The sequence below is a fragment of the Dendrobates tinctorius genome, unplaced genomic scaffold (assembly GCF_039654945.1).
Source record: "Dendrobates tinctorius isolate UK_male_01 unplaced genomic scaffold, ASM3965494v1 ptg000211l, whole genome shotgun sequence".
In the NCBI taxonomy this organism is placed as follows: Eukaryota; Metazoa; Chordata; class Amphibia; order Anura; family Dendrobatidae; genus Dendrobates; species Dendrobates tinctorius.
This window is the reverse complement of record NW_027361878.1, coordinates 30,996,973-31,141,151: the sequence shown is the minus strand read 5'-3', so window position 1 is coordinate 31,141,151 and position 144,179 is coordinate 30,996,973. Positions and strand designations below refer to the sequence as shown.

At 46.1% G+C, this 144,179-nt stretch overlaps 4 protein-coding genes across 5 annotated transcripts; 3 read left to right on the top strand and 1 right to left on the bottom strand.

Moving 5' to 3' along the window:
• Positions 1-54,245: 54,245 nt before the first annotated feature.
• Positions 54,246-75,417, top strand: ZDHHC24 (zDHHC palmitoyltransferase 24). Its single transcript, XM_073554692.1, has 5 exons — positions 54,246-54,382; positions 56,758-57,015; positions 57,509-57,786; positions 70,517-70,860; positions 74,211-75,417. Exons 2-4 carry the CDS (start codon positions 56,768-56,770, stop codon positions 70,828-70,830), a joined length of 840 nt encoding a protein of 279 aa, XP_073410793.1. The 5' UTR covers positions 54,246-54,382; positions 56,758-56,767; the 3' UTR covers positions 70,831-70,860; positions 74,211-75,417.
• A 5,974-nt stretch (positions 75,418-81,391) lies between these two features.
• Positions 81,392-98,958, top strand: LOC141058439 (cystatin-11-like). Its single transcript, XM_073554691.1, has 6 exons — positions 81,392-81,547; positions 85,904-86,054; positions 87,725-87,808; positions 89,439-94,614; positions 98,124-98,231; positions 98,690-98,958. The coding sequence occupies exons 4-6, from the start codon at positions 94,384-94,386 to the stop codon at positions 98,771-98,773; spliced, it is 423 nt and encodes a 140-aa protein (XP_073410792.1). The 5' UTR covers positions 81,392-81,547; positions 85,904-86,054; positions 87,725-87,808; positions 89,439-94,383; the 3' UTR covers positions 98,774-98,958.
• Positions 98,959-104,683: 5,725 nt separating this feature from the next.
• On the bottom strand, positions 104,684-112,315 carry BANF1 (barrier to autointegration nuclear assembly factor 1). Its single transcript, XM_073554690.1, has 3 exons — positions 112,180-112,315; positions 108,315-108,455; positions 104,684-107,222 (listed from the first exon to the last, which is right to left on the bottom strand). Exons 2-3 carry the CDS (start codon positions 108,438-108,440, stop codon positions 107,076-107,078), a joined length of 273 nt encoding a protein of 90 aa, XP_073410791.1. The 5' UTR covers positions 108,441-108,455; positions 112,180-112,315; the 3' UTR covers positions 104,684-107,075.
• Positions 112,307-121,621, top strand: EIF1AD (eukaryotic translation initiation factor 1A domain containing). Of its 2 annotated transcripts, none has more exons than XM_073554688.1 (6): positions 112,307-112,440; positions 112,638-112,796; positions 115,421-115,529; positions 118,224-118,332; positions 118,976-119,029; positions 120,412-121,621. In XM_073554688.1, exons 2-6 carry the CDS (start codon positions 112,710-112,712, stop codon positions 120,590-120,592), a joined length of 540 nt encoding a protein of 179 aa, XP_073410789.1. In that variant the 5' UTR covers positions 112,307-112,440; positions 112,638-112,709; the 3' UTR covers positions 120,593-121,621. The 2 variants fall into 2 exon arrangements, with proteins under 2 accessions (XP_073410789.1, XP_073410790.1); XM_073554689.1 differs by lacking the exon at positions 112,307-112,440 and adding an exon at positions 112,451-112,528.
• The last annotated feature ends 22,558 nt before the right edge of the window (positions 121,622-144,179 follow it).

Genomic DNA, 144,179 nt, shown 5'->3' with positions numbered 1-144,179 from the left:
TTGGGATTTGCGAATTATTACCGCAAGTTTATCAGGGGTTTCTCTGAGATTGCCAAGCCACTCACGGACCTTACCCGAAAAGGGGCGCACGTGACTAATTGGAATCCTGAGGCTATTTGGGCATTTTCCACACTAAAAGAGTGCTTCGTGGCCAATCCGGTTCTGATTCAACCGGACCTAGACTGCCCGTTTATTGTAGAAGTTGATGCCTCCGAAGTCGGAGTGGGAGCAGTGCTATCACAAGGCACTGCATCCCTCACTCAGCTTCGCCCATGTGCGTTTTTCTCCTGCAAATTCTCTGCCATGGAGAGAAACTATGACATCGGTAATCGGGAATTACTGGCGATCAAATGGGCCTTCGAGGAATGGCGCCACTTCCTCGAAGGTGCCAAACACAAGGTCACTGTTATTACAGACCACAAAAACCTAACCTACCTAGAGTCAGCTAAAAGACTAAATCCCAGGCAGGCTAGGTGGGCCTTGTTTTTCTCCAGGTTTGATTTTATAATCACCTTCCGCCCCGGGACTAAAAATGTGAGGGCAGATGCCCTCTCTCGCAGTTTCTGCCCCACACAAACCGAGGACTGTGAACCAGTCCCAATATTGGCTAATGGAATCGTCGTGTCGGTAGTGTCTTTGGACCTTCTGGAGGAGATTCGTAGGTCTTCAGAGCAAGTTCCTGACACTACGCCCCCCAAAAAATTGTTCGTTCCGGCTAACCTTCGTCTGCAGGTTCTAAAAGAATCACACAACTCTGTCCTGGCAGGCCATCCGGGTCTCAATAATACCACCAGGTTGGTAACTAGGAACTTTTGGTGGCCGACAGTGGTCAAGGACTGTAAGGACTATGTTTCAGCGTGTGAAGTCTGTGCCTGCGCCAAGTCCCTCCATAGTCGCCCTGCCGGCTGGCTTCAGTCCTTGCCCACCCCTGAGACTCCATGGACCCACATCTCCATGGATTTCATTACAGACCTGCCGCCATCAGATGGGAAAACTTGTATCTGGGTGGTGGTAGACAGGTTCAGCAAGCAGGGCCATTTTATTCCCCTGTCTGGGTTGCCTAACTCTGAGACTTTAAGTAAGTTGTTCATCCTGCACATTGTACGTCTGCACGGCGTTCCGGCAAATATTGTGTCCGACAGGGGTACCCAGTTTGTCTCGAAGTTCTGGAGGGCATTCTGTAGACGCATTGGTGTGGAGTTGTCCTTTTCCTCGGCATACCATCCCGAAACTAATGGTCAAACTGAGCGTACTAACCAAGCCCTGGAACAATACCTCCGCTGTTATGTGTCAGGACATCAGACCGATTGGGTGGAACATCTGCCATTGGCTGAGTTCGCCCTCAATAATCGATATCAAGACTCCATTAAAACTACCCCTTTCTTTTGTAACCTTGGACTACATCCGCGCTTTGGGTCGTTTTCGGCCAGGATGTCGGAGCTCCCTGGGGTTGAGCAAAATATACATCGGCTAAAAACGATTTGGTCTGAGGTTAATTCAAATTTGAAAGGGGCTCAGGTTAGACAGGCTTCGGCTGCAAATAGACGACGATCTAAGGGGCCGCACCTGGGAGTTGGCGACAAGGTTTGGCTCTCTACAAAAAAATATCAAGCTTAAGGTACCGTCCGCCAAACTAGGTCCCAGGTTCATCGGCCCATACGAAATTATCAAGGTGGTTAACCCAGTAGCCTTCCGCTTAAAACTTCCACAGTCATTCAAATTGCCTAACGTATTCCACAGGTCTCTCCTCAAACCTTATCGTTCTCCCATTCACCCTGTTCAGTCCCCTCCTCCTCCTGTTTCGGTCGGGGGAGCTGTGGAGAATGAAGTCCAGGGTATCCTTGACTCCCGCCTTGTGAGGGGCTCAGTACAGTATCTGGTACACTGGAAGGGCTACGGCCCAGAAGAAAGGTCCTGGGTTCCTGCGGGGAACGTCCATGCCAAGGCATTAATTAGGAGATTTCATCTTCTTCACCCTAACAAACCGGGTTTTGAGGGTCCGGAGGCCCCTCCTGGAGAGGGGGGTACTGTCACGTCGCCGTCAGACTCGGGGCCTGCTGTTCCGCCCTCAGCCACTAGGAGGCGACGGACTGTCACGCCGCCCTCGGGCTCAGGGCCTGCTGTCCAGGCCTCGGCTACCAGGAGGCGCCGGACTGACATGTCGTCGTCGAATTCAGGGCCTGCTGTCCCGTCCTCAGCCACTAGGAGGCGCCGTGGCTCGCGCCCGAGTGATGGCGGCAACAGTGAAAGGGCTTCTGCGCAGGCGTCTGGTGGACGCAGACTCCGCTCCTCTGTCAGTCATGAAGGGGTTGGTGCATCGTCATCAGGTCTGGTCCTGGGGGCGGTCCTGATGACATCATCAGCCCGGGAGCCTGTGAGGGATGACCTGATCCCTCAAATACCTTGGGACTGGGCTTGCAAGCCGCCGGATATATTCTTGGTTCCCCTGCGTGTTACTGTGTGAATTGCTATAGCTGACTGACTCTGACCTTGGCCTGGACTTCTGACTCTGCTTCTGCCTAACGATTCTGTACCTCTGCTGCCCTCCTGGTTTATGACTCTGACCTTGGCCTGGACTTCTGACTCTGCTTCTGCCTAACGATTCTGTACCTCTGCTGCCCTCCTGGTTTATAACTCTGACCTTGGCCTGAATCTGACTCTGCTACTGTCTACTGTTTTTGTACCTTTGCTGCCTGACTGGTTTAGACCCGGATACCACTACATTTTTGTCTTGTTTTTGGAACACCTTTCTGGCGACCGTCCTGCTCTGGCCACTGCTCCTATTCAGACAGCGCCTCCTGGGCTCTGCTATAAATCCAGATCCCTGTATAGGGGTAAAGGGTATCAGTGTTTCTCGGGGTGATGGCTGGCCGCAGCCCAGACCGCAGACGGACGCCACAACAGGACTGCACAAATTCCTGACATCACGAGATAAAGCAGGCCACCAAAAAGACCGACTCACCAAATCTCTGGTACCAAAAATACCAGGATGACCAGCTAACGCGGAGCAATGAATTTCAGACATTACTCTTCTCCTCCACTGATCAGGGACATACAATTTCCCCATAGGGCATTGTTCAGGTTTGTCCTCCTGAAATTCCTCCAGGGCAAGTCTCAAATCGGGAGAAATGGCGGAAAGAACCACACCCTCATCTAGAATGGTAGTAGGCTCGGTCATATCAAGAGAATCCGCAAAGAAACTCCTAGAGAGGGCATCCGCCTTAATATTCTTAGTGCCCGGAAGAAAGAAGACCACAAAATTAAAACGCGTGAAAAACAAGGCCCACCTAGCCTGTCTAGGATTCAATCGCTTGGCTGATTCGAGGCAAATCAAGTTCTTGTGGTCGGTGAGGACCACAACTTGATGTCTGGCTCCCTCCAACCAATGTCTCCACTCTTCAAATGCCCACTTCATAGCCAGCAATTCCCAATTCCCCACATCATAGTTACGTTCAGATGGGGAAAATTTTCGAGAAAAGAAGGCACAGGGATTCATCTTAGAGGTTACCGGATCTCTTTGAGACAAAACGGCTCCTGCACCAATCTCAGAAGCATCTATCTCCACCTGAAATGGGAGTGAAACATCAGGTTGCCATAAGACAGGAACAGCAGTGAATCTCCGCTTAAGCTCCTGAAACGCCGAGACTGCCTCTGGAGACCAATTCACCACATCAGCGCCCTTTTTGGTCAAATCCATCAGTGGTTTCACAATACCAGAAAAATTACTTATGAATTTATGGTAGAAATTAGCAAAACCCAAAAACTTCTGGAGAGCCTTCAAGGAAGTGGGCTGAACCCAATCATAAATGGCCTAGACCTTGGCCGGATCCATTTCAATAGCAGACAGGGACAAAATGAATCCCAAAAACGAAATCTTTTGTATGCCAAAAAGACATTTTGATCCCTTAACATACAGAGCATTTTCTCTCAAAATCTGGAACACAGTCCGAACATGTTCCACATGAGAATCCCAATCACTGGAAAAAAGTGATTTAGCAAGCTCTCTACTATCTGGATTTACTTTCTGGCTCAGACCTGCTGAGTAACCCTTCATTTGCTGTAAGCATTACAAACTCTTCACTGGTGCTGTTCACACTACAAACGCAGCGTCAACTGTGTGTGTATTCTCTACCTGCAAGTATTTAGTTTGCTTGCTCTTCTCTGCCATCTTCCTCCTTGCCAAGGACAGTGTGTCTGATGATAACTGACAACTATGGGTATAACAATTTGTTTTCCTAACTACAGAACCTGTGCATATCTATACTCCTGGCTGCATCTCTTAGTGCTTTCTTCTGCACTTGTTTATTTGCCATCCCACATACCATGCTGTCCTGGTCCTCATTGCCCCACATGTTATCTGGCAAGTTTTGCCTGCTGTGCCATTGCCTTCAGTCCTTGATGCTCACCCTGACCTACAGTTCTTGGAATCCACCTTAACAGGTGGGCCCATAACAGATTGAGTATGTTGAAATCCTTCTCTGCCTCAATCGGTGGAGAGTCGCGGCCCACTTATAGCTGGTCAACAGGTTCTGATTAAATTAATCAGTTTGATCAACATTAGTCCAATATGTATGACTTTTAGAATAATATTAACTGAAGCAAGTGACCAACTGGGCATAGAGAATAGGGAAAAGTAAGTAAGCCACAGCCAGACACTTATGGTGGCAGCTTATCTTCCCAAAGAACAAAAATAACGGCAATGTTGAAGTTAAAATGCCTCATGCTTGTACCTCCCAACATCCACTATCAGTGGAGAATCATAAAGCTCCCTCCACAGTCCACACATCAGATGGTGTGAAGGTCAAGCTGAAATTGGCACATCGATCAACACTAGTTTAACTAATTTGTGTTATCTTTAGTGTCCAGGATGAAGATGTGAGGAGCCTATGGCCAAAGAAGAGAGCATGGTAAACCGTTCATTTAAGAACAAAAGGACAAAGGATGTTGGAATCCAAGTGCACAATCTGCCATAAAGGGAGAGTGGGAAAGATACTATAAATATTAGGAGGTTCTGACAAAATTCGTTGGTTCGATCAATAACATGGCCAAGCGTATCGCCACCTTTATGATCATTCTCACTTCTCAAGAGTGAAGATGAGTGGGAGCAAATACCCGACAGGAGCTTATTTCTCATATGAACAAAGTATTCAACATGGTAAAATCTTACATGTCCAACCAATCCTAATTTTCCCTGGTTGCAATATATAAACACAAAACCAAATACATGTAGACCTTGTGGTGCACAAAAAGGCAGTCAACATGGAAGGACTCAAACTGATTAGGACTTCAACAATTAAATAATCTTCATTCATCCCCCTTCTGTTGAGGATCACCCATTAGTCATGTCCTAATCCATGCCTTGACTTCAGAAACAATCTATCTACTGTCTTCATTTTGTCTTACCTCTTTCCAAGGGTCAATGATCACATCATGAAGGACGATGGAGTTGCTGGAGAATTACCAAAAGGACAGGACAGCGGAGACTGACCCAAAATCATTCTCTCAGACCTAATCAAGAAAACCAAAGCTGGCATATGGCTGTAGAGGCGCTCACACGGAGCCCTGGTAATCAATCTAATGCACTACTCAAAGGATTCTTGAATGTAGCCAATTTATCAGAGCAATTTAGATTCAAGACTCTGCTGGAAGATAAGAGTTTATTAACCGTTCTTCTGTTCAGGTGCATGCACTGTATGCTGTCATTTCCTTTGCATCTCTCAGCTTATAGACCATAACTTATAGAACTACCCTTGGAGGCAAATGTCAAAGTTATGGATCCTCTATCAAGCCATAAAGGAAATACTAATGATCTTCCTGCTTCCGTCATAAACCCCACACTTGCCGATGACTTTCTATATCCACCCCCATGTAACCACCATTGGGTGTGCATAGTGTGAAGGCAATGGGTATGGTGTAGTGTAGGACCTGCTCAAGTTGGCCAAGATAACTCTCTATATAGACAAAATGAGCCTAAGCTCTTCCTTGCGATACGCGTCAAAGTTTTGGCAAACAACTTTAGCGGTGTAGGACAAGCATGAAGAGACAACTTTCGGGGGAACATCTAAGAGGCTACCAGAAAATGGAGAGACCTCTCGAACACCTGGAAGAGGTAGAAAGTCTCCAGGGATGTCACACAAACATCTTCTAAACCCTATCAGAACTCACGTTCAGGGGGTGTGGAGAAGGCATGGATAGAGCTTGACCAGTTGGGAAGGGGGGTACTTATGCAAACTCAACTCTTTTGCCGATCTGCCAGAAAGTAATTTAGAAAAGTTGGCATGAACTGTATAATGAAGACCATGGTACCTGTTACACACGGTCCCTGTCCTAGATCTGCACCCCGGTCTGCCGCTGCTCCCCGTTCAGGGCACTCACCTCGTGTCTTGCACGCTGTCCCTGTGAAGCAGCCGGCTCCCTGTGTGTCCCATGCTGCTTCTAAGCATCCTGTTCTCTCCCCTTCCCCCACCTCCTGGCGTCCCGTCGGCAGGTCTTCAGCTAAAGCTATTAGGGCACGCGGGCGCACTCCCCTGGCTTCTTAAAGGGACAGCGTGCATTTTTCAAAATTAGCAATAAACCAATGGCAGCGCACTGGCTGCTATTTCTGGCCTCTCTCTCGCACCGGAGCAACGAGTATCAATCATTGCTACATCCAGTTATGTTGCTAATCTGTCTGCACTGCGTTTGCTGTCTCTGTGCCTTCTTTCATGCTATCTGTCTCCACAGAATATCTGTATCCTGATAACCCTGGCTATCTCAGCAATCATCTGTGCAAACGCCATCCGAGTCCGAGGACTGTGACAAGGTTTCTGGAGCCTGCTATCTACCAACTACCCGGATCCAGGACCCGTCTCATTACGGACTCTGCTATTATTCCTGTTATCCCTTTTGGTCCCGCTGGGACAGCTGCCACGTGTCCGGGGTCTAACTGGAGGTAGCACCTGTGTCCTCCAGGTATTCCATTCTGGTCCTGTCTGAGGGACTTTACTATGGGTACCCAGGGCTCACTAGTTACGCCCCCTTCGGAGCCCCCGGACCGTGGTCCCGAGGTTCCACTTTAAAAATAAAAAAGGAATGTGAACTTCACCATCTCTGCCTCCACTTCCATTCGTTACAGTACCCTTTTTTTGTTTGTTTCCAAGTAGGGAAGAACAAGAGCAGGACCCTTAGGTATTAGGGTTGGCAAGATGGTGGCGGCTAGACTAAGCAGCAGGAATAGGGGTGGATTAGAGATGAGCAGCGTATTGATCCGTAACAAATCAAATTCATCACAAATTTCCCAAAATTCTGATGAACTTAAAACTTTTGGAATTAATTCAGAAAGTATCTGACTACCGAATCCGTCGTAAGCCGATAACATTTTTACCAAAAAGTCTCTCTATTTTCAGAATGGTTTGTTATAGACTAAGTCCCTTCTTACAGCTCGCGTCTACTTTAGATCTTGCTTTATATTGAGCACAGAAAATCTCTGTCCAGGCAAAAAATTGAGTACATTTAGTTTTATGGGAGTAAAAAAATAAAAGTTGAAATTAGTTTTAATCAGGGGGGTGAGACGAAGCTAGAGCGAAACGCGCGTCGGGGACCTCCGTCCTTCAAGGTCGCATGATTCCTATGCACTCTGCACTTTTTTTCTCTCACAGTCAGCGGTCATCACTGCTATGGGATAGATTGCGTATTATGTGTATTCAGGCTCATGTCTGCCATGTCAGCACAGGCACCACTTGGTTTAACGCTGCCTTAATTTGTCTATTTGCCATTGTGCTATATATATATATATATATATATATATATATATACATACAGTGGGGCAAAAAAGTATTTAGTCAGTCAGCAATAGTGCAAGTTCCACCACTTAAAAAGATGAGAGGCGTCTGTAATTTACATCATAGGTAGACCTCAACTATGGGAGACAAACTGAGAAAAAAAAATCCAGAAAATCACATTGTCTGTTTTTTTTTTCATTTTATTTGCATATTATGGTGGAAAATAAGTATTTGGTCAGAAACAAAATTTCATCTCAATACTTTGTGATATATCCTTTGTTGGCAATGACAGAGGTCAAACGTTTTCTGTAAGTCTTCACAAGGTTGCCACACACTGTTGTTGGTATGTTGGCCCATTCCTCCATGCAGATCTCCTCTAGAGCAGTGATGTTTTTGGCTTTTCGCTTGGCAACACGGACTTTCAACTCCCTCCAAAGGTTTTCTATAGGGTTGAGATCTGGAGACTGGCTAGGCCACTCCAGGACCTTGAAATGCTTCTTACGAAGCCACTCCTTCATTGCCCTGGCGGTGTGCTTTGGATCATTGTCATGCTGAAAGACCCAGCCACGTTTCATCTTCAATGCCCTTGCTGATGGAAGGAGGTTTGCACTCAAAATCTCACGATACATGGCCCCATTCATTCTTTCATGTACCCGGATCAGTCGTCCTGGCCCCTTTGCAGAGAAACAGCCCCAAAGCATGATGTTTCCACCACCATGCTTTACAGTAGGTATGGTGTTTGATGGATGCAACTCAGTATTCTTTTTCCTCCAAACACGACAAGTTGTGTTTCTACCAAACAGTTCCAGTTTGGTTTCATCAGACCATAGGACATTCTCCCAAAACTCCTCTGGATCATCCAAATGCTCTCTAGCAAACTTCAGACGGGCCCGGACATGTACAGGCTTAAGCAGTGGGACACGTCTGGCACTGCAGGATCTGAGTCCATGGTGGCGTAGTGTGTTACTTATGGTAGGCCTTGTTACATTGGTCCCAGCTCTCTGCAGTTCATTCACTAGGTCCCCCCGCGTGGTTTTGGGATTTTTGCTCACCGTTCTTGTGATCATTCTGACCCCACGGGGTGGGATTTTGCGTGGAGCACCAGATCGAGGGAGATTATCAGTGGTCTTGTATGTCTTCCATTTTCTAATTATTGCTCCCACAGTTGATTTCTTCACTCCAAGCTGGTTGGCTATTGCAGATTCAGTCTTCCCAGCCTGGTGCAGGGCTACAATTTTGTTTCTGGTGTCCTTTGACAGCTCTTTGGTCTTCACCATAGTGGAGTTTGGAGTCAGACTGTTTAAGGGTGTGCACAGGTGTCTTTTTATACTGATAACAAGTTTAAACAGGTGCCATTACTACAGGTAATGAGTGGAGGAAAGAGGAGACTCTTAAAGAAGAAGTTACAGGTCTGTGAGAGCCAGAAATCTTGATTGCTTGTTTCTGACCAAATAGTTATTTTCCACCATAATATGCAAATAAAATGAAAAAAAAAACAGACAATGTGATTTTCTGGATTTTTTTTTCTCAGTTTGTCTCCCATAGTTGAGGTCTACCTATGATGTAAATTACAGACGCCTCTCATCTTTTTAAGTGGTGGAACTTGCACTATTGCTGACTGACTAAATACTTTTTTGCCCCACTGTATGTGTGTGTGCATATATATATATATATATATATATATATGTCAACATTTATTATTTTATCCACATTTGTTTGAGATAACTTTTAGGCAGTGTGGTATTCATTTTGGCCGGTGTCTGCCATGTCAGCTTAAGCAATCCTTGGCTGGATGTTACTCTAACTTGCCATTGTGCCATTTCTATTGCTATCTTGGATTTCACTATATGCATTATGTGTATACTAAACTGGAGTCATTTATGGCTTGGACTGCTGACTTGTATTCATAATCATTTGTGGATTGCTTATTGGACTGCCAGTTATATTTTGATACTGCATGGCCCTTTGAAAAAATTATCTTTTTGAATACATATCAAATCAGGTGTATAAGGGATATTTTTTCTATATTTTGTGTAGTTCATATACATGCATACCATCAGTGCATAGTAGTATTACATCACTATTACGCAAGCTTAATACCAATACTGTGGCACTTAGCCACATTTATTACATTCATGATTTCTGCAAAATAGTGATGTATGTGCATATTAACCTTGTAAGGATTTATTGGATATGTATCTCCTTTTAAATGTTTTTATCTCTTTGCTATTATGCAGTAATAAAGGCTGAACATTTTATGGCTTAACTTCGTTTTTCTTGTTTGATGGTGTGGCTAGCTAAGCATCATGTGACCACAACACCCGACCCGAAGGAGCAAACAGTGACTTCCACTGGGAAGGTGTGACACTCATGGATTGTGGACCCACTGTGCCACGGGCCAGGCTTACTAGGGAAGGACATGGATAAGTGGCTACCTGGTGTTCGCTAGAGTTCCTGATGGTGGAGTTAGACTTGAGATGCAGGTAGCTGCCAGGTACCACTACTAGACATTCCCTGATACCACAGCTGCCGACTCCAGGGCTCAGGATTGCAGACACAGATATGGACTTGGAGTCACTGGCAGGACAGGATTTGGATATTGTTCAGACAACACAGGTTCAGGGTCATCGGGCAGAATGAACATTAACTCGGAGTCACAGGCAGGACTGGATTCGAATATTGGAACAAGCTCTGATAGTACATACTCTCGAATGCTAACCTGGACAAACACTAGTGCTGGTTCAAGTACCACCAGAATGGTTTCAGACTCAGGTACCGCTGGTGCAGCTTCAGGGTTCAGGTACCATGGGTGCGACTTCAAGGTTCAGATACCACGGCTACGGCTTCTGGGTACAAGGTACCACCGATGCGGTTTCAGGTTCAGGGACCACCGATGAGGTTTCAGGTTCAGGGACCAGCGATGCGGTTTCAGGTTCAGGGACCAGCGATGCGGTTTCAGGTTCAGGGACCAGCGATGCAGTTTTAGATTGAGGGACCGGCGATGCGGTTTCAGGTTCAGAGACCGGCGATGCGGTTTTAGGTTCAGGGACCGCCGATGAGGTTTCAGGTTCAGGAACCGACCATGCAGTTTCAGGGACCGCCGATGCAGTTTCAGGTTGAGGAACCAACCATGCAGTTTCAGTTTCAGGAGTTTCAGTTTCAGGGATCACCGATGCAGTTTCAGGTTGAGGAACCGACCATGCAGTTTCAGAGATCGGTGATGCAGTTTCAGGCGAAGGTTCCAACGATGCCGTTTCAGTTTCAGGAATCGGTGATGCAGTTTCAGGTGAAGGGATCACCGATGCAGTTTCATGAATCGCCGATGCTGTTTAGCGTTGCAGAAAGTTGGTGGTTCCTTAGTAATTTTTCTTCTATTTTACCATATAATTAGGCTAAAGAAAACTCCAAATGACTACTAATGGTCCTAAGGATCTTTACTTGTAAGATTTTGGAAACAGATATTTGATTACATGATTGATTTGTATGTTGGCTCTTGGAGGACAAATCAAACCTAACCTCTGGACTAGGACAACTTTTCCTTGACTAGGAGCAGGTTTTTATCGGCCTAGTAGGCCCTTGTTTGCCCAAAACCCTCAAATGCTTTGGGCTTTGAGGGATGATCCTATCATTTGGGTTTTCTTTAGAAGATGTAGCATAAACTGATGTAACGCAGTGTGAATCTTGTGTTTTCTGTTCTGTGTATCTGAATCAGCAGCGCTGACTCGTGTTTGTTGGGCCTTTGGCCTCTGACAATTACCGTTTGCTTTCTATAATCACCACACATCTCACAAGGTAGCAGCAATGTCGCCATGAGGCTCCTCACACTCGTTATTTATAGGTCTTCTCAGACCTTTTCCGAATGTTCCTGTCTGCAAATACTGGAAACTGAAAAGAAAAGAGCGCAATAGGGTCTTACCCGAGAAGATAAAGATGTAAACCAAACATGTCATCCCCTGAGGAAGAGGTTTTTAACCTCGAAACGCGTTGGGCAATAAATATATGAAACATACAACTGATGAGGAGTGATGGTCTGGTAGCGCACGCTTAATCCATAAAAGTTCCACCTTTTAACCTGTCTGCAAATACGACAGGCGCAATTAAATACAAACTGCTGCTTTGATATAATCTGTCTATAACAGAGACCCCCCCAGACAGGGCAGAAATGCACATCGGTGAGGACGCTGTCACCAGGACTTGTGCATTCTACGTGTCTGTCCCTTGCATTACTCTTGTGAGGTGCTACTATATAGATTGTTAAGATGTTTTTTGTCTCTGCACTTGCACTTTATATTGGCACTACAAGGCTGCGCATGCATCCCTGCACATGCGCAACACTCTCTATTCACTTCTATGTGAGTTCCGAAAATAGACGAGCAAACGAGAACATAGGGCCTATTCTGTGTTTTGCTATTGGGCTTTGTAGTATTCGATGATGTTTTTTGATCAAAATTCATCAAAATTGCACCCGCCGTTCACAAATTTTACACAAAAATCAAATGTTCTTTTCTTTCTTAAATTTTTTTTCTTTGCACATTTTGCAAAATGGCACAAAAAATGTACCAAATTAAGTGTCCTACATAAAATCACTCCGAGGAGGAGGGAATGGTGAACATTTGTGACAAATTTTGTGACTTTTTGAAAGATTGCAAATGATGACTAAGGATAGAACATCTGGAAAATCTAAACTTTGCTCACAATGGCGAAAATTAAGCTTAAAAAAAAAACAGAACAGAAATAAAACTAAAATCACACGTTGAGTATTCGCAACAGATTTTTATGTACCAAATTGGCAGGAAAAATGTTACATAAATTATGTGCATTTTAATGCATTTTTTTCCCATTCATTTGAATGGCTGAAAATACTGCAAAAAATGCAGCCACCACTAGGGGGAGCTTAGGACATACTGAGTTATTGTTTGCGTCATTCTATAATCAGTATGCAGTGAGCTCCTCCTAGTGGTGACTACAGGAATCTGGAATTTTTTTGTCCTACAGACACATTGCCCTTTGGTTGAGGTTAGAAGTTTATGCTCTAAGCAGCATGGTTTTTTTTATAGGAGGAGGATTTGATGCTGCCAATGTCAGCCTTAATAAAATGTATTCCAAAAAGAAAAAGAAAAAAATCATGCGAGACACCTACAGCAAAAATGTTTTCATAGAGAAATGGCGCGTTGTAAAACTCACATGACTACGAGAATCGTCCTTCTTACGGGAAAATGTAAGATTTATCGTGGTGTATCCACGGCGGCTAATTAAATGTGCAGGAGAGCAATGTAAATGATGCGCGAACCTTCATGGGGAGTGTCGATGCATGAAATTAGACTAATGCAAAAAGTGAATACAAAGAACTCATGACCTGGATCCGGCACCTCCCCGTCACTGATTTACCTTGTCATACATAAATGGAAAATTAATTTTAACCCTTATTTTCTCCTGTGTTCACTGTGTTTCCAAAAAGAAGGTATGATCTAATTTTTCTAGCTAATATGATAAATGGACGATCTGTAAATTACGGTACTTTATTTATGAATTATGTTGTCTTATCCCTGAAAAATCACATCAAAGTGCCGGCCACTAGGGGTCTCCCTTCTATAACTTGCTGTCCACTGCTTGGTATCAAGTGTAATCCACCTGTAACAGCAGAGACAGGTATTTGTCTCTTTAAAAGAAGTGAGGGTGGGTCTTTATATTTCTACAGGAAGTAGGCAGGGTCTCTTCCTCGCTAAAGGAGGCGGGGAAGGGTCTTCTTTACAGCAAGTGGGAGCGGTCTGTTCCTCTATAAAGGAAGTGGGGGCGGTCTTTTCCTCTCTACAGGAAGTGTGGGCAATCTTTTCATCTCTACAGGAAGTGTGGGCAATCTTTTCCTCTCTACAGGAAGTGGGGCAACCTTTTCCTCTCTACAGGAAGTGGGGCGGTCTTTTCCTCTCTACAGGAAGTGGGGGCAGGTCTTTTCCTCTCTACAGGAAGTGGGGGCGGTCTTTTCCTCTCTACAGGAAGTGGGGGTGGTGTTTTCCTCTCTACAGGAAGTATGGGCAATCTTTTCCTCTCTACACAAAGTGTGGGCAATCTTTTCCTCTCTACAGGAAGTGGGGGCAGGTCTTTTCCTCTCTACATGAAGTGTGGGCAATCTTTTTCTCTCTATAGGAAGTGGGGGTAGGTCTTTTCCTCTCTACAGGAAGTGGGGGGTGGTCTTTTCCTCTCTACAGGAAGTGTGGGCAATCTTTTTCTCTCTACAGGAAGTGGGGGCAGTCTTTTCCTCTCTACACAAAGTCTGGGCAATCTTTTCCTCTCTAGAGGAAGTGGGGCAGGTCTTTTCCGCTCTACAGGAAGTGGGGGTGGTGTTTTCCTCTCTACAGGAAGTATGGGCAATCTTTTCCTCTCTACACGAAGTGTGAGCAATCTTTTCCTCTCTACAGGAAGTGGGGGCAGGTCTTTTCCTCTCTACATGAACTGTGGGCAGGTCTTTTCCTCTCTACATGAAGTGGGGGCGGTCTTTTCCTCTCTACACGAAGTGTGGGCAATCTTTTCCTCTCTACAGGAAGTGGGGGCGGTCTTTTCTTCTCTATAGGAAGTGGGGGTAGGTCTTTTCCTCTCTACAGGAAGTGGGGGGTGGTCTTTTCCTCTCTACACGAAGTGTGGGCAATCTTTTTCTCTACAGGAAGTGGGGGCAGTCTTTTCCTCTCTACACAAAGTCTGGGCAATCTTTTCCTCTCTAGAGGAAGTGGGGCAGGTCTTTTCCACTCTACAGGAAGTGGGGGTGGTGTTTTCCTCTCTACAGGAAGTATGGGCAATCTTTTCCTCTCTACACGAAGTGTGAGCAATCTTTTCCTCTCTACAGGAAGTGGAGGCAGGTCTTTTCCTCTCTACAGGAAGTGGTGGCAATCTTTTCCCCTCTAAACAAAGCGTGGGCAATCTTTTCCTCTCTACAGGAAGTGGGGCAGTCTTTTCCTCTCTATAGGAAGTGTGGGCAATCTTTTCCTCTCTACAGGATGTGGGGGCAGGTCTTTTCCTCTCTACAGGAAGTGTGAGCAATCTTTTCCTCTCTACAGGATGTGGGGGCAGGTCTTTTCCTCTCTACACGAAGTGTGTGCAATGTTTTCCTCTCTACAGGAAGTGGGGCGGTCTTTTCCTCTCTACACGAAGTGTGGGCAATCTTTTCCTCTCTACAGGATGTGGGGGCAGGGCTTTTCCTCTCTACAGGAAGTGGGGATGGTGTTTTCCTCTCTACAGGAAGTATGGGCAATCTTTTCCTCTCTACACGAAGTGTGGGCAATCTTTTCCTCTCTATAGGAAGTGGGGGTAGGTCTTTTCCTCTCTACAGGAAGTGGGGGTGGTCTTTTCCTCTCTACACGAAGTGTGGGCAATCTTTTCCTCTCTACAGGAAGCGTGGGCAATCTTTTCCTCTCTATTCCTCCCTACAGGAAGTGGGGGTAGGTCTTTTCCTCTCTACAGGAAGTGGGGGTGGTCTTTTCCTCTCTACACGAAGTGTGGGCAATCTTTTCCTCTCTACAGGAAGCGTGGGCAATCTTTTCCTCTCTATTCCTCTCTACAGGAAGTGGAGGCAGGTCTTTTCCTCTCTACAGGAAGTGGGGGTGGTCTTTTCCTCTCTACACGAAGTGTGGGCAATCTTTTCCTCTCTACAGGAAGTGTGGGCAATCTTTTCCTCTCTATTCCTCTCTACAGGAAGTGGGGGCGGTCTTTTCCTCTCTACAGGAAGTGGAGGCAGGTCTTTTCCTCTCTACAGAAAGTGGGGGCAGTCTTTTCCTCTCTACAGGAAGTGGGAGCAGGTCTTTTCCTCTCTACAGGAAGTGGGAGCAGGTCTTTTCCTCTCTACAGGAAGTGGGGGCAGGTCTTTTCCTCTCTACAGGAAGAGGGGGCAGTCTTTTCCTCTCTACAGGAAGAGGGGGCAGTCTTTTCCTCTCTACAGGAAGAGGGGGCAGTCTTTTCCTCTCTACAGGAAGTGGGGGCGGTCTTTTCCTCTCTACAGAAAGTGGGGGCGGTCTTTTCCTCTCTACAGAAAGTGGGGGCGGTCTTTTCCTCTCTACAGAAAGTGGGGGCAGTCTTTTCCTCTCTACAGGAAGTGGGAGCAGGTCTTTTCCTCTCTACAGGACGTGTGGGCAATCTTTTTCTCTCTACAGGAAGTGGGGGCAGGTCTTTTCCTCTCTACAGGAAGTGGGGGCAGTCTTTTCCTCTCTACTGGAAGTGGGGGCAGGTCTTTTCCTTTCCACAGGTTTAGGTCTATGTCCCTCTACATGAAGTGGGGCCAGGTCTTTGCCTATTTGTGTAAAGTAGGTGCTAATATTTGTCTCTCTATAAGAAGTGGAGGGTCTTTTGTCTCTATAGGAAGTGGTAGAAGGTCTTTGCCTATTTACAGGAAAAAAATTTTGACCATTTACAGGAAGTGGGGTTGCGTCTTTGGCTCGCTACAGGAAATGAGGGCAGGTATTTGTCTCTTTACAGGAAATGGAGTCTAGTTTGTTTCCCTCTACAGTAAATGGTTGCAGATCTTTCTATAGGAAATGTGGTAATCTTTGTACAGGAAGTGGGGATGGTTCTTTTTCACTTTACAAGAATTGAGGGCAGGTCTTTGTTTCTACAGGAAGTGGGGGTGGGTCTTTTTCTTTCCACAGGAAGTGGGGGTGGGTCTTTTTCTTTCCACAGGAAGTGGGGGTGGGTCTTTTTTTTTCACCAGAAAGTGGAGGTGGGTCTTTTTCTTTCACCAGGTAGCGGGGGCATGTCTTTTTGTTTCTATAGGAAATGGAGGTGGGTCATTCTCTCTTCAAGAAATGAGGGAATCTCTTTGTCTCTTTATAGGATGTGGGCATGAGTTTTGTATCTTTATAGCAAGAGTGAGTGGGTCATTGTCTCTTTATAGTTAGTGGGGGTGGGTCTTTGCCTTTTTATAGTAAGTGGGGGGCAGTCTTTGTAGCTTTACAGTAAGTGGGGGTGGGTCTTTGTCTCTTTTTAGGAAAAGTGGGTGGGTATTTGTATCTTTATAGGAAGTGGGGATGGTTCATTTAGTTGATGAAGAGGAAGTGCCTATTCAAAAATAGTGGCTGTGAAGTTACAAAGTATAGTGGAGTCCAGAAAGGTAATTTGCTCCAAGTATACAGTTCTCAAACTTCTGACATTTGTGTGGACTCTAGAACACACTACATGCTAATAGTGTATTCCCCATCTATAGAGGTTAATACGGGGGTTTATGAGTAAACATTTCTCAACTCAAAATAATATTACATTTTTATAGTGGTCAGACCTTTGTTTTTCTGGCTTACAGCTCCAAATCTTCTCCATGGACATAGATAGGATGAAATTCTGAATACCTAAAGTCACCACTAGAGGGAGCATGCAGCATACTGTTAATACATTGACTTCAATGAAAAAACAGTATGCAGTAACTTACTTAGCTCCCTCTAGTGGTAGCAGTTGGATTTTAGCATTTATCATTGTGGCAATGGAGGGGACCTGGACCTCTGTATCAGAAAAATAAACAGAAATTTAATCATTTAAATATATATTTTTTTAAAATGAATATTGGACTTAGAGGCGTTGTTTGCCTTTGGAGACAATTTTTCTTTTGTTACTTAACTGTGTGTATTTTTAGCTAAAAAAAAAAAAAATAATTTTTGCAATTGGGTTGTTAAAAATTAGTTAAGCATTTTGCACCATTTACCTTATGTTAGCCTCTGTGGTGCACTGTCTATTACTGTCTGCAGAAGGAGTTCACTGAGAATCCACTAGTGAGCTCATTCTGACAATCCAATGGGAGAGTTTCAAAATTTCCATCTTTCTTTTTCTGACATCCTCTCGGCTGATTATGTTCACGGACCTAATAAAAGATTAATGTTCTTGTAAAAGCCAAACGGTGCAACATTTTTAATGAAGCCAAATAGAAAAAAAAAAAAAAAAAAAAAAATTTTTCTTGACCCAAATACATGCATATATAAAAAAAAAAAAAAAAAAAAAAAAGGTCTTCAGAGCCCAAGCGTTTACAGAACCCACCACAGCAGTTATGTGCTGTCTATAGTGTATCCTTGGCCGGTGTTACTTGCAGAAGGTGCCCATGGGTTTTGTATATTCTGTAATCAAGTGCTGCAGCACCACCTAGTGGTAGATGAACAAACAGATGCAATCGCCTGTTGCTAAACTATTAGATCATGCAAATTTCACAAAATATGTTATCTGAGACCTCATCAGTACTGAGAACTCTGCCCCACTTTGGACAGTTAATGGGCTGCTCTGTGAAGGGGCTGTCTCTGTTGATATCACATGGATTGACAGTCAGATGACACCGCCACCCTCGACTGTATCGGCACGGGCATTTCATTGATACGGGTAACCTCAGCAGTAGAGCGAGCCCTCGTATTCAATGGGGGTCTACTACGGGGGCCATCGTACACAGCAGGGGCTATCGAGGATCGCTTTTAACCACAGGCTCCGGAGCTCGGTTATCGCTTCAGCCAAGCTCCCGGCGGGTGATCGCGTGAGCAAGGCTTATGTGCCCGCATGTCGACATGACGTAACTGTACGCCAATTTCTGGGAACCACTTTCCGATCCCGGCATACAGTTATGTCAGATGTCGTGAACCGGAGAGGGGTGAAGGTCTGGGATCCACTGGAATCTGCCAGATGGAGCAGCTTGTGTGAAGACTGCCTGAGGAAGCCTGTGACATGCATGGTAGACATGAGATAGATAGATAGATAGATAGATAGATAGATAGATAGATAGATAGATAGATATGGGGTAGATAGATAGATAGATAATAGATGATAGATAATAGATTATAGATAGATGATAGATAGATAATAGATAATATATAGATAATAGATAGAAAGATAGATAGATAAATAGATAGATAATATATAGATAGATAATAGATAGATAATATATAGATAGATAATAGATAGAAAGATAGATAGATAATAGATAGAAAGATAATAGATAGATAATAGATTAATAGATAGATAATAGATAATATATGATAGATAGATAATAGATAGATAGATGATAGATAGATGATAGATGATAGATAGATAATAGATAGATAATAGATAGATAGATAATAGATAATAGATAATAGATAGATAGATAATAGATGATAGATAGATAGATAATATATAGATAGATAGATAATAGATAATAGATAGATACATAGATAGATAATAGATAAATAGATAATAGATAGATACATAGATAGATAATAGATAAATAAAAGATAGAAAATAATAATCTTTATTTTTATATAGCGCTAACATATTCCGCAGCGCTTTACAGTTTGCACACATTATCATCACTGTCCCCGATGGGGCTCACAATCTAAATTCCCTATCAGTATGTCTTTGGAGTGTGAGAGGAAACCGGAGAACCCGGAGGAAACCCACACAAACACGGGGAGAACATACAAACTCCTTGCAGATGTTGTCCTTGGTGGGATTCGAACCCAGGACCCCAGCGCTTCAACACTAACCACTGAGCCACCGTGCTGCCACATAGATATATAATATGCCCCTATAGATAGATAATAGATAGATAATAGATAAATAGATAATAGATACAGGGTGTAATATGTGTGGGGGTTGCACTCAGACCCGGGCCCTAGAGCCTAGAGCACCCTACGATCCCCCTGGCCCTTACGACACGCTCACAGACCTGACCCTGTTGGCCCCATCCTATAGGGCCCAGTACACACGGTGCAGACAGGCCGCGCACCCTCCAGTCCAACAATGGAGTCCTCTCTCCAGATGGGGTGGCACCCGGCCATATGCTGGCGGCTGGGGAATGGGGGGGGGGGTTATCAGACCCCTATACTGGACACATTTTTAGCCTCTGCCATTTTTGGGAGGTTCCAGCTTTAGGGATCTATAAAATAATGAAATAGAGACAGATAAAATGGCAAATATAAAACATAAACCATGTGCACAAAGTCTAAAATACTAAGGCCTCTTTCAAAATTTAATTTTTTTGCATCAGTCAAAATCCGCCAAAAGGACGGATGCCGGATCCGTTTTAGTACTGATGACAACGGATGCCACCCGTCCGTTTTTTTTGACGGATCTGCAAAATGAAGAATTTTAAAGGAATCGCAGCCTGGAAAAGGGGAGAGAGAGAGAGAGAGAGAGGAGAGAGGGGGAGAGAGAGATTTTTTTTTTGTCCGACACCCAGAAAGAATTTCGGGTTAAATGAGTGTCTGGAGGATCCGCCAGAGAAAAAAACGTTACAAGCTCCGTTTTGAAATCTTTGAGGATGGTGACGGACAGCAACTTTTGGCGGATCCTCACAAAAAACGGATGCAACGGACAGCAATCCGTCACAATCTGCCAATAATGGAAGTCTATGGGGAAAAAAACGGATCCTCAAAAGAAAATTGAGGATCCATTTTTTTTCAAAACCTGACGGATTGTGACTGATTGCAAAAAACTGAAGTGTGAAAGAGGCCTAAGGTTTCTCCGCGTCAGGGTCCGCGCCCTCAGACAGGAAGGACGCGAAATATCCAGAGACAGGATGTAAACACACCCGGGCCTCCTGTCAGCCCCGCTCCCGCGGGGTGTGCCGGCGCCATCTTGTGTTGCACTGCGGTACTGCAAAGCCACCATCACTTTTTGCTTCTCCTCCATCAGGTAAGAAGTTATTTTTTCTTTTGCGCTAAGCAATATTTGTATCCTGATAGTTTGTGAACCCCTGAGATTGCACGGGCGCCAGGAAGGGGTTAAAAAAGTAGCAGGTGCATCCTATATCTGCAATCAATAGTTTAGTGAAGACAGCAATAGGCAGTTCTGGGGTTAATGGTCCTGGGGGATGGGGGTTGGGAGGAGGTGAGAGTGCAGGGTGTACTTAATGTTATGTCCCCTTGTAGGGACACCAGAAGTTGCAAAGAGGGCAAAGTATGGCATTCAACATGTGGAGAGACTATCTGAGCCTCAGCGCCAACATCAGTACAGCTCCAACCAGCAGCCATAAGCCAGCAGGTGCCAGCAACCAGGGGACAACAGGTGCCAGCAACCAGGGGACAGCAGGTGCCAGCAGCCATTAGCCAGCAGGTGACAGCAACCAGGGGACAGCAGGTGCCAGCAACCACAGGCAATCAGGTGCCAGCAGCCATAAGCCAGCAGGTGCCAGCAACCATGGGCCAGCAGCCATGGGACAGCAGGTGCCAGCAGCCATGGGACAGCAAGTGCCAGCAGCCATGGGACAGCAAGTGCCAGCAGCCATGGGACAGCAGGTGCAAGCAGACATGGGCAAGCAGGTGCCAACAGCCATGGGCCAGCAATTGCCATCAGCCATGGGCCAGCAGGTGCCAGCAGCCATGGGCCAGCAGGTGCAAGCAGCCATGGGCCAGCAGGTGCCAGCAGCCATTGGCCAGCAGGTGCCAGCAGCCATGGGCCAGCAAGTGCCAGCAGCCATTTACCAGCAGGTGCAAACAGACATGGGCCAGCAGGTGCCAGAAGTCATAGGCCAGCAGGTGCCAGCAGCCAAGGAGCAACAGCAGATGATGCTCTTAAGCCTCCTTTGCCCACAGCTGTGGAGCCCTGCTTGCATGATACAATGATTCAAAAGAGAGCTCAGAGCCAAGAAGCCTCCAGACAAGTAACTGAGACCAGCCTAATGCCAGCTTGTGTCAGAAGCCAAAAAACAGCAGCATGCTATGGGGCTTTTCCACCCACCGGTTATACACTGAGGTCTCCTATGCCCCCAGCTGTGGTGCCATTGTTGCTTATGGCAGAAAATGATGCAAAGATCCCAAAGAGAGCTCAAAGTCAGGAAGCCTCCAAGAAAGCAGATCAGACCAGTCCGGTGTCAGTTTGTGACATAAGCCAGAAAGCAATGGCATATTATAACATTTTACCATCCACCAATTATGAATTGCAGCCTCCTATGCCCACAGCTGGGGTGCCATGGTCCTGCATGGCACAACATGATATAAGGATCCTAAAGAGAGTTCAAGGCCAGGAAGTCACCAAGAAAGCAACTCAGACCAGCTTGGTGCCAGCAGCCAAGAAGCAGCAGCAGATGATGCAAGGATCCCAAGGAGAGCTCAGAGCCATGAAGCCTCCAAGAAAGCAAGTCAGACCAGACTGGAGCCAGCTTGGGTCAGAAGACAAGAAGCTGCCGGATACCATGGCACTTTATTACCCACTACTAATGATGCACTTAAGCCACCTATGATGACAGCAGAGAAGGCAAGGGCTGGCATGGCACAACATGTGGCCAAAAACGCTCAGAGTCTGGAAGGCTCCAAGAAAGCATCAGCAAGTGAACCTTGCAGAAAAGGAACGAAGCAGAGCAGATGGTCGCTGCCACCAGAGGATCTTGCTTCCCCAATCTGTGACCCTCACACCCTAAAGTAGGATCTGGAATTAATGCTGTGCTCCTTCTGTAAGCGAAATGGGGAGGCACTCGACATCTACACTGCCCACTGTCTCAAGGACCGCGATGGAAAAGTGACATGCCCAATCCTAAGGAGCTACGTTTGCCTTCAGTGTGGTGCCACAGGAAGCAGCGCCCACACCCGAAGATTTTGCCCTTTCACTTCAGCCACTTATACCTCTGTGTTCCACTCCGCAGGTAGACGCCAGAATGGCAACCAGAACTAATAGATGGCATCATGATACGGATGATGAGCAGGACCTGAAGACATTCCCCTCTGACTTCAGACTGCCACATCCCTGGGAACCACTCCACCTCTAGGAACCCAGATTGTATGAAGTGGGCACTGGCCAGTAATCTAGACTGTCACATCCCTGGGTGCCACTCCACCTTCAGTAACCCAGATGGCATGAAGTGGACATTGATGAGTTGTCCAGACTGTCTCATCCCTGGGTGCCACTCCACCTTCAGGAACCCAGATGGCATGAAGTGGACATTGATGAGTAGTTCAGACTGCCACATCCCTGGGTGCCACTCCACCTTCAGGAACCCAGATGGCATGAAGTGGACTTTGATGAGTAGTCCAGACTGCCTCATCCCTGGGTGCCACTCCACCTTCAGTAACCCAGAGGGCATGAAGTGGACATTGATGAGTTGTCCAGACTGCCATATCCCTGGGTGCCACTCCACCTTCAGGAACCCAGATGGCATGAAATGGACATTGATGAGTAGTCCAGACTGCCACATCCCTGGGTGCCACTCCACCTTCAGGAACCCAGATGGCATGAAGTGGACATTGATGAGTTGTCCAGACTGCCACATCCCTGGGTGCCACTCCACCTTCAGGAACCCAGATGGCATGAAGTGGACATTGATGAGTTGTCCAGACTGCCACATCCCTGGGTGCCACTCCACCTTCAGGAACCCAGATGGCATGAAGTGGACATTGATGAGTTGTCCAGACTGTCACATCCCTGGGTGCCACTCCACCTTCAGGAACCCAGATGGCATGAAGTGGACATTGATGAGTTGTCCAGACTGCCACATCCCTGGGTGCCACTCCACCTTCAGTAACCCAGAGGGCATGAAGTGGAAATTGATGAGTAGTCCAGACTGTCACATCCCTGGGTGCCACTCCACCTTCAGTAACCCAGATGGCATGAAGTGGACATTGATGAGTTGTCCAGACTGTTACATCCCTGGGTGCCACTCCACCTTCAGTAACCCAGAGGGCATGAAGTGGACATTGATGAGTTGTCCAGACTGCCACATCCCTGGGTGCCACTCCACCTTCAGGAACCCAGATGGCATGAAGTGGACATTGATGAGTTGTCCAGACTGCCACATCCCTGGGTGCCACTCCACCTTCAGGAACCCAGATGGCATGAAGTGGACATTGATGAGTTGTCCAGACTGCCACATCCCTGGGTGCCACTCCACCTTCAGGAACCCAGATGGCATGAAGTGGACATTGATGAGTTGTCCTGACTGCCACATCCCTGGGTGCCACTCCACCTTCAGTAACCCAGAGGGCATGAAGTGGAAATTGATGAGTAGTCCAGACTGTCACATCCCTGGGTGCCACTCCACCTTCAGTAACCCAGATGGCATGAAGTGGACATTGATGAGTAGTCCAGACTGCCACATCCCTGGGTGCCACTCCACCTCCAGGAACCCAGATGGCATGAAGTGGACATTAGTCATGGCTTCTCTTGTGGTTTTTATTCTGCATTGTTTTTTTATACCGTTGTGTTATTTATATTTTTCATAGTTTTTAAAAGTTTCTTCCTGTTTCTACTGTTGGTACACATTTTAGTTGTGCATGTTGGCACTGTACCTGCGGGTGGAGCCCCTTCTGTTATTTAAAACCAATAGTAAAGCCACTCATGTTACTGACGTCCTGCAGGCTGTGTGTTTTAGGGGTAATTCCATTAGTTAAGCATTTGTTTGAAAAATGTATTATCCATAAATTGAGTAAATATCGAGGGGCACTACAAGTTCCAGCTGTATATGTACACTGAGGGCCTCAGTTGTGATGACATTATATTATGAATGAATTAGGATTAAAGACTTTTTAGGGAGGGAGGAAAAGTGGTTCATACGTAATCTTGATAACATTTAAAGGAGACCTCCACCTTTTGAATGTAACATAGTTTTGGTCTTTTCCTGAAGCGTCAGTGACTCTGCTCGTACACTTCCTTATCATCAGTGGTTCCTCTGGAGAGGTGAACAATTAATCTTTTATCAACAGAAGTCCCACACAAGTCACCCGTGATCTCTGATCGTATTACGTGTATCCGCCCACGTGTGATTTATGTGATAAAACTGGTATAATAAAAATCCAGGTTTATTTTATAGGGGAGCAATACCATAAACAGGTACCCCACTATAGAGGCCATTCGCTTTGACAGTCTGTATCTATGGGACAACCAAACTGTGTTTCATGATGGAAAGATCCAATGATCGAGCAGGTTCTGTTCATTTTTTCATTTTCTTTCCTTCCAATGAGCAGCAAACCCCAGTCCAGAAGAATTGAGGATCGAAACAGTCATATATCGGTTCATATATATTGCTGGTTCATGAAAAGGTAACGTGTTATATTCTTTCTGTTTCAGAAAATCTGTATAAGAGGGCCCAATACTGACCCTTGTGCTACCGAACAAGTAACTGACCTCTTCAGTACTGACCCCTGTGGATATCCCACTAGTAACTGAAACAACTCCAATACTGACCCCTGTGGTATTTAAATTCTGTGATCCCCTCCAATGATGACCCCTGTGATACCTCAATATTAACTGGGACCCCTCCAATACTGACCCCTGTGGTAACCACTGGTAACATGCACCACTCAAAGGCTGACCTCATCAGTACCCCCACTAGGACCCCTCTAGTACTGATCTTGGCTGTACCCCACTAGTAACTGTAGTAACTGACCCCACAAACACTGAAACCTGTGGTATCCACATTCTGTGACATCACCAATACTGAACAATGTGGTACCCAACTAATAACTGACCCCTTCCAATCCTGAGCTCAATGATACTCCATTAGTAACTAGGACCCCTACAAGTACTGACCTCTACAGTACCGCACTAGGAACAATGGCCCAGCCAAGGACTGCCTTACACGGTACCCCACTATCAACTGGGACCCCTCCAATACTGACACCTGTGGTACCCTCTAGGAACTGTAACCACTTCAATACTGACCCCTGTGGTACCCCAATAGTAACTGGGACCCTTCCAATACTGACCAATATAATACCCCACTACTAACTGGGACCCCCTCTAATGCTGGCCGGCCATTCTGTTGCCTCTCTAGTAACTGGGACCCCTCCAATACTGACCATTTTGATACCCCACAAGTTACTGGAGCCTCTCCATTACTGATCACTCTGATACCCCACTAGTAACCGGGACCCCTCCAATATTGATCACTCTGATACTTCACTAGTAACCTGAACCCCTCCAATACTGACCACTAAGATACCCTACTAGTGACTGGGACCCTTCCAATACTGACCACTCTCATACCCCACTAGTAACTGTGTTCCCTCCAATACTGACCACTCTGATACCCCACTAGTAACTGGGACCCCTCCAATATCGACCATTCTAATACACCACGAGTAACTGGGACCCCTTCAATTCTGACCACTATGATACCCCACTAGTAACTGGGACCCTTCCAATACCAAACTCTGTGGTACCCAACTAATAACTGACCCCCTCCAATACTGACCTCTTTGAAACCCCACTAGTAACTAGGACCTCTCCAAGCACTGACCTCTGCAGTAGCCCACTAGGAACTTGGACCCCTTCAACATTGATCCCTGTGGTACCCCACTAGGTAACAGGCAACATCCACGATTCACGCCTTATCCTGGTCCAGTCAGGAACGTACCTCCGCATAGATGCTGATCAGATTAGACTGACAAGACCGACTGCTCATAATCCCATGTTTCTTGAGAAACTCCAGGAAACTCTGTATCTTAGAAAACCACAATTAAGATTATACTTACCGGCCTGTAGTTTTGGAGAGGGCCAACTCTATCAGTTTTAGAGAATCTGTCATGATCCGGTGTTGGTACGTGATCAGTTTTGTGAAGGGGGCTGGGCTTGCTGACTGCTTATTTCAACAGCTAGGCCAGCCTTCTGCTCATGGAAGATGAATAGGAAGAGGAGGCTGAGTTAAGCACTGAAATAAGCAGACAGTCAGCCTACTTTAAAGGCAGCATCGGTCGTATACCAACAAAGGGTTTGGCATTGAAATAAGCAGACAGTCAGCCTACTTTACAGCACTGGTCATATACCAACAAAGGGATACTCTATCAGATATTTTTTTACTGCCCCTCAGTCACGGCACTACAGGGGTCTATTTCACACGATGAATGCAGCCTTTCAGAAAGCGGGCAAATCTATTTAGAAATTGGAGGACCAGGAGGAGTTTTCCTCAATATTGATGATATTGGTGGGGTGACAACACGTGGCGGGGAAAGGACTGTGATCGCTGCCAGAGGTCATAATAGCTGATCGGTGGGGGTTTTGGGTGTTGGACCCCCACCAATTTCGTATGGATGACCTATACCAAGGTTTGGTCATTAATAAATATAATCTATATATAAAGTTGAATGTATGTGTGTATCACCAACCAATCACGAAGCATCTTTCATTTCACCAGAGCTGTTTAAAAGAAGCTGAGCAATGATTGATTGCTATGAGCAACAGTTTCCTTGCAACCAATCACTAAGCATCTTTCATTTCACCAGAGCTGTTTAAAAGATGCTGAGCTGTGATTGGTTGCTATGAGCAACAGTTTTCCCTCTCCACAACACCTCAGCAGACACTGACCGGGTGGGAGAAATCTAGCATCCCCGGGAACATAAGCTCCCAGCCATTGTCTGCCCCCCAGAAAGGAGCAGAGAGCACATGACAGAAATGAATCCCCCCTCCCTGCCCATATACCCATCACACATCCTCCATCCTATAGGCACATCTTCCCTCTTAAAGGGATCTCCGGTAAGGAAGTTAGGGCAAATCCCTCAGTGCTCTTATTCTGACCCTAGGCATCTCTTAAAGGGATCATTGATATGGAAGTTAATGCAATTCCACTAAGTGTGACGAACAGCCCACCGCCGTTCGTCTACTTACGGGCGACACTAACGGGGGTCCCGCTGCCACCAAAACGCGACGGACAGCGGACCCTGTGTCACCACTATGTCACAATCCCACCACTGACCCGGGTGTATCAGCGGACGGAGGGACGTGACACAATGCCGGCACACGGCTATCACAGGCGCAGTGGGGCTTATCTTAGTTATCCCAACACTGGCACCATGTGACCAAAAATATCCAGCAAGCTAATCTCGCTCTACAATTTGCCGCAGGGGGAGTTTAATTTGGATGCCCCACCACTGCTATCAATCTTCCAAGTTCTGCGGGGATTTATGTATATCCCACTTTCTCAGTTCCACTTTGGAACTCGCAGCTCTCCGGCGCCCCCCTTACCCTCAGGTCAGTCAGGGAACTGCACCTAGGATAATTGGTCGCCGGACGGGCTGCCTGTTGTGAACCGGCAATTAGGCTTCTGCAGTAAGGGAATTATCAATGCTGTGGCTGCAGACCCTTATTCAGCAATATAAGACCCTTCTGTACTGCCAGCAAGCCGTAATAGCCGTACACAACGCGCTGCCACCAGTCACGGTTACTTAATTCACAGTGTTAAATTAAGAGGGTCCGTGGCAAACCCTTTGAATTAGTAGCGATTATCTATCAAAGGCGTATAGTTCGATTCTTAGAGCATGGAGACAGATCTAAATAATTTCATTTATTTTCCGAAAGAGGACAGTGATTACAGATAAAAGTTGCTATAAAATTGAGACATAAAATATGTACAGTACAGGTATAAAATAAAAGTGGAGAAAACAAAGAGATTACACTCACAGTTCCATATTGTTCCTTAGGCAGACCATGCGGCTTTAAGGGGGGAGGAGCCACACGTCTCCACTCATCTGGAGTTCTTGTCAGCACGGATTCTGCAGCTGTTCTGAGCTGGTTTTTCCCAGGAAATGCCTTATAGACTTTCCTATGTGACATCACAGAGAGGTGCATTCTGGGTTGATCCCACCTCTCTTATCCAAGTTATGTTTTGGCTACAAAACTTAGATTAGCTATAACTTTATGGGAGAAGCTGGTATGGACTCATCAGTGGTATCATGTTTCCCAGCGTAATGAGCCCATCAAGAAAACATCAAACATCTATGCGATATGACCGTCCATTTGGGCGCAAATCATATCTCAGGTTCTGGACATCCGAGAGTTTTGCAACAGGCACCACAGCGAAGCTGGGTCTGCTCGGATCGCAGAAATATGATTTTTATATCTCTACTGGGTATGGTTTTCGTAATATGACTTTTATGTTTCCCATATACCGGCATACAGCCTGTGTTTTTCCGAACAAAGGGATCCCTTCCCCCTGCTCTTCGAGAGGAAGTTGGTTTAAGGTTTCAGAGCTAGCCCAGGCAGGGGGGCACTGGTCAGTGTGTGAGTGAGCCATGGGCGAAAAGAGGAGGGGGGAAGGTGCTGCATGAGCTGACAGCCTGCATTGGCATAGAGGGCTGGATTTTTCTGGAAAGTTACAACAGAAAACATCATATTTTGTAGACAAAACCCCATACCTCACAGACATTGTACATCACACCTCCCCCCTTAAGAGGGCGCTAAGGAGGCATTACCTCTCGGTAATCGGCCATGCGCACCTCAGCGGGTTCGCCCCGGCGGGACAACCCATCGGCATTGCCGTTTTCGCTGCCCTTCCTGTGTTTTACAGTGAAGTCGTACTGTTGAAGGGCAAGGCTCCAGCGGAGCAACCTTCCATTGGTTCCGGACACTGTGTGCAACCAGCTCAGAGGGTTGTGGTCGGTTACCACCGTGAAGGCGCGCCCATACAGGTAGGGCTGCAAACGCTGCAGTGCCCACACCATGGCCAGACACTCCTTCTCGATGGTCGAGTATGCCACTTCCCTCGGCAAAAGTTTCCGGCTCAGGTACAACACGGGGTGCTCTTGGTTCCCCGAGTCGACCTGGCTAAGCACAGCACCGAGGCCAAACTCGCTGGCGTCGGTCTGTACCAGAAACGGGCGACTGCTGTCGACTGCTCTCAACACTGGAGAGTTGCACAGGGCTGCTTTCAAAGCTTGGAAAGCCGCCTCACAGTCATCTGTCCAGTTGACTGTTTGGGGTAGCCTCTGCTTGGTGAGGTCAGTCAAGGGTTTGGCAAGGGCGCTATAGTCCTGTACGAACCGCCTATAGTACCCTGCAGTGCCCAAGAAGGACTTCACCTGTTTCTTGGTCCTGGGGGTGGGCCAGGACACGATTGCGTCCACTTTTTCTGGCTCCGGACTCATGGAACCCCCGCCTACCCGGTGCCCCAGGTAGTGGACCTTGTGCATGCCTATCTGGCACTTCCCCGGCTTGATGGTCAGGCCTGCCTGGTGAAGACGCTTGAGCACCTCCTGGAGGTGCTGAAGGTGTTCCTCCCAGGTGGAACTGAAGACGGCAATATCGTCTAAGTACGCCACGGCGTACTCCTCCAGTCCCCGAAGCAGGTGGTTGACCATCCGCTGGAAAGTGGCAGGGGCATTCTTCATGCCGAAGGGCATGACCGTGGACTCGTACAGTCCAAAGGGGGTGATAAAGGCGGATTTCTCCTGCGCCTCAGGGCTCAGGGGAATCTGCCAGTATCCCCGACTCAAATCCATGATGGATATGTAGTTGGCGTTTGTCAACCGCTCGAGCAGATCCTCGATGCGCGGCATCGGGTGGGCATCAGAGGTTGTGATGGCGTTGAGCCCCCTGTAGTCCACGCAGAACCGGGTGGTTCGATCCTTTTTAGGCACGAGGACTACAGGTGAAGCCCACGCACCTTTTGACCGTCGAATCACTCCCAGCCTTAACATCTCATCGACCTCTTGGCGCATGACTTGTTGCACCGTTTCAGAGATCCGATAAGGTGTTCGCCGTAATGGGGCATGATTCCCGGTGTCCACCTCATGAACCGCTAACTCCGTCCTCCCAGGACGGTTGGTGAACACGGGCCGGAAGAGTTCCAGGGTGGCCATCAACTGCAACCGCTGGGACACGGTGAGCGAACCACTTATCTCCATGTCCTCAATGGACCCATTGGCCTTGGCCTGGGCCAGCATGTCCAGGAGGGAATCTTCCTCCCCATCCTCTGGCAGATTGCAGACCGGTAGGATGCAAGCTTCACGTTCGTAGTGCGCCTTCAGCATGTTGACGTGAAAGGCCTTGCGCCTACCCCGAGCATGGTCAAGCGTGACCACGTAGGTGACCGGGTTGAGCTGTTGGTGGACGACGTACGGGCCTTCCCAGGCTGCCTGAAGCTTATCCGTTGGTACCGGGACCAACACCCACACCTTTTGACCCACCTGGTAGGTCCGCTCCCGGGCGTTCTGGTCGTACCAGCGCTTCTGGTCAGCCTGAGCCTGCGTCATGTTGTCATGCACCAACTGCGTCAAGGTCTGCATCTTGTCACGGAAGCGCATGACATAATCCACGATGGACACTTCTGTGGGGTTTGGCTCATCTTCCCAGGATTCTCTTATCAACCCAAGGGGTCCCCGGACTCGCCTGCCATACAGGAGCTCGAAGGGGGAGAACCCGGTCGAAGCCTGCGGAACTTCTCTGTAAGCGAACAGCAGGTGTGGGAGGTACCGCTCCCAGTCGCGCCCTTGGGTCTCAACCAGTATGCGGAGCATCTGTTTGAGGGTACCGTTGAAACGTTCACACAAACCATTAGTCTGTGGGTGATACGGACTCGATACCAGCTGCGTCACCTGCATTTTCTCACAGAGAGCCTCCATTAGGCGAGACATGAATTGGGGCCCTTGATCGGTAAGCATCTCCCTGGGAAATCCTACTCTTGAAAAGATGGTCACCAGTGCGTCAGCCACCTTATCTGCCCTGGTTGAAGACAGAGCTACTGCCTCTGGGTACCGGGTAGCGTAGTCTACCACGGTGAGAATGTATCGCTTTCCGGAGCTGCTGGGGACGGACAGCGGTCCTACAATGTCCACCGCGATTCTCTGGAAAGGCTCCTCTATCACCGGCAAAGGAATAAGGGGAGCCTTAAGAGCAGGCCCCGCCTTACCCACTTTTTGACAGGTGGCACAGAAGCGGCAGTAGTGTGTTACATCTGTCCCCATCTTGGGCCAATAGAAGTGTTGAGACAGCCGTGCCTTTGTTTTGCTGATCCCCAAGTGTCCAGCGAGTGGAATCTCATGGGCAATCCGCAACAACTCAGTTCTGAACTGATAGGGGACGACCAGCTGTCTTTCCCTCAACCACTCCTTTTTAGGATCTCCGGGTACTGTCTCCCAGTACAACCTTCCTCGTTCCCAGAACACCCTCTCCTTATCAGACTTGGAGGTGGGCGTCTCGGCGAGACCTCTCAATTTCTCCAGGCTGGCATCTGAGTGCAGAGCAGCCTGGAACTCCATGCTGGAGGCTGCCAGAAGTGACGTCAGGGTCCCCTCTTCACTGGGACCCTCTGGAACCGGCTCTGGGTTCACCTCTGGTTCAGTCTCTCCTGTAGCAGCAGAGGGTCCAGAAGACAGTGCGTTACCTGCGATCTGGGCACTCTGACTGCGTGTGACAGCTGCTATGTATGCTGTCTCCCTGGGGATTTCTGCAGACCCACCAGCTGGTGCTGCCCTGGGCTCTACCTCCCCATCCACCCCCAACACTTTAGGAGCAGTGCTACTTATGGGCCAGTTACCTTCCTCGGTGGCACTGGTCAGCTGCATGGCATTACCTTCCTCATGGTCCCCATGCACCTCCCCATTTCCTTGAGCACCGTTGCTTACTCCTGCCAGGGGTTCCTCAGCCGTCTCACTCCGCAGAGTGACGGGGCTGAGCACTTCGGTACCTGTGGACACATCTACCGCTTCAAAGAAAGGGTTAACGGGTTCAGTCGGCACAGATACATCAACATCATCATTCCTAGGAAAAGAATGGTTATCAGTTTGCTTTGGTACAATCACATCAGCATCATACCTTGGGAAAGAATGGTTGTTAGTTGCATCATTACTCATCAAGGCATTAGCAGGTAACACATTCAGTTTCCCATCATCAACATCATCAGGGTTAACGTTACCCTTATTATCAGTTTGGGGAAGGGTGTCAGGGACATAGTATGCAACCATCCTCCCCAAGTCAGTCCCCAATAAAACATCAGTGGGCAAATTTTCAGACACTCCCACCTCCCTCAACCCGCTCCCGGCACCCCAGTCAAGAAAAACTCGTGCCACTGGCAAGGGACAACGGGTGCCTCCAATCCCGGTGACAGTCAGGGTTTTCCCCTCAACAAACTCTTCAGGGGCCGCCAGTCCAGGACGGATGAGGGTTCGTTCAGCCCCGGTGTCCTTGAGGCCTGTAGCAAGACGGGCCCCCACCTGAACAGGTTGAACGTTGTCGTCAGCCCTCCCAACCACACCTCCCACCAAAAGAACAGAGGCGTTGGGCCCGGGGGCCTTGGCTGGGGGGTTCTTCGGCCTATTCGGACAGGTGTAAAAGAAGTGACCAGGCCGCTGGCAGTGGTGACACAGGCGACTGTCAGTAGCCGGCCTGCTGTTGGCAACAGGGACTGGGCCTCCGGAGGGACGGCTAGCTGGGGCATTGGGGTTGGTTGCTGGCTTACCCCCTTTCCAGCTGGTGGCGACTGGCCTCCGCGTCTCGGGCTTCCGGTTGGCCTCGTGGTTGTCGGCGATCTGCGCCGCTTTGTCCGCGTTCGTTGGTTCGCGGTCCAGGATGAACTGTCGGACCTCAGCTGGGCAGAGATGCAGGAACTGGTCTTTGATCATCAGGTCCCGTAGCTGCTCAAAGGTTTCAACGGACAGTCCATGGATCCACTGGTCAAAGTGGGTCCTGAGTCCTTGCACCACATCACTGTAGCTATCGTGTGGGCCACGTTGGAGGTGTCGGAACTTCTTTCGGTATACCTCAGGTGTCAGCCGGTATTTGGCGATCAGCGCCTGCTTTATGGCGTCATAGTCGTCATCGGCTTCTGGCGGAAGAGAAGCAAATGCCTCCAGGGCTTTGCCTTTTAGCCCTGGGGTCAAGTACCTTGCCCATTGGTCTCTAGGCAGCTGGTACTGTCTGCAGGCTTTCTCAAAGGCTCGCAGAAATGTGTCCAAGTCCCCATCCTTTTCCATCACGGGAAAATGCTCTGGCCGGGGTTTAGGAGTCTGGACGCTGCTGGGCTCACTGCTTCGGGCTGTGGGGGCATTCCCACCCCGCTGGAGTACCTCCAGTTCATGGGCCCTCTGCGCCTCCCTCTCGGCTCGCTGCTCTGCTCTCTCAGCCTCCGCTCGGCGCTCAGCTCTCTCAGCCTGGGCTTGACGCTCGGCTTGGGCCTCCTGCCGATATTGCTGGATCAGCCTCACCCGCCCATCACTGTCTTCGGCGGGGAGTGCGTCCAAGGCCATTTGCAGATAGGGGTCCACCCCGTCCTGGTTGAATGTGGGGCCAGCGCTCAGGAGTGGAGCCTCTGCTGCAGCCCCATTGCCACTTGGGCCAACTTCTGCGCTCGCTGGATTCTGGTCGTTGTCCAGCTGCACTAGAGCCGCGATCATTTGAGCTCTGTTTTTGTTCGTGGCGTCAAGGCCTTGGTACGTGCATAACCCAGCAAGAACTTCCTTTGTCTGCCAGTTGTACCAAGGTTCTCCTTTTGCCGCCATGGTTGCCAAATAAAAGATAGAAAAAGAAAAACGAAGAAATGGGAGGGAATACTTGTATGTACACACAAATGTCTCAGAACTAGTAACCACTGAGTCTGTTCTCCAAAACCTATGATGCAGGATTCCCGCAGGAACCGTGCAGGTTTTTAGTGAGAGGAATGATTGCTCAAACCAAATCACTAATGCTCTAGGATTATCCCACCGCTCTGCCACCAATATGTGACGAACAGCCCACCGCCGTTCGTCTACTTACGGGCGACACTAACGGGGGTCCCGCTGCCACCAAAACGCGACGGACAGCGGACCCTGTGTCACCACTATGTCACAATCCCACCACTGACCCGGGTGTATCAGCGGACGGAGGGACGTGACACAATGCCGGCACACGGCTATCACAGGCGCAGTGGGGCTTATCTTAGTTGTCCCAACACTGGCACCATGTGACCAAAAATATCCAGCAAGCTAATCTCGCTCTACAATTTGCCGCAGGGGGAGTTTAATTTGGATGCCCCACCACTGCTATCAATCTTCCAAGTTCTGCGGGGATTTATGTATATCCCACTTTCTCAGTTCCACTTTGGAACTCGCAGCTCTCCGGCGCCCCCCTTACCCTCAGGTCAGTCAGGGAACTGCACCTAGGATAATTGGTCGCCGGACGGGCTGCCTGTTGTGAACCGGCAATTAGGCTTCTGCAGTAAGGGAATTATCAATGCTGTGGCTGCAGACCCTTATTCAGCAATATAAGACCCTTCTGTACTGCCAGCAAGCCGTAATAGCCGTACACAACGCGCTGCCACCAGTCACGGTTACTTAATTCACAGTGTTAAATTAAGAGGGTCCGTGGCAAACCCTTTGAATTAGTAGCGATTATCTATCAAAGGCGTATAGTTCGATTCTTAGAGCATGGAGACAGATCTAAATAATTTCATTTATTTTCCGAAAGAGGACAGTGATTACAGATAAAAGTTGCTATAAAATTGAGACATAAAATATGTACAGTACAGGTATAAAATAAAAGTGGAGAAAACAAAGAGATTACACTCACAGTTCCATATTGTTCCTTAGGCAGACCATGCGGCTTTAAGGGGGGAGGAGCCACACGTCTCCACTCATCTGGAGTTCTTGTCAGCACGGATTCTGCAGCTGTTCTGAGCTGGTTTTTCCCAGGAAATGCCTTATAGACTTTCCTATGTGACATCACAGAGAGGTGCATTCTGGGTTGATCCCACCTCTCTTATCCAAGTTATGTTTTGGCTACAAAACTTAGATTAGCTATAACTTTATGGGAGAAGCTGGTATGGACTCATCAGTGGTATCATGTTTCCCAGCGTAATGAGCCCATCAAGAAAACATCAAACATCTATGCGATATGACCGTCCATTTGGGCGCAAATCATATCTCAGGTTCTGGACATCCGAGAGTTTTGCAACAGGCACCACAGCGAAGCTGGGTCTGCTCGGATCGCAGAAATATGATTTTTATATCTCTACTGGGTATGGTTTTCGTAATATGACTTTTATGTTTCCCATATACCGGCATACAGCCTGTGTTTTTCCGAACAAAGGGATCCCTTCCCCCTGCTCTTCGAGAGGAAGTTGGTTTAAGGTTTCAGAGCTAGCCCAGGCAGGGGGGCACTGGTCAGTGTGTGAGTGAGCCATGGGCGAAAAGAGGAGGGGGGAAGGTGCTGCATGAGCTGACAGCCTGCATTGGCATAGAGGGCTGGATTTTTCTGGAAAGTTACAACAGAAAACATCATATTTTGTAGACAAAACCCCATACCTCACAGACATTGTACATCACACTAAGCGCTCTGGTACTTACCCCAAGCCCTTCTTAAAGGGATCCCTGGTACAGAAGTGAGGGCAAATCCACTTTGCGCTTTGGTACTGACCACAGGCCTCTCTTAAAGGGATCTCCATTATGGAAGTTAGGGCAAATCCCTCAGAACTCTGATTCTGACCCCAGACTTCTATTAAAGGGATCATTGGTATGGAAGTCAGGGCAAATCCATCCAGCGTTTGGTTCTGACCCCAGGCCTCTCTTAAAGGGATCCCCAGTATGGAAGTGAGGGCAGATCCACTCTGCGCTTTGGTACTGACCCCAGGCCCCTCTTAAAGGGATCTCCGGTATGGAAGTGAGGGTAAATCTCTCAGCGCTGATTCTCACCCGTCTCTCTTAAAGGGATCATTGGTAAGACCCCAGGCTTCTATTAAAGGGATCATTGGTATGGAAGTCAGGGCAAATCCACTCAGCGCTCTGGTTCTGACGCCAGGCCTCTCTTAAAGGGATCCCCGGTATGGAAGTTAGGACTGTTCCGCTCAGCGCTCTGGTTCTGACCCCAGGCTGACTGTATGATGTGGGATATTAGGGGTAGTTGTCCGGTGGCTCTGGCTGATGGGATGATGTGGGATATTAGTAGTCCAGTGGCTCTGGCTGACGGGATGATGTGGGATATTAGGGGTAGTAGTCCGGTGGCTCTGGCTGATGTGGAATATTAGGGATAGTAGTCCGGTGGCTGACAGGATGATGTGGGATATTAGGGGTAGTAGTCCGGTGGCTCTGACGGGATGATGTGGGATATTAGGGGTAGTAGTCCGGTGGCTCTAGCTGACGGGATGATGTGGGATATTAGGGGTAGTAGTCCGGTGGCTCTAGCTGACGGGATGATGTGGGATATTAGGGGTAGTAGTCCGGTGGCTCTGAAGGGATGATGTGGGATATTAAGGGTAGTTGTCCGGTATCTCTGGCTGACGGGATGTGGGATATTAGGGGTAGTTGTCCGGTGGCTCTGGGTGACGGGATGATGTGGGATATTATAGTGAATGTGGCTATGTGGAGTGGGCGGGGCTATACACTCAGCTTTATACAGTTGTGGCCAAAAGTATTGACACCCCTGCAATTTTGTCAGATAATACTCAGTTTCTTCCTGAAAATGATTGCAATCACAAATTCTTTGGTATTATTATCTTCATTTAATTTGTCTTACATGAAAAAACACAAAAGAGAATGAAGCAAAAAGCAAAACATTGATCATTTCACACAAAACTCCAAAAATGGGCCAGACAAAAGTATTGGCACCCTCAGCCTAATACTTGGTTGCACAACCTTTAGCCAACATAACTGTGACCAACTGCTTCCGGTGACCATCAATGAGTTTCTTACAATGCTCTGCTGGAATTTTAGACCATTGTTCTTTGGCAAACTGCTCCAGGTCCCTGATATTTGAAGGGTGCCTTCTCCAAACTGCCATTTTTAGATCTCTCCACAGGTGTTCTATGGGATTCAGGTCTGGACTCATTGCTGGCCACCTTAGAAGTCTCCAGTGCTTTCTCTCAAACCATTCTCTAGTGCTTTTTGAAGTGTGTTTTGGGTCATTGTCCTGCTGGAAGACCCATGACCTCTGAGGGAGACCCAGCTTTCTCACACTGGGCCCTACATTATGCTCCAAAATTTGTTGGTAGTCTTCAGACTTCATAATGCCATGCACACGGTCAAGCAGTCCAGTGCCAGAGGCAGCAAAGCAACCCAAAAACATCAGGGAACCTCCGCCATGTTTGACTGTAGGGACCGTGTTTTTTTCTTTGAATGCCTCTTTTTTCTCCTGTAAACTCTATGTTAATGCCTTTGCCCAAAAAGCTCTACTTTTGTCTCATCTGACCAGAGAACATTCTTCCAAAACGTTTTAGGCTTTTTCAGGTAAGATTTGGCAAACTCCAGCCTGGCTTTTTTATGTCTCGGGGTAAGAAGTGGGGTCTTCCTGGGTCTCCTACCATACAGTCCCTTTTCTTTCAGACGCCGATGGATAGTACGGGTTGACACTGTTGTACCCTCGGACTGCAGGGCAGCTTGAACTTGTTTGGATGTTAGTCGAGGTTCTTTATCCAACATCCGCACAATCTTGCGTTGCAATCTCGTCAATTTTTCTTTTCCGTCCAAATCCAGGGAGGTTAGCCACAGTGCCATGGGCTTTAAACTCCTTGATGACACTGCGCACGGTAGACACAGGAACATTCAGGTCTTTGGAGATGGACTTGTAGCCTTGAGATTGCTCATGCTTCCTCACAATTTGGTTTCTCAAGTCCTCAGACAGTTCTTTGGTCGTCTTTCTTTTCTCCATGCTCAATGTGGTACACACAAGGACACAGGACAGAGGTTGAGTCAACTTTAATCCATGTCAACTGGCTGCAAGTGTGATTTAGTTATTGCCAACACCTGTTAGGTGCCACAGGTAAGTTACAGGTGATGTTAATTACACAAATTAGAGAAGCATCACATGATTTTTCGAACAATGCCAATACTTTTGTCCACCCTCTTTTTTATGTTTGGTGTGGAATTATATCCAATTTGGCTTTAGGACAATTCTTTTTGTGTTTTTTTCATTTAAGACAAATTAAATGAAGATAATAATACCAAAGAATTTGTGTTTGAGATCATTTTCAGGAAGAAACTGAGTATTATCTGACAGAATTGCAGGGGTGTCAATACTTTTGGCCACAACTGTATATATAGCTATAATCATTATAATTTGTTATAACTAACCGTAGTTAGTCACTATGCCCGGGCAGCGCCAGGCTCTTCAGCTAGTAATGTAATAAAATAGAAGAGGACGCTATCCATCATGGAAATGGAGGAAGGTAAGAATAATTGTTTATTTTTAAAATGTGCTGGAAAAGATTGAGGTCCATTTTTCCTGGAAGAGACAGAGGATGGGGGACATTATACAAGGAAGAGGCTCAGGCATGGAGAACATTGTTATAGAATGGGGCCCGTGATGGTAGGGGAATTATTACAGTAAGTGACCAGGAGATGGACATTATTAATAGAAAGGGGCCCAGGATGGGTAATAACATTTTACCAGGTAGGGAGACATTATACCTGGATGGGGGACATTATACTAGGAAGAGGCGCAGGATGGAGGACATTGTGTTAGGATGGGACCCAGGATGGAGGAGAGTATTATTACTATAAGGGGACAAGACATGGACATTATTATTGGAAAGTTGCCCACTACGGGTGACATTAAACCAGGAAGAGGCCCAAGATGGAGGACTTTATACCAGTAAGTGGACCAAAAAGGGGGACAGTATACCAGGAAGGGGCCAAGGATGAAGGACATTATACCAGAAAGTTGCCCAAAATGGGGGACATTTTACTAGAAGGGGCCAAGGATGGAGGACTTAATTACAGGAAGAGGTCCAGGATGGGGGACATTAAACCAGGGAGAGGCCCAGGATGGGGGACATTCTTATAGGATGGTGGGGTGCATTATTACAGTAAGGGTCCCAGAACATTGGACATTAAATCAGGAAGAAGCCAAGAGGGGGGCATTATTACAGGACGGAGACAGGACAGAGGACATTATTACATGGGGGGAACACATACTTTTTTTAGGTTCTTTAATACTACAAGGGCACGATATCTGACCAACATGCAGGTGGGTGCCCAGGTCCAAATTTTGCGTTGGACCCTTTGGACTCTAGTTACGATACTGAATAGATAGATATATGATAGACAGTAGATAATATGGGTGGCTTTCCTGGCATGACATGGGTAACATCTCAGATCCTCCATGAGAACAGTATATGACTCCAGTGTCTGCACATACACAAGCTGGTGCTGCCACCTAGTGGTCAGTATCTTCGCCCAGCAGCTCTGGTATCCCGCACTGAATAAGAACTCCCAATATTTACATTTCCAGATGAACAGCTCAATTAGTGACAAACATTTCCGGTATGAAATTAATCACAGTGAGACAATTACAAACCACCTTTGTGTTGATTTTCCAGCAACAGTGCAAGAATAAGAGGTTGTTTTTTTTAAGGAAACAGAAGGCACGGAATGTAAACATTGGCTCCGGTAATTAGTTTGCAGGGAATAGTCGTCAGTTTCTGTTTGTGTTTGTCATATTTTCATTGCATGGTCTGCAGAGTCTTCACTGCTCGTTAGGTAACCCGCCCTCACCGTTCCATTAAGTCTGCAGGTGTGTTACCATTAACGAATGTGAAGCCGCGTTTTTAATGTTGGTCTTTAATAGTACAGAAAAGCTTTGATTCTGCGCTTAAAAAATGCAGCGCTACATTTTAAATTTTTTATTACAGTTTTTATTGGTTTAATGAAGAAAAGACATCGATAGCGCCATTATTTTACACCATTCACTCATCACCCTATATAATCTGTGTTGTTGGAGTCGTTGCGATTACAGGGACATAAAATGTGTCTGTTATTTGCTTGTTTTGTGATGTTTATTTTATTTTTTTAAAGCGCAGTAAAAATACCGTTATTGTAATTGTTTTCATTATTTTTTTAGTAATTTTATAGGAAGAAAAAAAATCTTGAGTTTTTCTTCACCTCTAGAATACAGGAACATAGAAATACACTGATATGTACAGATGTACTGTATCTCTATGTACCAGTATAATCTGCCTGTGGGGTCAGAGCTGGCAGTGCAGTTTCTAGTATACAAAATTCTCCCACTGATTTCAGTAAAAATGACTTTATTGTAAATTGTTTTCATTATTGTTTTTGTAATTTTATAGGAAGAAAAAAAAAATCTTGAGTTTTTCTTCACCTCTAGAATAGAGACATAAAAATACACTGATATACACAAATGTATCTCTTTGTACCAGTATAATCTGCCTGTAGGGTCAAAGCCTGCAGTGCAGTTTCTAGTATACAAAATTCTCCTACTGATTTCAGCAGAGGCTGTGGTTCATAGCATTTGTGGTTGTCTACAATGATACAGGTTGTGGGTTCAATTCCTCAGTAGTCTTGATCTCACAACAGAAGAGAATATTTCATTTTTGTAGTTTTATAGGAACAAAAAAAATCTCACTTATTTTTCACTTCTAGAATACAGGGGCATAGAAATGTATTGCTATGTACAGATGTATCTCTATGCACCAGTATAATCTACAGTCATATGTAAAAGTTTGGGCACCCCTATTAATGTTAACCTTTTTTCTTAATAGCAATTTTGGTTTTTGCAACAGGTATTTCAGTTTCATATATCTAATAACTGATGGACTCAGTTATATTTCTGGATTCAAATGAGGTTTATTGTACTAACAGAAAATGTGCAATCTGCATTTAAACAAAATTTGACCGGTGCAAAAGTATGGGCACCCTTATCATTTTCTTGATTTGAACACTCCTAACTACTTTTTACTGACTTCCTGAAGCACTAAATTGGTTTTGTAACTTCACTGAGCTTTGAACTTCATAGCCAGGTGTATCAAATCATGAGAAAAGGTATTTAAGGTGGCCACTTGCAAGTAGTTCTCCTATTTGATACTCCTATGAAGAGTGGCATCATGGGCTCCTCAAAACAACTCTCAAATGATCTGAAAACAAAGATTATTCAACATAGCTTTTCAGGGGAAGGATACAAAAAGTTGTCTCAGAGATTTAACCTGTCAGTTTCCACTGTGAGGAACATAGTAAGGAAATGGAAGAACACAGGTACAGTTCTTGTTAAGCCCAGAAGTGGCAGAACAAGAAAAATATCAGAAAGGCAGAGAAGAAGAATGCTGAGAACAGTCAAGGACAATCCACAGACCACCTCCAAAGACCTGCAGCATCATCTTGCTGCAGATGGTGTCACTGTGCATCGGTCAAATATTCATAGTGAAAAGGGGTTGCGCTAATGGATGACCCATTTAATCAATGTAAGTGCAGAGATGCCGACCCCATCTACGTAGCGAAGAAAACGCCAAAGAGAAGTGAATGGAAGCTGGGACAAAGCCTTACATTCTGGGACGGCGGGACTGAGCCCTCAGATCAGGACAGTGCCGCTGAAAACGGGATGGTTCAGAGTTATGCTAGCTATGATTACTTAGCACCCCCAAAAAATATTTGGGATCCATTTTAATGGATTTATAACTTAAATCCACTAGAAAAAAAACTTATATACAAATAGTTTATGAAATCTAGTCTTCTATACATCAGACTGGTTCTCTATGCTGCACAGACTTGCTTAGTTTTTCATCTTAAAAAGGGTTGTCCATTACATTAAAACAGCGAAGAATAAATACTCTGTCATTCCGCTGTCATAACTGTTTCTATAAATATATATAAATGATGGGGATTAGGAGGGATATGCAGCTGCAGTTTCCAGCTGTTTTGTGATACAGCAGGGGTTGAACACATCTGATTGGTTACAGCACACAGCCCTTACACGTCCAGAGGAAGAGCCAGCATGTACTGTATATGTTAAGTCCCCGTTACACACTGCGATATCGCTAGCAATATTGCTGTAAAGTCACCGATTTTGTGACGTAGCAGCGATATTGCTAGCGATATCGCTACATGTGATACTTACCTCTGACCGGCTCCCCCGCTGGTTATCGCTGATCGCGCGAGAAGGTCCTGGATCATTTCTTGTCGTCAGCTTCCTGCTGTGACGAGCGACGCGTGGACGCGGGCGGGAGGACATCAGGATCGCCGCGTCTGACAGGTAAGTAACGACCGCTGCTATGTCGCTGGTGAGATCTGCCTGTTTGGCAGCTCACAAGCGACCACTTAGCGATGCACCAGCGATCCATATCGTTGTCGGGATCGCTGGTGCATCGCTATGTGTAACGGTACCCTTAGTCACATTAGCCCTGCAGCTGGCGCTCTAGTAAAGCGATATATTGAAATGTGAACTCCACAATAATAAAACTAAGCAGCAATTTACTGAGAACTTCCAGACAATTACAGAGAACGTGTATGATAAGTTTGTAATAAACCCATATGGTCAGCGAAGACACTGATTCCCAGGCATTTAACCTCCTAGATGATGCAGTCAATAGTGACTGTGGCATCTAAGTGGTTACATAAAAGGAATTGTCTCCCTCTGTGAACCCATCATTACCGTGGAAGCCAAGGGTCAAACAATGGTAATTGGTGTTGCCATGTTCGTAAGGAACCCATACATAAATATATATACTGTATACATATAGAAATTTACATATTACCCCCCTGATACCCCAACACAGTATGATGGCCTCCACTGTCCCCCACACAGTAAGAAGATCCACATGCAAAGTAGGATGGCCCTGACTCACAGTATGAGGCCCCCCAGATCCCGCCACATAATAGGATGGTCCCCACACAGCCCTCCCACATAGCATGATGGCCCCTATCTATAATGGGCCCCACATCGACCAACACAGGACCCCTCCAAACAGAATAATGACCTCCTCAAAGTCCTCCAAACAGCATGATAGCCCCCAAAGTCTGCTGCTATTAGTAGTGCGCCATTGTATATTGTATATAATATCGCAATCATACTGACCTATAGAATAAAGCGATAAATGGTTAAAATAAAAATAAAAGGAAAAATTGCAGAATTTCTGGGATTTTTTTCCTATTTCTATCCCCCAAATAACACATTTTTCTATAGAATATATGTACTGCAAAATGGTGCCATTAAAAAATTCAACTCATCCCACAAAAATAAGCCCTCATATGGCTGTGTCAACGGAAAAACAGCGATGGATCATCCAAACTGAGAACATTCCACAAGACTTACCATATATCGGGAACACCCCACAAGAACTGGCGCGTACCAGAAACACTTCACAAGATACGCCATATACCGGGAACACCCCACAAGACCTGCCGCGTATCGGGAACACCACAAGATACGCCATATACCGAGAACACCCCACAAGACCTGCCGCGTACCAGGAACACCTCACAAGATACGCCATATACCGAGAACACCCCACAAGACCTGCCGCGTACCAGGAACACCTCACAAGATACGCCATATACCGAGAACACCCCACAAGACCTGCCGCGTACTGGGAACACCTCACAAGATACGCCAAATACCGGGAACACCTCACAAGATACGCCAAATACCGGGAACACCCCACAAGACCTGCCGCGTACCAGGAACACCTCACAAGATACGCCATATACCGAGAACACCCCACAAGACCTGCCGCGTACCGGGAACACCTCACAAGATACGCCAAATACCGGGAACACCCCACAAGACCTGCCGCGTACTGGGAACACCTCACAAGATACGCCAAATACCGGGAACACCTCACAAGATACGCCAAACACCGGGAACACCCCACAAGACCTGCCGCGTACCGGGAACACCTCACAAGATACGCCATATACCAAGAACACCCCACAAGACCTGCCGCGTACCAGGAACACCTCACAAGATACGCCATATACCGAGAACACCCCACAAGACCTGCCGCGTACCGGGAACACCTCACAAGATACGCCAAATACCGGGAACACCCCACAAGACCTGCCGCGTACCGGGAACACCTCACAAGATACGCCAAATACCGGGAACACCTCACAAGATACGCCAAACACCGGGAACACCCCACAAGACCTGCCGCGTACCGGGAACACCTCACAAGATACGCCATATACCAAGAACACCCCACAAGACCTGCCGCGTACCAGGAACACCTCACAAGATACGCCATATACCGAGAACACCCCACAAGACCTGCCGCGTACCGGGAACACCTCACAAGATACGCCAAATACCGGGAACACCCCACAAGACCTGCCGCGTACCGGGAACACCTCACAAGATACGCCAAATACCGGGAACACCCCACAAGACCTGCCGCGTACCGGGAACACCTCACAAGATACGCCAAATACCGGGAACACCTCACAAGACACGCCAAATACCGAGAACACCCCACAAGACCTGCCGCGTACCGGGAACACCTCAAAAGATACGACAAATACCGGGAACACCTCACAAGATACGCCAAACACCGGGAACACCCCACAAGACCTGCCGCGTACCGGGAACACCTCACAAGATACGCCAAATACCGGGAACACCCCACAAGACCTGCCGCGTACCGGGAACACCTCACAAGATACGCCAAACACCGGGAACACCCCACAAGACCTGCCGCGTACCGGGAACACCTCACAAGATACGCCAAATACCGAGAACACCCCACAAGACCTGCCGCGTACCGGGAACACCTCACAAGATACCGGGAACACCCCACAAGACCTGCCGCGTACCGGGAACACCTCACAAGATACGCCATATACCGAGAACACCCCACAAGACCTGCCGCTTACCGGGAACACCTCACAAGATATGCCATATACCGGGAACACCCCACAAGACCTGCCGCGTACCGGGAACACCTCACAAGATACGCCATATACCAGTAACACCCCACAAGACCTGCTGCGTACCAGGAACACCTCACAAGATACGCCAAATACCGGGAACACCCCACAAGACCTGCCGCGTACCGGGAACACCTCACAAGATACGCCAAATACCGAGAACACCCCACAAGACCTGCCGCGTACCGGGAACACCTCACAAGATACGCCATATACCGGGAACACCCCACAAGATACCGGGAACACCCCACAAGACCTGCCGCGTACTAGGAACAAACCACAAGATTCGCCATATACCGAGAACACCCCACAAGACACTCCATATACCGGGAACACCCCACAAGACCTGCCGCGTACCAGGAACACCTCACAAGATACGCCATATACCGGGAACACCTCACAAGATACTGGGAACACCCCACAAAACCTGCCGCGTACCAGGAACACCTCACAAGATACGCCATATACCGGGAACACCCCACAACACCTGCCGCATACCAGGAACACCTCACAAGATACGCCATATACCGGGAACACCCCACAAGATACCGGGAACACCCCACAAGACCTGCCGCGTACCGGGAACACCTCACAAGATATGCCATATACCGGGAACACCCCACAAGACCTGCCGCGTACCGGGAACACCTCACAAGATACGCCATATACCAGTAACACCCCACATGACCTGCCGCGTACCGGGAACACCTCACAAGATACGCCAAATACCGAGAACACCCCCACAAGACCTGCCGCGTACCGGAAACACCTCACAAGATACGCCAAATACCGAGAACACCCCACAAGATACGCCAAATACCGGGAACACCCCACAAGACCTGCCGCGTACCGGGAACACCTCACAAGATACGCCATATACCGAGAACACCCCACAAGACCTGGAGCGTACCGGGAACACCTCACAAGATACGCCAAATACCGGGAACACCCCACAAGACCTGCCGCATACCGGGAACACCTCACAAGATACGCCAAATACCGGGAACACCCCACAAGACCTGCCGCGTACCGGGAACACCTCACAAGATACGCCAAATACCGGGAACACCCCACAAGACCTGCCGCGTACCGGGAACACCTCACAAGTTACGCCAAATACCGGGAACACCTCACAAGACACGCCAAATACCGAGAACACCCCACAAAACCTGCCGCGTACCGGGAACACCTCAAAAGATACGCCAAATACCGAGAACACCCCACAAGACCTGCCGCGTACCGGGAACACCTCACAAGATACGCCAAACACCGGGAACACCCCACAAGACCTGCCGCGTACCGGGAACACCTCACAAGATACGCCAAACACCGGGAACACCCCACAAGACCTGCCGCGTACCGGGAACACCTCACAAGATACCGGGAACACCCCACAAGACCTGCTGCGTACCGGGAACACCTCACAAGATACCGGGAACACCCCACAAGATACGCCATATACCAAGAACACCCCACAAGACCTGCCGCGTACCGGGAACACCTCACAAGATATGCCATATACCGGGAACACCCCACAAGACCTGCCGCGTACCGGGAACACCTCACAAGATACGCCATATACCAGTAACACCCCACAAGACCTGCCGCGTACCAGGAACACCTCACAAGATACGCCAAATACCGAGAACACCCCACAAGACCTGCCGCGTACCAGGAATACCTCACAAGATACGCCATATACCGGGAACACCCCACAAGATACCGGGAACACCCCACAAGACCTGCCGCGTACTAGGAACACACCACAAGATACGCCATATACCGAGAACACCTCACAAGATACGCCAAATACCGGGAACACCTCACAAGATACGCCAAATACCGGGAACACCCCACAAGACCTGCCGCGTACTAGGAACACACCACAAGATACGCCATATACCGAGAACACCTCACAAGATACGCCAAATACCGGGAACACCTCACAAGACACGCCAAATACCGAGAACACCCCACAAGACCTGCCGCGTACCGGGAACACCTCACAAGATACCGGGAACACCCCACAAGACCTGCTGCGTACCGGGTACACCTCACAAGATACCGGGAACACCCCACAAGACCTGCCGCGTACCGGGAACACCTCACAAGATACGCCATATACCGAGAACACCCCACAAGACCTGCCGCATACCGGGAACACCTCACAAGATATGCCATATACCGGGAATACCCCACAAGACCTGCCGCGTACCGGGAACACCTCACAAGATACGCCATATACCAGCAACACCCCACAAGACCTGCCGCGTACCAGGAACACCTCACAAGATATGCCATATACCGGGAACACCCCACAAGATATGCCATATACCGGGAACACCTCACAAGATATGCCATATACCGGGAACACCCCACAAGACCTGCCACGTACCGGGAACACCTCACAAGATACGCCAAATACCGGGAACACCACACAAGATACCGGGAACACCCCACAAGACCTGCCGCGTACTAGGAACACACCACAAGATACACCATATACCGAGAACACCCCACAAGACACGCCATATACCGGGAACACCCCACAAGACCTGCCACGTACCGGGAACACCTCACAAGATACGCCATATACCGGGAACACCCCACAAGATACCGGGAACACCCCACAAGACCTGCCGCGTATCGGGAACACCTCACAAGATATGCCATATACTGGGAACACCCCACAAGATACCGGGAACACCCCACAAGACCTGCCGTGTACCGGGAACACCTCACAAGATACGCCATATACCAGTAACACCCCACAAGACCTGCCGCGTACCAGGAACACCTCACAAGATACGCCATATACCGGGAACACCCCACAAGATACCGGGAACACCCCACAAGACCTGCCGCGTACTAGGAACACACCACAAGATACGCCATATAGCGACAACACCTCACAAGATACGCCAAATACCGGGAACACCTCACAAGATATGCCATATACCGGGAACACCCCACAAGACCTGCCGCGTACCGGGAACACCTCACAAGATACGCCATATACAAGCAACACCCCACAAGACCTGCCGCGTACCAGGAACACCTCACAAGATATGCCATATACCGGGAACACCCCACAAGATATGCCATATACCGGGAACACCTCACAAGATATGCCATATACCGGGAACACCCCACAAGACCTGCCACGTACCGGGAACACCTCACAAGATACCGGGAACACCCCACAAGACCTGCCGCGTACTAGGAACACACCACAAGATACGCCATATACCGAGAACACCCCACAAGACACGCCATATACCGGGAACACCCCACAAGACCTGCCACGTACCGGGAACACCTCACAAGATACGCCATATACCGGGAACACCTCACAAGATACTGGGAACACCCCACAAGACCTGCCGCGTACCAGGAACACCTCACAAGATACGCCATATACCGGGAACACCCCACAAGACCTGCCGCGTACCGGGAACACCTCACAAGATACGCCATATACCGGGAACACCCCACAAGATACCGGGAACACCCCACATGACCTGCCGCGTACCGGGAACACCTCACAAGATACGCCATATACCAGTAACACCCCACATGACCTGCCGCGTACCAGGAACACCTCACAAGATACGCCAAATACCGGGAACACCCCTCAAGACCTGCCGCGTACCGGGAACACCTCACAAGATACGCCAAATACCGAGAACACCACACAAGACCTGCCGCGTACTAGGAACACCCCACAAGATACGCCATATACCGGGAACACCCCACAAGACCTGCCGCATACCGGGAACACCCCACAAGACCTGCCGCGTACCGGGAACACCCCACAAGATACGCCATATACCGGGAACACCCCACAAGACCTGCCGTGTACCAGGAACACCCCACAAGATAAGCCAAATACCGGGAACACCCCACAAGACCTGCCGCGTACCGGAAACACTTCACAAGATACGCCATATACCAGTAACACCCCACATGACCTGCCGCGTACCAGGAACACCTCACAAGATACGCCAAATACCGGGAACACCCCACAAGACCTGCCGCACACTAGGAACACACCACAAGATACGCCATATACCGAGAACACCTCACAAGATACGCCAAATACCGGGAACACCCCACAAGACCTGCCGCGTACCGGGAACACCCCACAAGATACGCCAAATACCGAGAACACCCCACAAGACCTGCCGCGTACTAGGAACACACCACAAGATACGCCATATACTGAGAACACACCACAAGACACTCCATATACCGGGAACACCCCACAAGACCTGCCGCGTACCGGGAACACCTCACAAGATACGCCATATACCGGGAACACCTCACAAGATACTGGGAACACCCCACAAGACCTGCCGCGTAACAGGAACATCTCACAAGATACGACATATACCGGGAACACCCCACAAGACCTGCCGCGTACCAGGAAAACCTCACAAGACACGCCATATACCGGGAACACCCCACAAGATACCGGGAACACCCCATAAGACCTGCCGCGTACCGGGAACACCTCACAAGATACGCCAAATACCGACAACACCCCACAAGACCTGCCGCGTACCAGGAACACTTCACAAGATACGCCATATACCGGGAACACCCCACAAGATACCGGGAACACCCAAGACCTGCCGCGTACCGGGAACACCTCACAAGATATGCCATATACCGGGAACACCCCACAAGACCTGCCGCGTACCGGGAACACCTCACAAGATACGCCATATACCAGTAACACCCCACATGACCTGCCGCGTACCAGGAACACCTCACAAGATACGCCATATACCGGGAACACCCCACAAGATACCGGGAACACCACACAAGACCTGCCGCGTGTTAGGAACACACCACAAGACACGCCATATACCGCGAACACCCCACAAGATACGCCATATACCGGGAACACCCCACAAGACCTGCCGCGTACCGGGAACACCTCACAAGATACGCCATATACCGGGAACACCTCACAAGATACTGGGAACACCCCACAAGACCTGCCGCGTACCAGGAACACACCACAAGATACGCCATATACCGGGAACACCCCACAAGACCTGCCGCGTATTAGGAACACACCACAAGATACGCCATATACCGAGAACACACCACAAGACACGCCATATACCGGGAACACCCCACAAGACCTGCCGCGTACCGGGAACACCTCACAAGATACGCCATATACCGGGAACACCTCACAAGATACTGGGAACACCCCACAAGACCTGCCGCGTACCAGGAACACCTCACAAGATACCCATATACCGGGAACACCCCACAAGACCTGCCGCGTACCGGGAACACCTCACAAGATACGCCAAATACCGAGAACACCCCACAAGACCTGCCGCGTACCAGGAACACTTCACAAGATACGCCATATACCGGGAACACCCCACAAGATGCCGGGAACACCCCACAAGACCTGCCGCATACCGGGAACACCTCACAAGATATGCCATATACCGGGAACACCCCACAAGACTTGCCGCGTACCGGGAACACTTCACAAGATACGCCATATACCACTAACACCCCACATGACCTGCCGTGTACCAGGAACACCTCACAAGATACGCCAAATACCGGGAACACCCCACAAGACTTGCCGCGTACTGGGAACACACCACAAGACCTGCCGCGTACTAGGAACACACCACAAGATACGCCATATACCGGGAACACCCCACAAGATACGCCAAATACCGGGAACACCCCACAAGACCTGCCGCGTACCGGCAACACCTCACAAGATACGCCAAATACCGGGAACACCCCACAAGACCTGCCGCGTACTAGGAACACACCACAAGATACGCCATATACCGAGAACACCTCACAAGATACGCCAAATACCGGGAACACCCCACAAGACCTGCCGCGTACCGGGAACACCCCACAAGATACGCCATATACCGGGAACACCCCACAAGACCTGCCGCGTACTAGGAACACACCACAAGATACGACATATACCGAGAACACACCACAAGACACGCCATATACCGGGAACACCCCACAAGACCTGCCGCGTACCGGGAACACCTCACAAGATACGCCATATACCGGGAACACCTCACAAGATACTGGGAACACCCCACAAGACCTGCCGCGTACCAGGAACACCTCACAAGATACGCCATATACCGGGAACAGCCCACAAGACCTGCCGCGTACCGGGAACACCTCACAAGATACGCCAAATACCGATTACACCCCACAAGACCTGCCGCGTACCAGGAACACTTCACAAGATACGCCACATACCGGGAACACCCCACAAGATACCGGGAACACCCCACAAGACCTGCCGCGTACTAGGAACACACCACAAGATACGCCATATACAGAGAACACACCACAAGACACGCCATATACCGGGAACACCCCACAAGACCTGCCGCGTACCGGGAACACCTCACAAGATACGCCATATACCGGGAACACCTCACAAGATACTGGGAACACCCCACAAGACCTGCCGCGTACCAGGAACACCTCACAAGATACGCCATATACCGGGAACACCCCACAAGACCTGCCGCGTACCGGGAACACCTCACAAGATACGCCAAATACAGAGAACACCCCACAAGACCTGCCGCGTACCAGGAACACTTCACAAGATACGCCATATACCGGGAACACCCCACAAGATACCGGGAACACCCCACAAGACCTGCCGCGTACCGGGAACACCTCAGAAGATATGCCAGATACCGGGAACACCCCACAAGACCTGCCGCGTACCGGGAACACCTCACAAGATATGCCATATACCGGGAACACCCCACAAGACCTGCCGCGTGCCGGGAACACCTCACAAGATACGCCATATACCGGGAACACCCCACAAGATACCGGGAACACCCCACAAGACCTGCCGCGTACCGGGAACACCTCACAAGATACGCCAAATACCGGGAACACCCCACAAGACCTGCCGCGTACTAGGAACACACCACAAGATACGCCATATACCGGGAACACCCCACAAGACCTGCCGCGTACCGGGAACACCTCACAAGATACGCCAAATACAGAGAACACCCCACAAGACCTGCCGCGTACCAGGAACACTTCACAAGATACGCCATATACCGGGAACACCCCACAAGATACCGGGAACACCCCACAAGACCTGCCGCGTACCGGGAACACCTCAGAAGATATGCCATATACCGGGAACACCCCACAAGACCTGCCGCGTACCGGGAACACCTCACAAGATATGCCATATACCGGGAACACCCCACAAGACCTGCCGCGTGCCGGGAACACCTCACAAGATACGCCATATACCGGGAACACCCCACAAGACCTGCCGCGTGCCGGGAACACCTCACAAGATACGCCAAATACCGGGAACACCCCACAAGACCTGCCGCGTACTAGGAACACACCACAAGATACGCCATATACCGGGAACACCCCACAAGACACGCCAAATACCAGGAACACCCCACAAGACCTGCCGCGTACTAGGAACACACCACAAGATACGCCATATACCGGGAACACCCCACAAGACCTGCCGCGTACCGGGAACACCCCACAAGATACGCCAAATACCGGGAACACCCCACAAGATACCGGGACCACCACACAAGACCTGCCGCGTACCAGGAACACATCACAAGATACGCCATATACCGGGAACACCCCACAAGAACTGCCGCATACCGGGAACACCTCACAAGATACGCCAAATACCGAGAACACCCCACAAGACCTGCCGCGTACCGGGAACACCTCACAAGATACGCCAAATACCGGGAACACCCCACAAGACCTGCCGCGTACCGGGAACACCTCACAAGATATGCCATATACCGGGAACACCCCACAAGACCTGCCGCGTGCCGGGAACACCTCACAAGATACGCCATATACCGGGAACACCCCACAAGATACCGGGAACACCCCACAAGACCTGCCGCGTACCGGGAACACCTCACAAGATACGCCAAATACCGGGAACACCCCACAAGACCTGCCGCGTACTAGGAACACACCACAAGATACGCCATATACCGGGAACACCCCACAAGACCTGCCGCGTACCGGGAACACCTCACAAGATACGCCAAATACAGAGAACACCCCACAAGACCTGCCGCGTACCAGGAACACTTCACAAGATACGCCATATACCGGGAACACCCCACAAGATACCGGGAACACCCCACAAGACCTGCCGCGTACCGGGAACACCTCAGAAGATATGCCATATACCGGGAACACCCCACAAGACCTGCCGCGTACCGGGAACACCTCACAAGATATGCCATATACCGGGAACACCCCACAAGACCTGCCGCGTGCCGGGAACACCTCACAAGATACGCCATATACCGGGAACACCCCACAAGACCTGCCGCGTGCCGGGAACACCTCACAAGATACGCCAAATACCGGGAACACCCCACAAGACCTGCCGCGTACTAGGAACACACCACAAGATACGCCATATACCGGGAACACCCCACAAGACACGCCAAATACCAGGAACACCCCACAAGACCTGCCGCGTACTAGGAACACACCACAAGATACGCCATATACCGGGAACACCCCACAAGACCTGCCGCGTACCGGGAACACCCCTCAAGATACGCCAAATACCGGGAACACCCCACAAGATACCGGGACCACCACACAAGACCTGCCGCGTACCAGGAACACATCACAAGATACGCCATATACCGGGAACACCCCACAAGAACTGCCGCATACCGGGAACACCTCACAAGATACGCCAAATACCGAGAACACCCCACAAGACCTGCCGCGTACCGGGAACACCTCACAAGATACGCCAAATACCGGGAACACCCCACAAGACCTGCCGCGTACTAGGAACACACCACAAGATACGCCATATACCGGGAACACCCCACAAGACACGCCAAATACCAGGAACACCCCACAAGACCTGCCGCGTACTAGGAACACACCACAAGATACGCCATATTCCCGGAACACCCCACAAGACCTGCCGCGTACCGGGAACACCCCACAAGATACGCCAAATACCGGGAACACCCCACAAGATACCGGGACCACCACACAAGACCTGCCGCGTACCAGGAACACATCACAAGATACGCCATATACTGGGAACACCACACAAGACCTGCTGTATACCGGTAATGTGCCACACTGGGCTCTGCTAGGCGCTGACACACCGGGCTCACATACTGGGCTCTGCAGTCACCATGTGCTGACACACTGGGCTCCTCCCACACAAGGGACTGGTCACATGATCATGACGTCATGAAAGGTCCTTCATCCGCTCCAGATCAGGACTCGGAGGGCAGGCCGCGGCGCTGTCTCCTGTGAGTGCCGCCTGACATCAGAGCCGCTGTGCAGGTATCCGCTCCTCCGTCTGGTCATGCAGGGCCGGGTGTGAGGAGGGCAGCCCCTGTATTGTGTGGGGGGCACATGGCGGAGCTGGCGTCCTGCTCTAAAAACGATTCAAATCCGCAGCATGTCAGTTTCTCTTGCGGATCCCTGGAGCTTTCTGTGCAGATTTTCCCCTTAGATTTGCATTAGAGGCGGGAAATCACCGTATATGCGTTATTAGTGGGTGCAAGGCAGAATCGCCCCGATCACCAGTAAGGTTGCTGCTTACATTTTCCGCCCCGGTGTCTGCCAGCCTCCGAAGCCAAACCATCCCCCCTGCTCCTCCTCCTGGACCTTTCTTCTGCTTTGGCTCAGTGGGGTCACTCTCTTGTCGTCTTGCCCTCTCCTGGGTCTTCTCCTATCTCCGCAACCGCACATTAAGACCTCGTTCACACGCTCAGTATTTGATCAGTAAATGAATGCCAATATTTGCTATTCCAGAGCCTCTTTCCCAGCCAAATCCGATCTCATACTTTGCACTGATGAGGGGGCAGTACCCCGAACCACTGTGTCTGCAAACCAGGGCTGTGGAGTCTGAGTCGGTGCTCATTTTGGTGGAGTCGGAGTTGGAGTCGGTATAAAATGGACCGACTCCGACTCCTAAAATATATAATAAATTGGGTACAGTAATTCAATGCAGGATGTGCTGAATATTTTTTCATAGGAGTTTGGGAAAGTTATGAAATGTCCTATAAATGACTGTTCTATTCCTGATCTAAGGCTACATTCACACACAGCGTTTTTCCTGTGTTTTTTGAGTATACGTTTTTCAGCTGCAAAAGCAGATCAGCTTTTTAAAAATCTGCATCACCTGAAAGGTTTTTGAGCTCATAGATAATGTTTTCAATATCAAAAGCAGATTAGAAATCTGCTCTATCTATCCATTTATCCATATCTGTCTATCCATATCGATGAAGGAATTGAGGGTAAACTGATTAAATTTGCTGATGACACAAAGCTAGGAGGGATAGCTAATACTAGAGAAGAGAGAGAGAGGATTCAAAAAGATTTAAATAAACTGGAGAAGTGGGCAGCAACTAACAGAATGGTTTTTAACAGGGAGAAATGCAAAGTACTACATCTGGGCAATAAAAATGTAAAAAGCATATATAGAATGGGAGGAATAGGGCTAAGTGACAGCACATGTGAAAAAGACTTGGGTATACTAATAGATCACAGACTGAATATGAGTCAACAGTGTGATGCAGCAGCAAAAAAGGCAAATGCAATTCTAGGATGTATTAACAGAAGCATTCAGTCTAGATCACGTGAAGTCATTATTTCCCTCTACTCCTCTTTGGTCAGACCTCATCTGGAATATTGTGTCCAGTTTTGGGCACCACATTTTAAAAAAGACATCAACAAACTGGAGCAAGTTCAGAAAAGAGCGACCAGAATGGTGACCGGTCTGCAAACCCTGTCTTATGAGGAAAGGTTGCAGGATTTGGGAATGTTTAGTTTGCAAAAGAGAAGACTGAGAGGAGACTTAATAGCTGTCTACAAATATCTAAAGGGCTGTCACATTGTAGAAGGATCAACTTTATTCTCATTTGCACAAGGAAAGACTAGAAGCAATGGGATGAAACTGAATGGGAAGAGACACAGATTAGATATTAGAAAAAACTTTTTGACAGTTAGAGTGATCAATGAGTGGAACAGGCTGCCACGAGAAGTGGTGAGTTCTCCTTCAATGGAAGTCTTCAAACAGAGGCTGGACAGACATCTGACTGGGATGATTTAGCGAATCCTGCTTTGAGCAGGGGGTTGGACCAGATGGCCCAGGAGGTCCCTTCCAACTCTACCATTCTATGATTCTATGATTCTATCTGTACCAAAAAGAATGAAAACCGGGTAGTACACCAATATATATTCTGTTCTATCTAAATATCTTGATTATTGGATCATAAAAATGATTAAATGTCTGAGGTTCACATTGTACTACAATAAATTTTTCATTTAAATATAAGCAATATGTGTGGGAGTCGGAGTTGGAGTCGGAGTAAGGGAAATTGAGGAGTCGGAGTCGCAGGTTTGGCTTACCGACTCCACAGCCCTGCTGCAAACCGAGCTTCTGGTTTGGCTTTTATCCTACGTCATTAAAGAGTTGATATTGACTTTCAGTAGATGGCGCTAGAGTTCTACTCCACTTCCTCTCTGAAGAGACAATTTGCATATTTAGTTTCCCAGAGGAGCTTGCATGGCTGATAAGTCTCCTCACTCTGACACGCCAGGCCTGTTTTTTTATGGTGTCACAGCGGGACAAATATTTGTAAATAGATTAGATTTTACTCTATATTTATCCAGGATGTATCTCTCCCCATTTGTGTTTTCTTTTCTTTCAGGTATCTCACCATGCAGAGCCGCCGCTCGGACCCCGCGCAGGTCTTACCTGTGGTCATCACGTGCGTTCTTGTATCCTCCGTGACGCTGGAAGTGTTTTACTTAATCCTCACTACCCCGGGGGGCGCACAGTTCCCCCTTCTAGGGGTCACACTGTACCTCTTATTTAACGTGGTGGGAAATATGGTGAAATTTGTCCAGAGTAATTCCACTATTAAAGGCGTCTTCCTGGAGCATGGGAGCCTGGGGCAGGGCTGGGTGTGAGTATAGATTGTATCTTACTAGATGCTGCTTTACACTAAAATGACCACCGGTGTGAATTAGCGTCTAATCGTAGATTTTTTTTTATATACCTTTAATCTGTTAACCCTTTTCGTCCTTCTTTCTGTTTTTTTTAATTATTATGTAATAATAATCCATCCACACGCGATCCTCTGAAGATTTTATGCAGAGCCGCGCAGATCCATCTGTGCGCCGTACTATGTAGTTTTAGAAAATGCCATCAAGAAAGACATTGGCCCCCCCCCAAAAAAAAAACAAAAAAACATATCAATAAGGAATAGGTAATTTCCCTTTAAGGCCTACGTGGAACAATGGCTATCCTAATGTAAGGAAATGAGCCTGAGAAGTGCAATGTTTATCTGAGCGTCAGGTCATCTCCATGAAAATCCCGCATTTATGTTTTTATCCACCTCTGCCACTACTCATTTTCATTGCATCCTCCTTTGTGACGATTCCTTTTGTCTTCTCTAGGTATTGCTATGGCTGCCAAACCCACATCCCGCCGAGATGCCACCACTGCTATAACTGTAACGTGTGCGTGCTGCGACGTGACCACCATTGCACCCTCCTTGGAACATGTGTTGGCTACTCAAACTATCGCTACTTCTTTTGTGCATTACTGAATGGGCTGCTGGCGCTGCTACTTGCCACCGTTCTCAATGCTGAAATTTTCATGGATTTGCTGCATCAGGGCTTCAGCTTCCACAGCCTTTTCCTGCTTCTTTTGCCATGGATGATGTTCATTACAGGTAAAGGTTTTTTTTAAAGGCTATGACTGTTCAAACTAAGCACAGGTATTTGGTGCACCCTCAGTGTGGCCGAGCAGTTCAGTGCACAGCACAGGCATTTGGTGCACCCTCGGTGTGACCGAGCACTTCAGTGCTCAGCACAGGCATTTGGTGCTCCCTTATTGTGGCTGAGCACTTCAGTGCACAGCACAGGCATTTGATACATCCTTAGTGTGGCCAAGCACTTCAGTGCTCAGCACAGGCATTTGGTGCTCCCTTATTGTGGCCGAGCACTTCAGTGCACAGCACAGGCATTTGGTGCGCTGTTGTGAGTTCATTTTCCCCTTCATTACTGAGGCCCGAGGAACTCCCTCTTCTGGTAAAGAAAGGTAGTGAGCCTGATTATCAAACACCTGAGGCTGATGATGATGACTGGCTGAGTGGAGTTACTGACTGGATATAAGGCTGCCGACGCCCTTCTGCCCTGCGGGTGATTTCTCTGTGGGATCCTTGGAGACCAGTCTGAATTTCTGCTCCTCTAAAGCTAAGTTTGCTGCTCGGCCTTTTGCATTTGTGCTTTGACTTTGTTTTGCTTTGTTTTTCTGGATTTCTGCCATTCCCTGCTGGGGTGTGCTGAATTCCTTTAGCTCTGTCTTCTGAAAATACCTGAGTGCTCTTTTAGTTTTGAAGCCTAGCTGCTTCAGGGCCTTTTTCATATCAGCTTGTTGGCTTATGTCTTTGATAGGGTTTTGGCAGAGTGCAGACAGCAGCCTTCCTGTCCTTTCCTATCTAGGTAGTTTTGGGCCCCGTCTTTGCTCAGTCTATCTTTCTGTCTGTGTTAGTGTTTTCATCTTGTTTCACCGTCATTATATGTTGGGGGCTGCCTATTGCTTTGGGGTCTGCTCTGGGGCAGTTTAGATTTCCCCTTTCTTTCTTTAGGCCTATTTAATTCTCCGGCTGTGATCGAGGGGTCTAGGGCATCGTAGGAACCCCCCACGGCTACTGCTAGTTGTGTTGATAGGTTCAGGGGTCTGCAATCTGATAGTTGCCAACTTCTCTGGTTTTCTGGACTTAGCTTGTATTTCTGTTTTTGCCTCCTACGGTGACTCATTCATAACAGAATCACCCGCCATACCGCAGATCCTAGGGTACTCAATAGCAGGAAAGAATTGTAAAAAAAAAAAAAAAAAAGTGTGTATATTTTTTCCTCTATATCTCTGAGGCCGTAGGGGGAATTTTTTTCTCTCTCAATGGAGATAAAGCAATTGTCTGATCGTGTGGAGCAGCTCGCTGCGGAAGTGTGGGGAATTTCCGCCTACCTTGCTCATTCACATGCTGCTGAACCAAAGATTCCTACACCTGATGTATTTTTTGGGGATCGGTCTAAATTTTTGAATTTCAAAAATAATTGTAAATTATTTTTTCCCTTGAAGCCTAACTCGTCAGGGAGCTCCGCGCAGCAGGTTAAAATTGTCATCTCTTTGCTGCGTGGCGATCCCCAGGATTGGGCGTTTTCTTTGAAACCAGATGATCCTATTCTGACTAATGTGAACGCATTTTTTCAGGCCTTGGGGTTGTTGTATGACGAACCTAATGCCATTGATCAGGCTGAAAAGACCCTGCTGGCATTGAACCAGGGTCGTGATTCTGCAGAACTGTACTGTCAAAAATTCCGAAAGTGGGCGGTACTTACTACCTGGAATGATAATGCCTTGGCTGCTCTCTTTCGGAAGGGGTTGTCAGAAGCCGTAAAAGATACTATGGTGGGATTTCCTGTTCCCTCTGGTCTTGACGATTCTATGTCATTAGCCATTCAGGTTGATCGGCGTTTGCGCGAACGCAAAGCTGCACGAGAGGTGTTGCAACCTGTTGAACAAATGTCTGGACCTATGCAATGTGATAGAGTTTTTTCCAGAGAGCAGCGTCAGGAGTTCAGAAGGCGTAATAAGTTGTGTTTTTTCTGTGGAGATGCTTCGCATATTATTTCTGTCTGTCCTAAATGAGAGAAACGCTTTGCACACACGTTTTCTGTTGGGGGTGTTCAACCTAAGTTTCTTCTGGCTATTACTCTGATCTGCTCCCTGTCCACATTTTCCGCCAAGGCTTTTGTGGATTCGGGAGCAGCCCTAAACCTAATGGATTTGGATTTTGCTAAACGTGGATTTCCGATGACACCTCTGCAGACGCCTATCCCTTTGAGGGGGATTGATGCTACTCCTTTGGCTAAAAATAAACCTCAGTTTTGGACCCAGGTGGTAATGATGGTTTGGGGCGACCCGCAAGAAAATTGCAGATTTTTGGTGTTGCATAATCTGCATGATACTATTGTTCTGGGGTTTCCCTGGTTACAAATTCATAATCCAGTTTTGGATTGGAAATCTGTGTCTGTGGTGAGTTGGGGTTGTCGGTGTGCCTTTAGTGAGGCTCCGGTGTTTTCCACCTCTCCTCAGTCGCATGATGTTCCTGATTATTTGGCGGACTTTTATGATGTATTTAGTGAGAATGAGTCTGCGTCTCTGCCTCCTCATAGGAGTTATGACTGTGCAAATGAACTGAGCCCGGGGTGTAAATTTCCCAAGGGTCGGCTCTTCAATTTATCTGTACCCGAGCACGAGGCTATGCGATCCTATATTAGGGAGGCGTTGGAGAAGGGTCATATTAGACCATCCTCGTCACCCTTAGGTGCCGTTTTTTGGTTTTTTTTTGTAGCCAAAAAGGATGGATCATTAAGACCTTGTATTGATTATCGTGCCCTCAACAAAATTACTGTTAAATATCAGTATCCGTTACCCCTGATTTCTGATCTATTCTCCAGAGTTAAAGGTGCTTGCTGGTTTACCAAGCTTGACCTCAGGGGGGCGTATAATCTTATTCGCATTAAGCATGGGGATGAATGGAAGACGGCGTTTAATACTCCGGAGGGACATCTTGAGTACCTGGTGATGCCTTTTGGGCTCACTAATTCCCCTTCTGTCTTCCAGTGCTTCATGAACGGCATTTTCAGAGATTTTGTCGATAAATTTTTGATTATCTATCTGGATGATATTTTGATCTTCTCCAAGGATTGGGATTCTCATGTGGAACATATTCGGACTGTGTTCCGGATCTTGAGGGAGAATTCCCTGTATGTCAAAGGATCTAAATACCTTTTTGGAGTACAGAGGATTTCTTTTTTGGGATTTATTTTGTCCCCGTCAACTATTGAAATGGACCCGGCCAAGGTACAGGCCATTTACGATTGGGTTCAGCCCACTTCTTTGAAGGCCCTCCAGAAGTTTTGGGGTTTTGCTAATTTTTATCGGAAATTTATAGCAAAATTTTCTAGTATTGCCAAGCCATTGACTGATTTGACTAAGAAGGGTGCTGATGTGTTAAATTGGTCTCCGGAGGCTGTTTCTTCCTTTCAGGAGCTGAAGCGAAGATTCACCTCCGCCCCGGTTTTGCGGCAACCTGATGTCTCACTTCCATTCCAGGTAGAGGTGGATGCTTCTGAGATTGGTGCAGGAGCTGTTTTGTCCCAAAAGGATCCTGTAACATCTAAAATGAATCCCTGTGCTTTCTTTTCCCGAAAGTTCTCTCCATCTGAACGTAACTATGATGTGGGGAATAGGGAACTGTTGGCCATGAAATGGGCATTTGAGGAGTGGAGACATTGGTTGGAGGGAGCTAAGCATCAAGTCGTGGTCCTCACTGACCACAAGAATTTGATTTACCTAGAGTCGGCTAAGCGCTTGAACCCTAGACAGGCTAGGTGGGCCTTGTTTTTTACACGTTTTGATTTTGTGGTTTCTTTTCTTCCTGGAACTAAGAATGTCAAGGCAGACGCCCTCTCTAGGAGTTTCTTTGCTGATTCTCCTGTGGTGACCAAGCCTGCTACCATCTTAGGCGAAGGGGTAGTTCTTTCTGCCATCTCGCCCGATTTGAGACGTGCTCTGGAAGAGTTCCAGGAGGACAAACCTGAGCGTTGTCCCAGTGGAAAGTTGTATGTTCCTGACCAGTGGAAGAAGAGAGTGATGTCTGAAGTTCATTGCTCTGCTTTGGCTGGTCATCCAGGTAGTTTTGGTACTAGAGATCTGGTGAGTCGTTTTTTTTGGTGGCCCTCCTTGTCTCGTGATGTCAGGAATTTTGTGCAGTCCTGTGTGACGTGCTCCCGGTCTAAATCGTGTTCTCGCTCTAGTGGGTTGTTGATGCCTTTGCCTGTCCCCAAGAGGCCATGGCCCCATATTTCAATGGATTTCATCTCTGATATGCCTGTCTCTCAAAGGATGACTGTTATTTGGGTGATTTGTGATAAGTTCATCTTGTACCACTCCCTAAGTTGCCGTCTTCCTCTGAGTTGGTGCCCCTGTTTTTACAACAGGTGGTTCGTTTGCACGGGATTCCTGAGAACATTGTATCTGACAGAGGAGTTCAGTTTGTGTCTAGATTTTGGAGGACTTTCTGTTCCAAGCTGGGAATTCAGTTGTCCTTCTCCTCTGCTTTTCACCCTCAGACCAATGGGCAGACAGAGAGAACAAACCAGACCTTGGAGTCATATTTGAGATGTTTTATTTCTGCTGATCAGGATGATTGGGTTTCATTTTTGCCCTTGGCCGAATTTGCTTTAAATAATAGAGCTAGTTCTGCCACTTTGATGTCACCTTTTTTTTTGTAACTTTGGGTTTCATCCTCGATTTTCTTCAGGGCAGGTGGAGCCCTCTGCCTGCCCAGGTGTTGACACTGTGGTGGAGAGAATGCACCAGATCTGGGACCAAGTGGTGGATAAGTTCTCTCTCTCCCAGGAAAAGGCCCAGCGGTTTTCCAACCGACATAGGACCATTGGTCCCCAGTTTAAGGTTGGTGATATGGTGTGGTTATCATCAAAAAATATCGCTATGAAGGTGGCTTCTCCTAAGTTTAAGCCTAGATTTATTGGACCTTACAAGATTGTGGAGATTATTAATCCGGTCTCTTTTCGTTTGGCTCTTCCTGTCACATTTAAAATCCATAATGTGTTCCATAAATCTTTGTTGAAGAGGTTTGTTGAACCTGTTGTTCCGGGGGTGGCACCTCCAGACCCTGTATTGGTTGAAGGTAACATGGAATATGAGGTAGAGAAAGTACTGGATTCCCGTCTGGCTAGACGGAGACTCCAGTATTTGGTTAAGTGGAAGGGTTATGGTCAGGAGGATAATTCCTGGGTCTCTGCCTCTGATATTCATGCCAAAAGATTGGTGCGTGCCTTTCATCGGGCTCACCCTGATTGCCCTGGTGGCGTAGTTGAGGGTTCGGTGACCCCTCCTCAAGGGGGAGGTACTGTTGTGAGTTCATTTTCCCCTTCATTACTGAGGCCCGAGGAACTCGCTCTTCTGGTAAAGAAAGGTAGTGAGCCTGATTATCAAACACCTGAGGCTGATGATGATGACTGGCTGAGTGGAGTTACTGACTGGATATAAGGCTGCCGACGCCCTTCTGCCCTGCGGGTGATTTCTCTGTGGGATCCTTGGAGACCAGTCTGAATTTCTGCTCCTCTAAAGCTAAGTTTGCTGCTCGGCCTTTTGCATTTGTGCTTTGACTTTGTTTTGCTTTGTTTTTCTGGATTTCTGCCATTCCCTGCTGGGGTGTGCTGAATTCCTTTAGCTCTGTCTTCTGAAAATACCTGAGTGCTCTTTTAGTTTTGAAGCCTAGCTGCTTCAGGGCCTTTTTCAAATCAGCTTGTTGGCTTATGTCTTTGATAGGGTTTTGGCAGAGTGCAGACAGCAGCCTTCCTGTCCTTTCCTATCTAGGTAGTTTTGGGCCCCATCTTTGCTCAGTCTATCTTTCTGTCTGTGTTAGTGTTTTCATCTTGCTTCACCGTCATTATATGTTGGGGGCTGCCTATTGCTTTGGGGTCTGCTCTGGGGCAGTTTAGATTTCCCCTTTCTTTCTTTAGGCCTATTTAATTCTCCGGCTGTGATCGAGGGGTCTAGGGCATCGTAGGAACCCCCCACGGCTACTGCTAGTTGTGTTGATAGGTTCAGGGGTCTGCAATCTGATAGTTGCCAACTTCTCTGGTTTTCTGGACTTAGCTTGTATTTCTGTTTTTGCCTCCTACGGTGACTCATTCATAACAGTGCGCCCTTGGTGTGACCGAGCACTTCAGTGCACAGCACAGGCATTTGGTGCACCCTTGTTGTGATCGAGTACTTCAGTGCTCAGCACAGGCATTTGGTGCACCCTTGGTGTGATCGAGCACTTCAGTGCTCAGCACAGGCATTTGGTGCACCCTTGGTGTGATCGAGCACTTCAGTGCTCAGCACAGGCATTTGGTGCACCCTTTGTGTGACCGAGCACTTCAGTGCTCAGCACAGGCATTTGATACATCCTTAGTGTGGCCAAGCACTTCAGTGCTCAGCACAGGCATTTGATACATCCTTATTGTGGCCGAGCACTTCAGTGCTCAGCACAGGCATTTGGTGCTCCCTTATTGTGGCCGAGCACTTCAGTGCAGAGCACAGGCATTTGATACATCCTTAGTGTGGCCAAGCACTTCAGTGCTCAGCACAGGCATTTGGTGCTCCCTTATTGTGGCCGAGCACTTCAGTGCTCAGCACAGGCATTTGGTGCTCCCTTATTGTGGCCGAGCACTTCAGTGCTCAGCACAGGCATTTGGTGCTCCCTTATTTTGGCCGAGCACTTCAGTGCTCAGCACAGGCATTTGGTGCTCCCTTATTGTGGCCGAGCACTTCAGTGCTCAGCACAGGCATTTGGTGCTCCCTTATTGTGGCCGAGCACTTCAGTGCACAGCACAGGCATTTGGTGCTCCCTTATTGTGGCCGAGCACTTCAGTGCTCAGCACAGGCATTTGGTGCTCCCTTATTTTGGCCGAGCACTTCAGTGCTCAGCACAGGCATTTGGTGCTCCCTTATTGTGGCCGAGCACTTCAGTGCACAGCACAGGCATTTGGTGCACACTTGGTGTGATCGAGCACTTCAGTGCTCAGCACAGGCATTTGGTGCACCCTTGGTGTGATCGAGCACTTCAGTGCTCAGCACAGGCATTTGGTGCACCCTTGGTGTGACCGAGCACTTCAGTGCTCAGCACAGGCATTTGATACATCCTTAGTGTGGCCAAGCACTTCAGTGCAGAGCACAGGCATTTGATACATCCTTAGTGTGGCCAAGCACTTCAGTGCACAGCACAGGCATTTGATACATCCTTATTGTGGCCGAGCACTTCAGTGCTCAGCACAGGCATTTGGTGCTCCCTTATTGTGGCCGAGCACTTCAGTGCAGAGCACAGGCATTTGATACATCCTTAGTGTGGCCAAGCACTTCAGTGCAGAGCACAGGCATTTGATACATCCTTAGTGTGGCCAAGCACTTCAGTGCACAGCACAGGCATTTGATACATCCTTAGTGTGGCCAAGCACTTCAGTGCTCAGCACAGGCATTTGGTGCTCCCTTATTGTGGCCGAGCACTTCAGTGCTCAGCACAGGCATTTGGTGCTCCCTTATTGTGGCCGAGCACTTCAGTGCTCAGCACAGGCATTTGGTGCTCCCTTATTGTGGCCGAGCACTTCAGTGCTCAGCACAGGCATTTGGTGCTCCCTTATTGTGGCCGAGCACTTCAGTGCTCAGCACAGGCATTTGGTGCTCCCTTATTGTGGCCGAGCACTTCAGTGCACAGCACAGGCATTTGGTACACCCTCAGTGTAGCCGAGCACTTCGGTGCACCTTCTCACCTACTTTTTTATCCATCCATCTCCTCCTTTCTCAGACTTTTGTAAAGCCAGCGCTGTCAATCATTGTAATCTGGGATGGTGATTGATGGAAAATACATTGCTGGGGCTAACAGGTAATGGACCACAGGAGCCGACATATCATTGGTGCAACCTGTGCAGCTGCACAGGGGCCCAAGCGGTAAGGGGCACCCATTTTGACCTCTAAAGCAGATGTAATTGTGCATTATGATGAGCTATTGTACTTAAAGGGGGGCAACCGAGACTTAATAAAAAAGCAAAAATGTATCTAAGCACTAACAGGCAGGTAATTGCAACTTACCTACCTGTTGTGCACGGCGCTGTTCTATCGCGGCACAGAGTGGTCATAGACAAAGCGGTGTTAATTACAGCATGATGACACACCGAAAAGAGACAAAAACCGCAGCATCCAAAACGTAATAAAAACACATGTAAAAAAAAAAAAAAGCAATGAAAAAACGCAAGGAAAACTAATTTAACCCCTTCCCGACATTTGAAGTACTCTTCCGTCCATGTGCCCTGGGACTTAATGCCCATGGACGAGATAGTATGTCATCGGCGATCAGCCGCGCTCACTGGGGAGCACGGCTGATCACGGCCGGGTGTCAGCTGATTATCACAGCTGACACCCGGCACTGTGTCAGGAGCGGTCACGGACCACCCCGGAACGTTAACCCCTGGCACACTGCGATCAAACATGATCGCAGTGTTCCGGGGGCGTAGGAAAGCATCGCGCAGGGAGGGGGCTCCCTGCGTGCTTCCCTGAGACCCTCAGAACAACCCGATGTGCTGCGGCGCTCCGAGGGTCCTCCTCCCTGCAGGCCCCTGGATCCAAGATGGCTGCGGGGTCCTGCAGGGAGGCGGCTTCTCAGTGCCTGCTGAGAAGCCTCCTGCACTACCTGTCAGATCGCTGATCTGACACACTGCTGTGCAAACTGTCAGAGCAGCGGTCTGACACTATATAGTGATGTCCCACCCTGGGACAATGTAATAAAGTAAAAAAAAAAAAAAAAAAATTAACGTGTGTAAAAATAATTTTAAAAAAATTCCCAAATAAAGAAAAAAAATATTCCCCAATAAATTCATTTCTTTTATTGTATTTTTTATATTTACATAAAGTACACACATTTAGTATCGCCATGTCTGTAACGACCCGCCCTATAAAACTGTCCCACTAGTTAACCCCTTTAGTGAACCCCTAAAAAAAAAAAAAAAAAAAAAAAAAAAAAGGCAAAAAACAACGCTTTATCTTCATATTGCCAAACAAAAACTGGAATAACACGCGATCAAAAGGACGGATATAAATAACCATGGTACCGCTGAAAACGTCATCTCGTCCCGCAAAAAATGAGCCGCCATACAGCGTCATCAGCAAAAAAAAAAAAGTTATAGCTCGCAGAATAAAGCGATGCAAAAATAATTTTTTATATAAAATTGTTTTTATTGCATAAAAGCGCCAAAACATAAAAAAACAACATAAATGAGGTATCGCTGTAACCGTACTGACCCGAAGAATAAAACCGCCTTATCAATTTTACCGCACACAGAACGGTGTAAACGCACCCCCCAAAAGAAATTCATGAAACGCAGGTTTTTGTTCATTCTGCGTACCAAAAATCGGAATAAAAAGTGATCAAAAAATGTCACGTGCCCAAAAATGGTACCGATAAAAACGTCAACTCGTCCCGCAAAAAATAAGACCTCACATGACTCGGTGGGTCAAAATCTGGAAAAACTATAGCTCTCAATATGTGGTGATGCAAAAACTATTTTTACAATAAAAAGCGTCTTTTAGCGTGTGACAGCTGCCAAATATAAAAACCGCCATAAATAGTAAATCACGCAGAGTTATTACCTCATAAAGGGACAGTGATCAGAATTGTAAAAATTGTCCCGGGCATGAATGTGCAAACCACCCTTGGGGGTTAAGGGCTTAAATAATAAGTGCAGAAATTCTGAAACATCAAAAAAGTAACAAAATTTCTTTGTGGGATTATAGCCTTAAAGGGACTGTGACCTCAGAATGTGACCTACTGTTTATATCGGGGTTTTGTTACATTTTTGTGATTTGTTTTTTATTTTCCTTGTCATTCTCTATACATTAAAAAAAAAAAAACAACAGAAATCTTGCAATTTTAGGCTGACCACTAAGCCAAATACTAGACTTAACTCAATAGGTCAGGACTGGAATTAACCAGCCAACCAAATAAAGAGATCCTATGTAAAAATTAAAATATCAACTTTATTAATATTAAAAAAAAAAAAAAAAAAAAAAAAGAATGAAAGCCATAGATCATGGATGCTCAAGAAATACCCTGGGGGATAAAATAGACCAAACCCACACACAATAAATGAGTAAAGGGAGTCCCTGACAAAATAGAAATGGTAAAAACCCTCATGTACAATAAATATTAGCACCTTAATCAAGGTTGAAAGTAAACCGGAAACATGTAAGAGATAAATACGTTAAAGTGCCTAATACATATTGGAATAAACCATAAAGAGCCCTATCTGATGTATCTACAGTACAGCAATATTGCACATAGAGTAAATAGGATAAAATGAAAAAGTGCCTAAAGCATCTTGAAGTAAATCCTAAAGGACCCTATAGGTGTATCCACATTAAATCAATTAATGCACATAGGAAATAAATGTAGTACCTTTAAACAGGAGACTCCAATATACCAAGTGGTGAAGAGGATGACTGTGGGTAGTCATTCAGTCCCCTCCGCTCGCCCCGACGCGCGTTTCGCCCTTAGCTTCTTCTTTCGCCCCCCCGGAAGAAGCTATTTTTACATTGGATCTCTTCATTTGGTTGGCTGGTTAATTCCAGTCCTGACCTATTGAGTTAACATAGTTAACATAGTGATGTGAAGTGCCAATAATTGCTGTTCACTCTAGGATGACTTTTGTGTAACCAAATACTAGACTTGTATTCTTTTATCTACATAGAAAACTTTTCAGAAGTTTCTTTATCATCACAGACAGGATTACAATGACATGTATCACTTCTATACTCAGCTGATAACACAGGATCCGCCATTCAGAGTAGGCGATGTCACAGCTCACCTTCTCCCCCTCTCTTCATATTGATCTTTGCCCAGATAAAAGGATGTGCAGATAATGTTTCTATACAAAACAATTAAAGTCTTAGTCGCTCTAATGCTGGGGACGCCGCAGACAGGATGAGATTAGCAGGCTCTGGTCCGATGGTCACAGACTATGATACTTATTCAGCAACTGCAGATCTTTTTGATTCAATTTATAGAGTTCAATCTGGAAAATTTTAAAAAGAAAAAAAAAACATTTATCATAAAATCTGTCATTTTTTGATGACACATTCCCTTAAACTGCAACAGGCTAAAATGTCTGTTATGTATTATGCCTCTTAATTACGTTCCTGGATGCAGTGCTACAGTGACTATATCTGTAGCCCTCATAATTCAAAAGGTTGTCCTCACCTTAAGGGACAAGTTTAACACATTTAGTTTGGCCTAAAAATATTTTTTGCAATTGGGTTTTATTAAATCTGTTTCACCGGATGCCTTTCATAGCCTTTGTTGCACTGTCTATTACTGGCTGAATAATGAGGTAACTGAGGATCTGTCAGTGAGCTCGTTCCAACCATTTATAGGAGAGTTTGTAACACTTTTATCTCCTTTTCTGAACTCCTCTCAGCCGACTTATGAACACAGACCACATCCAAGTTGAATGTGCAGGAAAACAAAGAACCTGTAAAAGCCAAACAGCGCAAAAGTTTTAATGATAAAACCCAACGGCAAAATATATATGTATATTTTAGCCCTAAATACATGCATGTAAGTGTTTTTATTTTTTTTTATGTAAATGCATGTTTTGGGACTACAAATATTTTTTGCAGCTGGTTTTCATCATTAAAACTATTGCACCGTTTGGCTTTTACAGGCTTTTTGATTTCCGCCATGTTCAACTTTGATGTGGTCTGTGGTCATAAATGAGCTGAGAGGAGCTCCGAAAAGGCCAAACAAACGAGTTACAAATTCTCTTGTAAGACGGTTGGAAGCAGCTTAGTGACGGATTTCTAGTTACAGGGGTTGTTCAGCCTTAAACTACAAGTCTGCGGTCTCTATGTGACTGCAGACCTGGGTACCTTTATATCAAGTGAGGATTCTTCTGTGCTGTCTCTGGTAGTGTGAGTTTTTGTGACTGCAAGTATGATATATGCATTCTCCTGGCCACATTCCGACTAGACTGTTTAAAGCCTCACTCGATGCAAATGAATTGAGCAATGCTGGATACAGTCTAGTCGGCATGTGGCCAGGAGAATGCATATATCATACTTGCCGTCACGTAAACGCCCACTACCGGTGCACTCGATGTATGTTAAGTATTGTTGAACTTGTTCTGTGTCCTTAATTCTTACTCCCTACTAGTGAACGTGCTTGGATAAAGTGTTATCTGAGCATGCTCGGGTACTAATAGAGTATCTTTGGTGTTCTTGAATACTATGTTAGTCGCTGCGGCTGTTCGACAGCCAGTACATATGCAGGGATTGCCTGTTTGTTAGGCAATTCCTGCATGCATTGCTGCTGTCGAACAGCTGCGGCGACTCTAACATTAGCACTCGAGCATGCTCAGATAACACCTTATCCCAACACGCTCGCTCATCACTGCTCCCTACCAATAACCAAAATGGGCACACCTTGCCGTGGTGGGACAGCTTTATACTTTTTTGATCAAAATAGTGTTTACCAAGTACCCTATGTTATTTAATGCATTTGCTTTTTTACTTATTTCATTAGGGTATATACACACACTGTTTTTTCCTTTTGGTTTTGCTTGCTTTTATGGCCAGTGTGAACATGCTTTTACATCATGCATGTCATTCAAGTCTACTCCGGTTCCGTTTTTTTTTTTTTTTTTGTAGGGTGGGGGGGAGTTTGGTTTGTTTTTTTTTTTTTTTTTTTTTGGATTTTCAATATCCAAAATGAGTTGTCTGTAGAGTTCCATTCCGCGCATGTTTTCTAACCGATGGTTTTCTGTCCCCCGCAGGTCACGTCTCCGTCTCGGCTTTCACGTTTGCCTTCTTTGCCGATACCTGTGTGGTCGGTTTCCTCTTTTGCCTCGCCTTCTTCATCCTGCATTGTTTTATTCTTTACCGCGGATCAACAACCAAAGAGTGGTTTAGCGGAAATGACCGAGATTATGACCAGGGTTGGAAGAAAAACGCCAAGGACTTTCTTGGAGAAAGGTGGTACCTTGTCTGGCTGTCTCCATGGCTCCAATCAAGATTGACTGGAGATGGAATTCACTTTGAGCCTAGAGATCCCTCGTCAACTGGATCATCCAAAAACGTGGATCAGTAGCCAAACGGACGTGGGCTCATTCACCGACTTGTAAGTAGTTAGGAATACTGGTATACATATGGAAGCACTATTCCGAGCACCACTTACCTGATAGGGAGATACAAAAGGAATTCATCAGTCATTTCATCAGTCGATCACAGCACGACAATTCGCAGTAAATTCCTTTCAATACATTAAGTAATCTAAAAAAAATACTCACACATAGATATATGCAGAAAAACTGATTGGATGAATCAATAATAGAGAAAGTGACACCTGCCATTCATGCAAAAATACTATCAGGTTAGCAGCGGCTCCCACCAGCAACCCGTCTACTAAACCACCCAAAAGCATGAACATATGTACTGCAATGTCAAAATGACTTGCTGTGCACATGTTCTATCCTTGTGTAACCTCTTTCAACTGGTTCAGGCTTTGAAAGAAATAAAATGGCTTAAAGAAGTCCATTGGCTCTTAAAGGGGTTATCCAGGCTTGGAGCTAAAGTCTGCAGTTACTCTATGTGACTACAGACTTTTGATCTTTGAAGGATGCAATGTATGGATACTCTAGTGCTGGAGTGGCGGGTTCGTGACAGCAACTGTGTGATTAGCATTCTACTGGCCACATTCCAACTAGACGTGTCCAGCATCACTCAATTCCCTTGTATTGAGTGAGGTTGCACACGTCTAGTTGGCACGTGACCACATGTATGCAGATCAATAATTTGGGTCATGCACTCGCCTATTCCCAGTGCCGACACCAGAGATTTCTGACGGTGCATTGTGAATATTCACAAGTCTGCAGTCACATAGAGTGACTGCAGACTTGTACCCCAAACCTGGACAACTCCTTTTAAAATTGTGCTGTTTTGCCAATAGCTTCACTTTCTGTTTTATGGTTTCTTAACCACTTGACGACCGCCGATACGCCTTTTAACGGCGGTAATTAAGGGTACTAAAACCACAGCGCCGTTAATTCACGGCGCTGTGATTTAAGTGAATAGCGCCCCCCAGTGTCGGATTTTCTCCGGGGTCTCGGCTGCCAGGGGTAGTAGAGACCCCAGAGAACATGAATCGGTCGGTTTTTACCGACCCCCCCGCTTTTGCGATCGCCGTTATTAACCCTATAACGGCGACCGCAAAAAAAAAAAGCCGCGATTTTACATTTAATTTCTCTCTCCTCTGATGTGATCGCACATCAGAGGAGAGAGAAATAGGGTCCCCGATTCCCCCCCCGGTACCTCTCCGTGGCCCTCCGTCCCCTCCCGGTGGTCCCACGTCCCGCCGGCATCCTCCGATGGGCGCCGCCATCTTGAAAATGGCGGGCGCAGTGCGCCCGCCGGGAATCTGCCGGCTCCGGCTGGCAGATTCCATTCATTATTTTGATCACTATGATAAACGATCAAAATGAAAAACATAGTACATAACCCCCCCGTTTATCACTCCCTTATATAGGCCAATATAATGAAATAAAGAAAATATTTTTTTTTTCAGTTTTCCATTAGGGTTAGGGTTGGGCTAGGGTTAGGGTTGTGCTAGGGCTAGGGTTAGGGCTCGGGTCACGACTAGGGTTAGGGTTAGGGCGAACTAGAATTAGGATTAGGGTTGGGATTAGGGTTAGGGTTGGGATTAGGGTTGGGATTAGGGTTAGGGTTGGAGCAAGAATTGAGGGGTTTCCACTATTTGCCAACTTTGGGGGTCTAAAAAATCACTTTTGTGGAAATAAAAAAATACTTTTTATTTTCACGGCTCTACGTTATAAACTTCTGTGAAGCACTTGAAGGTTCAAAGTGCTCACCACACATCTAGATAAGTTCCTTAATGGGTCTAGTTTCCAAAATGGAGTCACTTGTGGGGGGTTTCCACTGTTTAGGCTCATCAGGGGCTCTGCAAGCGCAACATGATGTCCGCAGACCATTCCATCAAAGTCTGCATTCCAAAATGGCACTCCTTCCCTTCCGAGCTCTCCCATGCGCCCAAACAGTGGTTCCCCCCACATATGGGGTATCGGCGTACTCAGGACAAATCGCATAACAACTGTGGGGGTATGATTTCTCCTGTTACCCTTGTAAAAAATAAAAATTTGGGGGCGAAAAGATCATTTTTGTGGAAAAAAAATAGATTTCTTATTTTCACGGCTCTACGTTATAAACTTCTGTGAAGCCCTTGGGGGTTCAAAGTGCTCACCACACATCTAGATAAGTTCCTTAATGGGTCTAGTTTCCAAAATGGGGTCACTTGTTGGATGTTTCCACTGTTTAGGCACATTAAGGGCTCTCCGAACGCAACATGGCATCCGATCTCAATTCCAGCCAATTCTGCGTTGAAAAAGTCAAACGGCGCTCCATCCCTTGCAAGCTCTGCCGTGTGCTGAAATAGTGGTTTACCCCCACATATAGGGTATCGGCGTATTCAGGAGAAATTGTACAACAAATTTTGTGGTTGATTTTCTCTTTTAACACTTGTGAAAATAAAAAAAATTGGTTCTGAAGTAAATTTTTTGCAAAAAAAAGTTAAATATTTAATTTTTTCCTTCCACATTGCTTTAGTTCCTGTGAAGCACTTAAAGGGTTAATAAACTTCTTGAATGTGGTTTTGAGCACCTTGAGGGGTCTAGTGTTTAGAATGGTGCCACTTTTGGGTATTTTCTGTCATGTACACCCCTCAAAATGACTTTAAATATGATGTGGTCCCTAAAAAAAAAATGGTGTTGTAAAAATGAGAAATCACTGGTCAACTTTTAAGCCTTATAACTTCCTAACAAAAAAAAATGTTGCTTCCAAAATTGTGCTGATGTAAAGTAGACATGTGGGAAATGTTATTTATTAAGAAATTTGTGTGACACATCTCTCTGATTTGAGGGCATAAAAATTAAAAGTTTTAAAATTGCAAAATGTTCAAAATTTTCGCCATATTTCCATTTTTTTCATAAATAAACACAAGACTTATCGAATAAATTTTACCACTAATATGAAGTACAATATGTCACGAAAAAACAGTCTTAGAATCAGCGGGATCCATTAAAGCGTTCCAGAGTTATAACCTCATAAAGGGACAGTGGTCAGAATTGTAAAAATTGGCCTGGTCATTAAGCTGCAAACTGGTTCTGTCGCTAAGGGGTTAAAGGAGTTTTGCACCACCATGATGTTGTTGACCTGGATACGTCATCAATATCACCTGTCGCCATCTCCAGCAGCAGCCGGACATAAAGGTCACCAGTATGAAAGTGTAGAAAAACCCCTTTAATAGTAGAAGTATTCTTAATAATTTGACCTTTAACATAAAATAGTGCAATGAGCAGCTTCAGCTTCCAGGTGAGAAGGATACTGCATTACAAACATATAATGTATGTTTTCCTCTTCTTCTTTTTTTTTTTTTTTTTTTTTTTTTTTTTTTTTAAGGTACAACCCCTGAAGATGTGGAATAAACTGATGGACCAGAATAAATCCGTTCCATATGCATATTGTGAGGTTGCCTTAAATCTGCACATTTCTAGTGAAGGGAGATGTAGAAGGTCTATCCTTCCATTAGCACTGGTGCAATCATCTCCAAAGAAAAGCAGTAGCAGCGCATTGAAAGAATTTGTCATAGTCTGTTTTAATCCTTTCACCATACATAAGTTTTTGTTTTTTTTTTATTATTTTTTAGTCTTTAAAACAGGAATAACTTTTGCAAATAGCTTGCATTTTACTCCTTACGTGAAAATTATATTGTAGTTTTTCAGCTGTACTCCCATCAGGTGGTAAGCGGTGATGCATTTATATGCCGGTCGGAGTGGTTGCGTCTATGGGAAGGTGAGAGGCAGGAGTATGGAATAATAGGGATGATGGTGGGGTAGGAAATAAATAAACCCTGTGTGTACACGGTGTGATTATTTATGCATGCATACGTACGCTATGCAAGCAGTCACTCCCATTTGTATAGGGATCAAGTAGGATTCCTTCTTGCCCTACAGCAGGTCTATCAGCAGGACAGATTTCCCGGCTGTCATACCAGTCTCCTGCAATTTGCAAAAATGAAATTTTGGGAAAAAAAGAAAATGCATCTGGTGCAATACAAAAAAAAAGATGTAAGTTATATGGATTAAAGAGGTTCTCCAGATATAGAAACTAAATAAATAGTGGAGTTGATGGATCCCCCAGTGATTAATGTTATATCCTATCCGATGAATAGATGATAACTTGTTTTCAGCAGACAATCATTTTCTCATGAATATATGATGGGGTATGAGGAGTGCTGCTTCTCTTTTAAGTTTCCTTGAGGGGAAGGAAAACAACGTCTCCAATGTTAGACTCTGCGTACGCGCATCAGTTTGTGCCATCTGCTTAGATACCATACAGCGAAAAAACAGGTGATTTTTTTGGGGGAAATTGCTATTATTTGCAATGCTGTTTTACTTTCCACCCCTCACCCTCTTGCACTTTATCCATGTTTACCTCTCACCCTTGTGGGGAAAAAAAAAAGGAAACGTCAAGTATACGAATACCCTTAATATCACATTGCCATGTAAAATGATAAATATTTTTTACTGTATGTTCTGCCTTGTATTCTGTTTCCAATTTGCACTGATATAATTTTTAATAAAATCTATTTCCTTTTATAATGAAAGTGTAATAATTGCATTAGTATTTATTTTGTGACTTTCCTGCTATCAAACAAGAATTGGTCTACAAAGTTATTAACCCTTAGAGGTTGAATCCACCTTAAAGTTGTTTTCTCCTTTATGGGTAAAATTGCCAGTAAAAAAAAAAAAAGAACTTTGCAATTTACTTCTTGTTAAAAACGTTGTCAAGAACAAAGGGATTTTTTTTACTGCATTTACCGGCCACCTCAGTAGTCTATCAGTGGTGGCCGGTCTGTTAGGCAATGAGCGGAGTGCTTGTAAGATCTTTGTTATAGAGCCGGTACGCGCTGCTCTGGATCTGACCAGCGTCAGTGTGTCAGCGCAAAGAATCTCATCAGCAGTGTCGGCTTTAAATGTATTACCTGTCGTAAGCCCCGTGGTTCAACTCAAACCCAAAAGATGGCTGACCTACGAATGTACAGACTCGGCACGGACCCTCCCTTTACCAGCGTTGGTCTTGATGTGTTTGGATCTTTGTCAGTTGTTACCTGACATACTAGAAGCGATCAAGCCAATAGTAAACTTTGGGCAGTCATATTCACCGGCATGTCTATGAGGCTGTCCTTATAGAGGTCTTTGAGTCCCTAGACACTCCGAGTTTCAATGTTCTCAGATGATTTACTGCCATCCGAGGTCCCATCAAAACACATACGTTTAGACAGAGGTGCTAACTTTGTCGGTGCATCCAAAAGATTAGGGACTTCATCAAATCTGCACCGCAAAACTATTAAGAGATTCCTTAGCGACCACAGTTGCACATGGACATTCAACCTACCTCACTCTTCTCACATGGGAGGAACTTGGGAAAGAATGATTGGTGTAGTTGGGAGAATTCTCGACTCCACTATTCTACAAGCAGGCACCGCAAAGCTCACCCACACAAGCTTAATAACATTCATGGCTGAAGTTGTAGCTATAATAGACGCCATACCCTTAGCTCCGAGTCTGAATGACTCTGAAGAGCCCTTATTATTGACTCCATCCACTCTCCTTACCCAGAAAACAGGGCTATTCAGAGCTCCTCCAGGAGAATTTGATGTCAAAGACCTCTACAAGTGACACTGGAGACAGGTACAAAGTCTTGCAAACACGTTCTAGGACAGGTGGCACAAGCAATACTTATCTACGCTGCAACCACGGACAAAGTGGCAATCTACTTGGGCCAGTCTCAACGTTGGTGATCTTGTTCTTGTAAAAGACTGTCAAACCCACAGAAACCAGTGACCACTTGGTCTAGTCACTGCAACATTCCCTAGCAAAGACGGGAATGTCCACAAAGTAGAAGTGAGGATGACCAGAGGAGAAGAACCCAAGATGTTCCTCAGACCAAGATCTGAACTCTATTGAAATCTACTCCAACTCTTTAAGGCAGGGGTGGGGATCCTTTTTTCTGTCAAGGGCCATTTGAATGTTTAGATTATCAGGGGCGGTATAAAATGATCAACTTGAAAATTAACCCTGCTATATTTAGTCAAGCATTTAATTAACTCCCTAATGTGATGGCCGAAGCTCCTTCTCTTTATTGTGGTTGTGATGTAACATGGTATTGATGATGTTGCTACTCGCAACTGATTTTCCAGATTTGTGTCGGTGTGGAGCGTAATCAATTCTTCGCAATAAATTTTGCAAAGAACTCGCAGCAGTAAGTACTGAGCATACATGTATATTACAATGCAGGTCTCCTCACAGGGTGAAATCCATCTCTGCTCACCTTACTCTTATAGAACGCAAGCAGTGGGGGTTCTGCAGTATATACATCACATAGGAAACACTGGGGTTGCAGAATGTACATCAAATAGGAGACACTGCGGCATATACATCAAGGGAGCCGCTGGGGGCGCATACATCACAGGAGGGGCTGGGGGAACACATACATCACAGGAGGGGCAGTAGCTGCCACTGACATATGAAGATCTCTAGGTCATAGACGCAGGGAAAAATACCGGCGCATGCACAGTAGCGATTATATGCTTTGCCCACAGTTGGGCAGAGCTTACTGCGCAACTGCGAACAGCCTTATCGATGCGCAGACACAAATAAACCGGCATCTGTGATATTCACAGAAGAAATTATGTCCAGCAAGCCAAGGGGGGAGGAAAATAAGCTATGCCCATCAGACCTGACCACAGCGATTTCCATAAATCGGAAGAGTTATAAAAAAGGTATTTATGCATCAAAGGTGCGGGACAGGGGGGATTAAAAGTATGACTAGGATACTTAGGTAACACACAATTCAATGATATCTTTACATGATATCTCAAAAAATGCGTGACAGATTTCCTTTAAAACAAGAGTCCGTTTCAGGGCGGCATGCTGTACTTTGTCTAGTAAAACCGCTGTTACCCACATTCAGTGTTCGGATAGCTGGTGGAGGATGGATAGTTTTGGATTAGAGGCTTATAGGCAGGGTTTATTGCCTTACAGTCCTTCTGTAGGTATACTACTGCTGTAGCCACAAAAACAAAAGTCCTTTTCAGGGCTGCAGTGTCCTTTCTCTAGTTAAAACCACTGTTACCTGCATTCAGTGCAGGGATAGCTGGTGGAGGAGAGATAGTTTTGAATTAGAGGCATATAGGCAGGGTTTATTACCATACAGTCTTTCTATAGGTATACTGCTGCAACCAAAAACCAGAAGTACTTTTCAGGGCTACGTATTTACTTTTCCTTATCAATACCAGAAAGTTTGCCAGCATATATTATACTGTATACCTTATTTAAAATATGCAAGGTGTGCAGTAATAGATGGGGAAGTGATCATAATTTTTAGAGGGTCATCATGCGGCCCTCACTCCAAATCTAACCGACCGGTCACAGCATGATCGCGCAGATGATGCTGAAATATCAGCACCTCCTGCCCAATCAGAGCATTAGCTCAGTGCTGCTAGTGGTTGAACTCCTGCACTAAACAACCAGGAGTGGTGTCAGCGCCGCCCCTAGCTGTTAACCCCCTAAATGCTGTGATCAAGCACGATCGCAACATTCAAGAGGCAGGCAGAGAGATGGGAGCTCCCTGTGCCTTCAGATCGGTTCCCTTGCAGCCATCCCAGGGGCACAATCGTTGCCATGGTGACTCGGGATATTCATGACAACCCCTGACTCACCAAGCTACAGAAAGCTTCTGACACCATGCTCTCAGTATAGTGTCAGAAGTTTTCAATTTAGGACTAATGCATTGCAATGCACATATTTGGTATTGCCGCGCCCTGAACAACTCTCTAAAAGTGGCACACTAGTTAACCCCTTCAGTGAACGCTGTAAAACCTCTCCACCAAAAACCTAGCAAACTATGCTTTATCATCATACCAATGGAAGAAAAGTGGAATAAAACACGATAATTAAAGGATATAAATAAAAATGGTATAGTTGGAAAGCGTCATCTTTTCTTGCAAAAAACAAGCCGCCATACAGCTCCATCAGCCGAAAACTAAAAAAGTTATGGCTCTCAGAATAAAGTGCTCTCAGAATAAAGTGATGCAAAAATAATTCTTTTTTTTCTGTAAAGGTTTTTATTGTGTAAAAGTGTCAAAACATAAAAAAAGATATAAATGTGGTATCGCTGTAATCGTATTGACCCAAGGAATAAAGCTGCCTTACCAAGTTTACCACATGCGAAACGGAAAAAAAAAAAAAACGATTCCTGAATTGATGGTTTTTGTTCATTCTACCTCCCTAAAAATAGGAATAGAAAGAGATCAAAAAGTGTCATGTGCTTGTAAATGGTGCCAATAAAAATGTTAACACATTGCACAAAAAACAAGCCATGATATGACTTTGCTGAGTGAAATATGGAAAAATTGTAGCTCTCAAAATATGGCGATGAGTTTTTGCAATAAAAATCATCTTTTAATGTGTGACAGCAGCCAAACATAAAAAAGGATATTTATCTAGTATCGCTCTAATTGCACCGACCCGAAGAATAAAGTCGTGTAATCACTTATACCGCACAAGGAACAACATAAAAATATAAATAACACCAATTCTTCACCTGCTGTTCGTTTGTTCATTTTGCCTCCCAAAGATCGCAGTAAAGGGGGTTTTACACATAGCGATATCGCTATAACGTCACCGATTTTGTGACGTTATAGCGATATCGCTAGCGATATCGCTATGTGTAATACTTACCTCCGACCGGCTCCCCCACTGTCCATCGCTGATCATGCGAGAATGTCCGGCTCCATTTCTCGTCAGCTTCCTGCTGTGACGACAAGCGACGCGTGGAGGCAGGCGGGAGGACGTCAGGATCGCTGTGTGTGAATGGTGAGTATTGTGCGCTGCATCGCTGCTGCATCGCTGTGAGGTCTGCCTGTGTGACAGCTCACTAGCAATCATTTAGCGATGCACCAGCGATCCTGACCAGGTCGGATCGCTGGTGCATCGCTAAATGTAAACGGCCCTTAAGGCTCTGTGCACATTTATCTTGCGCTCTATGCTGAGCGTTTGCACCGGGGTTTCCACCTAAATCTCTGAAATACGTGATTAAGATGGAATCTTTGGTGGAAGATTCCCTATAATGAGGCAGATAGAGGCACTGTGCATGCTTTCTGGCCTGTGATCCGGCGGTGTCCATCTTTTTAGGTGTAAAAGCGCCGTCAGCCACAGTTTTGTGCACTTCTGAAAAGAACACCACTGAACAGAGGCCAGCTGGAGTCCAGAGTAACTCTGCTGCCTCTTTATAGTGAATGGATCCATCAGGGGTTTCTTCTGAATCACTTCACTCACAGATTTAGATGGAAACCCCAAAGTAAGTGCTCAGCGTAAAGCGTTGGATAAATGTGATCCCGACTGTTATGTAAAATTTTCCCAATAAAAGCTTCAACTAAGTCCACAAAAAAGCAAGTCCCCACTCAGGTCCATAATCTGTTAATGGAAATAAAGGGGGCTTCACGTTACTAGTAGCACAAAGGCTGTGGAAAAGCGGAATGGCTCCTCACCTCCCACAAGAAATTCAGCAAATTCTGTGCTCCCAAATCCAAATGTCCCCCTCCCCCCTTCCTTCTCAGCCTCAGAGTTTGCCTAAACCACATTTAGCATCCACGTGTTTGGCAGGGGTATAATTTCCAAATGATATGATATGGAGTCTGCAAACTATTCTAGAAAAGTCTCTCCAGGAGGAAAATAACGCTCCGTCCCTCCTCTATGAAGTGGCTTGGTCCTTAGGTGAATTTTGGCATAATATACAAGTCATTATACAGGAAATAATGTTTCCTAACATTTTTCCTGTAAAATCCATTTTTATCTTCATTTTTGTGTTTTATTGTCAGTCCATAAAATTGGAGTAATACTCTGCCAACATTGTTCCCATCAGTGACCTGAGAGTCAGAGAGGCGTCTTCTCCATGCTGTTCCCATTCCATTTTAGCTGTATTTCCATCCATTTCAGCTTTTTTTATGCCCCCTCCTCCTCCCCAGCCCTCCTGTTAGGGACTTTTGCAAAAATGCTCGAGTTTCCCATTGACTTTCATTTTACTCGTCACCTGAGCTGAGCCCGTCTGAGCGTCCGGCCTGCTCCATTTGAGTACCGAGCACTCGAGCATTGTAGTGCTCAGTACATGGTACAGATCGTCTCTAGGTCACAGCAGCCGCCAAGCATTTGGAAAGTCGCCGGTTCATTCACTGCTCTGAGAATACAAAGCGACGGCTGTAACCGCGTCATCGGCTCTGACTGACAGCTGAGCCCCAATGCAGAGCGAGTGTCGGTCAGGGCCGAGGACGCGGTTACAGCCGTCGCACTCAGAGCGGTGACAGGACAGGCGCCGTCCCTGTCACTGAAACCGAATGCTGGTGGGGAGTATAAAGTTAATTTTCTCCCCGATGCATTCGGCGATGTGCAGGCGCCGGGCAGCATAATAACACGTTAACCTGCAGATTAACTCCATATCTGCAGGTTATCAGCGTTAAGTCTTGGGGACACGTTCCATTTCCGTTTCATTAGTGAGTATTTGTTAGCACAGACTCCCATCTGGTGGCTGAATTTACGGAAGAAGCTTTCTGTCCCTTTGGACTTCCCGTCTCTTGCTCTGTAGTGCTGCATTGTAGGAAGAAGAAGCTCATTACCTCACAGACTGCTGTGCAGAAGACATCCACCATTTTATTCCCCTTCGTGATAACATTTCTGGTAAGAAGGATTAAGGGACACTTGTTTGCAGCCACCAGATACCTAAGACTGTCACTCCTGCATTTATAAGACAGGATAGCAGGCTGGTGTAACACGTTACCCTTTTGAAAATGTAAAATCTGGGGCTAAAACAAAATGTTGGTGGTGAAAATGTAGTTATTTTTTCCTTACTGCCCAATGGTATAAAATTCTGTGACACACCTGTGGTGTCAATATGATCACTGCACCCCTAGAAGAATTAATTGAGGCTATGTGCCCACACTAGCTTTTTTAAACGCTCAGGAAACTGATCCCCTTCCCAGAAACCGTGTGTCTTTTTCCGTGCGTTTCTTGCGCAGTTTTTGTCAAAAAGCCACGCGTTTTTGACACGTTTTGTGACACGCGATTTCTGGGAACATTGGGGATGGCTAAAAACGCTCAGCAATGCGGGAATTAATGAGCATGCTGCGTTTTTAGCCGCTAAGCGATTCCTGAGCGGTTAAAAACGCATGCATTGGCACAAAAAGCCAAAAACGCATGCAAATTAATTTGATGCATCTTTTAAGCTTTTCTGCAGCGTCTGAGCCGGCACAAACGCTGCGGAAATGCTTAGCAAAACGCATTGTGGGCACACAGCCTGAAGGTGTAGTTTGTAAAATGGGGTCATTTATGGGGGTTCTGCCACCTCAGGGGCTCTCCCAGTGGGTCATGGCACCCTCAAACCATAACACTAACATCTGCACTGTAATATAGTGCTCCTTCCCTTCTGAGCTTTGTACTGTGACTCAAAGGTAGTTCCTGATTACACGTAGGAGAAAGTGCACAACAAACTGAGACGTCATTTTTTTTCCTATTTGCCATTATAAAAATTAGAAATATTGGGCTAAAACAACGTTTCAGTGGAAGAAATGTAATTATTCTTTCTTCACTGCCCAATGGTATAAATTTCTGTGAAGCACATATGGTGTCAATATGGTCACTACACCCCTAGATTAATTTATTGAGAGGTGTAGTTTGCAAAATGACATCACTTATGGGGGATTCTGCTGGTCTGACATCTCGGGGGCTCTGCCAATGTGACATGACACCCTCAAACCATTCCAGCAAAATCTGAACTTCAATATGTCCCTTCTTCCCTTCTGAGCTTTACACTGTACCTCAAAAGTAGTTTTCCTCCACATATGGGGTATTGGCACATTCAGGAGAAATTGCACAACACATTTTGCAGTCCATTTTCTCCTGTTACCCTTGTGAAAATAAAAAAATTTGAGGCTAAAAGATAATTTTTGTGGAAAAAATATTTTTTTATTTTCACAGCTCTATGTTATAAAAGTCTGTGAAGCACCTGCGGGTTCATCTAGATAAGTTCCTTGAGGGATCTAGTTTACAAAATGGGGTCACATTTGGGGGATTTCCATTCTTTAGGCACATCAGGGGCTTTCCAAACGCAACATGGTGTCCGCTCTCCATTCCAGTCAATTTTGTGTTCAAAAAGTCAAACAGCGCTCCTATCCTTTGGAGCCCTGCCATGTGCCCACACAGTGGTTTGTCCCCATATGCGGAGCATCAGCATACTCAGAAGAAATGACAGAACAAATATTGGGGTTCATTTTCTCCTGAACCTACTGGAAATAAAAAAAAATTGGGTTTTACGTTAAATTTTTGTGAAAAAAAGTTAAATGTTCATTTTTTTCTTCCATATTTCTCCAGTTCATGTGAAGCACATGAAGGGTTAATAAAATTCTTGAACGTTGTTTGAGGGGTGCACTTTTTAGAATGGTGTCACTTTTGGGTATTTTCTGTCTTGTACACCCCTCAAAGTGACTTCAAATGTGATGTGGTCCCTAAAAAAAATGGTTTGGTAAATTTTGTTCGAAAAATGAGAAACCGATGGTCACCTTTTAACCCTTATAACTTCCTAACAAAACAAAATTATATTTCAAGAATTGTGCTGATATAAAAGAGACATGTGGGAGATGATTTTTCTTAACTATTTTGGGCGATATCACTCTCTGATTTAAGGGCATAAAAATTCAAAGTTTGAAAATTGTGACATTTTCTACATTTTTGCCACATTTCCGATTTTTTTCACAAAAAAACGCAAGTCATGTTAAATAAATTTTACCACCATCATGAAGTACAATATGTCACAAAGAAAACTTTCTCAGAATCAGTGGGATCTGTTGAAGCGTTCCAGAGTTATAACCTCATAAAGTGACAGTGGTCAGATTTAAAAAAAAGGAGGCCCAGTGATTAACCTACAAAGTGGCCTGGTCCTTAAGGGATTCATTTTGCCTTATATACAAGTCATTATACAGGAAATAATGTTTCCTATAATTTTTCCTGTAAAATCCGTTTTATCTTTGGTTTTGTATGTTTTATTGTCGGTCCGTAAAAGTGGAGTAATACTCTGACAACATTGTTCCCAGCAGCGACCTGAGAGTCAGAGATGCATCCAGGCGTCTTCCCCATGCTGTTCCTATTCCATTCGAGCGCTATTTCCATCCTTTTCATCTATTTTCTTGCCCCCTCCTCCTCCCAACTTTCCTGTTAGGGTTTTTCGCAAAAATTCTTGAGTTTCCCATTGACTTTCATTTAACTCATGACTCGAGTTGAGCCCGTCTGAACGTCCGACCTGCTCGATTCGAGTACCGAGCTTTCGTGCATTGTAGTGCTCAGTACATGGTATAGATTGTCTCTAGGTCACAGCAGTCGCTAAGCATTTAGACAGGGTGTGAGCATCCCGCTCCTACGCACTTGATCAAAGGCATCCATCCTTTTAACTTTTAATATTAGGTTACCTAAAAAAGATAGAAAGGCCCACACTACAGTAGGGGGGGAGGTAACCCAAATACTACAGTAATGGTATGTTCACCAAAATTGCCCAATTCAATTTTTCAACACCCCATACTGGGAAATATACCACAAAACAACTATTATCACCTTTTGTGGTAACCTTGATTTCTTATTTATAAGAAGGTGCCACACAATGGTATATTTAAAAGATAATTTTATTTATGAACAGTACAAATTACAACCATTAAAAAGAAGGTGCTAGACCAGTGTAAGAGAGGACCATATGCCATGGAAGCACAACATAACAGCATTTCTTCTAAAGGCAAAAAATAGGGCATAGTATAAAGTATACCACAGGGAAAGACCAACGTAATTTACTTCATCTACAATCATGAACCGACTATCCTCAGATATGTCCGACAAGTTTGAGAACGGCTAACCCACTAATATCCCTTAACACATATAGCCTAAACTGTTAGGTGATCCCTATAGTTTATTAAGGAGCAAAAGAAATAATAGGGCACAATAATACTTAAGGTGGTAGTAAACACTCTGTCCCCTATTAGGCCAATTAGGCTCCCCCTCCGCAGATATATTATGGGTCAGTCCACTAAAATATGTACCCAGCAAAAAACTCCTATAATTGCCCTAGATTCAATGTATAGAACATAATGGGCGCATATGAAAATGCCACTGTGATATACCGCAAACTGATGGTGCTTCCTAGAGCATCCCTCATGCCCCGACGCGCGTTTCGCAATGCTTCATCATGGAGGCGAGTTTCCCATTAACTTTCATTTAACTCGTGACTCGAGTTGAGCCCGTCTGAGCGTCCGACCTGCTCGATTCGAGTACCGAGCTTTCGTGCATTGTAGTGCTCAGTACATGGTATAGATTGTCTCTAGGTCACAGCAGCTGCTGAGCATTTAGACAGGGTGTGAGCAGCCCGTTCCTACGCACTTGATCAAAGGCATCAATCCTTTTAACTTTTAATATTAGGTTACCTGAAAAAGAGAGAAAGGCCCACACTACAGTACGGGGGGGAGGTAACCCAAATACTACAGTAATGGTATGTGCAGAGGACTTATGCAGTGAACATTTCTGCACCAAAAAGGGAAAAACACAGCATTTTTTGACTTGCATTTTTTTTATGTGGTTTTTTACATGCATTGGAACAGGGGAAAACTTAGCAAAAACACTGAAAAAATTGACTTTCTGCACATTTGAAGCTACATCAAATCTACAAGACAAAAATAGGCAACGTGTGCATGAATCTTGAGGAATCTCATTCACTTTGCGGGTACTAGGAAATGCTGCCGTTTTTGTGGAAAAACTGCATGGAAAAAAATGTACCAAAAATGCGGTATATACTTAACGTGTGCACAGGCCCTTTCTGTTTTAGAAGAGAAAATGGTTTCTTCAAAAAAGAAAGATGCCCTTCTACATTGTGCCTTAAAGCTACCATTCTATAAACAGGCACATATAAAGGTTTATTGCCATGATACATTTACTTAGAAGAATTCTTTTTTTTCTCTTATATCGTTTCGTAATACAAAGAAATCTCGTGTTCTTTCCTTCAAGGGGTCGGACCTATATTGAAAGATTGGCTGGAACATGGACAGAGTGAAGGTCTCCCATACTTTTGAAGACCGCACATACACACGTCCCACATTTTGTCAGCACTGCCAAGGTCTTCTTTGGGGGATGTTCAAACAGGGCATGCAGTGCAAAGGTAAATGTGTATTATTCTACTTTTTATTGATCACCTCCAACGGTTTATTTGTCATTATTTTTTGCAAACACCTGAGAAGTCATAATGGACGATCAGTGACTTTTTTTTATGAAGCCGACCACAGACTGCTATATGTTTCTTTGACGGCTGTGGTTTAATGGGGTTGTCCACTACTAGGAAAACCCCTTCTTGAACTAAATCCAGGTCTGAAAACAATCAGCGTTGTACAAAGTCCAGGTCAAAAAGGAAAAAAATAGGTGGCACTCTGTGATGCAGTAAAACAATCCTTTCTTCATTCAATACAAGTAGTACATGGATGCAGGGGATCAGACACTTTGACAGGTCCTAAAGCACTTAGGACACCTCGCGTTAATAACAACTGTGCAAAACCCAAGAGATTCATCTTTAGTTTTAAATTTGGTCCCTGGACAAAGCTATACGTTCTGCTATAACTAAAAATTGGCATGCCCTAAGTTCAGATAAAGATTGAAGAGATGTAGTTCAGGAAAAAAACGTTAATTAGTTACTGTGAGTACGGAAAGCATTCAGACCCCTTTAAATTTTTCACTCTTTGTTTAATTGCAGCCATTTGGTAAATTAAAAAAAGTTCATTTTTTCTCATTAATGTACACTCTGCACCCCATCTTGACTGAAAAAAAAAGAAATGTAGAAATTTTTGCAAATTTATTAAAAAAGAAAAACTGTAATCTCACATGGCCATAAGTATTCAGACCCTTTGCTCAGTATTGAGTGGAAGCACCTTTTGAGCTAGTACAGCCATGAGTCTTTTTGGGAATGATGCAACAAGTTTTTCACACCTGGATTTGGGGTTCCTCTGCCATTCTTCCTCGCAGATTCCCTCCAGTTCCGTCAGGTTGGACGGTGAACGTTGGTGGACAGCCATTTTCAGGTCTCTCCTGAGATGCTCAATTGGGTTTAGGTCAGGGCTCTGGCTGGGCCAGTCAAGAAACCTAAAGTGGTCAAAATATGCTCAAAACACTGAACATATGAACAGGGAGTTGTTTTTACAGAGAAATGCATATAGTCATTCTTTTAATCACTCAATTTGCACTATTTAGATGGGTTTCGGAAAGAACCCACGTGAGAAAAATGCACATCTGCACATAACCTAAAGGTTCTCCCATAGTACAAGTGAGATTTTGAGAAACCAGAATATTTAGTAATCTTGTTTCTGGCAGTTCCCTTTGGTGCTTGTTGGAATTCACAAGTATTATAGGTAGGCTTCCTTCACTAGGGTCAATAATTCAGTTAGTTGCCTAGCTCAATTATCTTCATATTTTGCCAGGACAGACCAGCTCTTTGGTCCCTCCGTTAGCACCTGTGATATATGCCCTGTCAACCCTATACGTCTAAAAATAAATCTGGAAGCTAAACAAAATCAACAAAATATATAGTAACAAAACACAGATATAATTCAGTTTTTATGTGATGTTTAGTAGCCAAGTGATATTTTTAGAATTGTAAAAAGAATCGATATATCATGCAAAGTTCAGACATCTCAGTTTCCATAAGTTGCGATCCACATCCCTTATGATTATTTCTGCAAATAAGACATAAAAAGATGATGGCATGAATAATTGTCTTCCATATTTGCATCAAGGAGTGCGCTATATAGGCCTAAATGTAATGTATTAATCCATTCTCTACAGACTGCCAATTTAATGTCCACAGACGATGTGTAGCAGATGTACCAGATGAATGCCTGAGAGAGATAACTAATGCTGATGAAAAAGGTAGATTTGATACATAAAATATTCTTTCACCTTTACACCTTTTTTACACACAGTTTTTTCATGTTATTGCTTCCTAAATGCAAAATGAACCAACTTTCTAACTATACTTCAATAACTACTTGTTTCCATTTTGTTGCGGTAAAGTCTGTGCTACCGCTGCACATAGCTGGCTGTGATGCTAGTTCTGACATACTTGCTAGTTCTGAAGTTACACAGCTTCTAGCTGATGTTTGATCAGAGTTGACATAATTTATCTATTTAAGAAGACCCCTTTGACAAGTCAGCATTTCCACTACATGTGACGTCATTTTTCACACGTACTGGAGACAAGCACATATGCAACCCCCATTAGAATCTATGGGGCTGCGCACATGTCCCTGTTTTCACACGGACCGTGTGACCCACACGTAGACATGTCCATTTTTTTTCCAGCAGCACAAATGACAATACATACCCCTTATTTTTTGGAACCAGTAAGGGTAAAACAGAAATCTGTGAGCTTATATTACCAGACTGGGAAAGTCCTTGGTTATTGGGACCTTCCCACCCTAAAAATACCAGTCCACGGCCGCCCCAGAAGTGGCGCATCGCATTAGAGGCGCCAATTATGGCACTTTGCCGTGGTCTCGTCCCATTTGCCCTGTTGCGTTGGCAATTGGGGTAATGGTAGTTAGGGTTGATGTCAGATGTGAATTGTCCAAAAACACAGCTGGCATCAAGCCCTAGTGTTAGTAGTGGAGAGGGGTCTATCAGGGGAAAAAAAAAAGAAAAAGAAACACATACACAAATACTTTAATTTAAAAAAAAACACCCCCCAACTCTATATGACTGCAGACTTGTGCATCCTTACAGGATACTGAAAAAGATAAATTTCAGCTCACCTCTTGTAGGTTCGTAAGAACTATTGAAAAGCTCTGAGCGCGGACACGTCTCTGCCAGGACGTATAATGACTCCAAGAAAAGGAAGAAAGGATGCAATGTATGGATTCTCCGGTGCTGGCTCCAGGAGCGGTGGGCACATGCCCTGAAGTATGTGATCAGCATTCTACCAGTCACAATCCAACTACATGTGTCCAACAGCGCTCAAGTCACTTGTATTGAGTGAGGCTGCGCCTTCTAGTCGGCACGTGATTGCATGTATACAAATCGCATACTTGCACTCATATGTCCGCTTACTCTTCCGGCACCGGAGAATTCTGACAGCGTGCGTTGTGCAGATTCACAAGTCTGCAGTCAGATAGAGTGACTGAAGACTTGGACCAAAACCTGGACAACCTCTTTAAGATTGTGCTGTTTTGCCAATATTTTCACCCTCTGTTTTTATGCTTGGTTAAAGGGGATTTGCACCACCTTGATATTAACCTGCTTATAGGGTATGTCATCAATATAAAATTGGTGAGGTTATCAACTCCAGCAGAAGCCGGATGTAAACATCTCCAGCTGGTAAGTTCAGGTCACCAGTGTGAAAGTGTAGAAAACCCAGTGAAAGTGTAGAAAACCCATTTATAATAGTAGAAGTATGTTTAATAATTTGACTTTTATCATAAAATGTGGCAACAAGCAGCTTCAGCTTCCAGGTGAGAAGGATACTGCATTACAAACATATATATGTTTTCCTCTGTTTTTTTAGGTACAACCCCTGAAGTCATGGAATAAACTGATGGACCAGAATAAATCCGTTCCATATGCATATTGCGAGGTTGCCTTATATCTGCACCTTTATAATGAAGGGACATGTAGATGATATACCCTTCCATTAGCACTGGTGCAATCATTTCCAAAGGAAAGCACCACCTCTTGCTTGCTTATGTGACTGTGTATTAATTCTTCCACGCCTATATGACAACATTTAATGTATACAATTATTGAGCTGCAGTATGATCTTCTACAATATAACTATATGAGAGGAGCTGTCTAATCATCATCAATAACTGTTATAGAAGTTTCTGTCATTTCCTGCAGAGAACTGTTTTGTGGCTCAGTCCATGCAGTTTCATGGTACTGTAGTGTCCAATGACCCTCTTAGAAAACACAAAGCCATGTAATTCCCATGGTGGTCACCATTATTGGAGTGCTTTCATTTATATGACCAGATTGTATTTACCATGACGTGCCTTTTTGTGAAATAATCTAATGCAAACACTGACAATTTCTGGAGACCAACTTTTTTGGTGTTTTTTTTGTTGGCTTCCGATCATCTTTTGAGCTTTTCCATTGTCTTGTATTGTAAAGTAAAACGCTGGAAGAATAGATCAGTCATTTCTTAGCGTTTTTAGATCCTAAAATTGTTAAGACATTCAAAAGCCTGAATGCATGAACAGTGAGTCATCTTTACATAGGATTGCATGGGTTCATTATTTCTCATCATTGTTTTTTTTTTTTTTTTTTTTACAGTTTTTTCATGCGGTTTCTATGTTGGAATCCGCCTTAAAAAGATGTCAAATGCACTTAGCCAGTGACTTTTTTTCCTCAGCTTTTTGCATCTGTTGCATAGGCAGCAGATAGTGTCGCTTTAGACCAGGGATCACAAACTCAAATATCCAGAGGGACAAAATTAAAAGCTTGGAGAAAGTCTCAGGCCAGCCTTGATTTATTTAAAAAATGTCTACAATTGAGGAAGCTTTACCTTATCAAAAATAACTATGAACATTTTCATATGGAAACAAACTTAAAGGGGTTGTCACACGAACAAAGCACATGTTAATGAATACATCTTAAAATAAAATATTGGAATAATATATATGTAAAAGCAGTAAAAAAAAGCATATGACCCAATGGACTACTTTAAATATGTAATAACAAAGAATAAAAAATCTTGAATAATACAGATAATAAAGTATGATGCAAAATCATGTGTCCCCCAAACACACTATGATACCCCCACAGTGTGTTCCTCAATAGTACCCTCCATATGCACAGTATGATGACCCATCACAGTATAATGCCTCAATTGTGATCCCCAGGCAGCCCTCCATAAAGTATAATGGCCACAAAAAGAACTTCTCCATACAGTTTAATGGACCCCACATTGTCCTCCATACAGTATAATGGTTCCACATAGTGCTCTATACAGTATAATAAACCCCACATAGTCCTCCATACAGTATAATGGCCCCACTTAGTCCTCCATAAAGTATAATGGCTCCACATTGTCCTCCATACAGTATAATGGCCCCACATAGTGCTCCATACAGTATAATGGTTCCACTTAGTCCTTCATACAGTATAATGGCCCCACATAGTCTTCCATACAGTATAAGGGCCCCACAGTGCTCTATACAATTTAATCAGCTCTACATAGTCCTCTATACAGTATAACAAGGCCCTGCATTGCCTTCCATACAGTATAACAGCCCCATATAGTGCTCTATACAGTATAATGGACTCACATAGTGCTTCATACAGTATAATGTGCACCACACACTGCTCCATACAGTATAATGGCCACAAAAAGTGCTGCTTCATACAGTATTATGGCCTCATACAGTGCTCTATGCAGTATAATGGCCACATAGTGCTCTATATAGTTTAATTGATCTCACTTAATGCTCTATACAGTATAATGACCTCCCATAGTGCTCCATACAGTATAATGGCCTCACATAGTGCTCCATACAGTATAATGGCCCCACATACTGCTCCATAGAATATAATGGCCCCACATAGTGCTTCATATCATACAGTATAATGGCCCCATAACATGCTCCATACAGTATAATGGCAACAAAAAGTGCCCCATACAGTATAATGGCCCCATATAGTGTTCCATATAGTATAATGGGCTCATGTAGTACTCCATACAGTATAATAGGACCTACATTACAAAAAACCTCTGCTCTGCCCATTCCCCCACTGCTTCGGTCTCTTCTGCACACCTCGGTACTGTGGGCACGTTGTAATGACGTCATCGCACCCACTGCGCTGAGACGTCAGACGCAGAGGGGTAATAATGGGAGAGGGAGCGTAATCTGACTCTCCTCCCTCCATTGTTGCTTTCAACTGTATCAGCATCTAGGATGCCAATATAATTTAAAATGCTATGTCGGGCCGGGGGACCCCCAAGGGATTGCAGGCCAAATATACTCGGGGGATCTGCTCGGCATGGCGGGCCAAATATACTCACCCTGAGGGCCAGATTTGGCCCATGGGCCAGAGTTTGACATATGTGCTTTAGACCATGTGCCCACTTGGTGTAGAGACTGTTGTTTATACTGTGTTATTTTTTTTCTTTTTTGTGTGTGCAGAAAATCTTTGCGATCTTTTACGCCACACAAGGTTTTTTTTTAGAAGTGAGTGCAATTGCCAAACAGAAATTAATAATTTACTCCCCAAAAGTGTTACTTAAATGACTACAGATATGGACATTATTTGCAGTAGCAGCCTGAAGACGTGCCAGACTAATTAAACAGCGTACATCTTGATGAATCTTCTGCCTTGCTTTCTGTTTCTAATTTGCACAGATCATTTTTAATAAAATCTATGTCCTTATATCATGAAAGTGTAATAATTGCATTATTATTTATTTTGTAACTTTCTTGCTGTTGAACAAGAACTGGTCTACAAAGTTATTAACTCCTAAAGGTTCAATCCATCTTAACGGTGTTTTCTCCTGAATGGGTGAAATTGTAAAGTGACATTAAAAGCTAACAACTTTGCAATTTTCAGCTTGTTAAAAATCCTCTACGTTCTCAGAGATTACTGCATTTACCGACCACCTCTGTAGTCTTATCAGTGGTGGCCGGTCTCTTAGGCAAGGAGCATAGTGCTCCTCTGAATCTGCCCAGCGTCAGTATCCCTGCGCTCCTCCAATGCTGCAGTGGAAAAGTTGCCTCCGCCGCCCGCAGCGCATAGTTCGAACTAGCGGCTCAACCAAGCCACTGGTCCAAGATATCTATCACTAGGAGTGGATGGTGTCCCCCCTCCCCCCCTACAAACTGGTATCCGGGAGCCAAGAGAGCTGTGTAGTCCTGAAGAGAAGATCATTACAATAACCCATTAAGGTCTAATGTAAAATACCATTCATGAAGAGGAAATAAGTGCAGCATAGAAGATGTGCTGATATTAATTAATGAAGCGTCCTGGATACACACAGACTGTATTACTGAGAGGGACACTCCTGTAAGAGAACAATTTGAGACTTGGATCAGGCTACAAACTGCAAATCAGGAGGTCTAAAATTAATGAAGGAATGAAGATTACAGACTGAAACTTGATTGTTTACTTTTAGTTAATAAAATTGTGCTGTCATGGATCATGGGGATATTAGAGAGCGGTCAGATCTTACAGGAAGTAAATATTAAGCGTTGTTGTCAATATTGATACCTTTTCACTCATTTAAAGGGTTTGTCCAAGATAGGTGATAAATATATGATTGTTAGGAGTCCAACCCTTCCAGTCATGGGAGCGATGTGAACACCGCTTCATTCACGGTCTATAGGAGAGGGGTCTCCGATTTTCGGTATCCGTCAACAACCCAAAGGCAAACGTCTGAAGCAATCACAGACTTGGATGATGTGAACGTTACAAGCTGGGTCAGGTTTCAACAGTAAGAACAGCGCATCAGGATTATTACCAATAACTGGTAACTCTTAAATAGTACATGGTGGCCAAAGAACAATATACTAATCACATAAACAATAGGTTGGTCAGCAGGAATATCCTGCACCCGACTGGGCAGCACCTATACACTTAGCTGGGTCTTACTACATAGTTTGAGATGGTACAGAGCAGTGGTGAAGCTACTTCACAGGCCCGAACTGTCGTTCTTCAGGAACACAATGTTCCCCAGTAAGGCTACTTTCACACATCAGTTTTTTGCCGTCAGGCAGGATCCGGCTATTTGTAGAAAAACCGGATCTGGCGAAATCAGGCGCCGGATCAGTTTTTCTCTCATTGAATTGTATTAGCGCCTGATCGTGCCGCATGGCCTTCCGTTTCTTCCGGTTTTTGCTGGATCCGGGAAAAATTTTGATTCCGGCATCTGGAAAAAACGTCTCTAGTAACGTTTTTTGTCTGCGGCGAAAAACCGGACAGCGCCGGATCCAGCTTTTTGCCACAATGAAAGTCTATGGGCGCCGGATCTGGAAAAAGACAGATCCGGCCACCGGATCCTTTTTTTTAAGTCTGCGCATGCTCAGATCCAATTGGCCAGCCCCCAGGAAACAGATATAACCTGCTAGATGGATCTGGCAGAAAAACAGATCCGTTTCTACAGTTCTTCAAAATTTACTCCGGATCCGGTTTTTCTAAAAAATAGCCGGATCCTGCCTGACGGCAAAAACCTGATGTGTGAAAGTAGCCTAAGGAGGGAGGCGTTGAGGCTGGGAAGATGTGTGCACCCAAACAACAAACATGAGATACCTATTTAAGAAGAGCCTTTACAAGACCTACACCTGTAAACTAACCACACCGTCCTTTGTTGACAAGTCCTAATATTTGCTGTTAGTAAAGTTACATGACTTGACTCCTCACACGTGTACTTTACTTAAGGGGATACACTAGATTCCATTTGCATATATATAAGGTGCATCGCAGGACGTCTTGTGCCTTATTTGTTGCATGTATCAGATGGAAATATGAATTCTATCATACTCCTCCTCATTTCGTTTGTCTCTTTTGGCTACTGCGCCCCTATGGAGGAATTGATTAAAGCGGAGGTTGCTCCTGTTCTCGGAGGATGGAACACTTTGCCCCTGGACTCCAAAAAAGTAATGCAAATGGCAAAGCTTCTACAGAACTCGTACAATAAGAAAAATTCCAGTCGGTACTGGAGCAAGATCACTGAAGTGGAGGAGGCACTGATGCAGGTAAAGAAACCATTTCTTACAGTACAGGAGAAATGTGATCCGTTTTTTTTCACTTTTCATAGATTTTAGCTTACATTTTAATAATTACGAGACTGAAAAACTAAAACCCAATGTCCTGTAAAAACACAGAAGAATCGACAATGGGGAACGTGTCGGATGAGCACTGATGTAGCACTGATCATGGTTGGAGAACAACAAAATTCTCTCTCTTTTTTTTCCCTCTCTTCTCCTGAAATGACCATTTGAGCACCAAGTGCCCTGGTTATACTGATCATGGTTGTTCTCTATAATTGCAGCTGAGAACATGAGGAAGATGGCATTCATTCACAACACAACGCAACCTCTATTAACATTATTAGACCAAAACTGACCAAATGCAACAATATTGGCAAAATCAGCCAACAGTCTAATATTTACGAGAGTCTCCTGACTCTTCCCCCACAAATGGTGTCGGGATATAGAAGGAACCAGCCGTTGGATTTCCAACCAATGGCCGATCCTTTTCTTCACTGGGAGACAAGCCACCACCATTAGAAGCTGGCAGTGGCTCGCGCATAAAGAATAAATATGTATATAGCCGTAGCCAAATTTTTTTTTTTTTAGATATGCCATATGGCTCCGATTTGGTTAGTGCTACTTTTTATGGTTTTTACTAAGTGGGTGGTGCTCCCAGGATCCTATGGGGTGTGTCTTTAGGCTGCTTTCTCATAGAGGAGCTTTCCTATTTATGGAGAAGTTGGCAGAGATAGCTGTCCAATTTGCCGACCGCTGCCTAATATGTATGGCGTTGACGATACAAAGATTTCCAGATTGGGGACCTGTCTATCAGTGGGGTCCCATTGATAGAACCAACACCAATCTAATCCTTATCACCTATCTAGGAGACAAGTGATAATATATGTAGATCAGAATAAACCTTTAAATACTGACAAGGACCCCTGTGCTGCGTCATAAGCTTAGAGCAGGGCAGAAGCGCCCGTGCATGAACAGACGCTCCACTCAGCTCCTCCTGAGCATGATCTTGTGACCAGTGAAGATCCAGGGAATAAGAAGGGGACATACATAAGACCCCTGTTCTGGCAATTAGTGGGGGTCCCATTGCCCCTACAACAGTTTAACAGGTATCATCTAGACATTTGATTGCTGAAAATGGTGTACATTTTAGTCTCTGTGGTCCAGACTAAGATTCAGACTCCTGCCAGGTTCCATCGATAATACAGCTGTCTTAATTGGCAAGAGATCTTCTGAGCAACCTAAGACATAAAGTCCTGGGATACAACTGCTGCCTATTGCACCAGCGGCAGCCATAGCAAAGCATTTGATTGCCACCTGGCCACTATAATTGATGGATTTGCCAACAAATACCCTAGATCACTGACAGATTCCATTTAACCACTTCTTGTTTCTGAGCATAAGCCCTGAGCTGCTGTAATATGTGCAATATCTGTAGCACATCTCTTTACCTACTATGTACAACACAACATATAATACACAAGCAAATACTCTGCACTAAAAAAGAAATAGCAATAGTGCATAAAAATAATATATGGTACTTAGTTAACATAATTATTATCAAAAAATGTAAAAGCCATCCCACCACATCAAAGTGACCCTATTGGGGACTAAATAGGGTCACCTTGATGTGGTGGAATGGCTTTTTTTTAATTAACATTATTATGTTAACTAAGTACCCAATGTTATTTTCATGCAGTAATGCTATTTATTTACTGCAGGGTATTTGCTCATTTTTTTTTTTTTCTTTTATCTTAGGTTTTGTCTGTTTAATAGTCAATGTGAACATGCACCTACACTTTGCATGCACACAAACTTATATTCTAGTTCATCTCTTTAGGTTTTTAACATACAACACATACTGGGGTGCCTTTATGTGGAAGATGGTCCTATAATTATGCCCCTATGTATATAATGTGAAGTTTTAGAAAGCTTGTTCTGTTTTTCTTGGTATAGCATTCGAGAAGAGCTGTCAAGGAGTCTTCTGATAAAAATCTGGTTCTGCTTACAGGCTAAGACCTCAGCAACTCAAGCGTTATGCCCAATCCAAACACATCCAGATTTAAAGCGAATCTGTCACCATGTCGAAAATTGCCTGTTGGGCTCTTACTTTTTTTCCCATTGTTCCCCTGAGTTGAGTTTTTTTTTTATCTCCCATACAGTTGCAGAGATATGGTAGTATATGCGCTCACAAGATCCTCTGGGGCGTGTCTTTAGGTTGTTCTGCATAATTACCCTGTGAACCACGCCCCCTTAGTAAGAATTCTTAAAATTATCACAAAATTAAAAGGCCCATATCTCTGGTGGAGATATGGTGGATTCCAAAAAAACAAACTGTGTATTACTCAGTGAAGTAGAAGGAATAAACTAAGAGCCCAAACAGGACACTCTTGATCTAGCGACAGGTCCTCTTTAATGAATTTGGAGCACCTTATTCCAGGCCACCCTACATCAACACTGTAGTGCAAAGTCTTACCTAGACCTAAGTGCCTCTCACGTTCAGTACGGGACCCTGAGGTTGGACCATGACCCCCAATACCATACAATTATTAAAAAGAAAAAGCTTTTAATGCAAAATAAACATCTGCAAATGTCTCGTGCGCACATGGCATGACAAGATAATGTGACGTAGAGCAGGGTTTTGCACATTGCACCAATTGCATTTGCTAATCCTGCACCAGAGCCAATTCAACTCTTGAATTTCACTCCAAACATTTACACAATTTCAATTTCTAATGCTTTGATTAAACTTCTCAGCTTCGATGTTTACCCTCTTAATACCTCGAAAAACCACTCCCTAGTGGATTACTATTATACGGCCTAAACATTTACAAAGGGCAAGACATAGATAAAATGGCAAGAAATCCAGGGCCCCATAGCAAACTTTAGAATTTACCCCCCAAAATGCAGCATCTTACAGTTCCAGCAGAGTGGATGGGAGTAATATAACGCTCATGCCCCCAGGGTTTTTTTTTTTTTGGAGTGGGGGGGGGTCTGGCGTTGAGATACTCCTTAAAGTCTCCATCCCCATAGTGATTGCTGACTCTGTTGAGCACAAAGTGGAAGTTCTTCTTCTAGGACCCGAGATCGATGGTGAAGCCGAGTCATCAGTGGAGCTTTCTTAATACAAGTATATTATAGTAAAGTAAGTACATACATATTTATAGAAGAAATTCATCTGGGAATATGTTGTACAGGTCAACCTATTTAATGTGGATCGGTCACCAGATTTCACCAAAACTGCATCCATTAGTAAATAGATCTCGTTGACCTGATGAGCCTAGTGTACTTATTTTGAAAATCTGTAGTCAACATTTTTTTTACATTAATGAGACGGGGGGGACTTTCAGAAAGAATTATAGAGATCGTGACAAGGATTTTCAAAGTAACTACATCGGTCTCATAAAGTCTAAGAACTATTTAATATCATGTATGCTACGTATAGTAAAGTCTAAAGTTTTTACCATTTGTTTCTTCTTATGTTTTCCTCATTTAAGGTCGCCAATTGGATAAATTACCAATTTACAGTCATTATAGAGCCAACCGGGTGCCTCAAAGAAGAAAATTTAGAGACCTGCAAGACCCCTGGATTTGAGCACATGATGGTACTACTAGTCTTTATTCTCAGTATACTTTGCTGTACTTGGAAAGGCCGAGTTACCAAATGTAAATTTGATGTATTGTAGTAGCCGCTTATGCAAAAAAAAAGTTTGGGAAACTCCTAGAAAAAGAGAATAGCCTAGTATTTGGGGAGGTCTCTTCTCATAATTTGGGGTCTCCTCTGCCTTTGCTACATATCCCTCTCCGACTTGTCTAAAGCACCAGAACCTGGGAGGTTGTGCCACTACGTGGCATTGAGTGGCCGGAAGTTATCGATGGGGTCTGCCTCACTCGGGACTTCTATACTGCGTACGTTATTGTGCCTAGAGCCATCTCTTTTGTAAAGGTTGTAGGGAGGCTATTGAGTGGCACGACCCATAATTTGGTGTCCAGAATGGGGCAAATGTGGTTATTTATGTAAATATAACGGTATTTTAGATTCTTTGTCTTTTATGCTCCACAGGTGGAAAAGTGTCATTACTTTATAAGGCAAAATCCTTCGAAATTCAAATTAACTATTATCGGCAAAACATGTGAAGAAGTGTGATCGGCCACCAGCAGTCATGTAGCGGTCACCCAGCCGGACTCCTCAGCAAGAAGATCCTGCCGGCCAGAAAAATGAAGTAAAACCGCTAAATATGCAATAATAACAGAAATATCTTATGTCTTCATTTTTTATTTTTGTTTATTCCATTGTGCAGATTTTCTCGCTAATAAAATCACCATAGAATTTCCTTTTCTTTAAAAAAAAAAAAAAAGTGGTCTATTGAAAATGTGCACGTTAGAAAAAGTACAATGAACAAACAGTAACTTACCTCCTCAAAACCTTCATGGGGAAAAAAAATAAAAAAATTAATTTTTGTGCACAATTGTGTCAAATATACATCATGTATTATGTTACGTCTGACCTGGGGAGGTGAATCGTTCAAGCCCCAAGTCTGGAAGAGCAGTCCTGGAGCAGCATGGACAGGAGGCGCTGGTGCAGCAGAACAGGGGACAGGGCTGTGGAGGAGATGCCATGTCAATGGAGCTGGGTCGACAGTGACTGGTGTAGATGAGCTTGGAATACGGCGGTGACTGGTGAAGCAGCGCTGGATCACCTGTGACTGGCAAAGCAGCGCTGGATCACCTGTGACTGGCAAAGCAGCGCTGGATCACCTGTGACTGGCAAAGCAGCGCTGGATCACCTGTGACTGGCGAAGCAGCGCTGGATCACTTGTGAATGGCGAAGCAGAGCTGGATCCACCTGTGACTGGTGAAGCAGCGCTGGATCACCTGTGACTGGCGAAGCAGAGCTGGATCATCTGTGACTGACGAAGCAGAGCTGGATCACCTGTGACTGGCGAAGCAGCACTGGATCACCTGTGACTGGCGAAGCAGAGCTGGATCAACTGTGACTGGTGAAGCAGAGCTGGATCATCTGTGACTGGCGAAGCAGCACTAGATCACCTGTGACTGGCGAAGCAGCACTAGATCACCTGTGACTGGCAAAGCAGAGCTGGATCATCTGTGACTAATGAAGCAGAGCTGGATCACCTGTGACAGGCGAAGCAGCACTGGATCACCTGTGACTGGCGAAGCAGAGCTGGATCACCTGTGACTGACAAAGCAGAGCTGGATCATCTGTGACTAATGAAGCAGCGCTGGATCACTTGTGAATGGCGAAGCAGAGCTGGATCACCTGTGACTGGTGAAGCAGCACTGGATCACCTGTGACTGGGGCAGCAGAGCTGGATCACCTGTGACTGGCGAAGCAGAGCTGGATCGGAGGTGACTGGCGAAGCAGCGCTGGATCAACTGTGACTGGCGAAGCAGAGCTGGATCACCTGTGACTGGCGAAGCAGAGCTGGATCACCTGTGACTGGCGAAGCAGAGCTGGATCACCTGTAACTGGCGAAGCAGCGCTGGATCACCTGTGACTGGCGAAGCAGAGCTGGATCACCTGTGACTGGCAAAGCAGCGCTGGATCACCTGTGACTGGCGAAGCAGCGCTGGATCACCTGTGAATGGCGAAGCAGAGCTGGATCCACCTGTGACTGGTGAAGCAGAGTTGGATCATCTGTGACTGGTGAAGCAGAGTTGGATCACCTGTGACTGGCGAAGCAGAGCTGGATCACCTGTGACTGGTGAAGCAGCGCTGGATCACCTGTGACTGGCGAAGCAGAGCTGGATCATCTGTGACTGACGAAGCAGAGCTGGATCACCGGTGACTGGCGAAGCAGCGCTGGATCACCTGTGACTGGCGAAGCAGAGCTGGATCAACTGTGACTGGTGAAGCAGAGCTGGATCATCTGTGACTGGCGAAGCAGCACTAGATCACCTGTGACTGGCGAAGCAGCACTAGATCACCTGTGACTGGCAAAGCAGAGCTGGATCATGTGACTAATGAAGCAGAGCTGGATCACCTGTGACTGGCGAAGCAGCACTGGATCACCTGTGACTGGCGAAGCAGAGCTGGATCACCTGTGACTGGCGAAGCAGAGCTGGATCACCTGTGACTGGCAAAGCAGAGCTGGATCATCTGTGACTAATGAAGCAGCGCTGGATCACTTGTGAATGGCGAAGCAGAGCTGGATCACCTGTGACTGGTGAAGCAGCACTGGATCACCTGTGACTGGGGCAGCAGAGCTGGATCACCTGTGACTGGCGAAGCAGAGCTGGATCGGAGGTCACTGGCGAAGCAGCGCTGGATCACCTGTGACTGGCGAAGTAGAGCTGGATCACCGGTGACTGGCGAAGCAGAGCTGGATCGGAGGTGACTGGCGAAGCAGCGCTGGATCACCTGTGACTGGCGAAGCAGCGCTGGATCACCTGTGACTGGCGAAGCAGCGCTGGATCACCTGTGACTGGCGAAGCAGCGCTGGATCACCTGTGACTGGCAAAGCAGCGCTGGATCACCTGTGACTGGCAAAGCAGCGCTGGATCACCTGTGACTGGCAAAGCAGCGCTGGATCACCTGTGACTGGCAAAGCAGCGCTGGATCACCTGTGACTGGCAAAGCAGCGCTGGATCACCTGTGACTGGCAAAGCAGCGCTGGATCGGAGGTGACTGGCAAAGCAGCGCTGGATCGGAGGTGACTGGCGAAGTAGAGCTGGATCACCGGTGACTGGCGAAGCAGAGCTGGATCGGAGGTGACTGGCGAAGCAGCGCTGGATCACCTGTGACTGGCGAAGCAGCGCTGGATCACCTGTGACTGGCGAAGCAGCGCTGGATCACCTGTGACTGGCAAAGCAGCGCTGGATCACCTGTGACTGGCAAAGCAGCGCTGGATCACCTGTGACTGGCAAAGCAGCGCTGGATCACCTGTGACTGGCAAAGCAGCGCTGGATCGGAGGTGACTGGCAAAGCAGCGCTGGATCGGAGGTGACTGGCAAAGCAGCGCTGGATCGGAGGTGACTGGCAAAGCAGCGCTGGATCGGAGGTGACTGATGTAGATGAGCTTGGAATAGAGATGTCTGGAGTAGTAGGAGTGTTTGCATTTGTGGCTGAGGTAGCAGTGCTGGAACACTATGACCAAAATAGCAATGTTGCATTAAACAGAAAGTTTTCACCCGGTGTCAGAATGCCAACTACTTGAATACTCAGGCAGCGTCCTGCCAGCTGATCTGGGTTACTTAATTCAGTAAGACGTTGTCCTAGGTCATTAGTCCTCAATTCTTCGACATCAACCTATATCTATACAAGTGGCAAAGGGGTGACATTAACCGAATACACAACACATAACGTGGAGCAAGATGAGTAAAATTCATTTTGCCAATAATTCAGCTCCAGTGCCGCAAAGGTCCTATAGTCAGGGACTGGAGGACATTTCTGTAGTAATTTAGCGTAAATTACATTTGTCGGCCACACTTGCTCCTTGCCAAGAAGCTCTGCCCATCTTTCAAAAAGTTGTCGGCCTTGGCCAGGACTGGTGTAAAAAAAACAAAAAAAACACTAAAAGTGACATCATTTTTTGTGCAAAAATTTTGCATAATTTTACAACAGTTTTCCAAAAGAATTATGTCAAAAATCAATGGATTGGGGCCAAGATTTAGAATATTCGTCACACGTCTTCAAAGACGTTCTAATTTTGAACAGGCCCAGAATGTCCATCAAATCCGCTGACTGCATTTTGCATCTGGGACACAATGGGTCGTCCCCTAAGCTTCCATTAAACTGAAATCATAGCATCTTCTAACCATAATATATTAAAAGGGACTTTCAGCGCAGAATGACTGTTCAAACCAGGTACTCAGTGCACCCATGGTGTGGTCAAATATTGCTCAACTTCACACCGGTTTCTTAATTTATCCCCCACCCCCTCTTCGAGTGACAGCACTGATTTCATAGAGCTCGAAGGAAAACAAGTATGTTTGGCCACATCAAGGGTGCACCAAGCACCTGTGCTTGGTTTGAAGTTATTCTGTGCTGAAAAAGTCCCTTTAAATGTGATGATCAATGCTTAGAGCTTCCCCCCAACCACCTAAGGTAACAGGACCCTCTATCAGCCATGATGGTGCATAGAATTTGACATCAGTTCCCCTTTCCACTAACAGATGGCAGTCAGATCCTGCAGATAAAGGATCAGGGAACTTAATGCTGGTAAGGTGATGGGGGTGCAGAACAAAAAACAAACCATAGGTAACATTCAGGCTATACCAATGCCATTAACCCCTTAACGACTGGGGTATTTTTGGTTTTGCATTTTCATTTTTTGCTCCCCTTCTTCCCAGGGCCATAATATTTTTTTTATTTTTCCATCAATATGGCCATATGAGGATTTATTTTTTGTGGGACGAGTTGTACTTTTGAACGACACCATTGGTTTTACCAGGTTCTGTAGCAGAAAACGGGTAAAATTCCAACTGCATTGAAACTGAAAAAAAAAAAAAAAAAAAAAGTGCAATCCCACACTTGTTTTGTTTGGCTTTTTTACTAAGTTCACTAAATGCTTAAACTGACCTGCCATTATGATTCCCTAGGTCATCACGAGTTCATAGACACCAAACAAGTCTAGGTTCTTTTTTTATCTAAGTGGTGAAAAAAACCTCCAAACTTTGTTAAAAAAAATAAAACCATTAAAAAAAAAAAAAAAAAAAAAAAAAAAAAAAAAAAATCACACATTTGGTATCGCCGCGTTCAGCATCACCCCATCAATATAAAGAATTAAATCCTTAAACGGCGTAGCGAGAAAAAAATCGAAACGCCAGAAATACATTTTTTTGGGTCGCTGCAACGTTACAATAAAATGCAACAACAGGCGATCAAAAGATCATATCTACGCAAAAGTGGTATCAATAAAAACGTCAGCTCGGCGCACAAAAAATAAGCCCTCACCCGACCCGAGATCACAAAAAATGGAGACGCTACGGATCTGGGAAATTTGTGACTTTTTTGAATGGGGCGAAAGTTTGAACTTATATTTATTTTAATATTTTAAAATCTTTCATTTTCACTTTTTGCATGCCTCAATAGTCTCCACGGGAGAATAGAAGCTGCACTTGTCCGATTGCCTCGGATACATACAGCAGGGCTGTATGTACCAGGCGGCGCTCATAGCGATCCAGCAATGACAACCACAGGGGTCATGTCCTGGAAAAGGTGCAGGCTCATCGCCAGAGCCCGCACCAAACAGGGGGGAGGCGTCCAATGACTGACTGTTGACGTTAAGGGGTTAAAAGGAAACTAACGAATATCAGAGATCAGTGGTGGTCCAACACCCGGCATCCCCACTGCTCAGCTGTTTCCAGCCAGAACCCTGTACTGTGCAGTGGCCATTCTGCAGCTCTACTCCTATGGAAGTGAAAAAGAGCTGAGCTGCAATTCCTGCGAATGGCCACTAAAAGGCGTATGGAGCTTTGTGCCCTGCGATGTATAACTGCAAACAGCTGATTAGTGGGGGCATCAAACCACCATCCCTATGTTATTGAAGGCTTTCCGGAATTTTTTTTTTAAATTTCGCAGATTTCCATTTTGCCTAAATTACAGTCATTGTAGGCAGGGAAAGAGGCAGGGCAGACTGAAAGCCTCCATCAAGGAATGACGTACATTTACGTCATAAGTGGTGAAGGGATTAAAGGGAACCAATGGTGAGAGTCACGCTGCCCAAACTTTGGGCGTCATAAATCAGACACAGGATGTGGCCTATCACAGAAAACCTACTTCAAAGACCAGTCTGTGTCTCGCTTGACTAGTCCTAGGCTAGTCCCGGGTGGCTTTTTCCTAACCGAAGCCCCTATAGACTGAAATTGCTCTCATATGCGAGTGTACAAGGAGAGACCGATCAGTCCAGGGGGATATCAGGGTGGGAAGACGACGCAGAACTACTCAGCCGGGAAAAAAACAAAAAAACAAAACAATGTGTGTAAAGAGAGTACAGGACAGATAAGAAAACCCACGTAAGACGTAGTCAGACTTCATTCAGTGCATGATAAATGCAGGAAAACAAACATTGAGACAAAAGAGAAAAAAAACAAATAAGAATTTAATATTTTAATTTTAAAACCAGAAAACAATCGGAGGTAACATTTGATAAGAACAGCAGGCAAATGTTCCAATCATTAAAAGTCGTGTTCCCACTTTTTGATTCCTCGCCGGCGAGCGCTTAGAAACCGCTGACGAATCTTAACATAACTTTAATATTCAAAGCGTTCGCCGGCAGAGTTTCAACGAGAATTGAACAGCCGACTTTTTGCCCCAGTTTAATGACCATTTTCACCTGTTGATAAATTTGCTGAATTACATTCCCAATTCTACAGCGAAGTCCCATTAACGTCACGTGTAAAGATTACAACATCTGAAATGACACAGACGGGTGTAATGAAAAAAAGAAAGTGCTTAAAATGTTTAAAAACTTTATGTCAGGCTAAGGCTACGTTCACACTATTCGTTTGGATATTCCAATTGTTGGAGGAACAGAAATAAAATGTAAAAAAAAAAAAAAACCTGATCCATTGTAGAATTGACAAATGGAAGCAAGAGGGGCCGTGCTGATTATTATGGGGTCCGGCTGGGTTCTGTCATGTCCGTTTTCAGCATGGAAGAAAAAAAAAAAAAAAGAAAAAAAGCACCATGTCAAACTTTTTCCAATCTACAAAACTTAAGATACATGACGGAAGCCAGACAGACCCCTATTGTTATCAACGAGGACCCTCTGCACCGGATCCTTTTAGGACATGAATTTCTCAAAATATGGAACGTCCCGCATGTCAGTGTGAACATAGCCCAAGGCGACTAATTCTAGCAGCACGCCATTGTAACAATCTAAAGCAGCATCAGACCTAACAAGAGGGCTCCGCTCCTGCAGAACGTGCCGTGTATCGCTCTACATAAGGCCGTGCAGCCACAATTCTGCGACTCTGGAAGAAGCAGGTGAGTGGGGTTTACAAACCCCATGCACGTGCTGCAATAATTTGCCGATCTGCTAAGGACAGGCTCACACGGGGCAGCTTTAGTTTGTTCATTCAGCATGCAAAAGCAGTGAGAAAACGGCACCGTGTGAACGAAGCCTTATGAATGTCCTTTTTCCACTGTCTGGTCAGACAAAGCAGCTGTGTGTCATGAGTCTCAGGCTATAGAGGCTGCCCACTTGTGGGCACATGGATCTGAAGGAGTGGACGTAACTAGAGGCTTCTAAACTAAGAGAGGGGGGTCTTTGGAAAGAAAGACTCACTATGGAAGGGTGAACATGGTTGGTTCCGAACAGCACAGATTTTCTATGAACTGCAGCACTTCCAGCCTCATGGGGCCGCTTGTGAAAACAGGCTCAAAATTAAAGCACATTCAACGATTCCAGTGCCAGGTCATTTACTAGGCTGCTTGCTGTAGTTTGGATGCAATTCCTGTTTTAACTAGTTCTTCTAGCCCTCTCAATGATGAACTCTGTATAACCCAGTCCACACCACTCATTGACAGCTGACACTGTGCATAGGCAGAAAACTGCTAATCAATAGAGTACTATATAGCAGGAGCCAATTACTGACAGGACTAGATGAAATGCAGGACGAAAAGTAGCGATCTGATCAAAATTACAGCAAGAAGCCCATTAAGTGACCCAATTCAGACGTCAGTGAAACACTGTCTGGCTACAAACTTTGATGCTTGGACCAAACATGGGTCTCCTGACCTAAACACACCGGCCACATATGAGGCTAATGAGTTCATGCCCAGAGACCTGCGGCCCTGTCTAAAGATCACAGCCCATAGTCTGCCGAATGGAAGAGCCAGATGGCAGTATAACTCGGACAGGGGTTGCAACCCAATTCACAGACTGAATGTTGGCGCTCCCGACCCGAATATGAGAGCATGCATTTCTATGCAGCTGTCACACTCAGGTCAGAAGACCACCGACCAGTCCGAGAATTGCGTTGCGATCCCCTTCCGAGTAATGAGGCTGTATGGCTCTTCCCTTAGGCACAGGGTTTTATGCTGCCCTATGAAGGGGAACCCTATGCAGTTTCTTGTGAGTGGACAAGCCAGTTATATTTGGCCACCATATTCCAGATGCAAGGCTCTACAGTAGTCCTAGTAGCCAAAACGGCACACAGTTGTTTCTAACAACTGGTTAATAGGAGCAGTTAAGAGTCTGGTGCATTTGTGAGGCCCCTTCCAAGATTGCTGTATATCAGCAGGCAATATCACATTCAGCTTTGGCAACATTATTTTTTTTTGGGAAAAAAAAACTAAGTGACAAAAAAAATATATAAACTCTGAAATCTGGATATACATTCAAATTCTGAAATATCAAGGAAAGGCTTAAAAAAGGTATATATGGAGATGCTGGGACCAGGCGGACGTTCTCCTTGCTGTGCACTCCTGGACGTTGATCCGGTGATGGTCTTCGGAGACTGGATTTGGGAAGGTAAGAGTCTTACAAGAAGGCATCACACCATTCTTTCAGACAGGTATAACAATCGCGCGTCTGCTTCGAGTTCGCTCCGCAGGTGTCCCGCAACCAATCTTTGAAAAGCTCTTCATCTTTCCTTAGCACAAGAAATTGACCCAAGACTACATAGGCCTAGAAAAAAAAAAACAGGGCATTATGAGAAACCACAGCTCATGTTATTACGGGGGTCACTCGAAGAGTAATAGAAAAAAAATAAAAAATGGTGTAAAATGTTGCAAAAGTGTTAAAGGATTGCTCTCATTATCTCTCTTCAGCAGCACACCGCTCCTCTGCCTCCTTTTGCCGTCGAGGGATGGGTGCTCTCCCAATTGACTGACAGTTTGGACAAGCTGCCCACTATGAGAGACTTTGCATTTGCAGCATCACAGGAGCACGCGGGACACTAAAGCTGGATATACCGTATTTTTCCGACCATAAGACGCACTTTTTCCCCCCAAAATTTTGGGGGAAAGTAGGGGGTGCGTCTTATGGGCACAATATACTAACGGGCGGGGCTCTGCGGTGGTGGCAGCGGGCGGGGCTCTGCGGTGTGAGGGTGGCGGGCTGTGCTCCGGTGCAGAGGTGGCGGCTCCGCCGGCATTTCCTCGCCATGTTGCGGTGACCTCCGGGAACATGGATCTCGGGACGAGATCTGAACCTGCGCATGCGCCGTCCCCGGACCGGCAGCCATCTTCCCGGCGTCCATGCTCCCGGAGGTCACCGCAACATGGCGGCGGCTAGCAAGGGATGTGCGGGGGACTCCGGGCAGCGAGGAAATGCCAGCGGAGCCGCCGCCCCTGCACCGGAGCACAGCCCGCCGCCACCCTCACCCCGCAGAGCCCACCTGCCCCAGCCCAGCTGCCCCAGGACAGAGCCGCCACCACATGAGCCTGGACCACTGAATGACCCGTGACTACTCCTCCACCTGTGCCGGATCCCTTCCCAGGTAAGCTGAATTCGGACTGTAAGACGGACCCCCATTTGACACATTATTATTTTTTTCCCTATTTTCCTTCTGAAAATTGGGGTGCGTCTTATGGTCCGGTGCGTCTTATAGTCCGAAAAATACGGTATCTAGCAACTTCAGAGAATATAGAACACAGTTTGCAATTTTTGCCTCGGAGGCTGGCTACTTCTGATAGACTGCAGAGGTGGCCGGTAACTTGGGCCATGAGCTACAATCTATAAAGATTCCACATATCAAACTGCTGGCACAAATCTTACCTTGTCAAAGCCCTTATCCACAAGCTTCCCTCCCAGCACATCACCAATGCCAGCGAGACACTGCACCTCCTTCTCTCCCATGGGCTCTGCCACGAAGTCTTTGTGCTTCTGTGACGTGGAAGACATCTTTGCTGGCTACACCTGAAGAAGACGATGTCGAGAGAAGTGTCATCACACGTGCATGGCATATATAGAAACTCGCACACAGGAATCATGATGGCTATTAGTTTGCTGGACGGGTCTTTACTGGGCGTGCATGCTCGGATAGTGTTATCTAAGCATGCTCAGGTGTTATCCGAGTATCTTCAGCATGTTCGAGTCCTCACGGCTGCTTGACAAGCGCAACACATGTAGGGATTTCCTAACAAACAGGGAATCCCTGCATGTGTTGCAGCTCTCGAACAGCCGTGAGACATGCAGCTGCGGGGGCTTGAATATATTTTTCGAGCATGCCTAATATACTCGCTTAGGACAAGCGTATGCTCTGATAACACCTCTGCGAACCGTGACCCAAACATGAGCTGTAAAATGCAGTCACGTGGAAGCCCTCGAATTCGAGTTTTGCAGCTTTCACAGACACAATGGAAGATGGTCTTAAAATTTAAGTCAGATTCAAAAAAATGCATTTTTTATCCCCTTACACTCCAAAAACTTGCATTTAGATTTTACTTAAAACAATAATGCACCATCAGATGTACAGATAATGCACCTGGTAGTAAGAGCACTTTCCTAAGTACTTGCCATTTTCCCATCCATTTCTGCCCTCCTCATCTTTGATTGACAGCTCTGACTTTACAGTATACACAAAGGATGGAAATTAGTGAAGAAGCCAAGAGCGGCTGTGCTTGGTTTCAATAAGCATTAAGTCATATTTCTGCTGATGACATCAGTGCAAATACAGAGGAGGAAATGTGCTGCCCCCTGCACCAATATCTACAGCAGGTGGTCCACAGTGAGTACATGGGGGAATGCAGATAAATCTCCAAAGTAACCAAGAAACGTGGCCGCATTCTACACTGCCAGACTTGTGAAGGCCGATGCACACATGACCTCGGGGCTCTATGGTACGAGAACACGTCCCATCGTGGGCCGCACGGAGAAATCTAAGGCTGGTTTCACATTAGCGCTTTTTAAGCGCACGCACGGCCGGGGGTAGCTCCGCCCCCGAGCCGGCTCTCTGCCCGGCGTGCCCGCCCCTTGCTTGTAGCGCCGCCTACTAGCGGACAGCGGCGCCTGCGAGCGGCGCACCCTATCTTTAGCATAGGGTGCGCAGATCGTGCGCAGGCCGTGCGCTAGTTGCGCTTTGACCTGCGCTGCGCACTTTTGACGGTGCGCCGTGCGCGCCAAAATCAAACTTTTCGGATTTTGGCGCGCACGGCGCACCGTCAAAAGTGCGCAGCGCAGGTCAAAGCGCAACTAGCGCACGGCCTGCGCACGATCTGCGCACCCTATGCTAAAGATAGGGTGCGCCGATCGCAGGCGCCGCTGTCCGCTAGTAGGCGGCGCTACAAGCAAGGGGCGGGCACGCCGGGCAGAGAGCCGGCTCGGGGGCGGAGCTACCCCCGGCCATGCGCGCGCTGAAAAAGCGCTAATGTGAAACCGGCCTAACAAAACTAGCTACTAGATTCCAGTGAGGCCGGGGCTGACATGTCTACAAAAGGTCCACATACCAGAGAAGGGAAGAGCCCGTCCACGGCAGCAATCATCTGCAAGACACCCTACCGGAACATGTCTGCAACATGCGTGTGTAGGGACAGGAAGAGCTAGGAGCGGCTATCCCTGTACAGCCTCCACTCATTGTCTAGGGAGCTGCATGCGGTTTCTTCCATTCATGTTCTGTGAAATTATGATTGATGATATAGCGCCATTAACCCCACAGCGCTTTACAGACATCATCATCATCATCTCTGTCCCCAATGGGGCTCGCAATCAAGATTCCCTATCAGGCTGAGTTCACACGGTGCGGTTTTGCGTCTGTTTTAAATGCGCAATTTTGCCGTGAAAATGCGAAAAATAAGCATCCCATGCAATCCTATGGGATTCCGCAATGCTGTGCTAATGCTGCTGTTTTTACCGCGGCGGAATCGCTTCGCGGTAAAAAACGCAGCATGCTCATTAATTTAGTGAAATCGCGGCGATCCTGCACCCATAGGAATGCATTGTTCCGCTTACTTCCCGCATGTGGCTGTGCACACCATGCGAAAAGTAAGCAGAACATTTGCGGATGGTACCCACGGTCCGGAGGAGAGGAGACTGTCCTCCGGGTACCATATCCCTGTAAAAAATATAGTTATTCTCACCTTCCGGCGTCCCGCGCAGCATTCCCGCCTCTCTCCACGCTCCCAGTAATCCTTTGCGAGAATGACCGCAATGACTACTAGCGGTCATTTCGCGCAAAGGATTACTGCGGCTGGGAGTGTGGAGAGAGGCGGGAATGCTGCGCGGGACGCCGGAAGGTGAGAATAACTATATATTTTTTTTTTTACATTTTATCTTTTACTACTGATGTTGCATAGGCGGCCTCAGTAGTAAAAAGTTGGTCACACTTGTCAAACACTGTTTGACGAGTGTGACCAACCTGTCCATCAGATCGCTTGGAAAACGCGAGCATTCCGCAAGCTAATTACACTTGCAAATCGCTAGTTTTTCCGTGGGAAAATAGCGGGAATTTAAAATTCGACTTTCCTGCGGAATGGAATTCCGGAACTCTTGCGGTAACTTCCGCGAGTTCCGCTACGTGTGCACATACCCTCAGTATGGCTTTGGAGTGTGGGAGGAAACAAGAGAACCTGGAAAAATCCCACGGGAACACGGGGAGAACATACAAACTCCTAGCAGACGCTGTCCTTGCTGGGATTTGAACCCAGGACACCAGGGCTGCAGCCCTAACCACCGAGCCACCATATACAGAACTAACATTCCCAAATTAGGCTATGTGCACACGCTGCGGATTTAACCTCTGCGGATCTGCAGCACTTCTGCAGACAGTGTACAGTAGCATGTAAGTCTATGTGATTTACCTTCTGCTGTGCACATGCTGCGGATTTTTAACTGCGGAAAAGCTGCGGTTTTGAATCCGCAGAAAGTATTGACATGTCAATTCTTTCTACGGATTCCGCTGCGGTTTGCCAGCTATTCCATTGTCCAGGTGTCAGACCGCAGGGGAAAACCGCTGGCCAATCCACAGGTCAATCCACATGCGGACCCGCAGCTTGTGCACATAGCGTTCCGCCTCGGCGGTCTGCTGCCTCCTCCGCCTCCTGGCCCGGCGGTCTGCTGCCTCCTCCGCCTCCTGGCCCGGCGGTCTGCTGCCTCCTCCGCCTCCTGGCCCGGCGGTCTGCTGCCTCCTCCGCCTCCTGGCCCGGCGTTCTTCCTCCGCCTCCTGGCCCGGCGTTCTTCCTCCTCCTCCTGGCCCGGCGTTCTTCCTCCTCCTCCTGGCCCGGCGTTCTTCCTCCTCCTCCTGGCCCGGCGTTCTTCCTCCTCCTCCTGGCCCGGCGTTCTTCCTCCTCCTCCTGGCCCGGCGTTCTTCCTCCTCCTCCTGGCCCGGCGTTCTTCCTCCTCCTCCTGGCCCGGCGTTCTTCCTCGGTGCCGACCACCAGGCTCCTGATCTCTCGGGCCTGCTCTGTGTTCTCCTGCCGTGAGGCACATGTGTCGGTCAGGATCTGATGGGCCAGGTGTGCAGCCCCCTGCACTGGGGACCCTCACTCATTCGTCAGTACCTGGCCTGGAGACAGATCGTGTGACTCGATTGGTCGGCCGCTAATTGCCGTGTGAGTGGACACAGCAGCCGCCCATACAGCTCAGCGCCGCCACAGAGAGCGCCTCACCCCATACACACAGGGCCCGGGCTCCGGCCACCACTCACCTGTACACACGCGTGTTTCGTTTCCCGCCAAGCGGCCGCTGCTCAGCTCGCACTTGCAGACAGAAGACGGCAGGCACACAACTTTCTGCGATTACAGGATATGGAAACGCACCACTCACTGCAGACCCGAGGGGCATGCGCGGGAGAGTTCTCTGTATACCCCCCCCCCCACTCGGGAACAATGGGAACGCCCGCTCGTGACGTCACCGGAAATGCATCCGCCGCCATGTTTGTACTCCTATAACACCCCGGAAGTGGCAGGTAATGAAGCCCATGCTTAGTGAACCATTGTGTATGATGCAGCAATACGTGCAAAGTTCACTCCCGGGGTCTCGTTTATACATACTTTGTACGGCTGTCACGGCATGCTGGGTGTTGTAGTTTTCAGCGTTGCTGTGTTGTGACCACCTTGCTGCAGGGGAACTCTGTGTATCACGTAGACATCTTGTGTGTTTCAGGCCCTGAATGTTTCTAGGAAGCAGAAAAACCCTGAAGCTGTGTAATAACCTCCATTATTTACACCCCACGCCATGTCGAAGGCGACCAAAAGGAAACACGTGGTGCAAGAGGTTCTGCTGGATTACGTGCAGCCAACGGAGAACCAGAGCATAGTGAGGGTGAGTGTGCGCGAAGCAGAACGAGCGCATAGTGTGAGGGTGAGTGTGCGCGAAGCAGAACGAGCGCATAGTGTGAGGGTGAGTGTGCGCGACGGAGAACCAGCGCATAGTGTGAGGGTGAGTGTGCGCGACGGAGAACCAGCGCATAGGGTGAGTGTGCGCGACGGAGAACCGGCGCATAGGGTGAGTGTGCGCGACGGAGAACCGGCGCATAGGGTGAGTGTGCGCGACGGAGAACCGGCGCATAGGGTGAGTGTGCGCGACGGAGAACCGGCGCATAGGGTGAGTGTGCGCGACGGAGAACCGGCGCATAGGGTGAGTGTGCGCGACGGAGAACCGGCGCATAGGGTGAGTGTGCGCGACGGAGAACCGGCGCATAGTGATGGCGAGCGTGCGCGACGGAGAACCGGCGCATAGTGATGGCGAGCGTGCGCGACGGAGAACCGGCGCATAGTGATGGCGAGCGTGCGCGACGGAGAACCGGCGCATAGTGAGGGCGAGCGTGCGCGACGGAGAACCGGCGCATAGTGAGGGCGAGCGTGCGCGACGGAGAACCGGCGCATAGTGAGGGCGAGCGTGCGCGACGGAGAACCGGCGCATAGTGAGGGCGAGCGTGCGCGACGGAGAACGGGCGCATAGTGAGGGTGAGTGTGCGCGACGGAGAGCGAGTGCATGGTGACTGTGCATGCCGCCGTTCGCCCTGTTCAGCCACACATCAGTGGCCACGTGTTCTCCAGACTTAAAGGGGTTACTTCCATCTTCTTAGATGGATGTAGTCCGATCGCGTTGGTACAGTAAGTACAAGAAGTTTTGCAATTTACTGCTTATTAAAATTTTCAGCCGTTCTTGAGAAATTAGCACTTTTGTCTGCAGCTGGTTGCCTAGGAGACCGACCACCGCTGCTGCCTGGCTTGTAAGCATTGCGGTGGGATGAGGAGGTAACTGTGCGCTTCAGCCATCCTGGCCAGCCTCAAAACAGTGCTTGCAAGCTCTTAGAAGAGAGATTGTAAGCTCGGCACAAGTTCAGCTATATAGCAGCAGTGGTCGGTCTCCAAGGTGTAAACCAAAGAAAAGTCTCAATATTTTGAGAACGGCTGAAAATCTTAACAAGCAGTGAATTGCAAAATTGTTTGTATTTACAAGTTCTATCCAAAAATATGCATTGATGAAAATGGGGGGAAAAACCCTTTAAATGGGATAGTGGTGCTGGGAAACCTCTTTAATGTGGGTTCACCTTTAATGCCTATGACGGTTCTGTCTACATGACATTCAATAACTTTTAGATGGGTGGTGGTCGAACTGCTGGGACCCGCACTAATCAACAGCACGGGACACTTTCATCCCAGTCAGAAGGGAGCGGCGGTGTGCTACATGCTCGACCACCGCTCCTTTAATTCACTAAAGGCTTGTCAGAGAAAGCGGGAGTACAGCGCTGCAACAGTCCCATAGAGAGTGAATGGTGGAGCCTGCGTATTTCCACTCCATTCCAACTAGGATAGAAGTGCCCCATTCTGACACCTCGGCCTACTGCAGGAGATCAATGTGATCGGCCATCCAAAATCGGATATGACCCATTGACCTCTCTTAAGCAATGAGAACATGCATAAATCAGCACAAAAACACAACTGTGCGCATTTGCTGAGTTTTGGGCTTTATTAAACATGCACTGCAAAAACAAAGACAAAAATGCAGCTTTTTATAAGCAGCGTCTTTACTGCCAAGAGAGCAGGTTTTGCCTGCAGAAAAATAAAAAAACACAGCAAAAATGCAATGTGTGAACATACCCTAACTGTTATTTTTGCAGAAATTGTAGCAGCATCTGTGTTGGCATCGAGCTCCTCCTCCTTCTGTAGAATTTTATAAGCACCAACTGCCAGCTCCTATCTCAGTAATGGGAACATCATTCTTCAGTGAAAACTGATTCTGCTCATGATATAAGAATGAAGATCAGAAATCTAATGTGAATCAGGGCCACCCAACTCTCCCCTAAATGCAGATCCGTTGTTACCACTGGAAGTCAGCAGTGATCGGCAGCCGCTTTTTCCCTTCTGTGTCTTTTGAATGAACGCTAATTAATATGTATGGCCATCTTAATAAGATTTCAATGAACATAGATGACAAGTAGTCATGAGCAAGCGTGCTGGGATAAGGTGTTATCTGAGCATGCTCACGTGCTAATCAAGTGTCTTCACCGTGCTGGAATAATATGTTCGAGTCCCCGCGGCTGCATGTCTCGTTGCTGTTAGACAGCTGCAACACATGCAGGGATATCTGGTTTGTTAGGGAATCCCAACATGTGTTGCTGCTGTCGAACAGCCACGAGACATGCAGCCGCGGGGACTCGAACATATTATTCGAGCACGTCGAAATCACTCGTTTAGCACCCGAGCATGCTCAGATAACACCTTATCCCAGCACGTTCGCTCATCACTAATGACAAGGTGTGAGCTGTAGCCCTTACATGTTTTGCACCTATGTGAATAGTTTTGAAAAAAGGTGCAAATGTCTTAAAACTAAATATAGTCTATATGTGCATCAGCCTCAATGAGGAGGTATAAAGAATAAATGTGAATAAGTGTCTTACATGTTGTGCCACAATTATTTTACATTTCTTGTGTTTTTAGGTTTTAGGGAGCCCTGGCAATAATCTCCATGAGGTCGAGACTGCGGAAGGTGACCGCTTTTTAGCCAGTATGCCCACAAAATTCCGAAAGAACATCTGGATCAAGAGAGGTAACAGGACCTCAGGAAACTTTTCATGGAGTATTAGGCTATGTTCACACATGGTGTTTTTTTTTTTTTTTTCCTGCACAAAAGAAACTGCTTTTTACTGTACCAAGAAAGCTATGAGATTTCAGAAATTTCTGGCATCGGCTTGAGCAAATTTTTTATCCTGACTCAGTTTGAGCACTGCAGCGTTTTTGATTTGATATCTGTCAATTCTTTCAGCGTTTTTTTTTTTTTTTTTCCACTCATAAAAAGTAATGAGAAAACAAAACACAGCAAACATTTTTGTGAACATAGCCTTTGGCTATGTGCCCACGTTGCAGAAATGCTGCGGAAATGTCAGCAGCACTTCCGCAACTCCCTGCCGCGGGAAAAACGCATACGAAATTTGCATGCGTTTTTCCGCAAGACACAAGCGTTTTTAGCTTGCGGAATGCTTTCGCTTTCCAAGCGATCTGAAGCATGGCTTGGAATGGTGAATGACAGGTTGGTCACACTCGTCAAACATAGTGCTTGACGAGTGTGACCAACTTTTTACTATTGAGGCCGCCTATGCAGCATCAATTGTAAAAGATAGAATGTAAAAAAAAAAAAAATATGGTTATTCTCACCTTCTGACGGCCCCCGATCTCCTCAGCGACGCTCCCGATACCTTCCGGTCCCAGAGATGCATTGTGAGAATTTTACCCCAGATGATGTCACGCTTGCAAGACTGTGACGTCATTCTCAGATAAATTCGCACAGTGCATCCCTGGGACCAGAAGATGCCGGCAGCGTGGCTGAGGGCGGGAAAGACTCCGGGGGCCATCAGAAGGTGAGTATATCACTACTTTTTATTTTAATTCTATTTTTTCCAGGATTATGGTACCCAGGGCCTGGAGGACAGTCTCCTCTCCTCCAGACTCTGGGTACCATCAGCACATGAAGCGCTCACTTTACACATGGTGGGCATAGCCACGTGCGTAAAGTGAGCTTTTCAATGCAATCCTATGGGTGCTGAATCGCGATTCCGCAGAAATAATGAACATGCTGCGGATTTTACCGCTATGCGATTCCGCAGAGGTAAAATCCACAGCATGGGCACAGCAACTGCGGAATCCCATAAGATTGCATGGGATGCATTTTAATAGCGTTTAAGCTTTTCCACTGCGGAAAAAAAGCGGCAAAAATGCTTAAAAACGCAACGTTGGCACACAGCCTTACACTCCTACATGACTTCGGTACATAATGTGTTTCCTTTTTTTCCTACATATTTTTTTTTTGTGGATTTTCGGTTTGGGTGTCCATTTGAAAAAATAGGTAGCCATGCATTGTTCTCTTCAGAGTATTGGTTGAGCCTCACATATACAAGACTATGTAGGTCCAATAAAAATTGGGCTCCATATGGTTCATCTGGTTAGCATCCAATTTTTATAGATACATTGCCATTATTAAAGGGGTTGTCCAGTACTTTTATATTGATGACCTATCAATATTGAATGGTGGAGTTGCGACAACTGGCACCCCCAACAATTACCTATTCATTCCTGGTGCTTGTGGAGATCATCAGTTGTGGAGCAGAACAGCACAGCTCCGCCAATTGTATAGTGGTCGCTGCCAGTTACTGCACATCTGCCCCTATTCAACTGAATAGTTATATGGATGTAAGAAAAATCAGACCCACAGATGACAATATGGATGAAACTCATGCAAGTTTTCTGGCTGAATCTGGACATTTTTTCATTTGCTCATCTGATCCCGGCCTTGTAAAAAAAAAAAAAAATAATAATACGCAGGTAGTTGCTGTCTATCTGCCTGTTCTGCTCAGCGCTGTTCTTCGCCGGTACAGACCGCTCTTGCCGGTGATTCAGCTGCCTCTGCTGACGTCATGTCTACAGAACGGCGGCTTTTCTCCCTCTCTGCTCTATTGACAGGCCGTGACTGACAACGTCATGCTGATTGACAGCTGAATCCCCTCTACCTGAGGAGTCCGGCTGTCAATCAGCAGGAAGCGGCAGTCACACGTCAACAGAGCAGGGTAAAAAAGAATCTCCCGTTCTGTCAACATGACGTAAGCTGAATTACCTGCGGGACCGGTCTGTGCAGGCGAAGAACGGCGCTGGACACAGCAAGCAGGTAAGCAGCAACTACCTGCAAGTTAGTGCTTAGGTATAGTGATGAGCGAGTATACTCGTTGCTCGGGTTTCCCCGAGCATGCTCAGGTGATCTCCAAGTATTTGCATGCGCTCGGAGATGGTTTCTATTGCAGCAGCTGCATGATGTGCGGCTACTTGACAGCCTGAATACATGTGAGGAGTGCCTGTTAGGGAATTCCCACATGTATTCAGGCTGTCAAGTAGCCGCAAATCATGCAGCTGCTGCAATAGAAACTAAATCTCCGAGCACATCCAAATACTCGGAGAACCTGAGCATACTCGCTCATCACTACTTAGGTACATTTTTTTTTTTTTCTTGCAAAGTCCCAGATATCCCCTTTGAAAATCACACAGCTTTGTGGTCACCTCTGCTGTATGTCTCAGTGAGACGCTGCTGTTTTCACCGGGAAGCACTGTTAAGAATGCCTTCATGCTGCGAAAACTGGCACAATATATTTTCCTAAGGCCTCAGGGAGTCGTCTATATGTGACTCATTGAGATCAGTGACGACCGCTCACCTGTCTGCCATGTGCTGTGTCCTCACAACGAGTATTCTTCTGCCTAGGTGATTTTATCATTGTCGATCCTATCGCCGAAGGGGAAAAAGTGAAGGCAGAGATCACTTTTATCATCTATAAGGATCACCAACGCCTCCTACAGAAAGAAGGCCTGTGGTAAGATGCTTCCTGGACAGTGCTAGACCTGTTATCTACTCATATCTTCACCATGGAGTATCACCAAAATAGTGCAAATTCCCAGCGTTGGTGCCCCGGCGAGCACAAACCCAATTACAGATCCTCCGTGTATAATCCATGAACTCGTAGAAACTAACATATGCCATTAATTCAAGGGATTTTATTTACCCTTGCAGGTAATTATTAAAGTACCCCATAAAGAAGAGAAAGTTGGTCCAGCACTTAAAAAATAAATTGCAAAACTTTATTTAAAAATGTTTTATCAGTAAAAACATGATTCAAGATAAAATCCACTTTCTGAAATGGATAAGTGTGTCATCCGAGGAGAAAGTCCCAAGAGAAAATTAATGTCGTGGTTGACGCGTTTCGAAGTGATGCAGCTGCATTTTCACATCAGGTTATGAATAAGTATCACTTTGAAACGCGTCAATCAGGACATTAATTTGCTTTTGCTGCTGCTGCTTGGCGTTGAGTCACCAGAATACCCAGATCCTTCTCTTGTACTGTTATACAAAGTTTTCTTCTTCTCCGTGTATGTGCAGCAATATCAGCAGGGCGGCCGAGATTCATTATTTATAGTAAATATTAATATAACAATTTTTTTTTCTTTATTATTTTTAAGGCCTTTAGGTTTTAATAAAGAAGATGCAGAAAATTCTGCAAAGGAAAAAGATAGGTATGTTTTTCGTTTCATTCACTTTGTGTGATATTTTCTTGGTTATTTAAAGGGAATCTGTCACCCCATTTTTCGAGTATCAGCTGCCGGCACCGACATCAGGGGCTTATCTCCAGCATTCTGTAATTCTGTAGATAAGCCCCCGATGTAACCAGAAAAATAAGAAAAAAAAAAAATGAGTTGTATTATACTCACCCAGGGGCGGTCCGGCCTTGGTCCGATGGGTGTTGCGGTCCGGCACCTCCCATCTTCTAACGGTGACGTCCTCTTCTTTGCTGCCTATCGTGGCTCCTGCGCAGGTGCACTGCTCTGCTCTGTTGAAGGCAGAGCAGAGTCCTGCAGGCGCCGGGAGAGGTCCGGCACCTGCGCACTGCAGTTTTCTGCTATGCCCTCAATCGGGCAGAGCAGTGCACCTGCGCAGGAGCCATGATAGGCAGCAAAGAAGAGGACGTCACCGTTAGAAGATGGGAGGCGCCGGACCGCAACACCCATCGGACCAAGGCCGGACCGCCCCCGGGTGAGTATAATATAACTCATTTTTCTTATCTTTCAGGTTACATCGGGAGCTTATCTACAGCACTACAGAATGCTGTAGATAAGCCCCTGATGGCGTTGCCCGCAGCTGATACTCGAAAAATGGGGTGACAGACTCCCTTTAAAAAGAAAATTCAAAGGATTTGTCCAGCATATGAAACTAACATTTTGTATGGCTTAAAATAATAATAGTAAAAAAGATGGCATGCTCATCCTCCAATGCCCTGGCCGATCTAGCGTAGATCACTCCAGAGTTCTGCGCTGACTCAGGAGGTGAATCTTGCTCCGTTCAGAAGTCATAACAACGCTGCAACCTGTGATTGACTGCAGCGGTCAGTAGACTAGAAGAGCGTGTCATCTGATGTTTTTCTGATGATGTATTCTAGATGATCGGTCTGTTTTTTCTTGTATGTAAAAATTGGGATGCAGCAGATATGTCTTTGTTTATCCAGCATATCAGTCTGGTTATATATGTGGATGTGCCGCGGGATCATCTTGAAGGCTGACTATATCTTGCAGTGTAGTGCCCTTTAAATGATCGTATCATTCATTGGTGCGCCAGTGGAGTGGTGGCTTAACAGTGATGTAGTCATGAGCGAGCGTACTTGGATAAGGTGTTATCTGAGCATGCTCCTGTCCTAATCGAGTATTTTCGACATGATCAAAAAAATGCTTCATGTCATGACAAACAGCTGTGAGACATGCAGCCGCGGGGACTCGAACATAGTATTCGAGCACTCCAAAAATACTCGATATGGGCATGCTCGGATAACACCTTATCCCAGTACGCTCGCTCATCATTAAGCAAATTGGGTGTACTTTTATTTTATTTCTCATTTTCACTGTAGCAACAAAGGAGCAGAATCGCAGAACACCCAAAGCAAGAAGACAGGGGTGGTAGATGAGGATGACGACACAGAAGATGACAGTGACCTGTTTGTCAACACGAACCGAGTCTACTATGAAGACAGCGAAGAGGAATCCGAGAGCGAAGAAGAAAGCGAGGACGAAGAGGAAGAGAAAGAGTGAAGATCTGGGATTAATATGTTGTAATATTTCCAGAGAGCAGACTTGAGTGCCTGATAAAGAGACCTGATGCTGCCACTGCGGCAGGATCATCTGTGATGGACACATCTACAACTGAGTTGTAGGGCATGTTACACACCTGTGAGAATGCATAAGGCATTAATGGCAGAAATAAAAAGAAATCACAATTTGAACTAATTGCTACATCCCAAATAAACAAAAGATAACTCATATAAGGGATGTGACATAGGGCCGACGTAACAATAAATCCACCACGAATCAGAGTATGGACCAAACAAGATTAAAGTGCATCACTCCACTCTTTTAGTAGGCAATCCCTGCATGTGTTGCTGCTGTTGAACAGCCATGAGACATGCAGCCACGGGGACTCAAACATATTGTTCGAGCACGCCGAAGATACTCGGTTATCACCTGAGCATGCTCAGATAACACCTTATCCCAGCACCTTCGCTCGTCACTATTCTGTACCTTTCTTACAGTTTGGGTCCATGTCATCATTTTGTGTTTAGTTTGTCTGGTCGTATTCATTGATGTTTCCTGCTCGTGCTAAATGATTCAAAATTCCGCATGCGGTTCATGAATCTTTGCACAAAATTAAAAAAAAATGCTCTTTTTGTAAAAAATTTTTTTTTTTTTTTTTTAGGGCATAAAGTCAAATGTCTCGATTAAAACGTTTCAAATTGTGCAACAAATTTAGATGAACATAAAATCTCTCCAGCGGGGGACTGGAATGAATTGTTATAAAACTTTAGCGACTTAAAAAAATAAATAAACAAAGTCACAATTGATTAATTGGCTGAAAACGTCTGGAAATATCCACAATGATGAGTGTAAACAAAACTGCGAACGCATATATGTAAAAGATAAAAAAAAAAAGCAACATATTACAAAAGACACAAATTAAAAGAATAAGGTGCAAATGAAAGGTAAAACAAAAGCGCACTCATTCTTGTTTTTCTTATACTTTCATACTTAGGTGTGATATAATAAACCAGCTATCTTTTACCCTCCCGATGTCGCATTATCACTTACTCATTTTTAGTTTATTTGTGATGTAGTATTGAATATTGTGATTTTATTTCATTTTAATTTGTGCCGTTTCTAGATTCTATTTACACATAGATATGATATACATCAAGGATTCCCAAATTCATGTCCTCACGATTCCCCATAGATCCTGTTTTTAGGATTTCCCTAGTATTGCAGTTTCTGATGCCTTAGTAATTCTGTCACCTGTGCAATATTAAAGAAATCCTGAAAACATGATCTGTTGGGGGCCCTGAGGACTGGAATTTAGGAAACACTGATATACATCATGTGGTTGGATGGCCTTTTTGTAGCATGTGTATATATACAGTTAGGTCCATATATATTTGGACAGAGACAACATTTTTATAATTTTGGTTCTAGACATTACCACAATGAATTTTAAACAAAATTCAGATGCAGTTGAAGTTCAGACTTTCAGCTTTCATTTGAGGGTATCTACATTAAAATTGGATGAAGGGTTTAGGAGTTTCAGCTCCTTAACATGTCACCTGGTTTTTAAAGGGACCAAAAGTAATTGGACAGATTAAATAATTGTAAATAAAATGTTCATTTCTAGTACTTGGTTGAAAACCCTTTGTTGGCAATGACTGCCTGAAGTCTTGAACTCATGGACATCACCAGACGCTGTGTTTCCTCCTTTTTGATGCTCTGCCAGGCCTTCACTGCGGTGGTTTTCAGTTGCTGTTTGTTTGTGGGCCTTTCTGTCTGAAGTTTAGTCTTTAACAAGTAAAATGCATGCTCAATTGGGTTGAGATCAGGTGACTGATTTGGCCATTCAAGAATATTCCACTTCTTTGCTTTAATAAACTCCTGGGTTGCTTTGGCTTTATGTTTTGGGTCATTGTCCATCTGTAGTATGAAACGACGACCAATCAGTTTGGCTGCATTTGGCTGGATCTGAGCACACAGTATGGCTCTGAATACCTCAGAATTCATTCGTCTGCTTCTGTCCTGTGTCACATCATCAATAAACACTAGTGACCCAGTGCCACTGGCAGCCATGCATGCCCAAGCCATCACACTGCCTCCGCCGTGTTTTACAGATGATGTGGTATGCTTTGGATCATGAGCTGTACCACGCCTTCGCCATACTTTTCTCTTTCCATCATTCTGGTAGAGGTTGATCTTGGTTTCATCTGTTCAAAGAATGTTCTTCCAGAACTGTGCTGGCTTTTTTAGATGTTTTTTTAGCAAAGTCCAGTCTAGCCTTTTGATTCTTGATGCTTATGAGTGGCTTGCAGCGTGCAGTGAACCCTCTGTATTTACTTTCATGCAGTCTTCTCTTTATGGTAGATTTGGATATTGATACGCCTACCTCCTGGAGAGTGTTGTTCACTTGGTTGGCTGTTGTGAAGGGGTTTCTCTTCACCATGGAGACTATTCTGCGATCCTCCACCACTGTTGTCTTCCGTGGGCGCCCAGGTCTTTTTGCATTGATGAGTTCACCAGTGCTTTCTTTCTCAGGATGTAACAAACTGTAGATTTTGCCACTCCTAATGTTGTAGCAATTTCTCGGACGGGTTTTTTCTGTTTTTGCAGCTTAAGGATGGCTTGTTTCACCTGCATGGAGAGCTCCTTTGACCGCATGTTTCCTTCACAGTAACACCTTCCAAATGCAAGCACCACACCTCAAATCAACTTCAGGCCTTTTAGTTGCTTAAAGGGAAGGTGCCGTGTTTTTTCATAATTTAATGTAAAAAAGAAAATAGTATAAAAAGATATTGTCCCCTAAGCTTGACTCAGTGGTGTGTATGGATTTTTTTTTTCTGTAGTAATGCAGCCACTGGGGGCTGCCATCTTACCTCTCTGGCTGCTGAACGACACTTTCCATGCTCATTTACGGCAGTCCCTGGGCATAAGAGACAATAGTCGGCTGCCGACCCTATCTCTTTCATTGCAGCTGCATCAGGAGTGAACTGGCCACGCCTCTGTGGGCAGCTTAATTCACAGCTGTAGGTGTGGCCAGGTGCCATCTTATTAGAGCCCAGTGCTTTTCTCTTAGCTTCATTTACACTCTATTGCAAGCCCTGGATGCTGTACTGGTCCAGCATAACAGCTTGGATGTTCACTCTGCACATACCAGCTGCAGGAGAGGAACCAGGACAAGCTGCTGGAGACCAAGCTGCTCTTTCCAAAACACGGCCAGCTGCTGCCCCTGCTCTTGCAAAACATAGGAGGAGCTGCTCCCTGCTGTTTCAAAACACTTGGCAATCTGCTGGACATCTAAACCTCTCCTGTGTGATACTGACTGCTGAGCCCTGTATCTAATCCTCTCCTGTGTGATACTGCTGAGCCCTGTATCTAATCCTCTCCTGTGTGATACTGACTGCTGAGCCCTGTATCTAATCCTCTCCTGTGTGATACTGACTGCTGAGCCGTGTATTTAATCCTATCCTGTGTGATACTGACTGCTGAGCCATGTATCTAATCCTCTCCTGTGTGATACTGACTGCTGAGCCCTGTATCTAATCCTCTCCTGTGTGATACTGTGTGCTGAGCCGTGTATCTAATCCTATCCTGTGTAATACTGACTGCTGAGCCGTGTATCTAATCCTCTCCTGTGTGATACTGACTGCTGAGCTGTGTATCTAATCCTATCCCATGTGATACTGTGCTGAGCCGTGTATCTAATCCTATCCCGTGTGATACTGTCTGCTGAGCCGTGTATCTAATCCTATCCCATGTGATACTGTCTGCTGAGCCGTGTATCTAATCCTATCCTGTGTGATATTGACTGCTGAGCCGTGTATCTAATCCTATCCTGTGTGATACTGTCTGCTGAGCTGTGTATCTAATCCTATCCTGTGTGATACTAACTGCTGAGCTGTGTATCTAAGCCTATCCTGTGTGATAGTCTGCTGAACTGTGTATCTAATCCTATCCCGTGTGATACTGCTCTCCTGAAATACGCTGTGCTGCTGTCACCCTGCTGGTTTTATGTGTGATCTACATTGTGGTATTGTGTGAAGTATATGGCGGTATTATGTGAGAACACTATGGCAGTATTATCTGCTAAAAGGGGACCCATTCTAGGGTGGTTCTGGCTGAGCACCTGCACACGGGTCAGGGGTAATAGGTGCAGTCAGGGGAGGGCTGGTGAGGCAGCTGAAGAGAGAGGTCTCATTTTTATCGTTACTGAATGGCTCCATTTCCCCCCAGCCTGCTTCCCAGCGTCACCCCGGACTGAGCCTGTCGCCTCGCTTTCACACATCGCCAGGACAGGATCTGAGGAGGGGAATGGGGTCTTTGCATGCAAAGTCTGGATCAGAACAGGCCATCAATCAGCAGAAATGTTTCCTGGATTTCTGTGGTGCTGTCACCCTGCTCCTCCCCATATATCTCCCTCTGTGCCCCCATAGACCAGCACAATGCTCTCCTGAAATACTCTGTGCTGCTGTCACCCTGCTCCCAGAATCCTTGCTGCCTGCCATCCTTGGTGACCAAAGACCCCATTCCTCTCCTCAGATCCCGTCCTGGCAATGTGTGAAAGCGAGGCGACAGGGGCCTAATGTATGGTGGAAGGAGCAGGGCGACAGCAGCACAAAGTATTTTAGGAGAGCAGTGTGCTGGTCTATGCGGGGGCGCCCTGTTCGGTGCCAGGGATTGTACATAGAACGCTGTGTTTTATACACATGGATGGACCGTCTTCTTGTCTGCTCCACAGAAATCCAGGAAACATGTCTGCTGATTGATGGCCTGTTCTGATCCAGACTTTACGTGCAAAGACAGTCAGTAACTTTGCAGGCCCCATCAAAATGGCTACTCACTGTGTTCCTAGATGTCATCCTCTCTTTTCCCTTAGCAAACACCCAGAAGGGGAGGAGAGGAGTGACACCACACCCATGTCAGCAGATTCTGCCCATAATTACTCCAGTGCAGTAATGTGAGCTAGTTGTACACTAGGTTTTTGTGCCAAATTTCAGTAGCAACTCCCCCTAGTGTTAAGAAGTGGAATTGCCAAACTTTTTAAAATTATTTTTTACATTTTGCAAAATTAAAAACAAATGATAATATATTTTAAGAACATGTAAACATTAATTCTTTACATTTTTTCAATTGCTGAAAAAATTTTTTTGGATGGCACCTTCCCTTTAAGGCCTCTTTCACACATCAGTTTTTTGCCTTCAGGCGCGATCCGGCTTTTTTTGGAAAAAACGGATCCGGCAAAATGCAATGCCGGATCCGTTTTTTCCCCATTGACTTGCATTAGCGCCGGATCGTGCCGGATGGCATTGCGTTTCATCCGTTTTTTGCCGGATCCGGCAACTTGTCTCATTCCGGCGTCTTGAAAAAACGTCTACTGTAACGTTTTTTGTCTCCGGCGAAAAAGCCGGAAGCGCCGGATCCGGTGCTTCCAGCTTTTTGCTACAATGAAAGTCTATGGGCGCCGGAATGCGCCGGATCCAGAAAAAGACGGATCCAGCAACCGGATCCGGTTTTTTTAAGTCTGCGCATGCTCAGATCCAATTGGCCAGCCTCCAGGAACAGAGACGGATCCAGCAAAAAAACGGATCCGTTTCTACAGTTCTCCAAAATTTATGCCGGATCCGTTTTTTCTAAAAAAAGCCGGATCATGCCTGACGGCAAAAAACTGATGTGTGAAAGTAGCCTAATTGAGAATGACATAACGAAGGGATTGCCCACACCTGTCCATGTAATAGCCTTGGAGTCAATTGTCCAATTACTTTTGGTCCCTTTAAAAACAAGGTGGCACATGTTAAGGAGCTGAACCTCCTAAACCCTTCATCCAATTTTAATGTGGATACCCTCAAATGAAAGCTGAAAGTCTGAACTTCAACTGCATCTGAATTGTTTTGTTTAAAATTCATTGTGGTAATGTCTAGAACCAAAATTAGAAAAATGTCTCTCCAAATATATATGGACCTAACTGTATATACATAAATGTATGTGATACAATGTGTATATTTTCTGTTCATTTTCGAATCTTCACACTTTGTACATACCGTATGTTTTCTCCATTGATGACATTTTGGACATTGTGTCTTTTTGCATTCCCCGGCTGAGTAAAAGACCATCGGCCATCTCTATACTAGAACAGCTACTTTTGAATTTCAGCTGGAATAAAATAAAAAATTAAAATAAGTTTTAAAACTTTTTCATCATTAGATGTCTGCTTCCACACACAGTCGTCTCGTTTTGCTGGATGAAGAACTGATCTTTGTACGTGATAACTTCTTTAACCTGCCAAAGATTCCTGCATAGTAATTACCAAAAAACAATGGTGACCTCCTATACATATTTTCAGAATGAATAATTACATGAATATCATAATTATGTAAATGGAACAACACTTATGTGCAGTAGGACAAAGTTCTGTTTCTTAGTCATCTCGTTTGCGGACCATGAGACCTTTTGTGTTATAGCTGGTGGACAATAAGTGTTCAAGTGTTTCCTTCTTCCACCAACAGGCATTTATCAAATGGACTTTAGTTTAGTGTCTGCGAGAAGCAGACCTACCTGATCGTCCGGTACATCTTCATTTTTTACCTCTCACTTTCAAGTTTTGAAAACTGGGTGGAACAATCAAGATGAGAGAAGAACAGTGAAGAAGATCTCAAGAAAGTCAAAGCATAGGGTGAGTTCCAGTAATCCTCATCACTCCAGACACACCTAATAAGCAAACTGAGCATGCTCCAACCCTGTGTGCGTGTATGGCGTGTGCTGGGCTATGTGCGTGTGTGTGTGGGGGGTCTGCGGGTTTGTGCGGCCTGTTTGTGTGTGTGTATGCAGGCATCGTCCTATGGGACTACAGTCCCATCCGGCTATGGCTGCTATAGTGACAGTGATTGACACATTAGCCAATGATTGGACAGTAGTAGTCCCATCATCCGGCTAAAGTGTTGAATGTAAAAACAAACACATATAGTTCATACTTACCATCTACACCTAATCCCTGAAGCCCTCGCTCACCTGTAAAAAAAATTAAAATAAACCAACACTCTGTCTGACATAATCCAATTAATACGATTGTCCCATGGAGAGCTGTCACATCAGCTGATGCGACCGCTCTCCAGGGGCTCCGGTGATACAATGCGGAGGATTGTCTCCATCATTGTATCACTCCGCCGCTGACAGGTCACTGGAGTTCACCTGTCACTTTGTGGCACTACATCGTGAGAATTTTCTCACTGTAGAGCATTAAAGAGAGAGGCCTATCTCCGATGACACACTGCCAGAGGGTTATCTCCAGTCAGTGTGTCATCGGAGACCTATAGAGAGGTCACATCTGTGATGTGTTGTGTTTTATTTCATTAAAATACTTTATTCCTATGTGTGTGTTTTTTTAACCCTTTAATAATATAAGATTAATAATGGATAGGCGTCTTATTGACGACTCTCCATTATTAACCGGGCTTAATGTCACTTTCCAATAGCAAGGTGACATTAACCCTTTATTACCTCATATGCCACCTGCTACACGGCAGAGGGAAAGTAGGGGATAAGTGCCAGAATTGGCACATCTTATAGATGCGCCATTTCTGGGGCAGCTGCGGGCTGGTAATTGTAGCCAGGGGGGGGCAATATCAATGGCCCCTTCCTAGGCTATGAATATTAGCCTGCAGCTGTCTGTGTAGCCATTCTGGCTATAAAATATAGGGGGACCCCATGTCATTTTTTTTTGGGGGGGGTCCCCCTATTTTAGTAGCCGGTAAAGTCTATGCAGACAGCTGCAGGCTGATATTCATAGCCTGGGAAGTGGCCATAGGTATTACCCCCTTCCTAGGCTACAAATATTGGTCGTCGGCTTTCCCCCTCTGGCGCTGAAAATTGCGCGGGAGCCCACACCATTTTTTTCCCGTTTTTTTTTTAATATATATAACTATATATCTATAGATATATCTATGTATTCTATCTATCCCATATCTATCTATAGATCTGTCTGTCTGTGGGTGTTTTTAAAAATGGATCTGTCAAAAAACGGAAGGGACGGATGAAAAAACGGATGCGATGGATCAGTTTTTCACAATCTGCGATGGATCTGTCGAGCCAACGGATTGTGACTGATGGCAAAAAAATGATGTGTGAAAGGGGCCTTACAAAAGAGTACCTTCACATCCAACTAATATCTGTATTGACAAATTGTTGCATCTAATTCAGGAGGGAGAAAATCGTGGGGTAATTAAGAAAGTCAGAAATGTCATCGGGGGTCATTCTACCATCACCATCTTTCATGGATTGACCAAATTACACAAACATATTTCCACCCCCCACTCCATCCTATTATTTCAGGCATTCATTTCTGAGGTTTAAGCACATGGGTTGATCAGCACCTTCAGTGCTACGCACACCAGGTTTTTTTTACGGGACGGTGCCTGCATGTGTTGTAGCTGTCGAACAGCCGCGAGACGTGCAGCTGGGGGGACTCAAACAGATTATTTGAGCACGCCAAAGACACTGTTAGCACCTGAGCATGCTCAGATAACACCTTATCCCAGCACGTTCGCTCATCACTAATGATTACAGTTTCTTCTAATACAGTGAACTTCTATTCATGTATTCCACACGATCTGGCGCTACAGGCAATTTGTTTTCATCTTGATCGTTACAGTGCTTACTCTAGAATTAAAAGAGATTATTTTAATATCCATAGTTTTTTTTACTCAAACGTAATTTTCTCCTTCGCCTCATTGTGGGACACAGACCATGGGTGCCATGCTGCTTGCCACTAGGAGGCTGACACTAAGTTGAGACAGAAAAGAGTTAGCTCCTCCGCAGTATACACCCTCCTGCTGGCTCCCAGTGAACCAGTTCTTGCTTAGTGTCTGTAGGAGGCACACTGGTCTGGTCTTCAGACCATTTATTATTTTACTTTTTTTGCCATTTTTTTCCATTTTTCATTTTTTCACATGGATGACAGGGGCAACGGAACCTTTCAAGGCTCCGATTTCCCCAAAACCAACAACAGGCGAGCACGTGCGAGTGTCCCTCCACGTATCCTTTCCTGCAACGTGGGATGCCTGAGCTGATTCAAGGGCAACGGGTCCTTCGAAGGGCACCGATCTCCCCGCACCAACAGATGGACGAACACATGGAGTGTCGCTTTCATATATCCCCTGTCACAGCCAGGCCTATGCCGAACAACCAGCCTGTTACCATCCTAAAGGATTGACCTCAGAAGCTCCATCTATGGCGTCCGATCAGCCCCCAATGCACCACCACTGTTAAAGCGGATGATGCAAGGAGGCGGACGGTTCCTCTCCACCTCCCTGTCAAAGGAATCGTGGATAGAGAGTGCCCTGCACCGTCCAAGCAATGCCGCAGCTCACTTCAGCAACTGGCGACTGTGTAAGGAGTCCGAAACCCATGCCTTTCCCCCTACCAACAGCGCCGGGCTCTGGAATTCCATAGGACCCGACACCCCGGTTCTGGTAACACCTGCAGGATCTGGTAAGATTCGGGGGTTATTTTGTGGCAGGATGGCCCGGTAGCGGCGATTGGTAGGTCGCGATACCAGCGGGGATCGTAGAGGATTACAAAGGCTCCACGGCAAAAATTTATTTCCTCAGATGCACCTCGGGGTGCACGCCGGCCTAAGCCAAAAATTTAGCCCCCAGCTTTTCAACAGTGTATGCCGCATTCCGGAAAACTCTGCTCCGCTCGCCCTTCGTCGGCTCCGCCCATGTAGGCGCCTCTCAATGGGAATGAGAAGCGCTCATCAAGTTGTCTGCTGCCATTTTCCTCTATAGGCCGCATCCTCACAGGATCCGCCCCCATGCGTCGCCAGTCCACACCTCGTATTCTGCGCTTCTCGTTTGTAACGAGAAGTGCTCATCAAGTTCTTGGCGGCCATATTTCTGGAGACTCTCGCCGCCTCTGAACTTGTCGGGGGACTCCGGATGCAGCACCTGCCCTGGAAACCGGGCCCCGGGGGGATAGGCACCCGGTCTACTCCGCAAGGTTTTATTACTGAGCGCCTGACTGCCTCTCAAGCTCCCCCTGCCTTCTCAACCTGGCCGCCGCTGCTGTTGTCTTCACAGCTGGCCGCGACCGCCCACATCTGCCGTCCTGACTGCGATCCTCTTCCCCCGCCACGGTCGTCTCTATTAAACTGCAACAACTGATCCAGTACAGCACAGAGGACCTAGGTAAAGGAGTTTCTGCCTTTTTCCCATGGCAAGGATGGCTGTCTTCCTTACTCCCTCCCTGCCCTTCCCTTATCCAGCGACTGTTCTGCTGACCAGAGTGCAGCCGCACCTCATCGCGGGCTATTGCGATCGGCCAGTCTGTGTTACCATCGAGCGCAGAATTATTAATTCCGCAAAATCCCCAACGCAGTCTAGGGCCCTCCACCGCTACTGTACTGACTCAGCGGAGAACCGCTGTCATGGAGCTACTGCACTGGGGTAAAGCCTGGACGGCACCCTATATATATATAAATATATATAAATATATTAGTCCTTCCCTACATGGGCTCTGTTACTGACCCATACATGCCTATCCCTAAAGCATTCAGAATGGAGAGTGCCCTCTGGGATAGAGTGCTTGCCTTGGCAGCACATACACTAGAAATGGTATGATACCCTGCACAGGGATGGCACGCACTGTTACTCTAGGCAGTAGAGCTGTTGGCTGTGTGGTTAAGTTACTGGTTTATGGAAAATAATACTTCAGTTAAAGCTCTCGGTTCAGGCCTCTCATGAACCCTGTGACTCAGCCACCACTGAGTCCAGCATACCTAGCCCCCTAAGTGGGCTTCGTTACTGGTGCAATCCATGACTTCTCTGGCCAAAGAGATTTACTTCTAGGATGCCTCTGCAGATCCTAGCGTTTGCAAGATTGGCAAAGAAAGATTCTTTCCTACACAGGAGCTGTCGGCTAGCAGGGGCCGCAAGCTGTCGAGAAACATACAGGTGTCTAGATATCGGATTCGTAGTAGTTACCCGATCATGCAAGTGTTTTTTCACTCCAGTGAGTTTGATTTCTCGCTCCACAGGTTTGCTTTCCGGAAGATACCGAATTTGTTTCCTAAGGAAGTCAACCAGACACTGGTGGTTGACAAGGACTCCGGTCCTGTACCGGATCGCTCAGCATTCTATTATGCCCTGAAAGGGCGTTTATCATTCATCCGGAGATTCGTGTTATAGCCAACTGGCTCAGGAAACGATGGGTCACATAGCTCACTGTGAAAGGCCTCTAGAAGTGAGGCCTCCCCCTTGAGCTGAAGCTCCCGTCGTAGCCCACCAGCACTTCGACTGGCATCTAGAACCCTTTTATCCTGGCCGGATAGATCATCGATTATCAGCCATCGGTCCATCAGATGGAGTAACTGTGGCTCCGGCCTGTAGACCTCGGAACAGCGCTCTTCCCTCTTTGAATATGGCTAGCTGTGTTGCGCTATCAGCCATACCATCACCATCAGTAGGGCATTAGGGTTCAGACAATGGGAAAGCGGACTGCGCCCAACAGGGTCCCTGACCTTTTTCCTTACCATAGGCCCAAGCAGTAATGTAAGGACCCTCCTATAGAAGTTTCGGATCTGTGGGACCTAGGTCTCTCACATTTTCCACTCAGTGATTCTTAGTGTTATCCTCTGGTACCGCCAATATAGACGGCCGCCTAGGTCGGGGCCCTCAGACTGCTTTTCAGCTGTTCGCATCGAGCGGGCATGAGACCGGGCGTCTTCTGGATACAGGATTGTTTGTTTGCCCTTACGTCCTTCAAAATTTAGGCGCCAGGCCAAAGCCTTCTTTCCGACTCATTGACCCACCGCCAAGATGACAAAGTTGGTCCGTTTTCTATAAGCTGGTCAAGCAGTTTGGGCTAGAAATCCTTCTCTGTCGGGCGCCGGTGCTGCCTGTTCCCGCAGGTCTGATAATCCTCAGGAGAGATCATTTAGATTCCTCTCTCCAAGAAAAGAAAAATCTTTCTCCCTAGCCAATGACTAGTGGCTGACTGCTGACACCAGCCTCCCTGGCGGGGCAACAGTCTCTCTTGCCATCTCTCTTTTCTTCAGAGACGCAGGTCAGCCTGGGAGTCAAGTCTTTAGGTGGTTTTCTAGTAATCCGAGCATTCCTGTTAACCCAGCAGCAATTCCATAATCTTCTTCCGGGTCTCCCCATCAGAATTCATAGTATTACACCAAAGTTACGGCGTAAGACATGCTTTAGACAGGTACCTGCAGCGGAACGGCCTTGTGCGACGTAGTCCCCTGCATCCTACAATGGGCAGACGTATTTCTTGGTTATTCCGTGCCTTTAGTTTTTTGTCTTTCTTCATTTCCATCGGTCATCAGAAGAACATAGGAAAAGGGGGTTGTTTCTCTCCAGTAATCCTAGTTGCACTCACTTACCTCGAGAACGTGGTGCATGAAGTCTTCTACTGGTCGTTGCCACCATCTTCAGGCGTCTATCAGATATGTTTCATTATTCTCTGAATTGTCACCGGAACACACGGGTCTGGTGTTTATCTCGTTCATCTCTGGTAACCTGAGCTCTATCTTTGCTTTTCTCTGGCCAGGGCCGACGTTAGGGGCAGGCAGACCAGGCAGCTGCCTAGGGCCCCCGTTCTCCCAGGGGCCCCCAGCTAGCGGCACATTATGCCGCCGCTATGAGACCCCCGAGAGGCAGGGGGGCCCGCCTGCCCTCAGCGCAGACTCCCCCGCCGCTGCATTGAACTATACTAGCGTCATAGACGCCGGTACAGTTCACAGCAATGTTGGAGGAGAGAGCGTCAGCTCCCTCTCCCATCATTCCCCGCTCTGCCTCTGACACAGCAGGTGCGCGATGATGTCAATGCGCTCTCACTGTGTGCTAGGCAGAGCAGGAGACAGGAGCCGGGAGCAGCGTGGGCACAAGGAGAAGGTGAGGAGTGTTTTTTTTTAAATAGATCGTTGTGTTTGCTGGACTGTGGGGTGATTCTCGAGAGGGAGGGGGAGTTATATGCAATGTGGCATGGGCTATATACTATGTGGTGCTGGGCTATATACTTTGGTGCTGGGCTATATACCATGTGGTGCTGAGCTATATACCATGTGTGGCTGGGCTATATATCATAGTGCTGGGCTGTATACCATGTGGTGCTGGGCTATATACCATGGTGCTGAGCTATAAACCATGTGTGACTGGGCTATATACCATGTGTGGCTGGGCAATATCCCATGGTGCTGGGCTGTATACCATGGTGCTGGGCTGTATACCATATGTGGCTGTGCTATATACCATGTGTGGCTGGGCCTGGGCTATATACCTTGTGTGGCTGGACAATATACCATGGTGCTGGGCTGTATACCATGTGGTGCTGGGCTATATACCATGTGGGGCTGTGCTGTATACCATATGGTGCTGTGCTATATACCATGTGGTACTGTGCTATATACCATGTGGTGCAGGGCTATATACCATGTGGTGCTGGGCTATATACCATGTGTGGCTGTGCTATATACCCTGTGCTACTGTGCTATATACCATGTGGTGCTTGGCTATATACCATGTGGTGCTGGGCTATATACCATGTGTGGCTGTGCTATATACTCTGTGCTATATACCATGTGGGGCTGTGCTATATACCATGTTGTGCTGGGCTATATACCATGTGTGGCTGTGCTATATACCCTGTGCTATATACCATGTGGGGCTGGGCTATATACCATGTGGTGCTGGGCTCTATACGATGTGGTGCTGGGCTATATACTATGCGGCTGTGTTATACACCATGGCGGGATATATTTTACATTATATTCTATGGGGAAGCTGTGTTATATAATATGGGGGGGCTACATTATATTCTATGGGGAGGTGGGCTGTATTATATTCTATTTGGGGCTGCATTATAATCTATGGGGGCTGTATTTATTATATTCTATGGGGGGGTGATTGCATCATACTCTAAGAGGGAGCTACATTATACAATATGAGGAGGCTACATTGTATTCTATGGGGGACTAGATTATATTGTATGGGGGCTTCATTATACTTTATGAGGGGGCTACATTATATTCTATGGGGGCTGCATTATACTGTATGAGGAGGGCTACATTGTATTCTATGGAGGGACTACATTATACTATATAAGGATCTGCATTATATTCTATGGGGGCTGCAATATATTCTATGGAGGGGCTGCATTATACTATATGAGGGGGGCTGCATTATGTTCTATGGGGGGTTACATTATATTCTGTGGAGTGGCTGCATTATACTCTGTGGGGTAGCTGCATTATGCTCTAAGGGGTGGCAGCATTATATTCTATGGGGGGTTACATTATATTGTATGGGGGGCTGCATTATATTCTATGGGGGGGTTACATTATATTGTATGGCGGGGCTGCATTATACTCTGTGAGGTGGCTGCATTATGCTCTATGGGGTGGCTGCATTATACTATATGTGGGCTGCATTATACTGTATCAATGACTATGGGGAATACATTATATGAAGAACTATGGGGTGCATTATACTATGAGAAGTGAATTGTACTACATGGATGACTATGGCGGTGCATTATACTATATGGAGCACTATGAGGAGTGTATTATACTATATGGAGCACTATGAGGAGTGAATTATACTATATGGAGGGCTATGGGGAGTGTATTATATTATATGGAGGACTATGAGGAATGTATTATACTATATGGAGGACTATGGGGCACATTATATTATACGGAGGACTATGGGATGTAAACTGTAGATGTGCTGCTGATAACATGATACTGTATAGTGATCTGTTAGTGATCTATTAGTGATGGTTCTGTCCCCATCATTCTTTCTCAGACGGTGGAAAGAGGCCGGGAAACAAGTGTTGAATGACTTCAATATTGTCGATCACACTCATTTAGCGGCCAGAACTCAGCGCATGTAAATACAATCAAAATGCTTCTGTGTGATGTGCAATATGTTAGCATTTAGGGACCCATTTTAAACTTTGCCTAGGGCCCCACTTTGCCTAAAACCGACCCTGTCTCCGGTGTTTCCTCCACATGATGGTGCTTCGAGGCCTTAGGTTGCACCAGTGTCGGACTGAGGTGCCAAGGGCCCACCAGTAACATTGACTTTGGGGGCCCACTTGTCACCTGCATACAAATATTACATTACCCTCATTCACAAATGTACCTAGATATCTATATAATAAGAAACTGGGTAGTTTGGTTAATGGATGAGACGCTGTCTTTCCTGTACAGAGACAATCAAATGAATTGTAAGCATTACAGAATTACAGTAAGCATTGGGGGCCTAGATTTGCACAGGGGCCCACCGGGCGATTCCCCTGTTCACCCGTGGGCCAGTCCGAGCCTGGGTTGCACCCATCACCGCACCTGAACTCTTTCTTGCGCACAGTGCAGGGATCACGGACATCTTCTTGTGTCTTTCCCGTCCTTTTTTCCTCCTTTTAGGTTGTCCCCACAGTCTTGGAATTTAGTTTTTGGAACTCCGCTCCTTCAAAGGACAGAGTTTGGCTCTATTTGTCTCTATTCCAGCAGAAAATTGCTCCTAAGATGTATGTTAGACGCCCAGAATGTTAAATTGGGCCTGGGTGCGCTTTATCAGACGACTTTTGAGTTGTCACAGGACGCCTAGTTGGGAGTTCTGTCTAAGAAGGCCGTCCTTCTTGTCGGAACTGACAGCTCCACGCTGGTGAACTTTTTTGGTTGTTCTCCTTTTCAACCTTTCTGCCAGAACACAACGGTCACCAGACCTCCGTTTCATCTTCATATTTTGGCGAGGAATTCATCTTTGCCTCTTTTGGGCTCGTCACTCGTACATCGGATGCATAAACCTATGCACGCCCTGCATGCCTAAGGGCTCTCAATACGTACGTTCTGTAGTTGGCTCCCTCCTGTAGGCCACTTCGGAGCCACAATAGCTAGGGAAATCCTATCGGCTACTCAGGAGTAATTCATGCCAGAAGCGTGTCCATCCCAGTAGGGTTTATGGTTTTTCAGTGCGTGGTCTGAGAGACCCGCTCTGCATGCACCAACGGCTCTCAGAATGTCCTGAGGTCGACTGTCTCCTGAAGACCACTTCAGGGCCACAATAACTAGGGAAATTTGCTCGGCTATTCCAAAGTTTTACCACATCAAAAGTGTGCCCATCCCAGCAGGGAATGGGGCATATTGGGACAGATTCTACATAGTTTGATGTCTGCCTTCTGAGTCATCCGGTTTCGGATGCGGACAGAACATGTTCACAGGGCTGCAAGGCTGTGATTTAGTTCCACCTGTATGCATCTTCGAACCAATAGTCACACTCTGACTTCCGTGAGCACGGGCCTTCGCAGATGTACTCTGCAAGAGACGGTAGAACATCTTTACACAGTCAGTATATGGGATTCTGTTATATTGTTCCCCATCCATGGACTGCTTTGGGACGTCCCATGGTCTATGTTCCCCAATGAGGCGAAGGAGAAATAGGTGTTTTTGTGTACTCACCGTAAAATCCTTTTCTCCAAGACACTCATTGGAGGTCACAGCACCCACCCTGATTGGTCTATCGACTTTTGCTTGTCCCCTTCACTCGATGTGGTGCTCGCTAATACTATGTGAACGATCGTACTCTGATATGATGTTAATTATCTCCTACTGCTTTTGCACCAAACTGGTTCACTGGGAGCCAGCAGGTGGGTGTATACTGCGGAGGAGCTAACTCTTTTTTGTCTCAACTTAGTGTCAGCCTCCTAGTGGCAAACAGCATAACACCCATGGTCTGTGACCCCCAATGAGCATCTTGGAGAAAAGGATTTTACGGTGAGAACACAAAAATCCCTATTTTTTATATTCAATAGAGAGCTTCAAATTAAAGATGCCCCAATAGGGTGCCGCTTCTTACCTTCATTGGCTATACTGTTTGTTGCCTGGTGGAAAGCACATTACATTTTTTTCTCACAATAATCCTTTTTTTTTTGCTAATTTAGTCTTGCATGGTCAATATGTAGACGATATCCTTGTGTAGTCTAATGACATCTCCACCATACCAGACTTAATCCACTACCTTAATCATAATTATATTAATCTTCAATTAACTTTCAATGGTCCAAATAACAGCATATATTTTTTAGATATTGCCCTTACCAGTGTTATGACATCTAAAAAAAAATAATGTGTTCGTTATTCTGAAAACCGTTTGTAGTAATACCACAATGCTTGCGGACAGTGGCCATCCATGCCTCAACATTGCGGCTATCCCTTACGGTGAATTTCTCAGGGCAAAAATGCCAAGTTCCGACAACGCTGCTTTATCAGAAGGAATCTTCTATCGTAAAAATGAGACTTGGGGGAAAAGGCTGTACAGATGAAATTATTGATATGACCTATCAAAAATCATTGGGAATAGAGAGAAAAGAAATGTTACCTGTAAAATCAAATAAAAAAAAAACATCCTAATGATGGTGATGAAATTATAACCTTCAGCACACCCTATAGTATCCAATTTAATAAAATAAGAAATATCAGAAAATACACTCCGGATTTACATCAAGATGACGTTATACAGTACATGATATTCTCAATAAGGGAAATAGATGTGTTGCTAAAATGGGTAAATCTATTCGTAATTTGCGCTCTGCAAGTTTATATAAAAAACGCACCAATAACGCATCCTGGCTAATGACAAAGGGATTTCACAAATGTTTTGGCAGTAATTGCAATGTTTGCTGCTATGCAAAAAAAAAACAACAAAACTTGAGAGTAATAGCATTTTAATATTTTTAATATTAACTCTTTTATTAACTGTGAAACTTGACAAATGGTACACTGGATACAGTAAATGACAAGTTAAATACACTGTCCAAAAATATAACGAACACCACATCCTAGATATCACTGAGTGAAATATTCCAGTTGCAAATCTTTATTCATTACATAGTGGAATGCGTTGAGAACAATAAATCATAAAAATGATCAATGTAAATCAAAATTAATATCCCATGGAGGTCTGGATTTGGAATGATAACTCAAAATCAAAGTGGAAAATCCACAGGCTGATCCAACTTCAGTGAAAATGCCTCAAGACAAGGAAATGATGCTCAGTATTGTGTGTGGCCATCATGTGCCTGTATGACCTCCCTACTGTACAACGCCTGGGCATGCTCCTGATGAGTTGGCGGATGTTGTCATGAGGGATCTCCTCCCAGACCTGGACTAAAGGTACTGTCACACTTAGCGATGTACCAGCGATCCCGACCAGCGATATGACGCGGTCAGGATCGCTGGTGCATCGCTAAGTGGTCGCTAGTGAGCTGCCACACAGGCAGATCTCACCAGCGACATCGCTGGGGACGGGGGTCGCTACTTACCTGTCAGACCAGGCGATCCTGCGTCCTCCCGCCCGGCTCCACGCGTCGCTCGTCGTTACAGCAGGAAGCGCCGCAGGAAGCTGACTACAAGAAACAGTCCAGCCTGTTCTCGCGCGATCAGCGATAACCAGCAGGGGAGCCGGTCGGAGGTAAGTATCAGACACAGCGATATCGCTAGCAATATCGCTATAACGTCACTAGTTATAGCGATATTGCTAGCGATATCTCTTAGTGTGACAGGCCCTTAAAGCATCCACCAACTCCTGGACAGTCTGTGGTGCAATGTGACCTTGGTGGATGGAGCGAGACATGTTGTCCCAGATGTGCTCAATCGGATTCAGGTCTGGGGAACGGGCAGGCCAGTCCATAGCTTCAATGCCTTCATCTTGCAGGAACTGCTGACACACTCCAGCCACATGAGGTCTGGCATTGTCCTGCATTAGGCCATGTGCACACGCTGCAGTTTTGGCCCTGCAGAACTGCAGCAGTTCCGCAGACATGGTACAGTACCATGTTAGCCTATGGGTTTTCAAAACCGCAGTGCTCACGCTGAGGTTTTTTACCTGCGGAAAAGCTGCGTTTTTTTTTCCGCAGCATGTCAATTGTTTCTGCGGATTCTGCTGTGGTTTCACACCTTTCACATAGTAGAGGTGTGAAACCGCAGGGCAAAACCGCAGGTCACTTTACCTGCGGTTCCGTGGGAAAAAACCCGCAGGTGAATCTGCAGTGTGTGCACATACCCTTAGGAGGAACCCAGGGCCAACCGCACCAGCATATGGTCTCACAAGGGGTCTGAGGATCTCATCTCGGTACCTAATGGCAGTCAGGCTACCTCTGGCGAGCACATGGAGGGCTGTGCGGCTCTCCAAAGAAATGCCACCCCACACCATTACTGACCCACTGCCAAACCGGTCATGCTGAAGGATGTTGCAGGCAGCAATCGCTCTCCAATGCATCTCCAGACTCTGTCACGTCTGTCACATGTGCTCAGTGTGAACCTGCTTTCATCTGTGAAGAGCAAAGGGCGCCAGTGGCGAATTTGCCAATCCTGGTGTTCTGTGACAAATGCCAAGCATCCTGCACAGTGTTGGGCTGTAACCACTACACCTAGATGTAGACGTCGTGCCCTCATACCAACCTCATGGAGTCTGTTTGTGACCTGCTGGAGGTCATTTTGCAGGTCTCTGGCACTGCTTTTTCCTCGTTGCAGAAAGGAGGTAGCGGTCCTGCTGCGGGGTTGATGCCCTCCTACGGCCCCGTTCTACGTTTCCTGGTATTTGTCCATGCTCTGGACACTGTGCTGACAGACACAACTACCATTCTTGCCACAACTTGCATTGATGTGCCATCCAGGATGAGCTGCACTACCGGATCAACTTCTGTGGGTTGTAGACACCGCCTCATGCTACTGTACTGTACCTCTAGGGGTGAGAGCAATAACAAAATGTAAAAGTGATCAAAACAGCAGCCACAAAGGATGAGAACAAAGAGATGGTGTGTGGTCACCACATGGAGAACCACTCCATTATACGGTTGTCTTGCTATTTGCCTATCATTTCTACCTGTTATCTGTTTCATTTGCGCAGCAGCAGGAGAAATTGATCCACAATTAGTGTTGCTCATAACTGGACAGGTTGATTTCACAGAAGTGTGATTGACTTGGAGTTACATTGTTAAGTGTTCCCTTTAGTTTTTTGAGCAGTGTATATAGGCTGTACTAGCTGAAAATTAAAAAAAAAGAATTGCTGAGCATATTTATAATATTAACAACAATAACATCACTTACTCAGACAGTTCTTGGAGCGCAATGAAGGAAAACTAGACAGTAGTGATGAGTGAACGTGCTGTGATAAGGTGTTATCTGAGCATGCTCAGGTGCTGAGTGTCTTTGGTGTGCTCTAACATAGTTATTAAGGTTGAAGGGAGACTTTAAGTCCATCTAGTTCAACCCATATCCTGTCCTAACCTGCCCTAACATGTTGATCCAGAGGAAGGCAAAAACCCCCATGTGGCAAACAGAAAGCTTCACATTGTGGAAAAAAAATTCCTTCCCAACTCCACATACGGCAATCAGACTAGCTCCCTGGATCAACGCAATATTAAAGAAACTAGTGTATATACTCTGTAATATTATACTTTTCAAGAAAGGCATCCAGTCCCTTCTTAAATTTTAGTAGGGAATCACTCATTACAACATATGGCAGAGAGCTCCATAGTCTCACTGCTCTTACAGTAAAGAATCTGCGTCTGTGAGTATGCTTAAACCTTCTTTCCTCCATGTTTGAGTCCCCACGGCTACTCGACAGCCACAACACATGCAGGGATTGTCTAAAAAACGGCAATCCCTTTAGGTATTACGACCATTGAACAACTGCAAATCATGCAGCTGCAGGGACTCAGAACATTTTTCGAGCACGCTGAAGACACTGTTAGCATCCAAGCACTTCGCTCATCACTACTAGACAGTTTTATTTCTTTGGGTGGAAAAGAGCTAAAATTCCAGAATGGGGATGCCTGGCAACCTAAGCTCTTCAGGAGGGAAGCTTTCTGGATTGTTACGCTTGGCAGGAAGCAGCCCAAAGGAATAAATTATAAAACCAACACTTCAATTATTGAGATTTATTTGACATCAATACTTATGTTAGTTTTTCTTTGCCTTTGGTAATATGATATTTTCTGTTTGGTTCATATAATTTAATGTGTTTCTAAGAGAAATAATCATTCTATGACTAAAGGTGCGAAGGACGCCAGAAACACGTATGTTTTATCATCATCGTCAAGTGTAAATTTTAACTTTTTGTAAATGAAATAAAGCTTGAGGATTTTATTTGTAGGTGCCTGTCAGGTTAATTTTTATTTAAAGGGAATCTGTTACCCTTTTTTCAACTATGAGCTGCCGGCAATGACATCAGGAGTTTATCTACAGCATTCTGTAATGCTGTAGATAAGCCCATGATGTAACCTGAAAGATAAGAAAAACAAGTTATATTATACTCACCGGGAGGGGGAGCGGTCCGGTCTTGGTCCGATGGGTGTTGTGGTACGGCGCCTCCCATCTTGCAGCGATGATGTCCTCTTTGCTGCCTGTCGTGGCTCCTGCGCACTGCTCTGCCCTGTTGAAGGCATAGCAGAATACTGCAGTGTGCAAGCGCCGGACCTTTCCCGGCGCTTGCGCACTGCAGGACTCTGCTCTGCCCTCAACAGGGCTGAGCAGCGCGCCTGCGCAGGAGCCGTGGTGGGAAGCAAAGAAGAGGACGTCAACGTATGAAGATGGGAGGTGCCGGAGCACAACACCCATCGGACCAAGACCGGCCCGCCCCCCCCCCCCCCCGTTGAGTATAATATAACTAGTTTTTCTTCTCTTTCAGGTTACATCGGGGATTATCTACAGCATTACAGAATGCTGTAGATAAACCCCCTGATGTCATTGCCGGCAGCTCATAGTAAAAAAAAAAATAAAATAAAAAAGGTGACAGATTCCCTTTAATTTCTCTGCGGGTCAGCTGTATTGGATATGGCACTCAGTATGATGAAAACAGGAGTGCATAGATCAAGTATGGAGTCTTTTTATTTTTTTAAACTAGTAAGTCTCCTGGCCGACGTCCTCTGGGGTCTTCCCTTTTGGCAATGTGAATTCTGTTACACTAAAATGCGACCCTTCTTAATTGTCTGTGGCCGAACTGGATCTCTGGAGGACATGATACGTGCACGGAGAAAAGAACACACAAGACAAGGTGGATCGTGCCTCAAATGATTCTTCCCTACTTTAATCTCAGAGGTGTACAGCCTTTTATAGCAAGAAATCAGTTGTCTTATTACATCATGGGTGTTTTCCAAATTAATGATTATCACAAATTACTATTGATCTCACATATTGCTTCTAGCCCAGTCCACCTAGTTTCGATGAGACTAGGTGGATTATACAACTTTCTGAAGTCCATGTCAACATCAGCAAATCTCAAGGTACATCCTGGTACAGAATTGAGTCTTAGAGAATCAGAAATATCTTAATTTCAGTATTCAGCAAAGCATCCATACAGTGGTATAATTTTGATTCTTGTATATATTCATATGCCATATATTCTCCTCTTAACAGCAAGATCTTCTTTGTTCAACCCAAATCTAGTGGCGGCCTTCAAGCAGAACCCAGGGAGAAGCCCCTCCATACTTTGTAGCATTCATCTCTTGAACTGCTGCCTTTATTTTTATTCTTACAGAGGGTCCCCGGCAGGATCTGGAGCCATCCACAACCATCATAGCCTGATGGATATCATCACACAGCCTCCAGCACTACATGTGTGTAACGCGTCCCATTGGTCAAAGCCAAATCTTACAGCATCCCCAAACGAGTAATTGAACTAGAGAGACGAGCATAAGAATTTTCAAAACCCTGGTGCACACAGAGTCCGTGGATTGACGAGACCGTTCTGGGTCACAGTCCTTTTAACCTTTTTGCTCACCACTAATTTGAACACAGATATTGCTGAGGGACTATGGAATACAAGACACAAGAGTTTCGAGATAAAAGAAACAGTGATCATATGTACCAACTTTGTAACCCATCTTCAATTGCAGGATTTATTTGTGGCATCAAGCACAAAGCAAGCAGATTGAAAGTCAAATTTTAGGTCTTTTCAACCTTATAAATTTCTAAACATGCCATAATAAAGTAAGCATCCTTGTTTCTAAACATCTAATATTTGTAGATGTGGCACAACCTTAAAAATAAATAAGTCGCTTCCAAATCATTGAATTCCGGTTTTCCATCTGGTCCCTCTGCTCCCCGCCATACTATCTGCCTTTACTAAGGTGACAGAATGGCTGGTGGGGCAGATCTCACAGATACCAGCACTGTCCTGTAATAGGGGCCTCCGGTGTAACAAGTCTGTTCATGACATTTCTTCCCCCATCAACTGTGACTGATATTATAGAGAAGTTGAAGGAACTGCAGCAACTCAGCCACGAAGTGGAGACCCCATAACGTTACAATGGGGTAACAGAATGCTGAATTGCAGAGGCCAGGAAAGTCACCAACGCTCTGCTGACTCCATAACTGCAGAGTCCGGACCAAATACTGCTCCCCCGCCAAGAGCTTGATTGCCGAACAGCTGCATGCAGCCTTACATCACCAAGCATAATGCTGAGCGTCGGATGGAGTGGTGTAATAAAGCTGTCATATTGAGGCTACTTATGTATTTTATCCGATAGCACAAATGCTCCATCCTTTTCCCAGGACTAGGAGCCATCTTTCATAACTTCTTATGGTTTC

Excerpts from the sequence above, each read along its gene's own strand:
- EIF1AD (XM_073554688.1), top strand. The coding sequence starts at position 112,710 with ATGTCGAAGGCGACCAAAAGGAAACACGTGGTGCAAGAGGTTCTGCTG. Across the intron at positions 115,530-118,223 it reads GAACATCTGGATCAAGAGAG|GTGATTTTATCATTGTCGAT; the intron begins GTAACAGGACCT and ends TCTTCTGCCTAG. Across the intron at positions 119,030-120,411 it reads TCTGCAAAGGAAAAAGATAG|CAACAAAGGAGCAGAATCGC; the intron begins GTATGTTTTTCG and ends TTTTCACTGTAG.
- LOC141058439 (XM_073554691.1), top strand. The coding sequence starts at position 94,384 with ATGAATTCTATCATACTCCTCCTCATTTCGTTTGTCTCTTTTGGCTAC. Across the intron at positions 94,615-98,123 it reads TGGAGGAGGCACTGATGCAG|GTCGCCAATTGGATAAATTA; the intron begins GTAAAGAAACCA and ends TCCTCATTTAAG. Across the intron at positions 98,232-98,689 it reads CTGGATTTGAGCACATGATG|GTGGAAAAGTGTCATTACTT; the intron begins GTACTACTAGTC and ends TATGCTCCACAG.
- ZDHHC24 (XM_073554692.1), top strand. The coding sequence starts at position 56,768 with ATGCAGAGCCGCCGCTCGGACCCCGCGCAGGTCTTACCTGTGGTCATC. Across the intron at positions 57,016-57,508 it reads AGCCTGGGGCAGGGCTGGGT|GTATTGCTATGGCTGCCAAA; the intron begins GTGAGTATAGAT and ends TGTCTTCTCTAG. Across the intron at positions 57,787-70,516 it reads ATGGATGATGTTCATTACAG|GTCACGTCTCCGTCTCGGCT; the intron begins GTAAAGGTTTTT and ends TGTCCCCCGCAG.
- BANF1 (XM_073554690.1), bottom strand. The coding sequence starts at position 108,440 with ATGTCTTCCACGTCACAGAAGCACAAAGACTTCGTGGCAGAGCCCATG. Across the intron at positions 107,223-108,314 it reads TGGATAAGGGCTTTGACAAG|GCCTATGTAGTCTTGGGTCA; the intron begins GTAAGATTTGTG and ends TTTTTTTTCTAG.